Source organism: Brachyhypopomus gauderio, chromosome 1 (genome assembly GCF_052324685.1).
Source record: "Brachyhypopomus gauderio isolate BG-103 chromosome 1, BGAUD_0.2, whole genome shotgun sequence".
NCBI lineage: Eukaryota > Metazoa > Chordata > Actinopteri > Gymnotiformes > Hypopomidae > Brachyhypopomus > Brachyhypopomus gauderio.
This window is the reverse complement of record NC_135211.1, coordinates 50,102,969-50,215,827: the sequence shown is the minus strand read 5'-3', so window position 1 is coordinate 50,215,827 and position 112,859 is coordinate 50,102,969. Positions and strand designations below refer to the sequence as shown.

The following is a 112,859-nucleotide window of genomic DNA, read 5'->3' as shown; positions in this document are numbered from 1 at the left end:
CATGTTTATGAACTTGTACCGGAAGCCTATCGCCAGAAATTTAGGGGTTTTAAGAAAGGAATGACCCAGTCCTATGTTGAATTCGCTAGGGAGAAGTCGGTTCTGTTTGATAAATGGCTTGTTGCTAATAAGGTAATGGACAAGGATGCTTTTAGGGAGTTGATATTGCTGGAGGATTTTAAAAATTGTTTACCCGATCGCCTCGCAGTGTATTTAAATGAAAGTAAGGTAACGACGTTGTCACAAGCTGCGGTGTTAGCTGATGAATTCATTTTGACTCACAAGACTAATTTCGTTCCTTATAACAAGCCGGAAAAAGTGTCAGACTCCGGTAATATGTCCCCCAAACCCATAAGGGTTGCTTGAGAAACCCCGAAGGAATGTTTTTATTGTCACAGAGTAGGTCATATAGCGTCAGAGTGCTTCGCTTTGAGACGTAAACAGGACCGACGAGAGAAATCTAAGGGGGTTGGTTTTGTGAAGAATGTTGCGTCTGATCATGTAAGTCCTTTAGACTCTTACCATCCGTATTTGTTTCAGGGCTCGATTACCAGTTCTGGTACTACGGAATTAGAAACACCTGTGGTCATATTGAGGGACACTGGAGCTGCCCAGTCTTTTATCCGTGCAGGCGTTTTACCTGCTGTGGATGGTGATTTTACTGGTTTATACGCTCTTTGTCAAGGATTCGAGATGAATTACATGCAAGTGCCTCTCTTTGATGTATATCTGCGTTCTGCATTAGTGAACGGTAAAGTAAAGGTTGGGGTTAGACCAGAATTACCTATTGAGGGAGTTGATTTTATCCTTGGAAACACCTTCGCCCGGCGCAGCGAGATCCTGAAGGAGCACTACCGATCGCTTCTGGACACCGCGCGGAAGAAGACGTCGGCCAGGCTTGTTGTCTCCGGTCCGCTTCCAACGTTCCGGCGAGGGTGCGAGTTATTTAGCCGTCTTTTCTGTCTCCACAGCTGGCTCCGGGACACCTGTAGCAGCGCCGGCGTGGACTACATCGACAACTGGGAGAGTTTCCGAGAGCGTCCATCACTCTACCGCCGAGATGGACTTCACCCCAGTCGCCTAGGCTCGGCAGTCCTCTCCAGGAACATCGAGGACGTGCTACGCCAGGCCTGACCAGCCACAACAAACCACGCAAATCAGCTAAGTAGAACTTACTTCCCTGACTACCAAACCATTGAGACTGTGTCTGTTAGCCGTGGCAGGTATAAGAATAACAGGGTGATATGTTTTAAAAATCTAATTAAAATTAAATTAAATAATCAACATGAAGTGAGCAGCAATATTAAACTAAGGCTAGGACTTTTAAACATTAGATCGCTTGCATCAAAAGCTGTGATAGTAAACGAAATAATCTCAGATAACAGACTAAATGCACTCTGTTTAACAGAAACATGGGCTAGAGTAGACGAATATGTAAGTTTTAATGAAGCAGCTCCTCCTGGATACATTATGTTCATCAGCCCCGTATCACAGGGCGTGGAGGTGGAGTAGCCACAATATATGACACAGATATAGGTTTTACTGTAAAACCAACCACCTCTATTAACTCATTCGAAGCTTTGATAGGTGATATAGGCAATAATCTTATAGGCAATAAAACAAAGCTTAAATTAGTGACCATCTATCGACCGCCGGGTCCCTACTCAGAATTTCTTCAGGAATTTGCTGAGTTTCTTTCGGAACTAGTCTTAACCATCGAGAGATTTGTAATTGTGGGTGATTTCAACATTCATTATGAAAATGAATCAGACCCACTGAAAATTGCGTTCGACTCCATACTAGATTCAGTAGGTATAGCCCAAAATGTGACAGGGCCTACCCACCGCTGTAAACACACCTTAGACTTAATACTTACTTACGGATTAAACATAGAACATTTGGCAGTCATCCCCCAAAATGACGCCATTTCAGATCATTCCTTACTAATATATGAAATGACTTTATACAATGTACATCAGATGCGCCATACAAAAACCATGCGCACTATCACATCCGACACTGCAGCAACATTTATAAACTTACTGCCGGAGCTACCGAACACTATGCCACTGCAGCCCAATGAATTGGAACAGGCAACACAACAGTTTTATTCCACACTCAGCAATACCTTAGACAGTGTAGCTCCAATTAAAACAAAATTAATTAGGGAGAAAAAGCTTGCACCATGGTATGACGAACACACTCGTCTTCTAAAACAGGCAGCTCGAGCAGCGGAGCGAAAATGGAAATCCACCTCACTAGAAGTGTTTAGAATCACATGGAAAGACGCCATAGTCAAATATAAACATGCCCTAATAAAAGCTAGAGCCGCATACTACTCGACACTAATAGAAAACAACAAGAATAACCCTAGATTTCTCTTCGCGACGGTATCTAAACTAACAAGAAATATCGACAACACTAGTTCTAACACAGCACTTACACACACTAGCGATGAATTTTTAAACTTTTTCAATAATAAAATAGATAATATCCGACTACAGAGTCATAATACATCGCAGCCTAACCTCCAATCCAACCCCAGTAGTTTAGTTATTAGTAACTATGCATCCAAAAATATTACTGAGCTAAATATCTTCGATCCTATATCGCAAAAAGAGCTCACAACACTGATTAATTCGTCTAAGCCTACATCATGTATATTTGACCCAGTTCCAACCTGTCTATTTAAAGACGTACTCCCAGCCATTGCAGGGCCCTTACTTAATATGATTAACTCCTCCCTTAACCTAGGTTACATGCCCAAACAATTAAAATGCTCCGTAATTAGACCCTTGATTAAAAAACAGAATCTCGATCCGCAGATTCTAGCTAACTATAGACCCATTTCTAATCTCCCATTTATCTCTAAAATTTTAGAAAAAGCAGTTTCCAATCAGTTAAACCACTATCTCCAATCAAATAGTATCCATGAAAAGTTCCACTCAGGATTTAGACCAAACCACAGCACTGAAACAGCTTTACTCAGGGTAGTGAATGATCTACTAATATCAGCCGATAATGGGCTTGTCTCGTTCCTTATACTGTTAGATCTTAGTGCAGCTTTTGATACTGTAGACCACAACATTTTGCTGGATAGACTAGAAAACACGGTAGGTATTAAAGGAGTCGCACTCTCCTGGTTTAGATCATATTTAACTGACCGCTTCCAATGTGTAAGTGTTAATAATAAAACCTCTAAATCTGTGCAGGTTAAATATGGTGTCCCACAAGGGACAGTCCTAGGACCACTTCTATTCACACTATACATGTTACCCTTAGGCGAGATTATGCATAAGCATGACATCAGTTTCCATTCCTACGCAGACGACACTCAGCTATATTTATCGGCAAAACCCGATGATTTAGGCGCAAACAGTAAGATTGAGAAATGTGTAGAAGAGATAAAACATTGGATGGCGTGTAACTTTCTAGCACTAAATCCCGATAAAACAGAATTAATAATAGTTGGGTCTAGGGCTGCGAGAGACAAGATACATAATGTAGCATTGAATCTACATTCTTTTACTATAACCCCCAGCGCAGAGGTAAAGAACTTGGGCGTCACAATAGACCCAGATCTCTCGTTCGATACACATATTAATAATATAACTAGGGTAGCGTTCTTTCACTTGCGCAACATTGCCAAAATTAGAAACATATTAAATATTAGTGATGCAGAAAAATTAATCCATGCATTCATATCCTCTCGTTTAGATTATTGCAACAGTCTCCTAGCTGGATGCTCTGGTAAATCGATAAACAAACTCCAGCTGGTTCAGAACGCAGCAGCACGAGTTTTAACAAAAACTAAAAAGTTTGATCACATTAGTCCCGTACTATCGTCATTACACTGGCTGCCAATTAGATTCCGTATTGACTATAAAATACTTTTATTAACATATAAAACGCTGCATGGCTTAGCTCCAGACTATCTTAGTGAATTTATTGAACAATATAACCCAGCGCGTTCACTTCGCTCGCAGGACGCAGGGTTATTAACTGTTCCTAGGATCAAAAAGATCACAGCAGGTGGAAGAGCCTTTTCTTTTAAAGCTCCACAATTGTGGAATAATCTTCCTGCCTCTATTCGGGACTCAGACACAGTCTCAATGTTTAAAACTCGATTAAAGACTCATCTGTTTAGTTTGGCCTTTGATTAATCTGTTACATAGTTACTACATCTCGTATCTTTTCTCCGAGGTTCACCTGGAGAGTAACATTGCAGTCGGAGCCTACAATACCAGCATCGCTGCTCCGACATGGAATGAAAGCCTGGCGTTCATCAACAGACATTTACAGTGACAATATCAAAACCCAGAACTTTCATTTTTACTCTACTTAGTCTGATTGTGTGATTTGTGTGTGACTTGTGTATTTGTCTGTATTTTGTGTAATTTGTGTGTTAACGGGCCGCTCAATGGAGGATGGGTTCCCTTTTGAGTCTTGGTTCTCCCGAGGTTTCTTCCTAATCCCCACCATCATAGGGAGTTTTTCCTCGCCACTGTCGCCTTTGGCTTGCTCATTAGGGTTCTGGACCCATAGTATTGTTAACCTTTTAAATCCTGTAAAGCGCTTTGTGACAACATGTGTTGTGAAAAGCGCTATACAAATAAACTTTGATTTGATTTGATTTGATCTTGCCGGTGGTACGTTTGTACCTGTTGCTGTGGTATCTGATGCACCAAGTAGTGTGGATGAAAGCGACGTGAATGACTGTGGAAATGTATTTCCATCATGTGCCGTTACACGGGCTCAGGCTAAACGTATGGCCGATGTAGTGGACATATCTAAGTCATTTCTCGTTAAAGACGAAGCGGCTGCTGAAATATCGAGCATTCCCGATCGTGTTGTTGATTTGGCTGTTTATCCGAAACTCATGTTACACGACAGGATTTGGTAGCAGCTCAGCAATCTGACAGAACGTTGGATGCTTGTTTTAAGTCTGTATGTGACACTACTGCACTTGAACACAAACAGGTCACGTATTTTATGGAAAAGGACGTGTTGATGCGTAAATGGAGATCTCAGACCGACGTGCAGGAGGTGGTACACCAAATCGTTGTTCCAGTTGTATTCCGGGATATGGTGTTGAAGATCGCACATGATCATCCTTGGTCTGGTCATTCGGGCGTCAGGAAAACGCATGCGCGAATTTTAAGACACTTCTTTTGGCCTGCATTGCAAAAGGACGTTGTTGCGTATTGTCGATCCTGTGAGATCTGTCAAAAGTGTGGTAAGCCAAATCAGGTCATCCCTCCTGCGCCATTGCATCCTATTCCCGTGATTGGGGAGCCCTTTGAGCGCGTAATAGTTGATTGTGTGGGTCCCCTGCCAAGAACAAAGAGTGGAAATCAATATTTATTAACAATAATGTGTGCGGCTACCCGTTTCCCAGAAGCGATTCCGTTACGCCGTATCACGGCTCGAGTGGTTATAAAGGCGTTGACAAAATTCTTCACAACGTTTGGATTGCCCAAAGTGATACAAACGGATCAAGGGTCTAACTTTACATCTAATCTGTTCAACCAGGTAATGCAGACATTACGGGTAAAATATGAACAATCTAGCCCTTATCATCCCGAGTCGCAGGGCGCCTTAGAACGATCAGTCGCTGAAGGCGATGCTGCGGAAATATTGTTTCGAGAACGAACAAGAGTGGGACGAAGGCGTAGCAGTCGCGTTGTTTGCGGCTAGGGAAGCAACCCAAGAGTCGTTGCAGTTTAGTCCTGCGGAGTTAGTCTTTGGTCATTCAGTACGAGGGCCGTTGAAACTCTTGAAATAATCTTTTCAGGGGAGACCAGGTTCTGAGGGTAAGAATGTATTGGACTATGTTAGTGCGTTTCGAGAGAAGTGGTTTCATGCATGCTGTTTAGTGAAGCAGATGCTTTGTAAGTCACAAGAGAAGATGAAACGTTTGTTTGATCGTAAGGCTGTGTCTCGAAAATTTGCACCTGGTGACAAGGTATGTCATAAATACTCCGGATCGCCGTAAGAAAACGTGGGTATGCCATATAAACGGGTTGAAGCCCTTTGTGGAGCGAAGAGTGGAAAAAGGTGTCAGTCCAACAGGTGTATTTAATGTGGCTATAGCATCTGTAGTCGATTCGAAGGGTTCTGAAGCGGATGAAATGACTGAGGAAGTACCCCTGCGGTCTAGAGCACTTTTGGAGGCTAGACTGTCAAATTCGGAGGTGATGTCGACGTTGGATTTAGATGCCACGAATTCTGAATTGGTGAAACACTTGGAGCTGTCTCAACGTGACGACTTGATAAAGTTACTGAGAAGCTTTCCGTCTCTTTTTGGTGACGTACCAAAACAAACCCACGTGTTATGTCATGATATTAAGGTGACTTCAGAAAACCCTCTAAAACAACATGCGTACAGGTTAAATGCCGCAAAACGAGAGGTGATGCGGCATGAAGTGGAATATTTATTGAAACATGGTTTGGCAGTTCCAAGCTCCAGTCCATGGAGTTCTCCATGCCTACTTGTGCCAAAACCCGATGGTACATATCGGCTCTGTACGGATTATCGGAAGTTGAATGCAATCACCATTTCTGACTCTTTCCCTTTGCCTCGTATCGACGATTGTGTTGATAATGTTGGCGCGGCAAAGTTTGTGACTAAATTAGACCTGCTTAAGGGTTACTGGCAAGTTCCCTTGACTAAGAGAGCCTCCGAGATGTCAGCGTTCGTTACTCCCGATGCGTTTGTGCAGTATACGGTCATGCCGTTTGGCTTGAAGAACGCGCCGGCTACTTTTCAGAGGTTGGTAAACGTAAACGTTGGTAAACGTATTTGGATGACGTTGTTGTGTGGTCGGATGACTGGAAAACCCATTTGGAAAACCCATTTGAAATCATTGGACTTGGTGTTTGACCGATTAGCAAATGCGAATTTAACCTTGAACTTGGCGAAATGTGAGTTTGCTCAAGCTACCATCACTTATTTGGGAAAGAGCGTTGGACAAGGACAGGTTCGGCCGTTAGCAGAAAAGGTCCAGGCCATCGTTGAGTTCCCTGTTCCCTTAACGAGACGTGAATTACGACGATTTTTGGGAATGATCGGCTACTATAGAGGATTTTGTAAAAACTTTTCGACGGTAGCAGAACCCCTCACAGTGTTGTTAAGTTCATTGGTCCATTACGTTTGGTCCGATGCATGCCAGAGAGCGTTTGATAACCTCAAAGCATTGTTATGCTCTACGCCAGTACTCGCTGCTTCTGATTTTTGTAAGCCTTTTAAAATGGAAGTAGATGCCAGTGGAGTGGGTGCTGGAGCGGTGTTGATCCAAGAAGGGGAGACTGGGATAGATCATCCTGTTTGTTATTTTTCTAAGAAGTTTAATAAACACCAACTGAACTACTCCACTATTGAAAAAGAGGCTTTGGCTTTACTTTTGGCTTTACAATTTTTTAAAGTTTACGTAGGATCCAGTTCTTTTCCTGTGGTTGTGTTTACGGACCATAATCTGTTGATATTCCTGTCCCGCATGTTTAATCAGAACCGTAAGTTAATGAGATGGTTTCTTATTATACAGGAGTTCAATTTGGATGTGCAATATAAGAAGGGTATTGACAACGTTATCGCAGATGCGCTATCTCGAGTGTGATTTGTTTAGTGTAGTGGTGCCTCGGCACCACTACGGGTGCTGCAGCCATGCCGCGTCATGGGTTGCGTCATCACGCTGCTCGGGCATCCTACGTAGGGCTGGGCTTTAAATTCAGGGCGCCGACACTGCCAGATGCACGTTCTGGCTGCCCTACGCCGTTCTGTCCGGTCATCGGCATTAGTTTGCTGTTTGTTATCTGTGGGCAACTTCCGCTGAGGCTGTGTTGGGCTCGTTTAAATTACACTTTTCTAGAGGTAAGTAAATTGTTTTCTCTGGCATCGGAGTGTAAGTTAGTCATCGATGGCTAATGTTAGCGGTGATATTGTGTCCAGGTGGATTCACTTGGCGGCTAGCTTTCTACAGTGGCTTCTCAACGTTACTGCGTTTGGCGCTTACGCGCTTGTAATCCACTACAGTGGGTTATCTAGCTGCGGTCTCCCTGTGGTTTGGCAGGTGATTACTCAGTCACGCACTCGCTAACGTTACATTCTTAGTGTCGTGGCTAACGGTTCCTCCTTCCATGTAGGCTCTATCTCGTGACTGTTTCTTCCGAGATTAGTACTCGGGCCTGGCGTCTAGTACTACTAGACTGTGGGTAAGTAGTGTTTTAATATCGTCGCTACTGTGAGCAGTAACCATTGAAGGGATGGCTAATCTGATTATATCTATTTGTTTATAGGTTACCGGGTGTTTCCATCTTCCCTCTCTCTCTCTACCGGACCTACAGCAAGCTTCGCCGTGCTGGGCTTCGCTCCGGCTGCTGTTCTGCTAGTTTTATGCTGTTCTGTTATTGTGTTTTGCTACTTCGTTATTGGGTTTTAGGTTTTATAATAGCACACGCGCACGTGGTGCTGGCCCTGTTAATAAGCGGTATTGCCGCGAGCAGGGGCCGAGTGTCGTCCTTACGGATGATAGAGCGGGGGCATTAATTAGGACTTGCGTGTGCGTGCGTGCGTGTGTGTGTGCGTGTGTGTGTGTGTGTGTGTGTGCGTGCGTGGGTGTGTAAGCGGGTATAAATTTTTTTTGTTGATTTCTATTAGTTCGGTTTTTGGGTTTGTTTATTTCCTGGTTGTGTGCAGTGGTTAATTACTTTGTTTTTGTTTGCTTTATGTTCTTTGGGGCCTTGGGTTCCCCCCTGGGGGGGTGGTTGGGGCGTTGTGGTGCCTTTGTGGGGGGTGTGATGTGTGCAGTGCCCTCTGGGATGTAGGAGTGAGTCAAGTGTGCAACTTATTGGGTGTGTGATCACTGTGCTTTGGGGATTGTCGTGCTACTGGCCTGGGGCGCCCGGACCATTCCTTGGAGAGGATTGATTATTTCTTTTGTTCTTTTGGCAGGAGCAGGGACAAACCGTAGGGAAGCCAGTGGTGGTGGGTGTTGTGCTCGCGAGTTCACCCTTTGGGTAGGGTAGGGTCACTGGGGTGCGAAGCCAGCGTATTCTTCCTGCGGTTTGGCTGATCCACTTTAGTGGCCAGGTGGATTCACGACGGTTATCCTTTCGGTAAGCCCTCCCTGCCTGGTTGAGTTAGTTTTAGTCTATAGTCTTTGTGGTTATGTTCTGTTGGTCTACTATGACCATACCCGATGTGTGAGTGAGGATGTGTGTGGTTGTGAATTGTGATTTTTAAATAGTTCATAAAATTGATTATTGAAAATAAACATTTCTGTCAGGGCTGGCTCGGATGCCGTGCCATCTACGTCCGCTAGGGGCACCCGAGCCAGTCCTAGACTCCAGCAGCGCAATCAGCAATGATCTGTCTCACCTGTTGCCATGGCTTCATAAGGAAGCGTTTGGAGACAGATCATTGCTGATTCGTTTTGGTTATGCCGTTACGCTCTCAGCCTCTCTCTTTCTCTGTTACAGCGTGTGCCTCTTTAGGTATCTCGTCATCTCTCTCTCGTATCTATACTCTCTGTCTTTTTCGAGTTCTCTCCTGCGTCGCTACTGACCTCCCTCAAGTTTTCCTCAACCTGTTACATTCCTATCCCATTGCCGTTTGTCTAGGAAGGGTTTTTTGTTTATATAGCCTTTTGCTATTAGTCAGCTACTTCCCCTGACGTCCTTGTTTTCGCTTTGTTTCTTTTACGCGTTGAGTAGTCCGCGGTTATTCAGGCACTCCGTTTAGTTCTGTTTTGTTTTTGTGGCACTTGGTTCCACCTCTCCCTCGCTCTCTCTAACGCGGTGTGTGTGCGTCCCTACCACCGTCGTTACAGAACGAATCAGCCTTTAACATGGAACCAGCCGCTCCTAACGAAGCAGCAGAACTAAGGGCAGCCCTCTCCCAGCAGGGTCAGTTGTTAGGCAGCCATGACCAGGTCCTCCGCCAGATCATGGATCAGCTCAACAACGTGACCACTGCCCTACAGGCTTTAAGTAACCCGTCTCCCGCTCATCGGGATCCGCCTCCCGCAAGCCCAGCCGAACCCGCAGCAGCTCCACGACACCTCGAGCCTGCTCTCCCCGCCCCGGCTCGCTATTCAGGAGATCCCGAAGGGTGTAGGGGTTTTTTACTACAGTGTTCGCTTGTGTTCGAACAATAACCACTACGCTTCCCTACCGAGCGCGCGAAGATAGCATACGTAATAGCCCTACTCACTGATAAAGCCCTGGCTTGGGCAACCCCCGTATGGGAAAAACAGAGCGAAGTATGTGCTACTTACGTTAGCTTCTCCCGTGCCATGAAAGGAGCCTTCTACCATCCCTCGTCGGGCGGGGTTGTCGGTCAGCGGCTTCTGCGTCTCAAGCAGGGAAAGCGGTCCGTAGCAGAGTACTCCATAGAGTTTCGCACGTTGGCGGCTGAAAGCGGTTGGGGTTCGGGCTCCCTCATGTCCGTGTTTCAGGAAGGGCTAACGGAGGAGTTGAAGGACGAACTAGCTCTCCGTGACCCTCCGTCTGATCTAGAAACACTGATCAGCCTGACGGTACGGCTCGATAACCGCCAACGCGAACGCAAAAACACCAAGAAGCATTACCATCGCGAAACACCCCGTATGCCTGACGTCGTGCAGCCCGATAAAACCTTTAATCCCAGTAGTGAGCCGCAACCCATGCAGCTCGGTCATACACGCCTGTCACGGCAGGAAAGACAGGCGCGTTTACAGGAGGGGCGGTGTCTGTACTGCGGGGGCGGGGGACACCAACGTACCAAATGCCCCGAGCTGCAGGGAAAAAGACACGACCCACCAGTAGACGGGAAGGCTCTGGCGGGTCGTAATACAAGTCCTCCCACTACCGGTCTGTCCATCCACGTTTCGTTATCGTGGCATAAATCACAGGAAAAGCGCCTTATGGCTTTTGTTGATTCTGGTGCCGCGGCTAGTTTTATCGACAGCTCTTTAGCTCAGGAACTACAAATCCCTCTGGTTCGCCTTGACAAACCCCTCGCTGTCGCCGCGGTGGACGGCCGCGCCCTCGCCTCCGGCGGTATCGACCACCAAACTATACCGCTGGAGATGCACGTCGGGGAGCACTTTGAGTTAGTCACCCTATACGTCATCAGCGCCCCACACATGCCGCTCATACTAGGGTTTCCATGGCTCCAACGACACAACCCTGACATAGACTGGCTCTCGCGCAGTATCGGGTCTTGGGGTGCTATGTGCAAACACACATGTCGTAAGAGCCTCCGTGCCTCGTCTGCTGAAAAGTCGGCCGAGACCGTTGACCTGTCCTCCGTACCTGCTGATTACCACGACCTCCAGGCGGTGTTCAGCAAAAAGAAGGCCAGTTTTCTTCCGCCTCACAGGTCTTACGACATCGCCATTGACCTACTTCCCGGGTCTAGTCCTCCTAGGGGTCGTCTCTTCTCTTTGGCCGCCCCCGAGCGAAGAGCCATGGAGGCGTACATCCAGGAGGCGTTGGCCGCTGGGTTCATACGGCCCTCCACGTCTCCAGCCGGTGCTGGTTTTTTCTTTGTCGGCAAGAAAGATGGTGGGTTGAGGCCGTGCATTGATTACAGGGGTCTCAATAAGATCACAGTCAAAGACCGTCACCCCCTGCCGCTTATGTCAACGGCCTTTGAGGCACTCCAACAAGCCACCATCTTCTCTAAACTAGACCTTCGGAGTGCCTACAATCTAGTGAGGGTCAGAGAGGGGGATGAGTGGAAGACGGCCTTCATCACACCATCGGGTCACTACGAGTACCTTGTGATGCCGTTTGGTCTGATGAACGCTCCGGCTGTCTTCCAGAGACTTATCAATGAGGTTTTGCGTGAGGCTCTCGATCGGTACGCCTTCGTGTACCTTGACGACATCCTCATTTATAGCCGTTCGCGGTCGGAGCATGTCAAACACGTCAGGAGGGTTCTCCAACTTCTGTTGGAGAACCACCTGTTCGTTAAATTGGAAAAATCCCTTTTCCACGTCCAGGAAGTAGCCTTTCTGGGTTACAGAATAGCCCAAAACGCTCTTGCCATGGACCCTGCTAAAGTCCGAGCGGTCGCTGAATGGCCCACTCCCACATCACTTCGTTTGGTCCAACGGTTCTTGGGGTTCGCTAATTTCTACCGTCGCTTTATAAAGAACTACAGCACTCTGGCTGGTCCCCTCATTGCGCTTACTAAGAAAACCCCAGGTCCCTTTCTCTGGTCTCCTGCGGCCCAGGAGGCTTTTGATAAACTCAAGGAGCGGTTTACCTCGGCACCTGTGCTGTGCATGCCTAACCCCGACCTACCGTTTGTGGTGGAAGTCGATGCGTCGGACTACGGGGTTGGGGCCGTCCTGTCCCAGAGAACAGGTACGCCGCTTAAGCTCCACCCTTGTGCTTATTACTCACATCGTATGTCTCCTGCCGAGCGTAACTACGATGTGGGTGATAAGGAACTCTTGGCCGTTAAGCTAGCCCTGGAAGAATGGCGGCATTGGCTGGAGGGGGCCAAACACCCGTTTCTTGTATGGACCGACCACAAGAACTTGGCCTACCTCCAGCAAGCCAAAAGGCTCAATCCCCGTCAGGCCAGGTGGTCACTTTTCTTTGGGCGCTTCGAGTTCACCCTCTCCTATCGCCCAGGGACTAAAAACGTTAAGCCCGATGCTCTCTCTCGTCAATGGGAGACACCCCCCGACTCCACCGAGCCCGGTACGGTCATTCCCGTCTCCAAAATTGTTGCGCCCATTCAATGGGAGGTCGAGACCGCCGTTAAACGGGCGTTAGCGGCCGACCCTGGCCCAGGTGGTGAGCCATCGGGTCGTCTCTTTGTCCACCCTAACCTGCGAAAGAAGGTCATGGACTGGGGTCACAACTCGCCCTTTGCTGCACACCCTGGGTCTCGTCGTACGGCGGAACTTATCCGTAGACGGTTTTGGTGGCCGGGGATTGATAAGGACGTTAGCGATTTCGTGTCGACCTGTGTCACGTGCGTTCAGAATAAAACGACCCACTCCAAGCCCTCGGGTCTTCTTCGCCCCCTGCCTATTCCATCCAGGCCCTGGACTCACGCCTCTTTGGACTTCGTTACGGGGTTGCCACCCTCACGTGGCAATACTACCATATTAGTCATCGTGGACAGGTTCTCCAAGGTGGCTAGGTTCGTAGCCCTCCCCAAGCTCCCGTCTGCCAAAGAGACCGCATCGCTCTTCCTGCATCACATTGTCAGGCATTTTGGGTTCCCCGTCGACGTGGTTTCCGATCGTGGGCCGCAGTTCACCAGCCGGTTTTGGGGGGCTTTTCTGGGTCTGCTTAACGCCAAGGCCAGTCTGTCCTCGGGTTTCCATCCTCAGACCAACGGTCAGACCGAGAGGACCAATCAGGACCTGGAGCAGACTCTCAGGTGCCTGGCGTCCTCCAACCCCTCCTCCTGGTCTGACCAGCTCCTCTGGGCCGAATACGCCCACAACACCCTTTGGCACTCCGCCCTCGGGATGTCACCTTTTGAGTGTCTTTATGGCTACGCCCCTCCTATGTTTGCTGACCAGGAGGACGAGGTGGCGGTTCCGGGTGCTCGTGCCTTGGTGCGGCGGTGCCGGTTGGCGTGGAGTAAGGCCCGTAGGGCCCTTCTGTCGGCCTCGGCCGGTTACCGTCGCAATGCTGACAAGCACCGTCTTCCGGCTTTGTCTTTCCGCCCCGGGCAGCGGGTCTGGCTTTCCGCCAAGGACCTGCCGGTCCGTGGCGGAACCAAGAAGCTGGCCCCTCGGTTCTTGGGTCCGTTCAAGGTGGACAGGCGGATCAATCCCGTCTCTTACCGGCTGCTGCTCCCTCCCTCCATGAGAGTTCATCCGGTGTTCCACGTCTCGCGTCTCCGCCCAGTTTTGTGTCATATGCCCCGTGCTCCGGCCCCGCCGCCTCCCCGCATGGTTGACGGCGGTCCGGTGTACACCGTTTCTCGGTTGTTGGATCACCGTCGTGTCCGTGGTCGGGACCAGTACCTAGTTGACTGGGCGGGTTACGGGCCCGAGGAACGGTCCTGGGTCCCCGCCTCTCGGGTTGTCGACCGCTCTCTCATTCGTGACTTCCGTCGTGACAGGGCTGTCGCTCTGGGCCCGCGGGGTCTCGGGCCTAGAGGGGGGGGCTCTGTCAGGGCTGGCTCGGATGCCGTGCCATCTACGTCCGCTAGGGGCACCCGAGCCAGTCCCAGACTCCAGCAGCGCAATCAGCAATGATCTGTCTCACCTGTTGCCATGGCTTCATAAGGAAGCGTTTGGAGACAGATCATTGCTGATTCGTTTTGGTTATGCCGTTACGCTCTCAGCCTCTCTCTTTCTCTGTTACAGCGTGTGCCTCTTTAGGTATCTCGTCATCTCTCTCTCGTATCTATACTCTCTGTCTTTTTCGAGTTCTCTCCTGCGTCGCTACTGACCTCCCTCAAGTTTTCCTCAACCTGTTACATTCCTATCCCATTGCCGTTTGTCTAGGAAGGGTTTTTTGTTTATATAGCCTTTTGCTATTAGTCAGCTACTTCCCCTGACGTCCTTGTTTTCGCTTTGTTTCTTTTACGCGTTGAGTAGTCCGCGGTTATTCAGGCACTCCGTTTAGTTCTGTTTTGTTTTTGTGGCACTTGGTTCCACCTCTCCCTCGCTCTCTCTAACGCGGTGTGTGTGCGTCCCTACCACCGTCGTTACAATTTCTATTCTGACCCTGTCTCTGTCTAATTGCAACAACCTGAATGATGTGGAAACCCTGGTAATTGGGATCAATTTAAGGAAATTGGTGTTAACAAATTCACTTTCCCTAGGGGGCTTATACCTCCGGGGGTGGCGTAGTCAGAGTTACTTCTTGGTCCTGGCCATACCACTACATTAGCAAAACAGGTTTGCTCTTTTGGGTGGGCGTGTTACGGCTCCTTGAGAAGCCTTCAGGTTTCTCATTATTAACCTGGATTTCTAACACCTGGAGACGGACCAACTGCCCAATGGGAGTGCTGGTGGAGGAATACCGGAGGCGGAGCGTCGGCCTTAAGAGACTCCTGCCGGCCTGCGAGAGAGAGAGCTGCTCTTGGACCTTAACCCTGTAACATCTGTTTGGGTTATAGTGTATATCATTGAACAATGTAGGTAAACTGGGCAGGTAAGATGGGGCGCCCTGTACATTGTAGAACACTGTCAGAATGACGTTGTTAGGTTTCACTAGGTAAGTGGGCGGGCACTACTTTTGTATGTTTGTTTTCCTTATTTTGTAGGTAAGTTTAGGTGGGAGATTTTTGGTTTGTTCTGTTAGGGGTTTAGAGGTATGTCAGGGAAGTTTTCTTACTGGTTTTGTTTAATTCTTTTCTTGAGTGCCGCTCTTGCCCAGTTATGTTACTGAACATGCGTGTTGGTCCTTGAATAAAAGTATTTATTGGCATTGGATCAGTGGTGTCCGAAGATTGGCCTTTATTTTATACATTCACCACGTTTCAATTAAAGGCCAAGCATGTTCCAGTACCCATACGTGTTGTGGTGGTAAATAATACTTCCAGTGATCTCTAACCATTGTGGCATATAGACTCTATCAAACCCTCCTTTGTGGATTTATTACTTGGTGTGGTGCATTACTTGTGTGGTTTTTGTGTTCTATTGTAGTTTTATTACTTTATTTCAGTTTATTTATTTATTTTTAATAATTTCTTCATCTATATTTATTTGGGCGTGACCTGCATTCGATTGTGGTGTACATGTCTAGCTGCATTGTGTATACAGGGATGACTGCTTATATATTTTGAAAGCAAGAAGATTATATAATTAGATCTTAACTATTTTTATAATAGTGTTTTTTAATCTAGAATTTGTTCCTTAAAACTAGAATTAATAAGTTTTATTATTCTCGCTAAATGTTGGGTGTTCAGCCTGTATTTTATTGAATTGTCTTCAAATAAATACAAAAAAATACTTCAGTCTCCATCGAATTGTGTTTGGCCCTTTTAAAGTGATTGAGGTTGTGAATTGGTAGAGTGTGACATTGGATGACGTCTGGACAGAAGCAGCAGGAGGCATGGGCTGAGAAGGGCCGGTTTTATTATCCATGATAAGGAATAAACAGAAAAACTCAGGCCACAAGGCAGAACCGATGCAATACACAAAAAAAAGAGAAAAGATGCAACTGAGAAGCCAACGGGCACTGATGAGCACGAAGACATGGCAAGATGTCCCACGACGAGAGGCGAGGGTGCAGGCTGAATGCGCAGCACTGGACAGCGCCACCTGTGGGAATAAATACAGCCCTGAATTGATTAGGTGCAGGTGTCAGAACTCAGGTGACTGAGACGGGAGGAGTGTCCGGGAATGAGAGGGTGTGCTCTGTGTGGTTGTGGGTGTGCGTGTGAGAGAAGAGGTTTGTGTGCGCGCCCTCTGGTGGCGGCCAGGCCGACCCACCGTGACATAGAGTTTATTATTGAGGGCCACATATAGTTCAGTTTTAGATGTATTTGTAGGCCACGAAAGATTTGAAGTGGTTCAAACAACATATATTGCAGCTGTTTCTGTACATGTAAAGTATACATTTGATTTATAATTACTTTACAATAACGTCAAAACCCAGGTTACGTCCGAAATGACATACTTAAGCACATTAGATTTGATTCAATATGCACGGCTCCACTCGTTAAGCTGTAACATTGAGCTTTACTATAAATAAAGTGTAATTGTGAATTTATATCTAGCTAGCTTATTAAAAACTCACAAGGAATGCCAAAACATACTTCTGGTGCAGTCTGCGTAGTGTAAGCCTATATGGTATAGTAAAAAAATGTAGATGTATTGAAGATGCACTGTGTACTGCTCTCCACTATCTTTACCCCCAAATGAGTGCTGATGCAGAATTTGTAGTTGTCTCTTTGGAAATCTATGAATCTGTAATAATAAAAAGGTATTTTCCAGTGGAATCCACTACCAGTATGAAACTCGTTAGGTTTGAAATTATAAAGGTCTCAGTAGAGTTAGCGATATACACTTCTGTATAGAATTGAGATAAATGTATGGTTGGTCCAATGGGGGACGGCACTACGTACCCATGAGCCCCCCGTGGCTCCGGTATTGCTCTATGTGATATTGTGATTGTTGTTGTGATTATTTAGTAGACGCTCTTATCCAGAGCGACTTACAAAGTGCTTTGCATCTGATCACAGAATTCATCCTAGGTAGCACGGATAGGCCAGAATTCAAGATACTGTTGAGTCAGACTATTACTAAACTACATGAGTCAATGTCATTACCTAGTGTTTTGCAAGTTAGACGTTTGCCAAGAAGCAAAAATAACCATAGACAGACATACAATTTAAGATCAACGGCAAGTGGTATCAGCTGAGTTAGTGCTCTGGTAAGAACTCAACAAACAGATGGGTCTTCAGTCTACGCTTGAAGATAGCAATAGACTCTGCAGTCCTAGCAGCTAATGGAAGATCATTCCACCATCTTGGAGCCAGGACGGAGAATAGTCTGGAGCTTTGTATTCCATGAGACTTTAAGCATGGAGTTTCGAGTCGAGCCAAGCTTCAGGTTCTGAATCCTCACTATACGGATCGGCTTTTTACCATGGACATCATGTAGGGAGGGGCCAGTCCATTTTTGGCTTTGTAAGCAAGCATCAAGGTTTTATATTTGATGCGTGCCACAACTGGAAGCCAGTAAAAAGAGCATAGTAGAGGAATCATATGTGAGAACTTGGGGAGATTGAAGACCAGTCATGCTGCAGCATTCCGAATTAGTTGTAGAGGTCTGATGACCCATAGAGGAAGACCTGCAAGTAGGGAACTGCAGTAGTCTGGCTTAGATATTATTAGAGACTGCACAAGCACTTGAGTAGCTTCCTGTGAAAGGAAGGGTCGTATTCAATGTATGTTGCAAAAGAGAAATCTGCAGGATCTGGTCAGTTTTGAAACGTGTTGAGAAGGACAACTCGTTGTCCAACGTTACACCCAGGCTTCAAGCAGTTTCTGATGGTGTTCAAAGGAAACTGTGAGGTCGTTGTGTGGGTTTGGGGTTCCTGGAATGTACAGAAGCTCAGTTTTGCTACCATTGAGCTTCAAGTGGTGAGCAGTCATCCATGAAGCAATATCTGCTAAGCATGCCGAGATACGCCTAGAAACCTGGGTGTCAGACTGAGGGAAGGTGTGCTATGCAGGGTGTCATCAGCATAGCATTGATAAGAGAAACCATGAGACAAAATAATGTCACCAAGGGAATGAGTATTTAAAGAGAAGAGAAGAGGGCCTAGGACTGAGCCTTGGGGGACCCCAGTGGAAAGTTTACATGGATTGGATGTAGATCCTCTCCATGTTACTGTAACGTTCTGCGCGGGGCAGAACAGGGAGGCGGACACAAGCGCTGAGGAGAGCGAGATTTATTACAGGAAATTCCATAGGCAGAGTCGATGTAACGGGCATGGGTCATAACGGGTTGGCAATCCTGACATGAAATGTACAAAGGCATGAACACGGACAAAGAAAACAACAAGGAAGACTCACGAAACAGCAGCACTAGGGCGAACAGGCAAAACACAGCGAAGAAACAAAAAGACCGACAACTAGACCTGGGAGACACAGGGATTAATATACACAGGACTAAACTAGGGACAGGTGATGACAATGACACAGGGGCGTGGTAACAAACAAGGAATCCATCAACACCAACGAGCAGGGCGGGACAAACAGGCAGGGAACACGGACATGAGGGAACCCAGAGTGACAGCTACGAGAGGGGGCGTTGCCCGACGTGACAGTTACCTGATAGGAACGGTCTTCAAGATATGACTGGAACCATTTCCAAGCAGAGCCAGTCACACCGAGGCTAGACAGAACAGAGACGAGGATGTTGTTGTTGACCGTGTCAAAGGCTGCAGAAAGATCTAGAAGAATTAAAACTGATGATAGCTTGTTAGCCTTGACAGCATGGAGCTTCTCGGTCACTGCTTTGAGGGCAGGTTCTGTTGAGTGTGCCCATTTGGAGCCAGACTGATTAGGATGATGGAGTTGGTTCTGGGTGAGGAAGAGAGATAGTTGGTCATAGACTGCTCACTCCAGAGTTTTTGATAGAAAAGAAAGAAGTGATACTGGTCTGTAGTTGTTCATGTCAGAGGTGTCAAGTGTTGCTTTTTTCAAGATTGGTACCACCCTTGCCATCTTGAACACGGTAGGTACATGACCCAAAACTATGAAGTTGTTCATGATTGCTGAGATGAACGGAATTATTGATTGTGTGTGTAATTATGTGTCCTGGTTATTTAAGTTGCCCTGTGTCTGTTTATGTAGTTGTACAGTTGTAAATCATGCCTGCCATGTGTGTGTTATGCAGGGCGGACTGGGGAGAAAAAGTGGCCCGGGAGTTCCTGACAGACTGGCCCACTATATATATATATATATATATATATATATATATATATATAATGTGTGTGTGTGTGTGTGTATATATATACTGTATATGAATCTATGCATGGCACGTAGTGTATATGATGGCGTTTATTGTCATATGGACAATATTAATTCCAGCAATAATATGATTACAAAGCCACATAGTGGTAGTTCCAATCTGGCTTTAGGCCCCATCACAGTACTGAAACAGCATTAGTTAAAGTAACACATGACCTCCTCCTTGCTTCAGATCAAGGCTATGTATCACTGTTAGTGCTTCTCGATCTTAGTGCAGCTTTTGACACAGTTGATCATAGGATCTTGCTAAAGCGGTTAGAACGCTGGGTTGGAGTATCAGGCACAGTCCTTTCATGGTTTAACTCTTACTTGACAAATCGCCATCAGTTTGTAGAGCTCAATAATATTCCATCCAAACGTACAATAGTTAAATATGGGGTCCCGCAAGGCTACATCTTACACTGTAAAAAGTGAATTGTTGGAACAACTTAAAAAAATTACTTCAATTGGTAACACGCAAATGAATTAAGTTTCTTCAAATCAAGATGGCAACGTTACACATACATGGAGGGTGAAGTAAGATAATGCATATGTACATAAAAAGATGGAACAGGGTGACTTAACTAATAACACACAATTATTAATCATTAATAACACTATACAGACATAAACACCACATAATACGCACAACAGGGCCGGAGCCGCAAGGGCTCATGGGTAATGACGTCACCCTCTGGCACCCCCCCCCCCCCCCCCCCATTGGCCCGACGCTACACAGCCAACCCCCCCAAGAGGTCAGCCATCCCGGCGACCACACACAGGACAGTCCAGTAGCGTAGTAAAAGGGAAGAAACATGGTATCAAACACATCATAGGGGCAACCAAACTGCACAAGGTTAACATCGTTACAGGCACAGTCAAAACAGAATTACAGACGGATGAGGCAGATCCTACTCAATGCGATATAATACTTAATTTGTGTCCATTTTACACCGCCCCGGTAACAATTTACATTCGCCACCCCGTCAACAACTCGCCACCCCCTCCAGGTTCAAATCTCATCTGGTTTGGTTTAGCAAGTTTTCACGCAAACGCAAACAATACAATGTAAACAAAAATCGGTGTGCATCATTTTACATCTAATTTTACATATTAATACAAAAATATTGTTTTTGTCTTGTATTAGACGTACCTTCTTTTCGAGTCACGGTACGAAAAATTGCGGGGGTAAAATCAAGAAATTACATGGACGTCATGGCGTTAACGTTATGATGTTAGACGCACAAAAGAAACTTAATTGACATGCTTTTACTGAACTGAGAATCGCAGGTTGTGGTAACATGGTGTCATTTTTAAGTTGATACAATTCACAAAATTAGATTAGCATCACTAAAGCAGGAAACTGAATAAAACTGACTCAAAAAATTACATTACTTGAACTCCTGCTCAAATACACTTTTTACAGTGTAGGACCACTATTATTTACAGTATATATACTGTACCATTGGGCACAGTTATAAACAAACATGGCTATGCAGATGACACTCAACTTTACATATCAGCCAAACCTAATGACAAACTCAGTTTAAGAAAAATTGAGGCCTGTGTAAGAGATAATAAATGCTGGATGTCTCTAAACTTCCTCCAACTAAATGAGGACAAAACAGAAGTTCTCCTTGTGGGCCCTAAGGCCGCAAAACAAAAAATCCCAGATCTAATGCTTAATCTTGCAGACTATCCCATTACACCTGGCACAGTAGCCAAAAACCTAGCCGTCATACTTGCCATTGACCTATCATTTGATAAATACATAGATAATACTACTAGGATAGCTTTTCTACATCTCCGCAACATTGCCAAATTAAGAAATGCATTATCACAGGATGATGCAGAAAAATTGGTGCACGCCTTTGTTAGCTCTAGATTAGTCTAGAGTGGTTCTGTCGTGTTGTGGTTCTGTTTTGCCGTCTTGTTGTTTGACGTTCTGTTACGCTGGTTTTCGTGTACCTGTTAGTCTTTTCTGTCTAGTCTGTTTCTTGTTTATTTTATTAAACTATCTATCTTGCACTTGCGTCACTCCTGCTATCTCCCCGCCCCGTGAATCGTTACAGTTTCTTCCTCATGCAAAAAAACTAGGGAGTTTTTCCTTGCCACTGTCGCCCTTGGCTTGCTCACTGGGGGCTAGGACTCGGCACTTGTAAAGCTGCTTTGTGACAACAACTGTTGTAAAAAGCGCTATATAAATAAAATTTGATTGATTGATTGATTGATAGTGGCTTTTAAATAGTCCACCATAGGACCACCAAACAAGTTGTTTTACGCAAAGTGCATCCTAAAGAACAACCTACAACTCTAACGTGGGTATTTCTTCCACTTACCTATTTGTGGTGGTTAGTTTTAATCTAAGAATATCAATAGCTTTAAAAAAAACAGTGCGGAGTGCTCTGGAACCTTTAAGACCGCCACTTGCGTCCGTGTTAATCATGTTAAGGTAATTTGTACATGGTGCCTTAGATGTTGCAGAGGCGACAGCAGTACATTTAAAATAACATGTTATCTACAATTTAAACTGCTGTATGTTTTCATAGTCCGGCCCGGATTTTCTGGGACAAGTTGTTTTTTTTCTGATCTCCGCTGCATACCATCAGCCCGCATCAGCTGGCCCAGTCTGCGGCCCGGTCCAACTCGTTCATGTGTTTACAGGTTCAATCCGCGGCCGCGCTGAGCAGGTTAGTCTGACTGGAGCGGGGGAGGTAATAACACCGTTAAACAGCAGCATGACTACGGGCCGGGGCCGCAGTGCGCGGCAGTGGCTCCTCTACGGGCTGAGTTAAACCACTGGCGGCCAGCGGCCCACCGGCCCACCGGCCCACTAACCCATTGGCCCACCGGGAAAATCCCCGGTAGCAATGTATGCCAGTCCGCCCCTGGTATTATGTTGTCTCATTTATGGAATTCCCTCATGTTTCGTGTGTATTTGAGTCTGTTCTATGTGATCATGACTCCATACGTTGCTGAGGCAATTCATTAAAAGAGCCTTGTTACATTGACAATGGTCTGCCTGTTGCTTCTCCTTTCTACACCACGCCACAATTGGTGTCAGAAGTGGTCCTGCATGATGAGATGGGTCGCATCTCCGAGGAACTCGAATGTCAGCACGCCGGCTTAGCCTGCCACGCTGCAATGGCAACGCCGACTGGGTGGCCTTCGAGGCCCAACTGGAAGTTGTGGCGAGCTGCTAAGGGTGGTCTGACGCAGAGACTGCGGTGCAGCTCTGCCTTTCACTACAGGGACCAGCACTCAGGGTTTTGGTTGAGTTACCTGCGGAGTGTCGGCGCAAGCTTGCGCCATTGAGGGGGGCACTGAAGACGTGTTTCGGGAGGCAGCCTGATGAGTCAGCGGGGCCAAGGTGAGTGGATAAGTGTCCTGGCTTCTGAGGTGACCCTGTTGGTACAGCAATCGTACCCATCATGCCCAACGACAGCTCTCCCTTGACCACTTTGTGCACGCGGAAACAGAGTTACCAACTGGTGCAGGCTGCCTCACGGAGAAGAACCCAGAATAGGAAGAAGGACCAAAGTGGAAGAAGAGCCAGAGGAGCAAGAGACCCCTGCACCCACAACCTTCTCCTTTTATACCCCCCCCCCCCACCCCCCCAGCATCTCAAAGGGACAGCAGTCACAAAAACCAGGTTAACAAATGGGAATCAGGTTGCTGGTAAAGACAACAGAGTACATTTGCATACAGAGTGCATTCCATACAGGACTGCCACCTTTGGGATGAAGTCTACAAACCTTCTCAGGGAGTGATGGAACTCTTACCCTGTTAGCATAACCTTTCCCAGCACACAACAAGCTGCAAAATGAGACTAAACATGCCACACAGACACACTAATATAACTAAAATACAAATGGTCAGTTTTATCCCATTGCTATGGGAACCACCATTTGTTGCCCCCCAATGTTTTATGGAGGAGCACCAGATCCTGTATCCCCCACAGGAACACATCTGAGCACTCCTACACATCACTCCACATTGGTCCTGTGGTTGAAATTCTGAAACCCTTAAATGGTGAGCACAATAAAAGTCAGAAGCAGTTGGATAAGATAATAAAGTACAATGTTTATTTAACAAAGTATGGATTAATCCAGAGATTTCAGTTACATACACACTAGGCGTCTGTCGCAGAGAGCCCAGAGACCCCTCTCCGAGAGACCCCTGTTGCAAAAGAGAGCCCATTCCCCCCTGGGAACTCTCATCTTTTATACTTTAATCATAAGCACACACGGTGTCCACGAGGTGAACATGAGGTGATCAACAGAATCTGATTGGGTAAACATGACATAATTAACACATGATTGGACAGGTGTATATTGGCCTCTCCCCTCGCATGCCCCATCCACGCTCAGCATCCTCGTCATGGCATGATGGACGGAGTGTCGCCGTGGCCCCTTCCAAGTTGAGACTGGGGGTGACCGGCTGGCGCCTCCAGCGAGGTCAGTTTAGGAACATCAGAGGAACATCAGATTAGGAGTGAGCCAAGGCCATCCAGAGAGAAGGCAAACATGAGGATGGCTTCAGTGCCATGATTAACACACATATGTGCAAAAGAGCCCTAATATATACATCTAATGTGTTTAATATATATACTTAGAAAGCCTGGCATAAAAGGGAAATCATAAATTTCCATCACAGTCCCCTCACAGCACTGTACATTGGTTCATATAGCTGACTGGAGTGTCGATAAAGAGCAAAGCATACAAAACGCAATACAGCTCTAAACAAAACTCAGATGTGGCTAGATAAATGTGACGATGCCTGTTAGAAGAATAAAAAAATCTAATAGGGAAGATCAAGTGCAATTCAAATACGCCAAATACATTTTCTCAGATACAAGCCTACTAGTTTTAGGATGTACTCATTAACAAAAATTTTTTTCACAGATCCACTTTTCTTTCACTGAACACGGACCATCATTCCAGCTCTTTGGTGTCCCCAAAATCTCGACACAGTCCTCATTTCCATGATCATCATTGGGTTCTCCCATATTCCAGAAACTGAAACCCAGACAATTTTGTTCCTTTCATCAGTACAGTGAGATTTACACTATGATTATATTTACCTCTGAAAATGATCTCTTTACAATATGCATGTCACCTTGTGATTCTGATCTCATTCTCTTTCCCAGTGGTCAGTGCTGTGATTCTGCTCTCATTCTCTTACCCAGTGGTCAGTGCTGTGATTCTGCTCTCATTCTCTTACCCAGTGGTCAGTGCTGTGATTCTGATCTCATTCTCTTACCCAGTGGTCAGTGCTGTGATTCTGATCTCATTCTCTTACCCAGTGGTCAGTGCTGTGATTCTGCTCTCATTCTCTTACCCAGTGGTCAGTGCTGTGATTCTGCTCTCATTCTCTTACCCAGTGGTCAGTGCTGTGATTCTGCTCTCATTCTCTTACCCAGTGGTCAGTGCAGTGATTCAGCTCTCATTCTCTTACCCAGTGGTCAGTGCTGTGCCATCCACCCATTTCCAGACTCCTTCTGTCTCTACATCAGTCAGACCAATCCAAGCTCGACTGTTCCCCAGTTTCTGAATGATGAACTCCTGTCATTGTGATCACATGATACCAAAAGATACAGCTGATCAGGGCAATGCTCTCTCACTCACACACACTCTTTCTTTCTCTCTCTCGCTCTCTCTCTCTCTCTCTTTCTCTCTCTCTCTCTCTCTCTCTCTCTCTCTCTCTCTCACCTGTTCCTCTCTATTGTTTATGATCACCAGGTCTGCTCCTCTCTCTCTGCAGTCCTGTCTGCTCTCATTCCAGTTCTTCTCTTCAGTAGAGATGTAGTACATACAACCCTGACCTATGGCACATAGAAGACATTTATTCTCATCATATTATACTCACTCTCACATTATAATAATCACTATTGTCCATGGTAAATATTGCTGACATTAAGACTGTTAACTACTGTAATGGAAAAACTTACTGGTTTTAAATTACTCATAAATGCATGCACATGATAAAATAATATAAGGTCCACTCATGAAACCTTCTGTGTTAGGACTACACCATTTTGGGGTGCTTAAAACATTTGAACAGTACAGTCCACTTACTCAGTTGGAGTTCTTTCTTCAGCTGATCTCTTTCCACAGTCAGGTTATTGTACATTATCTGTAGCTGGTCTCTTTCCACAGTCAGGTTGCGGTACATTGTCAGTATCTGGGTTCTTTCCTCATTGCGGCTGTAGTACATGCTCTGTAGCTTCAATAGTTGCACAATCAGCATGTTGTGAGTGATCTGTAGAAGGTCTCTTTCCACAGTCAGGTTGTTGTACATGATCTTTAGCTCGTCTCTTTCTAGTGTCAAGTTGTTGTATCTCGTGGGTAATTGGTCTCTCTCTGCAGTGAACTTGAACCACATCACTGTGATGGCAGTGAGCAGGAGAACACACAGCAGCCCCAGACACACTGCAGTCAGTCTGGAACATCTGCTCCCTGCATAAATCTCATTTATGAGGTTTATTTCACAGTACTCACATGTAAAACAGACATACTATGTTCCCATCAGCAATTACATAAAGTTGTTCATAGGTCAGTGGACAGGGCCGGCGCCATGGGGGGGCGAATGGGGGCGTCGCCCCCTCAGGCGAGGTGTCCCGTCCCCTCAATGTAAAAAATAAGACCCATTTATTTTACAACAATCGCTACATGGTGCCCCCTCGGCCGCTCGACAATCGTTACATGCACCCCCTCACTGTATATGTTTTCTGACGCCCCCTCACTGTATATGTTCTGGCGCCGGCCCTGTCAGTGGATAAATACGCTCTTACCTCTACAACAATGATCTGCTGTGTGGCTATGAGAGGCCAAGTCCACTTTCTCAGTATTAGGTGTGTGCTCTTCCGCTGCTCTGGAATTCTCTTTGGTTTCTGTTATGTCCTCATTTATATAAATGCCTTCATATAAATCCTCATTGTCACTTGAATCAGATCCATTGTACACAGTAATTCCTGCATTTGCATATTTATCTGTCCTATCCATACTGCTTTTGTAGATGAAATAGTCTTAGTTCCAGATGAACCAGTTAAAATGTTTACACACCTCTCTAAAAGTGACTCTGTATAGGAGGTTATGGTGACTTTAAGGTACTGATAGAGAGAAACCACATGTTTACTTCCTTCTGTAGTATTTATGTTCACATTCATGTCATTATCTCCTAAACATGCTTACTTTACATGTTTCAGTTTAAAAGGACATTAGGCACCATTCCAGTTAATAGTGTAAAACAACAATTTGCAGTATTTGACAGATTGTTAAGATAGACACTGCCACAGCTGAAAACCTTCATCTGTATTGATTCTACCGGACATTTCGGGTTTGACACCGTAAACCTTAACAGGAACATGTTGCCCCCATCCTTTGTGTGACTGGCTCTGCATGGAAATGTTTCCCATTCTATCTAGAGGTCCAGGCCTGTCAGGTAAATTGGAAAGTATCTAATAATACTTTGTGTCATAAAAAATACATTTAATTCATGGATTCACTCTCAATTAGCCACAAGAAATTCTGGGTACCAAATGAGAATAGAGTTTGCCAACCATGCAAAGAAAACTACTTCAATGCTGCTAGAAGCTTTGTAGCAGAATGCTCAAAATTCATGGATAGCAGTTGACAAAATTTGGCACATTTACATTTTACATTTAATACATTCATGGTACCCTCCCACCACCCACAGCTGTAAGATTTTCATTTTCTTTTGTACAAACTATATCATTTTTAAATTTCTTATATAATTCTTTATTGACCTAAAGCTGCAGTGACATATTTAGAAGAGGAGAAGAACAGCAGAACTGCTGCGTTTGTGATGCATTGTTGCAAACGTATGTGAAGAAGGGCTGTGAAGATGCCAAATAGAAGGAAACAAGTGTGAACTTCAGATCTGTGAGGTAGATGATGGGCACCAGCACCTACAGAAGTAACAGCATAGAAAGGGGAAGTGCACTAGAAAAGAAGCATTGGCCAGCATCCCAAAGTGTCTATGGGTGAGAGACAAAAGTGATTTTGGGGAAGTAAAAGGAGCTTAGGCTCTTAACCATAACACCACATCTACAGGCCAAAAGCCCATGATAGCCCCTATCTACAGAAGCAGCTGGTGGTGGTGCTTCTGCTGTTGAGAGACAACTGCACCTCAGAGGCCGACAGTCTCAGGCAGGGACGCCTCACCTGCAGCACATGTTTCTTCACGCCCAGCGTTCTGTGCAGTTCTAAACACAGGAGTGAGTTGCAAGTAGTGGATTACAATAAATTAGACCCGTCTGTTCTCACTCCAGTTCTTCTCTTCAGTAGAGATGTAGTAAAGACTGGAGTTGAAGTACCTCCATCCCAGGTTCTCATACATATCTGAGCATATAGTAAGACACAGAATGTCCTGCACACATCAGACTCTCATGGTCAGGTCTGTCATGTTATTATGTTGGGAGTTTTTTTTAGCTTGTTGGGTTGCTGTGATTTTCCTGATTTGGCCCATGATTCATCAGCTTTTATTTATTTTTATTACAAAATCAACATGTTCTCCCCCTTTCCCTTGAACCAAACATAAGACAGTGAAGAAGAAATAATGAGAGCTAATAAAAAGAGGTACCTGTAAGCAGCACAGTCTAATGAAACCACCGACTTCAAGATGGCACCGCTGAGCTCGGCAGCCGTCGCGACAGCTCCACACACTGGCAACACTTTTTAAGTTTTAATTTATTTTTTAGTATTTTTTTTACTTTTTATTTTCATCATGGCACGTATCACTTATGATAGAGACACTCTTGTTTCTATTAATTTACAATCGACTCACCAGATGTCGTTTTTTAACCGATTCAAGCTGGCCGAGAGAGATTCTGAGGGAGAACAATGGAGCCGGCAAGAAACACCGTCGTCGTCAACCCCAGGGGAAAAGGGCAGGCGTCAGGAACAGGCTAAGGGCTAGAGCACATCGAGCCCCCCTACCCAGTGTCCTGTTAGCCAACGTCCAGTCCCTAGAAAACAAACTGGACGACCTCCGGGCGAGAGTAAAGTTCCAGAGAGACATCCGTGACTCCGACCTCCTCTGCTTCTCTGAAACATGGCTAAACCCAGCGGTACCAGACCACGCCATCCTGCCGGCCGAGTTCTTTACAGCCTACCGCATGGACAGAACAGAGGAGTCGGGGAAATCAAGAGGAGGTGGGGTGGGTGTGCGTGTTTGTAAACAACCGCTGGTGCGGCAATGCCAGCGTTGTTACCCTCGCTCGCTCCTGCACTCCCAGTCTGGAATTACTTGCTCTCAAGCTTCGTCCATTTTATCTCCCTCAAGAATTCACCTCGGTCATCATATCCACTGTCTACATTCCACCCCAGGCCAACAAGGACACCGCACTGTGTGAGCTTCATGATGTTCTCACACAGTTTCATACAAGACACCGAGACGCTGTTATCATTGTTGTAGTGACTTTAACAACGCCAACCTCCGGAAAGCAGCGCCGGAGTTTTATCAACATATAAAGTGCCCTACCAGGGGCGACAGGACACTGGACCACTGCTACACTACAATAAAGGACAGCTACAAGGCGATATCGCTCCCTACATTTGGAAAGTCCGACCACGACGCCATTCTCCTCATGCCGGAATATAAACACAAACTAAAACAGCAGCTTCCGGCCAAGAAGGATGTGCGGCGCTGGACCGACCAATCAGAGGGAGCCCTGCAGGACGCCCTGGAAGATGTGGACTGGAACATGTTCCGTGTCAGCGCTGCTGACGACGTCAGTGTATTTGCGGACACTGTTGTGAGCTTTGTGGGGAAACTTGTTAGTGACACAATTCCAACAGTCACTGTGAGGACTTTCCCCAATCAGAAGCCGTGGATAGATAAATCTGTCCGCGATGCTCTGTCAGCTCACACAGTAGCGTACAATGCAGGACTGATCAGCAAGAATATGGACGAGTTTAAAGCCGCATCATACGAAGCGCGCAGGGCGGTAAGGCAGGCAAAACAACGCTACGGGAAGAAACTAGTTTCAGCAGAGTGACTCTGGATCTCTGTGGCAAGGGCTTCGGTCAATCACGGACTATAAAGCCCCGATCTCCGGACTGATAAGTGCGGACGGGATGCTGGCAAACGAGCTGAACAACTTTTATGCTCGCTTCGGAGCTGCAGCCTGCAGTGCTAACAGCGGCGCTGACGGCGCATGCGCAGTACACCCCGGAGAACATCAGCCACTTGTCATCACGGAGAGAGATGTGAGGAAGGTGTTTAGAGGAGTAAACACCAGGAAAGCTGCAGGACCAGATGGGATTTGTGGACGTGTCCTAAAATCCTGTGCATCCCTGCTCGCTCCAGTATTCACTCTGATCTTCAATCTCTCTCTCTCGCAGGGGATCGTACCATCCTGCTTTAAACAATCCATCATTGTGCCAGTCCCAAAGAAAACCCAGCCAACCTGCCTAAATGATTATCGCCCGGTAGCTTTGACATCATTGGTGATGAAATGTTTCGAAAAACTCATAAGAAACTTCATCACCTCCTCACTACCGGACCATCTGGACACACTACAATTCGCCTACCGTATTAACCGGTCCACAGACGATGCCATCTCGCACCTGGTCCACTCTGCTCTGTCTCACCTGGACACTGGGAGGAATAGTTATGTTAGAATGCTGTTCATCGACTACAGCTCAGCGTTCAACACGATTATTCCCTCCACCCTTAACACCAAGCTGGAAGATCTAGGACTTAATTCATCCTTGTGTCTCTGGATCTCCAACTTCCTGACAGACAGACCACAAAGGGTGCGGGTCGGCAATCATCTCTCCCCCTCACTCAACCTCAGCATTGGGGCTCCTCAAGGGTGTGTTTTGAGTCCTCTACTGTACTCACTATATACATACGACTGCGTGGCCACTTCCAGCTCCACATCCATCATAAAGTTTGCTGACAACACTGTGGTAGTTGGCCTCATCTCCAACAACGTTGAGAGAGCCTACCTGGAGGAGATTTCACGCCTGGAAAACTGGTGCCAGGATAATAATCTCCTACTGAACGTCAGCAAAACCAAGGAGCTGATAGTGGACTACAGCAGGAGACAGACGAGGAGCTACCAGCCCGTGAGGATCAACAACGTCACTGTGGACAGAGTAGACAGCTTCAAATACCTTGGAGTTAATATCACGCAGGACCTGTCCTGGTCCTGTCACATTAACATCCAGGCAAAGAAGGCCCGGAAGCGTCTTTTCCACCTTCGTCGACTTCGGGACTTCAGACTGCCCTCCAAGGTACTGCGAAACTTCTACTCGTGCACCATCGAGAGCATCCTCACGGGGAACATCACTACCTGGTTCGGTAACAGCACCAAGCAGGACCGGAAGACTCTACACAGGGTAGTGCGCTCCGCTGAGCGCATCATGCGGGTCACGCTTCCTGACTTGGAGTCCATCTTTCACAAAAGGTGCTTGTCCAAAGCCAAAAAGATTGTGAAGGACCTCAGTCATCCGAGCAACAAACTTTTCTCCCTGCTGCCCTCAGGTAAGCGTTTTCGCTCCCTAAAGGCAAGCTCAGAGAGGATGAGACTGAGCTTCTTTCCTACGGCTATTCGGACTCTGAACCATGGCTAACCTTGACCATTCATATCCTGACCTGTCCTTGAACTTTACAGTGTTGCGTGTTGCACATTAAACGCACATTGCACTTTATCCTTTTCAACTCGGTCACTTTACAATTTTTCATATTTATATATTTTAAATCTTATATTTACTTATATTTTATATTTACTTATAATTTATATCTTTTGCTTACCAACTGTCAGGTGTGGGGGTATGTTGCTCAAAGCATTTCACTACTTGTTGTACTGTGTATATGTGACGGGCAGGGTGAGCAACTTAAAAAGGAAGCGATCACGCCAAGTCTCAGGGAAAGAGGATGGTTTAATAGAAAGTGTGCAAACCAAAAACCCGTGCATTGTTCCAAATGAAGGAAATAATAACCAGCAGTCAACTGGTACAAAGACAAGACGTATATAGACGAACAAACGACCCTCAGGTGAGACGGATCACGGGTCCCGCCCACCTGAGGGACGAACATCACGTGACCAAAAACAGGACCGCTGCCGCTGTAACCGGGGGCGACCGGTAGGGGGGCCCCCCCACAACGTGACAGTATAACTGTGTATGTGACTAATAAACTTTGATTTGATTTGATTGATTTGACTTGTTAATTAAACCACTAGAGGTAATGGTAGAAGGACTGTAGATAAGCATAGGATGAGAAAACCAGCAAGGAAACAAAACACAACCTTCACATCACCCTGCTGTGATATAATGCCCTATAATATTACATTAGCATTCCATTTAGCAACTGCCAATATTAAAAGTAATAAAATAATTTTAATAACTGAAATTGATTCTGGTTCAGTTACTGACTAAGCATTTAAAAGTTTTGCTTTCCTGTCAACCTGTTCTGAATCACATCTTTCTCTTTCTGTAACTGCTCTCTCTGTATAGTCAGGTTGTAGTTACTGGTGTGTAACTGGTCTCTCTCTGTAGTGAACTTGACCCACATCACTATAATTACAGCCAGCAGGAGAACACACAGCAGCACCAGACACACTGCAGTCAGTCTGGAACATCTTTTTTTTCCCTATGTAGGAAGTTTTTCCTGTATTAAACTCACCACAGCTGGTGTGTTGTATAATTGTTATGCCCAGATCTGCCCCCTCCTGTCAATCATGTATGCTAGTGTTTTCCTTGTCAGTTTGGTCCCTCCACCCAGCTTGATACTCCACCCACCCACTCCCATTCCTGTGACCCGGAAGGGGTCAGCTCCCCTTCCTGTGACCCAAGAGAGATCAGCCCTTGTTCATGTGAACAACAAATGAATTAATTTCTGTTGAAAATGTGGTTCATTGGTGAATTAAATTTTGCTGAAAATGTGGTTTCTCCCGCTTGCCCGATTGCTCTCAGTTCCTGTTTCAACTGCATGTGAAACCATCAGCGTCTCTGAGCACTGGCAGGACAGCTGTTATACATGACCTCATTCAGTCAGCAGACCTTAACAACAGGTCTTTAATGTCCCTGTTCATTACCTGAATATAAACACAAAGTGCACAAACCCCCCCCCCTCTTATAAAAGATGGCCAATGAGGTAAACACAGAAAAAATGCACTTCATTGATGAGAACAGATCAACAACAGATTTCCTCCAATTTCTACATTAAAATCTCTCTCATGATTTTAAGTGTCCCTGTGGTTTGTCATATAAGCATGTTAAATGTATCCACTATGGATTTTAGAAAAAAACAGGAAGCAAAATTAATAAACGAGGATGTAGGTATTCAGAACAAAAGTCCCACAATCCGTTTAGAAGCTTTTGTTCACTTTATTTTAGCCAGTCACTTTCTAGGAGTGCTGTGTAGAGTCTGACCATTTATCGGTTTGAACCAAGTGACATTTATTATCAGGGAGAAAAAGCAGAATGGAGATGACGGACAAAATCTATAAAAATTCTGAATCATATTCAGAAGGCAGTGAAGACATTTACATGAATGGGGACAACTGGGAGACATACGAGACCAGAAGCACCAAGGAACCTGAAAAAACAGGTGCGAGATATCCATGTGTCTCTGTCTCTCTCTCTGTATTTTGAATATATTTTTCCACTAAAATATGGTGGACATATGTGTTTTCTTAAGTACTGTAATATTCAAGGTGAAATTGTTTTGTGCATTATAATGCATTTTTAAGGTAATGCAAAAAAAAAAAAAAAAACACTGACCAGAAAATATGCCCCTACATCATTAGGATGTTCATGCTTCTCTACTGTGGGACATACAGATAGTTTCTAAAATATTAATGTATTCATATTAATGTAGTGACTCCCAGAGCACATTTACATGAATATTCTTTACATGAATTATTCCAACATGTAATACTCCATAACAAGTAAGACAATACGTTATTTTATCAATGAATTCTTGCCACGACCAGACAGAATAGCAGACACTCGCAGATGTAGAACAGGATTTATGAAGCCAGGTCAATGTAACACACAAGACTTCAAATACGAAAAGGGGTTCTTTATTCTCATCAAACACTTAAGTTCTCCGAGCTCGTAAAATAAAGAGTTAGCAAAAACAGGCAACTTGTGCTCTATCTATCTTATTGTTTCGAAATGGCGCGCTAGCGTGCAACGGCACGTTTGCATAAAAAAAATGAAATGAAACGAAATGAACAACAGAGAAAAAACGGCAGTGGCCTCTCTACAAGAGGACAAAAGAACAAAAAAAAACATTGTTAACAGCTTTATACCGCTCATGTAACAGGGTAAATCATTGATTTCACAGACATTTCTTACAGAGTTTCTTGAACATTTGTTCAGGTAGCCTAACTCGCTCACACCAACTGTCTCGGATTGAAATAACGTGCTCGTCACGTCTGTCCCAAAAGTGCGTAAAAGGATTTTGTACTTTCTGATACTCATTACCCTTGCACCTGGGGATGGCGCCACCCTCTGACCTACAAAGGTACTTCAACCAGCATGTGAATAATACAATGGATTTACAGTGAACACTGTACAGTTAACCACTTTTTTCCACCTGGTTACATTCTCCCCTGCTTAACAGTCAACGTCCTCGGTGACAAAGTAACTATTTTTAACTTCTTTTAGAGCTTCTCTGAAAAACACAGAACCTAAGCTTGCAATGATCTGGGAGACCATCGGTGGACTCAGTTCTGGCTCCAACACTGACCTAGGTTCATGGTAGGGGTTTGAGTGTTTCCCTGCAGCTACACGCTTAGTCCTGCGGAGAGCAGGTACAGGAGCTTTCCTAACACAAGGAGTAGATGCTTGCACCTCACACGGTTGGTCAGTAGTACATGTTTCAATCTCAACATGTTCAGTCTCTACCTGTTCTAATACAGGAGGTACACTGTCTGAACTCAAATCAGAGTCCTCTGGCTGCTGAACACAATCATCAACAAAGCAGTTTGCAACATCTAGACGAGGGTTTAAATGAAAAGAAACCTCTTCAATGATCACTGCATCCTCACCCTCATCACCTGAGTCAATGTCTGATTCAGTAGTCTCAGCTGATGTGGTTACAGTCTTTCTTCCAGTTGTTTCTGTGGGTCAAGTCCGGAATATTAACACATGGTCTAATGTCAACCCTATTCACTCTCTTGACAGGCCCTCCTTCTGCAGGTTGTACTGTGTAAGTTGTACCTACGATGTCTACAACTTGGTAAGCGACTGGACTCCAAGCATCCTGTATTTTGTTACGACCAGCCGGTCTGTGTCTCAGGTATACATACTCTCCTACTTCAACTGAAGGACAATAAACTTTGTGACTATGATGAGCAATGCGTTCCGCTGCCTTTTGTTCACTATACTCTTTGGCTCTTGCATGGGCCTCTTTGAGTCTATGTTGGTGCACAGCAAGCCAATCAAGATTTTTGTTGTTGCCAGTTTCATTTGCAAGCAGTGCATCCACAGGAAGATGTGGATCTACCCCATAGAGCAAGAAGTAAGGGGAATACCCTGTAGTTGCGTGTGGGGTGACATTATACGCATATACAAGCTCGGGTAAGTGCTCAGGCCAGCGTTTCTTTTTGTCAGCTGGAAGTGTACGCAGTAGTTCATGGAGCGTGTGGTTAAAACGTTCACACTGTGCATTCCCTGTGGGATGATGTGGTGTAGTGCGTGTCTTTTTCACACCGTACATTTTACAAAGCTCTGCCATGACCTCTGATTCAAAGGTATGGCCCTGGTCTGAATGCAAACGTTCAGGTACACCGTACTTCATAAACCACTCCTTTAAGAGGATTTTGGCTGTGGTTTCTGCTTTTTGGTCACGTGTCGGAAACGCTTGAGTAAATTTTGTGAACACATCAGTAATGACTAAAACATTCTCTCGGCCATCTGAGGCTGGTTCGAGAAGCGTGAAGTCCACTGCCACCACTTCTAAAGGCCGTGTTGCCAAAAAGGATTTCATTGGAGGGTGAATTTTTGGATTGGGCATTTTAGTGAGAACACAGCGCTGACAACTTTTGACCCAGTGCTCGATGTCCTTGTGCATCCCTACCCAAAATGCTCTTTGCCTCAACAATTTCAACGTCCTCTCTATTCCGTGATGGCCCATAGAGTCATGTACACTCTGCATTACAGACTGTTGTAAATAACTGGGAACAAGAAACTGAAAACACTCTCCCAAATGGTGATCATTCACTACTCTGTACAACAACCCATCACGCATCTGAATGTATTTCCATTGTTTCAACAATGATTTGACATTAACAGGAAGATTCTTTCTTTCCTGTGAACTTGGCTGACTGTCTCGATCCCAAAACTGTTTAAAAATGCTGATCACAGGATCTTGACACTGAAAGGTCTGTAGTTGTTCCTTGGAATAGCCTGGAAGGGTTGGTGTTGCTTTTTTAGAATGGGACCCACACTGATCAGCTTCTGTAGCCCTAATCTGGTTTAGCTGACAACATTTGACTCCTGCTGTGACCAACTCAGGGTCAAGAGTGGTACCTCTACAGATCAGGTTGCAAATTGCGATGCAATCATCAAACTCCTCATCATCATGTGGCTCTGGCTCCCCGGCTAACGGGTGCCGTGACAGTGCATCAGCTGCAGGGTTGCACCGACCTGGGCGGTACTGCACATCAAAGTCAAAAGCAGCTAACTGTGCTACCCATCTTTGTTCAATAGCTCCAAGTTTTGCATTTTTTAGATGACACAAGCAGTTATTATCTGTGATAACCATGAACTTTGAGCCTAGCAAATAACCTCAAAACTTTTCCACTATTGCCCACTTGAGGGCAAGCAGCTCCAGTTTCATGCTGCTGTAGTTTTTGTCATTTCTCTCTGCATTTCTTAGTCGTCTACTTGCATATGCTATGACACGTTTCTTGTCACCTTGCTGCTGACATAGGATAGCTCCTAAGCCCTGACCACTCGCATCAGTCTCCAAGATGAATGGGCAAGTGAAATCTGCATATCCCAGAACAGGTGCAGTAACAAGCTTTTCTTTCAGTGTGTCAAATGCATCCTGGTTGTTAGCTTCCCACAGTGCACTCAGTCTTTGACTAGACTTGGCTGTACTAACAGCACCATGACATTGATTTACAAGGTCATGCAGTGGGGCTGCTATCTTAGAAAACCCTTCAACATACCTTCTGTAGTAGCTGCATAAGCCTAGAAATGACTGAAGCTCTTTAACAGTGGTGGGCTTAGACCACTCCTTGACTGCAGCTATCTTAGAGGGATCAGTTGCAATGCACTCTGCAGAAATCTGGTGCCCAAGGAATTTAACTTCCTTCTGCAAAAAGTGACATTTTTCCCACTTCACTTTTAGTCCTGTGTATCTCAAACGTTTAAAGACAATGTCTAGCCTTTCCAGGTGAGACTCGAATGATGGTGAGTACACCAGTATATCGTCAAGATAGACCAACATGATGTCAAATATCAAATCGCTCATGGTTGCCTGCATCAATCTTTGAAACGTCGCAGGGCCATTACACACTCCCATGGGCATACGAACATACTCAAACAGCCCAAAAGGCGTGGTGAAGGCAGTCTTATGCCTATCTCTCTCATCCATAGCCACTTGATGATACCCACTTGCTAAATCAACTGTGGAGAAGTATTTTGCGCCTTTTAAAGCATCAAAACTCTCATCGATGCGAGGCAACGGAAATGCATCTTTCCTAGTCTTAAGATTTAGTTTACGGTAGTCTACGCATAAACGTATGCTACCATCACTCTTGCGTACTACCACAACGGGTGAGGCGTAAGCACTTTCACTTTCCTGTATGATCCCTTTCCTCAAAAGTTTTGAGATGTGTTCTTGTACTTCTTGGTACTGATTAGGAGGTATACGACGATATGGTTGTGTGACGGGGACGTCATCAACCAACTTAATCTCATGCTTCACCTTTTCTGTGTGGCCAAGATTTTCCTCATCATCTGTAAACACATCTCTGTAACAAGAAACTAATGCACCGAGAGCGACTCGCTCTTCCTCAGTACCTCCTATGTCAAGTTTGTCCAACATGGTTTGAACCTTACTGCTAGTTGGATCGGTGTTGGAATCCACTAAAACCTGTTCAACATCTGCAGAGATGCGCTTAAACTTTACTTGGCATGTCTGCTCCCTTTCAACACAATCAACGTTGGAGATAATGCCTAGCCTTGTTCTAGGGCACAACCACACATCCTCTGAGGAAAAGTTAACAACCTGGAGGGGATGAAAATGGCTGGCATTTGTAACAAGTGTTGGGATAACTACCAGACCAGGAGGTTGAGGTGTGGTCACCGGTTCAATGATAATCTGAGAGGATGCACCTGAGGTTTTGGTGTGGCCTCTCACAAGTACCGTGGACACTGAGGCCGCCGGGATACGCACTTTCTCTCTGCCTGCAACCCTGGCTGTCACCTTCCTCTCAATGCAACAGACTTGTATCTGTTGGAAAGCTGTCCTCCACCCAGAGTCTAAGGATCCTCCCAAAGCACTGTCAAACTCTGCTGCTACAAGCTGTCTGCATCTGCAAATGACATTCATACCAATTATGCACTCTTCAGAAACAACAGGATTAGCTGAGGGCTTCAAAACCAAAAAACCACAGTTTGGAATTTTCAAACCCATAGTCTCAACCTCCAGTTCCACATAACCCTGATAAGGGATGCCAAGTCCATTAGCAGCAGCTATCTTGAGCCAGCCAGTTGTAGCAAGCATGTTCTCATGGTCACCAATGTGGTCTTTGAAAAACTTGTCTGTTATAGTACTGACTTGACTGCCAGTGTCAAGTAAACAATGGGCTGGTACGCCACTAAGTTTTAGGTCAACTATTGGGCATTGGCCTATAGCACGCTCGATGATTTGCTCCCGTGTTATCTCAGGTTGAGGTGAGTCTACGACGTTACCCTGCCTTGCCCGACTCACTGCAACCAGGGTCTCGCGTTTTCCGACTGACTGCAAACCAAGGGCTGCTCAGAGTTTTGGTGTTTTCTCTGTGGACATTGTTTAGCAACATGACCAGCGACTTGACATTTGAAGCATATAGGCTTGCCATCTGGGGTAAATCTGGGAACCATTTTGGTCTTACTTTGTGTAGGACTACTGGGGTTCTTGCTCTGGGTAGTCAGCTCTTTCACCGCTTTAGTGAGTTCAGTTATCGCCTTCCCTTGCTCAGCCAGTACTTATAGAACATCATTAACTGAGACTGACTTCTCACTAGGCTTAACCGCATTTGTGATTTTGCCTTGCTCTTTAAGAGTTTTCATTACATCCTCAAGACACACTGGGTTTTCAATAGCTGTAGCTGCACAGCACTGTGCTTCTGCTGTAACATGACTGCAGGCGTTAACTTTACTCCTAACTACCTTTGTGCTGGGGACTTCTGAGGACCCCAGGTAAGCTTCCTCCCTCACCTCAATCAAAGTGGATGTAGGTTTTCCTCGTACATATTTTTTGAATTCTCGTCTTAGGGAGGGATCACTGACACCCTGAACAAACTGATCTCTTAACACAACTTTCTCATTAGCTACAGAGCTGGGATATTGTTTTACCACACAACTAAAGGCTTGTGCCAGAGCATGTGAAAAGTCACGAATGTCCTCCCCTTCTTTCTGTTTATAGTTATAAAAGTTTTGCAATAGCTGGGAAGCACTACGTTTATCTCCAAAAGCATCTCTTAGGTAGACAAACAGATCTTTTACAACGTCACCATCAGCTTTGCGTAAATGTACCTCATCTAGGGCTGAGCCCCTCAAGAGTGACATTACAAAATCAAATTGCTCAGGTGCAGATTGGATTCTAGCAGAAATAACTCTTTCTACTTCCTCAATAAACTCATCTACACTCCTCCCATCTTTGTCAATGTCTCCACTAAAAGGTGAGATGTGTCTTTCTCTGGGAACATACACATAAGACCTGGTAGGCTCAGTATTTAGTGATGATATGACTGTCATGACTTCTTGTTTTCTAGCTAACTCACTTATTTGTTGTAACACATCAGCTTGTTCGTTTCCATTGTCATGTTCATGGCGATCCTCATCCACTAGTAAATGTCCATCAAACATCTCAACATTTCCTGATTCAGACATTTTTTTTTCTCAGTTTACTTAAAAGTCAATACAAAATCAAATAAAGGATAAACTCGTCGAAGATCCAGAGATCCCGCGAGGCTCCTGGACGATGCTCTCTCAACCTGGAATCCTTCCCAGTCTGATGGTCGCCTCGCTGGAATCCCTCACAGCCACGTCAGTACAGCCACTTGAGCCCCGGTCGCCCCTCGTCTAGTCTCCGGCCAGCGATGCCACAAAAAAACCCGCCTCTGTCCGCACTGGTTAGGCCACTTCTTCACCACTGCCGTTATCATACAAAGCTAGCACTACGCCGTGATGTACGCACTTTACACGGAGAAGAAAAAATGAGAAACCCCACTCCTGGTACCAAGATTTGAAGCCAGGTCAATGTAACACACAAGACTTCAAATACGAAAAGGGGTTCTTTATTCTCATCAAACACTTAAGTTCTCCGAGCTCGTAAAATAAAGAGTTAGCAAAAACAGGCAACTTGTGCTCTATCTATCTTATTGTTTCGAAATGGCGCGCTAGCATGCAGCAGCACGTTTGCATTAAAAAAAATGAAATGAAACGAGAAACAGAGAAAAAACGGCAGTGGCCTCTCTACAAGAGGACAAAAGAACAAAAAAAAACATTGTTAACAGCTTTATACCGCTCATGTAACAGGGTAAATCATTGATTTCACAAACATTTCTTACCGAGTTTCTCGAACATTTGTTCAGGTAGCCTAACTCGCTCACACCAACTGTCTCGGATTGAAATAACGTGCTCGTCATGTCTGTCCCAAAAGTGCGTAAAAGGATTTTGTACTTTCTGATACTCATTACCCTTGCACCTGGGGATGGCGCCACCCTCTGACCTACAAAGGTACTTCAACCAGCATGTGAATAATACAATGGATTTACAGTGAACACTGTACAGTTAACCACTTTTTTCCACCTGGTTACATTTATTTCAAAGGGGCTTACCAAAAACTGTGACGGGCAGTGTGAGCAACTTAAAAAGGAAGCGATCACGCCAAGTCTCAGGGAAATAGGATGGTTTAATAGAAAGTGTGCAAACCAAAAACCCGTGCATTGTTCCAAATGTAGGTGTCACGTCCAGCCCCTCCCTCCTCCCTGGTCCCGCCTAGCTCCCCGCTCCCATTCGTTCCTCCCTCTGTCTGTCACGCCCCCATCGTCAGTCTCGTACACCTGAGTCTTGTTCCACCGTCGTGTTTCTGTGTATAAAAACCCCCTCGTGTTTTACCCCGGTGTCGGTCATTCCCTGTACGTGAGTCCTCGCTGTTCCCCTGTCTTGCCTTCCTTCTTCTCTTCTTTAGTCTCGCCCTGTTTCGCTCCTTCTCCTCGTCCGTTGGTGGTTGTTCCCTGTGTTTTATGCTTGTTTATCGCTGCTTTTGTTTCCCGTCATTAGTAATGTTATGTTTCACTCTCTCATGGTCTATGTAGTTATTCGTTATGCTGTAGTGTTGCTAGTATTCCGTTGGTCCCCTGTATTGATTGCATCTCGTGTGTTTTGGTTTGTTAGTTATCATGTTCTCATGTGTTCTCTTCTCCCTGTTGCTTACTTAACCGTTATAGTAGTGTCCTTTCCGTAGCATTTACTTTAGCTTCCTTGTTTCGTGTATGCGCTGTGTCTATTGTGTTTGGGTTTGTATCGTGTTTCCCTTTGTGTATTGTCTGGTAGGGTTTATCTGTCTCCTTCTAGTTGATGTCTCTTAGTTTTGTTCTCTCCCTGGATTCTGTTTATATTACGTGGTGTTTGTATTTAATAAAGTAGTTCTCTTGCACTTGCGTCACACCCTCCCCTGAAACGTTACAGTAGGAAATAATAACCAGCAGTCAACTGGTACAAAGACAAGACATATATAGACGAACAAACGACCCTCAGGTGAGACGGATCACGAGTCCCGCCCACCTGAGGGACGAACATCACGTGACCAAAAACAGGACCGCTGCCGCTGTAACCGGGGGCGACCGGCAGGGGGCCCCCCCACAACATGACAGACCCCCCCCCACCAAAGCCGCACTCCCCTCCGGATGTGCGGCTTATAGCAGCAGCACACAAAACACAACAAAGGGGCGGGAGGGCGGGGACAAGACAGGGACCCGTTCCCTGCCGTCCTGAGCTGAAACACAACACACATAAGCTCCTCGTCACAGGACGCAGACAAGGCAGGGACCCGTTCCCTGCAGTCCTGGAGCTGAAAACATAAAACACATAGGTTAGCTCGCCTCCTGGGCGGGACCCTGGACCGACCGGGCCGTCAACAAGACGATAACCACGCCCGGCCTTAGGCCGCTTAAGCCCCACCGCTGTGTGCGGACCGGGAGCACATAGCCCAACACACGTCACAGGTGTGGATGTGTGCAGGCCGCCACACTGGAGTGTGGCCACGGCTTCCACCGACACCTCCCGAACCTACCTCTTCGCTCGGAGCTGACCCCTGCCCTTTTCGCTAGGGGTCACCCCAGACTCCTGGGGAGTGAACCCCTCCCAGGGCCCCTCATCTCAAGGTGGACTCCTCCACCCAACCCAGGAGCGCCAGAGACCAGGGCCCTGGCAATCCGCATCAGGGACACGCTGGTCACCCCGAGCTTGAAGGGGAGGGTCTCCGCCTGGAGACCCCACTAGGTCCGGGAGTGCCGCAGTCCACCACCAGGAGCGACCTGCAACACATCACACACACACGCACACAGACGACACACAACATATAACATGCACTGCCCTGACCTTTGCACCCCCTTAAACCCAGGGGGGAGGGGACCCCTTCTTGGCATGAGGAGACACCCTGTTCATAACCCCAGGCATCCTCAGCCTACAAAGGGGTACAGGGGCTCCTCCCTGCTCAAGAGTCCCTCCCAAAGGTCAGTTCTCCCTAAGGAGCAGCGCCTTCTGAGCCACATGCCATGGCTCAGGAACCCCATAGCTCCCCCCCAAAAACATATTTAGGGGGGGGCCCTCCGGGGAACAACAAAACAAAAACCACATACACAACATACAACATACACGCACCTGAGATGCCCTCCGTGCCACTGGACCTCTAATGGGCTCCTCCCCACACACAGTGAAGAGGGGTGCAAGAGAGGAATTACATAAAACAAAGCACGCTACACTCTAGGACAAAACGAACATGCAAAGACAGAACACAAACAAACGGACAGGACCCACCGACGCGCGCGCTCTGTGGAGCACGACGCGCCCACTCCAGCTCTCTTTCTCACCGTTTTCACCACGGGATCCGTAGATCTTTGGCGGCTTGCACGCCACGCCCACAGCGACGCGTCTCTCGGGCTCGGAGTCGCTCACCCACATCACCGCGGGATATCGGGTGAGCGAGGCGAAAGGAGCCGAGAGATTCGCGTCTCACGCGTTGCAGCACGCATCGGTGGACCCGTCTACATACACACACACAAACACCACCAGCAAAACACACACACCACGGCACACACACACTCGCTCACGTCCGCGTCGTTATTAAAACACAACGTACATACACACACACATACATACAGTCGATAACGAACAACTGACGCGCGTAATGTGAGGCACCGGTAGATTCGCTGGGCGAGAGCGGAGTCTACTGGTCCCCAGCTTTAGTCACCGCCGTGTGACTTACGGGTTTTAACACAAACAACATTTAAACACGGCGGGACGACTGGGGACAGACTCAACACTCTCTCAGACAAAACACGACAAACACACAACACGTAGACAAACACCACGAGACATGACCACGAACGAAGGAGAAAGCAAAGGAGACTGGCGGCTTCCGAAAGGTGGCTGGTTATTCTGTGACGGGCAGTGTGAGCAACTTAAAAAGGAAGCGATCACGCCAAGTCTCAGGGAAATAGGATGGTTTAATAGAAAGTGTGCAAACCAAAAACCCGTGCATTGTTCCAAATGTAGGAAATAATAACCAGCAGTCAACTGGTACAAAGACAAGACATATATAGACGAACAAACGACCCTCAGGTGAGACGGATCACGGGTCCCGCCCACCTGAGGGACGAACATCATGTGACCAAAAACAGGACCGCTGCCGCTGTAACCGGGGGCGACCGGCAGGGGCCCCCCCCACAACATGACAAAAACAGGGCTGAGAAACAGTCCAGATTGGTAACGACAAGTAGAGTAGGGTGACCAAACGTCAGTATTTCCCGGGACATGTCCGTATTTCACGTCCTGTCCCGAGCTTCCCGGGTTTTTTTTTAAGTGAGGAAATGTCCTGGTTTTTATATTACTTTCATTGAACTATCATTTGTTATTGGAGTTTTTTGTTGTTGACAATGGTGTTTGATTCCTTGTGCCTCTGTACTTAATTATCCCTTATGTAGTTTACCCTTGTTCCATATGTTAATCCCATTCACTTGTTCCTGTTGACGTTATGCTCTTTTTTTACTGATATTTGTAGTAATATTTGTAGTCTGTAGTAAGTTAGTTGTCCCCTGTCGTGTCTGGCCTATTTCCCATGTCTACGTGCGTGAGCCCAATAGTCGCGTGTGTTTCCTGTTGCCTGGTTTTCCTCCCCTGTCTACTTATTTGTCTTGTTTCTTTATAATAATAATAATAATAATAATAATATGTTTATTTTATATAATAATAATAATAAAAAATAATCCATTTTATTTATAGTGCACTTTACATTTCAATGAAACCTCAAAGTGCTAATATAATATAGCGCCTTTCACAAACCCAAGGTCGCTGTACACACATGAAAGGGGAAAAATACAGGGCTTAGAAAGAGCGGAAATATTGAGAAAAGAGGAAAGTCTTGAGTTGAGTTTTGAAAGTAGAGAGAGAGTCAGAGGAGCGAATAGAGGGAGGTAACGGATTCCAGAGGGTGGAGGCAGCTACACTGAATGATCTGCCACCCATAGTAGAGAGTCTGTGTCGTGGGACGGAGAGCAAACCTAGGTTAGAGGACCTGAGCTGACGTGATGAGATATGAAGGTGGAGAAGGTTGGAGAGATAGGAGGGTGCAAGACCATGCAGAGATTTGAATGTTAGGAGTAGGATTTTATAATGGATGCGTTCAGAGATAGGAAGCCAGTGTAACTGATGGAGGATAGGAGTGATGGGATCAGATTTCTTTGTGGACATTAGAACTCTGGCAGAATTTTGTATCTGTTGTAGGGGGCAAAGTGATTTAGCAGGTAGACCATAAAGCAGGGAGTTACAGTAATCCAGTCTGGAAGTAATGAACGCATGTACCAGGGTTTCGGCATCTTTTAGTGAAAGTAAGGGGCAGAGCCTTGCAATTTTGCGGAGATGGAAAAAAGCAGATTTACGGATAGAATTTATGTGTGGGATGAAAGTGAGAGAGGAGTCAAATGAAACGCCAAGATTTCACACAACAGAAGACTGGGTAACTGGGATATTATCAACAGACTACAGTTTGAGAGGGTAGAGATGGCTGACTTGGTGCCGATGATCATGAATTCAGTTTTAGTAGGATTTAGTTTGAGGAAGTTATTGTTTAACCAGCGAGTTATCTCCTGGATGCAGGACAGCAGTGTGGTAGGAGGGAAAGAGTCAGAAGGGTGGAGATCCAGATACAGCTGTGTGTCATCCGCATAAAAGTGATAGTTGATGTCAAAGGAGTGGATAATGTTACCTAGAGGAAGTAAGTTTGTAATGAATAGTAGGGGAACAAGAACGGAACCCTGTGGCACTCCCTGGGTGACTGGGACAGAAATGGATTTGTGCTTTCCTATACTGATGAACTGAGATCTGTTAGTAAGGTAGGATGAAAACCAAGAAAGCACAGTGCCAGACAGACCAATACTGGAGAGATGTGAGAGGAGTATTTTGTGATTAACTGTATCAAAAGCAGCAGTTAAATCAAGGAGAAGAATGACAGATGCACGCCCTGAGTCAGAGGACAGGAGCAGGTTATTCAAAACACTGAAAAGAGCAGTCTCAGTGCTATGTAAAGGACGAAAGCCAGACTGGAACGTCTCAAAGAGATTATTGGTGGTGAGAAAAGCCTGTAACTGTATGGCGACAGCTCTCTCAAGAACTTTGGAAATAAAAGGTAAATTGGAAATCGGTCTGTAGGATTGTACGTCAGAACTATCAAGAGAAGGTTTTTTAATAACAGGAGTAATAGCAGCCGTTTTAAGAGAACAGGGAACATAACCAGTGGAGAGAGAGATATTAATGATATGTGTTATAGGGGTATAATTATATTATTATATAATTATTATTATTATTATATATAATTATATTATTAACTATTTGAACTGCTGCACTTGTGTCACACCTGCCCATGTTTCCTGACATCGATGCTGACTTGATAAATAGGTTACCATTTGCAACCCCCCCCCCCAACAAACTGCTAAGAATAGAATTCCTCTCCAGAGTATTTCACTTTCCATAGTCTTAAAAATATATATTTAAATGTAGAAATTAAATCAACCAACTCAGTGTGTCATGCTTTGCCTAATAACTATTAGGCATTCTATTAGGCAAAGTATGACACACTGAGTTGTTTGATTTAATTTCTACATTAAAACATACATTTTTAAGAATATGGAAAGTGAAACACTCTGGAGAGGAATTTATTACTCTGGAGAATCTATTTTCTTTACACACTCTGTTTGAACTCTGTTTGTGATTAGTTTCAAAAATCACTTCTAGGTACAAGTAGGTCAAATGGGTGCTTCTAGTAAGACATCAAAGCGGTCAAACGACCTGCGCTTGGTGCTTTTAGTTTTAACATTTTTACTTTTAATTTCTTTTCTAGCTTCAGAAACCAACACTGCAGGGAGCAGATGTTCCAGACTGACTGCAGTGTGTCTGATGCTACTGTGTGTTCTCCTGCTGACTGTCATCACAGTGATGTGGGTCAAGTTCACTGCAGAGAGAGACCAGTTACAGACCGGATACAACAACCTGACTATAGAGAGAGACCAGTTACAGACCAGTTACAACAACCTGACTATGGAGAGAGACCAGTTACAGACCAGTTACAACAGCTTGACCATAGAGAGAGACCAGTTACAGACCAGTTACAACAACCTGATTATACAGAGAGAACAGTTACAGACCACTAACTACAAACTGACTACAGAGAGAGACCAGTTACAGACCCGCTACAGTATACTGAGTGAAGAAATGGCCCGATTGCAAACCATCCGCCTTCAATTAAACCGTATGTTGAAAAATCTGCTCTGGCAGATTTTTTATAATCTACTATAATCTCATATTGTTCTCCTATTTTTTATGTTCTTAAATGTGAATTATTCTTAAATAACTGAATTCCTGTGTAGAGATTGTAGCACGTATTTACATATTTACTTTAAATATTCCATTTAAAGCTTGTTCATTGTAGTAAATGTCTAGATGCACTGTCTGTGCTCTGTACTGTCTGTGTTCGTTGTTTGCACGGCTCGCTACTGCAGTTTAATGTCAATGTAGGACCACATTTTATATGCATTTTTCTGAGAAGCTGTTCGCTTTGTGACAAACCTCTCACTTTGTGGTTTGCACTAAAGATACTTGCCTGTCATTTCAAATAATGCATAAAGGATTTATTTTTGCTTTATTTACATGTGCATTTGCATAACATTAATGTCCTTTCAGCAGATTTGTTATTAAAGAAAAAATATTAGTAATGAGAGCGGTAGTTACTATGGCAGATAGCATGTCTTTTCAATTACATAATGTCAGTCAAAACATTTGCCTGATTAAATAAAGTTTACTAATAAATACAATAAAGTATGCCCTTTGTGGGAATTCAATGAGCATTGTTGTGCTACTGTATAAACAGATATGTATGTGGGATGGAGGATATTTGACTCCAGCATGTACTACATCTCTACTGAGAAGAAGACCTGGAGTGAGAGCAGACAGTTCTGCAGAGAGAGAGGAGCAGACCTGGTGATCATAAACAGCAGAGAGGAACAGGTGAGAGAGGGAGAGTCCATGTGAGGGAGAACAGTTATACTTCTACTGCCTTTTCTTATGTAGGAACTACATTTACAGGAATTCATGTTCACAACACCGGACTACAGCAGTGCTTGGATCGGTCTGACTGATATGAATATAGAGAGCATCTGGAAATGGGTGGATGGCTCCAGTCTTCAAAACACTGGGTAAGAGAATCAGTGTAAAAAGACAATGCTTTTTATCTGAAAATCTTCTCTCAAAATCACACTTAAAGTGCAACATTATTTTCAAATATCTTTATTTAAAGTTCTAATTGTGAGCACAAGACTAAAAGTATTTGAATGCATTATGCTGTTTAGTTGGTGCATTTTGAGTTATGCCTTGTGGGTTAATCATTGCAGGAGATTGATCTTTGAATGTACCATTTGAATGGATCTGGATGATGGTAAACACTGAATCTGATTGGGGATATGAATATAGATGTTTCCTAAGTGTTTTATGATGGTTCATGTGTTCTGTCAATCATGTATTTAATGTTGGTGAATGTTTTTGTTACATCTTTATTTGAACTTGTTGAACTGGTGATTACTAAGTTGTTCAATCTATTGTGGTATGTATGCTGTTTGTGTGTTTTCCTGTTTGATGGTGTGTTCTCAGTTTTTCTAGTTATCATGTGTGATTGTTTAGCTAGTGGCTATTGTACTTGTCTTTCACATTGTATCATTATAACAGCGTTAATGTGCCTTACGTGGTCATTATGTTAGGTAAGTGTGTTTATCTAGAGTGTGAAAGCCTTGTAAATGAACTGGATCCTCTTGTGTCCACCTCCTAGTTACCCTGTGTTGACCCAATTTGAGTGAAACGTTACAAATATGTAAGGTTGTATTAAGAGTAGTGGTCAATAATTTTGGGAATCACATTCATATATTTTATTCTAATGTTTGGAGATCTGTTGACATTTCTCACTTTAATTAATTGGTAGACATTTTGGAGAAATCCAGCTGGTTTTTAGAGCTAACAATCTGCCTGGACACAGGCTACAAAGTCTGAGATGAACACTGATCAGACCTTGAATATGATTCTCTGAATTTCAGGTTCTGGGCTCGAGGTGAGCCAAACAATGCAGGTGATGAGGACTGTGGTGAGATTAACAAAGCAACGAAGGGCTGGAATGATGTGAAATGTGATGCCAAAAACAAGTGGATCTGCGAGAAACATAATTTTTAGAACTTCCTGATAAAACGATTCATCTTCTAAATCACTTAATGCTTTGAGTTTGGCTGCCCCCTGGTTTCAGGGTTATTACTGCACTTTATACTCACTTTTTTAAAGAATAATTTCACTTACTTCTTGCAAATTGTTATTGATGCTACTAATGTGTTTATAATGGTTTTGTTCAGTTATTTTTTTTTGTTGTTGTGGTTTTGCACAGCTCTAATTAGAGAATGATTTTAATATAACTTTAATAAAATCTAATTTTAATATAACCTTGATAAAGCCTAATTTTAATATAACTTTAATATAGCATATTTATCAAATAGCCTTGGAGTGATTTATTCATATTTAGTGTCACGGTGACAGCTCCGGACCCCTCCTTGTGGGCGTGTTATTACGTTGTCTGCGTCTAGTTATGTCCAGAGGTGGAAAGTAACTAATTACATTTACTCACATTATTGTAATTGAATACTTTTTATGAGTAATTTGTAATTTGTGAGTAGTTTTTGAAATATGTAATTTTTACTTTTACTTGAGTACATTTTGACCCAAGTAGTTTTGCTTCACTACATTTGAACACCCTCACATTACTGAGTAAAAAAATATTGATGGTGAAAAACTAAATGCGGGCAGAAATTTAAACTTCTGAGTCCCAGAACTGAAGGCCAATTGCATGGCCTTGCCTTGCGCGCGCCCTTTTCATTGTCTCATAATCAGGTCGTAATCTGGTGAACTTTTTTTTCCAAAAGGATGAGATTGTTCTATCTTTAAATCTTCTATCTATCAGGTTCTGTGGGATCCTCTGGACATTTTATTGTGAAAAGTGGAATCCTGTGGGCACTGTATTTTGAATAGTTGGATCCTGTGAGCGTTTTAAATAGTGGAATCCTGTGCGGATTTTGTTTTATTTTGAGATGTGGGATCCTGTGGGCATTTTATTGTGAATAGTGGGATCCGGTGGGCACTGTATTTTGAATAGTTGGATCCTGTGAGCACTTACTTTTAAATTGTGGGATCCTATGAGCATTTTTTTATTTTTGATGTGGGATCCTGTGGGCATTTTATTGTGAGTAGTGGAATCCTGTTGCATTTTAGTTTGATTTGTGGCATCTTGTGGGCATTTTAAAATTGTTTGCACTTTATGGTACAGGTTGTGACTGTCCTTGTGCTGTGAGGAAGTATGTTCCTGAGCCCAGCTGATCTTTTTGCAAGTGTGGATGTGCACTTAAATACACTTTGAAATCGATTAAACTTGTGCTGAATTTGGTTCATGATTCATCCATGCATTAAATAACTGAAAGTAACTAAGTAACTTTTACTCAAATTACATTTTAAATTAAGTAATTTTACTTTTACTCTGAGTAGATTTTAGGCAAAGTAATGATATTTTTACTCAATTACAATTTTTCAGTACTCTTTCCACCTCTGGTTATGTCCATGGGTGTAGTTCCGTGGGTGTGGGTCATTTGTGAGCGTGTTTATTAGTCTCACCTGTGCCTTGTCTCGTGATCACGGGGGAATGTGTTATTCACCTATTTAATGTGCGTTCATGCAATGTCTCGTGCTCCTCATTGTCTAAGGTTCATGCCTGAGTGAGTGTATGTTTGTAACGAACTGCGCGAGGCAGAACGTGGAGGCGGACACAAACGCTGAGGAGAGCGAGATTTATTAAGGGAAATTCCAAATTCAGGGTCGAAAAGGATGGCGCGGGTCAGATCATTAAGGGAGTCCGAACATTTAACAAGCAGTGACATATTAGCACAAGGAGTACTCACAAAGACCAGGCAAGGAAAACGGAACAGGCTGGAACAAACGGGGAAACACGAATACAAACACTAGAGCCAGAGAACTTTGCACAGATATACGAGAACCAAACAGAGATACATAATTTTCACAAAACAACCGATCACCAGACTGGGGAAATACAGGGACTATATGAACACGGAACAAACAAGACACAGGTGAGGACGATGATAACAAGGTGTGGCAGACAAGGGAAACTGGGGCAACAGACGAGCTGGGCAACCGGGGCAACAGGATTGAGGAGCAGGGAACAACACAGACACGAGGGAACAAGCGAAACCGGAGCGACAGCTAGGAGAGGGGGCGTAGCCCTACGTGACAATGTTACATGTTAAGGAGTGCTGCACACTACTTGCGCTGGACTCCATCACTTTCAGCATTAAAGTCGTTTTTGTTTCACTGCACCGTGCACCGTCGTGTCTGCCTCCTCCACACGTAACATTCAGGACTTTTTATATGAATTTTCTAATGAATTTTTCATTTTATATTAATTTGTTTGTTTCCTGGCTTTGGATTATCACTTTGCTATATGAACTCTACACTTACATCATCAGAATTTGTTCCCTGGAAGTGACATTGTTAAGAGAGAATTTACATGGCCTTTATGGCCCTTCATGGCCATTTTATAAACCTTCCCTAGCTGTAATGACCTGTCATTATTTATTATGTCTTGCCTCAAGCAATGGCATGGCAAGAATATTCCAAGTGTTTACAATACTTTAAGTATGACTGTATTCAGGGTTTAGGGTAAGCTTCCTATAGTAATATAGGAAGCTATATATATAAGGAATAGAGTATAGCTTGCTATAAGAATACTACTTGTCTCCTGGGGACTCTGGGTTTCAAACTACATTTGAGCAAATGTATGATATTGCAAGAGTCATTGGGCAGGACACTGATGCTACAATCAACAACCCCTGTGGAGTGTCTGCCAAATGCATAAAAAGTAAATGACCACTCATTACCAGCTAACTGTGTTGGTGTCAGAGAGGAGAGGCTTTATCACTGAGATTTGCTGGGTGTTATACATTTATTAAGGGGAAGGGGGTTGAATCTTGAAACTTGTGTGTTGGACCCATGGCCTGACAGGAAGCTAAATATCTGGGTAATTTCTGAGATATGACTAACATTTAGAGATTTAGCTGTAAATGTGAATGCAGTATTATGCTCTGCTGTGTGTGCTTTCTGTTGGTGCATGTTTCTCTGTTCTATTTACCTTATCAGGTAAACAGCCTTTGAAGATGCGGATGAGTTCAGAACTCTTATATTATTGCTTCACTTGTATTTTTCCTGATATGTGTTGATAATTGTGTGTTAATTTTTGCTGGTTTTATGACTGAATTTTGTTTGTATTCGTGTACCTCCTGCATGGGACTTTGTGTATATCACTTCTAAATATTTTTATAATGTCATCTTTGTGTGTGTTTATTGCAAATATAGGGTTGGTCGATGTTCTTGTTGTAGCTTTGTTTGTGTAGTTTGTGTTTTGTGGTTAGTTAGAGAGTTTTGTATCTTGTTTCCCACCATTTTATTTTTGTCACTGTGAGCCAGTCCCAGCCCTCATGGGAGATGTCCACTCACACTCTGCCACGCCCTCTGCCACGCCCACTACCCAAACCACACTCACGCTTTCAGTTTCCCTCCTATTGACACTTCTTTTCATCTACACCTTGTTTTCCTTCTTCCAAAACTAGAGAGACTGTGCTGAAGTCTGATGTCTTGATAACTGAACTAAGCGCCTGGCGCTATTCTTTGTTTAAACGCCAAGGGACTGTTTTATTTCAGTGTGTGAGTCTGTTGCTGTATTATTTTGAAGAAGTAAAGACAGTAAAGATATACTGTATGAGGAATTCTTTAAAACATAAAACCCTCTCAAATAAGAATTCTAATAAAAGGTTCATTTACAAAAAAATAAAATAAAATGCTGTTATGTCAATCTACAGAAACATTTTTCATTTAGAAAAGTATTTTCTGTATCGCTACAGACATTGACATATGTTGACATACATGGGTAGTAAACCTCAATTAAAAAGTATCAGCTCACAAATCCCAGTAAAAGGCTTATCACAGTTAACATCATTCCATGTATTTACTCCAATAATTATTGGCCTTTTCTTATAGCCAGTCATGGCACAGTCCTCGTTGCCTCCATATTGATTGGGTTCCCCTTCCCACCAGAACCTGAAAGCACACAGAAGATTACATTATAGTCACTCTCTCAGTCTCTCTCTCTTCCAGAGCTGCAGACTGGGACAGTGACTAACTGGATTAAAACCAGAATCTAATCTCTTACCCAGTTGTCATTCATCTTAGATACATTTAGGTAGAATTAAATCTTTCACCCTTTCCTTTCAGATAGTAGCCACAGGGCTAATCCTTCACCATTAGGATTTGCTTGGGTAGGATTCTCGCCTTTTAAGGCATTTCCCTCAGTTTTGCCTTGCTTAGACACAATAACCTCTTGGTTAACACTGGTTTAATGATGCTTGGGATTTTTGGTAAAGGTTAATCAATGAGGAAATAAATGTATTTATTTCTCAGCACAATGAACTATAAAACAAGCCTTGTGAAACACCAACATTATTGTTTGTTTATTCTTCATGACCTGGTGGGCATCTCATGGTGTTTACTGGTATTCACAAACCATATGGTGCACTTACAAACTCTCTTATCTGGTAAGACCACATCAGTAGTTATTAAATTTGGCACCATTAAACCTTTGGACTCATTAGGGATATATGTACATGTAACCTGGATTTTCTGAGCCCCAGGTTATTTCTGCTTTATTTTTTTTATTGCTTTACGTAGTTTAAAAGACCATGGCCCTTTAAATATAAATTCATTATTTTTAGAAAAAAAAGGGAATCATTTGAGTAGAGATGCCAGCAGTACATATTAATGTCTACTTTAATTTAGATTTGTAGGTTGTCACGTGGGCATTCAGCGCGCGAATTGATAGGGATGATAGACGTCTGTGAGTTTTTTTCTTTCTTTTCCTTCTGTCAGCGCATTGTGGATGCAGTTGCTGAACGCAAGAAAAGTTCAATATAATTTTATAATAGTTCTGAGAATTCGTCACACCTAGGAATTTGGCGATTTATCAGACGCTGACCCAAGAGAAGGTGATCGATCTGTGACCAAATAGGACAGCGTAGGATTTTGGGTATTTTTTTTTTTTTGAGCTACAGATTTCTCGGTGAGTAATGATAGGCTATATTAGCAAGTTAACTCGCTAGCAAGGTGCTACACACTAAAGAGAGAATTAGAATTGGTTTCATTACTCTCGTTATGAGCATTCTCATTAAAACCAGTCGAGAAAAAAATCTAGGAATGATGGAGTGTGACTGAAGCCTGTGCTTTGTTAATTCTTCAGTGTGGGTTATCAATTTATTTATGTTTAAATTTCATGTGGCTAAGTTCTAAGTGTATAGAGACCTTGAAATAGCGCTTTGCACTGTCACGGTCCGAGAAGTTAATGTAAGAGCCATGTGCGAAGGGAGAGATTTTATTTTTGAAATGTTAAATGAATCCATGTTCAATGTATAGTTATAGCGGACATTAAGAGTTATACGTTAAGTAAAGTGGATGTTGTGAAGCAGCGACTCGTCTGCTTGTGCATATGTAAATGGTATTGTTTGTACGGCTTTAGGCTGGTTTTTTTTTAGAGTCCTTTGATTGGGTTCCCGGTTCTTCCGCCATTTTCTGCTTCCTTCAATCTGCATCTTCGCCGTTGCCACTCGCCGTTGGGAGTGAAGAGTCAACCCACATCTTCATATTCTTCTCCATTGCAATACCCATCTCGGACATTCACAGTGGAAAAGGGCGGTAGGGATTTGGGGTACCCCAGGTGATTTTTTTGAACTAAAGGGACTATTTTATTTCATTTTTTATATACCTGAGATCTCAGACATTTTTTTTGTTTCAAGAAAAAATACATTTAATTGGCCAAATAGGATCCAAACATTGTCATTATACAAATATCTGTGTATTGCAAATTTAACATTGGGTAGATAATACAAGTGATGTGGAAATTCTGTTTTGTTTATTTATTTACTTTTTTGTCCAGTACTCATTCTTAATTTGATTTTTTTAATTTAATTTTCATTGTGTTGCGAATGCCTTTATTAAGTCAATACATTTCTCTCAGGTTATCAGTCTATTGCGTATGTATGGTATTTGTGGTGGACCTTACAGGCCTAATTCAGTAATTAGGCAGGTAACTCACAGCAGTCTCCTCATTGAACCTACATGTGAAGCCAACCCTTGGTTCTTAGGTGATACTCAACACTGTCTTATAGTGACAGACGCAAGGGTGGGGTTACATACAGTACATATACAGTTGACAAAATAATTGTCATGTTACGGTCCCCGACCCCTCCCTTTGGGCATGTGTTTACGTTGTCTACATTTGGTTGTCTGCGTTTGGTTGTCTACGTCTGTGGATTTCCGTGGTTATGGTTATGTCTTGTGTTAATCCGTCTCACCTGTGGCTCGTCTCGACATCACGTGGGGTTTATGTGGTTTGTCTATTTAATGTGCGTTCACGCAGTGTCCTGTGCTCGTCATTGTCTGAGTCTTCATGTTTGAGTCAAGTTCACGTTGGATGTTTGAGTGTTGTCGTGCGCTGTCTGCGCTACTTTATGTAAAAATAAAAGTTACGTGTGAGTCAAGAAACGCCGGATTTTGTCTCGTCCGTCGCCTTGTGCCCAACGGGACAATAATATTACAAATATCTATATTTTTGTCTTATTGTGGTTAGTTAGGGAGTTTTGTATCTTGTTTCCCACCATTTTATTTTTGTCACTGTGAGCCAGTCCCAGCCCTCATGGGAGATGTCCACTCACACTCTGCCACGCCCTCTGCCACGCCCACTACCCAAACCACACTCACGCTTTCAGTTTCCCTCCTATTGACACTCCTTTTCATCTACACCTTGTTTTCCTTCTTCCAAAACTAGAGAGACTGTGCTGAAGTCTGATGTCTTGATAACTGAACTAAGCGCCTGGCGCTATTCTTTGTTTAAACGCCAAGGGACTGTTTTATTTCAGTGTGTGAGTCTGTTGCTGTATTATTTTGAAGACGTAAAGACAGTAAAGATATACTGTATGAGAAATTCTTTAAAACATAAAACCCTCTCAAATAAGAATTCTAATAAAAGGTTCATTTACAAAAAAATAAAATAAAATGCTGTTATGTCAATCTACAGAAACATTTTTCATTTAGAAAAGTATTTTCTGTATCGCTACAGACATTAACATATGTTGACATACATGGGTAGTAAACCTCAATTAAAAAGTATCAGCTCACAAATCCCAGTAAAAGGCTTATCACAGTTAACATCATTCCATGTATTTACTCCAATAATTATTGGCCTTTTCTTATAGCCAGTCATGGCACAGTCCTCGTTGCCTCCATATTGATTGGGTTCCCCTTCCCACCAGAACCTGAAAGCACACAGAAGATTACATTATAGTCACTCTCTCAGTCTCTCTCTCTTCCAGAGCTGCAGACTGGGACAGTGACTAACTGGATTAAAACCAGAATCTAATCTCTTACCCAGTTGTCATTCATCTTAGATACATTTAGGTAGAATTAAATCTTTCACCCTTTCCTTTCAGATAGTAGCCACAGGGCTAATCCTTCACCATTAGGATTTGCTTGGGTAGGATTCTCGCCTTTTAAGGCATTTCCCTCAGTTTTGCCTTGCTTAGACACAATAACCTCTTGGTTAACACTGGTTTAATGATGCTTGGGATTTTTGGTAAAGGTTAATCAATGAGGAAATAAATGTATTTATTTCTCAGCACAATGAACTATAAAACAAGCCTTGTGAAACACCAACATTATTGTTTGTTTATTCTTCATGACCTGGTGGGCATCTCATGGTGTTTACTGGTATTCACAAACCATATGGTGCACTTACAAACTCTCTTATCTGGTAAGACCACATCAGTAGTTATTAAATTTGGCACCATTAAACCTTTGGACTCATTAGGGATTTATGTACAGTACATATACAGTTGACAAAATAATTGTCATGTTACGGTCCCCGACCCCTCCCTTTGGGCATGTGTTTACGTTGTCTACATTTGGTTGTCTGCGTTTGGTTGTCTACGTCTGTGGATTTCTGTGGTTATGGTTATGTCTTGTGTTAATCCGTCTCACCTGTGGCTCATCTCGACATCACGTGGGGTTTATGTGGTTTGTCTATTTAATGTGCGTTCACACAGTGTCCTGTGCTCGTCGTTGTCTGAGTCTTCATGTTTGAGTCAAGTTCACGTTGGATGTTTGAGTGTTGTCGTGCGCTGTCTGCGCTACTACTTTATGTAAAAATAAAAGTTACGTGTGAGTCAAGAAACGCCGGATTTTGTCTCGTCCGTCGCCTTGCGCCCAACGGGACAATAATATTACAAATATCTATATTTTTGTCTTGATTTGAATAAAACATCAGTTACAAGTGTTACCAGTGATTTTGTACATGCATGTAAAATGCTATTTTGGTCATATCTTTCAGATTTATGTATTATTTTCCATTCAAGCATATTGGAGCCCAGTCTGCTGAGATGGCTGTCTAAGGACGTGAGTTGTCTCTAAAGACTTGGTTCAGGTCAGTGGTCTCTTACCCAGTGGACAGTGGTGTTCCATCCAACCATTTCCAGGTTCCCTCTATGTCTACATCAGTCAACCCAATCCAAGCCTCAGAATCAGGGAAAGTTTTACTGATGAACTCCTGAGATTGAGGACATAAAACATGAATTTACAATGTTAAAGGGGCTGTGTGTTCATACACACAAAGTGCACTTTTCTCTGAAAACCTTGTGTACTGCAATTCTGACTATCTATCTAGCCAACTGTCTGTATATGCATATATAGATTCTGAGGAAGGATTTTCATACAAATTCAATCTCTGCTTACTTTTCTGATAGTGTTTTTTTTTCTTTATTATTCTGTCTGTTACTATTCTGTAACATTCAGAAACATGTATCTGTTAAACAACCCTCTAGTTTTCTCTCTCTCACCTGTTCCTCTCTGCTGTTTATGATCACCAGGTCTGCTCCTCTCTCTCTGCAGTCCTGTCTGCTCTCACTCCAGTTCTTCTTGTCTGTAGTGGTGCTATAAATGCTGAAGTTGAAATATCTCCATCCTTGTGCAGAGCATTTAATCAAAACACACAGTGGCATACATTTATGTTACACATACATTAATGTTACACATACATTTGGGCAACATATTGCTAAAAAAAGCACAAGGGGACTGCAGACTGCAGAAATCGAATATGATGAATTGCTATGAAGTGTCTGGTGGGAAAAGAGGTCACCCTACATAAATGCAAATCAGTGTTGTGAGGACTTCTAAATGACTGACATTGTTGTGGAGGCCCAATGAAGTGACAGGAGGTTTCACTGACAGATTGTAGTTGCCAAAGGACAAGGTAAGATGACAGTGAACAGTGCAATGACGAGTCATCAGCAGAAAACAGAGCAGCAGGTCAAGGAACACCTAACAGGGCAATAGGGTTGAAGTCAGGAAACAGTACAAGGGTTAATGAGCAATACAAGACATCACCACAGGTGAAAACCATAGAGAATCAACACTGATGTCCTGTACCAAACTGAGCTGCAGGTGAGGTAGTAGAACACTGGGTAGTCGGACGCCGGACGCAGGTGCGATAATTAAAGGGATTTATTAACACTACTGACAGAATAACACTAAGCACAGAAACGGGGAACAGAGACAGACCACACACTAACCCCAAAAAAAAACAAATAACACAGACAGAACACGCCAATACATAAAACCTGGGGAACATGGACAAGCTAAATACACAATATACACATCAGACATAGGAGATACAAATACACTAACACATTGAACCAGGGAGAAATAAAGCTAAAGATAGACAAAGTAAACCAACTAGAGACCTGAATTACAACAAAGACTTACCAACACACACACACGTCAAACAATTTCAAAATAAAAGCACCCAAACACCTTTTTTCAAAACATCTTAATAGCTTAGGCTAAACAAGTAGGCTATAGTTAAGTATGGACTTATTCTGTCTGTTGTAGATATGAGATTATGACATGGATATAGTCATTGTGCAGGACCTTAAAGTTCATATTTATTCACTTACCCAGTACATTATCTTTCACTAGAGTCACATTGTTGAAACTGAGTAACTGGTTTATTTCTTTAGTGAAGTTGTTGCATTTGGTCTGTAACTGGTCTCTCTCCATATTCAGTTTGTAGTTATCGGTCTGTAACTGGTCTCTCTCCATAGTCAGGTTGTAGTTATCAGTCTGTAACTGGTCTCTCTCCATAGTCAGGTTATAGTTACTAGTCTGTAACTGGTCTCTCTCTATAGCCAGGTTATAGTTACTGGTCTGTAACTGGTCTCTCTCTGCAGTGAACGTGAACCACAGCACTATGATGACAGTCAGCAGGAGAACACACAGCAGCCCCAGACACATTGCAGTCAGTCTGGAACATCTGCTCCCTGCAGTACTGGTTCCTGAAGCAAGAAAATAGGTATTAAGAAATATATATATATATATGTAACGGGGTGTCAAGCCCCGTTTTGTGGGGGTAGTAGCAGCAACCTCACCTTGGACGACGGGAGAGCGGAAGGATCTGGGTCCCCACCCTCCAGTACAATTAGCCTCAGTGCTTATTTGTTTAAGTATGGATAGCCTGCCCTGTTCTACACTATGGCTTCTAACTTCCCCAATAAATAGATGTAAGGTGAGCCACTGCCTGAAATGGTGAGGTGGGCTTCGGTAGACCCTGACACGGTGGCGGCCCGAAGGATTGGTGTTAACCACACTGTGAATGGCTACAGGTTTGTTAACCCCCCCTTTCCCCCTCCCTAGATCAGGACAGGACAGGTGAGACGCCCCCACTCCAAGGTAGGTATATCAGTAACACAGTAAATACCCTGTTGGGCACCCAACACATACACACAATATAACTCAAACAGTGACTATACTTAAACAACTATAATTTGAACAATTATTAACATAGTTTATTCATTTAAAACATATATAAATCTGGGTGTTCCTCTGGAATGAAATGAAACAAATGACAACGACAGCAGTAAATAATCCACAATATTATTTCTGCACTCCCACTCTGGGTGTATTTGGCAGTCCACGGTTTGAGAGAAAGAGTCTACGAACGGTCACGTGGATCTCAGTCTCTGATCACAGTCTCTGATCACGAGGCAAAATACTCTTTCTTAACGTAGCCTCATAAATAAGATACCCAGGAAAGACAAACAAATACAAAATAAATCACTTCCCTTCAACTGAGGAGGCGAACTGCTGAGAGGATGTCGTCTGGATGGCAGGGTACACGGCAACAGTCGGACACGGAGAAACAGTCTCTGAAGACCAGGAACACGCTGAGTCTCTATGTGGCGCTTCCCCACTGCCACCGGACGGTAGACGCGGTCGCAATCCCTCGCGTTGTGCGTGAACACGGCTCCCGCTCAACCTGCAGCTAACGCCAGCCCAAACGCGCGCACACGGACACGCAGGAAAGTGCACAAAAACAAACCAGCAGCCTTCCCCCGCGGCAACGCCGTATCCTCCGCCACATGCACGTTGCAGAAAGGGCCTCACGCGCTCTTTTTGCTACACGAAGGTGGGCACGTCCGCCATTTCGTGCGCTACGCAACAGCTGAATTTTCCCCGAGACCAGTCCTGACTCAATACGCACCGGAGTCTAGTTTAAAGAGCCCTCAGACCTGCTCGTCTCGCTCTGAACGCTGGTGCTCACAAAGACAGACTTTCTCTCGTTTGAAAACACATAAATACTCGTTTGTTCTCTCTATATGGCTGGAGAGCAAGCATACACGTTTACTGCTCTTAACCCACCGTTCGCTTTCGATTTCCTTGACCCGCCCCCAAGCGATACTGGGACCTCACATTCATCTTCGGACAATACTTTTAACCCTTGCATGCCCCGGTACACACAGTACATTGTTGGAGATTGCAGAAAAGTAACTAAAGCATCATAAATATTTGTGTACTCCACATTCCCCCCTGCTAAACCCTGCCATACCAGCGACCATCCTCCAGCAGGCCTCATCTCTGAAATACAAACAAAACAGATAGATGTGAACAATAGTTACACTTCTGGTGTGGAAGCCATAACTTCAAACATTTATTTTTTTTTTTTTTACATTCAAACAACAAACTCGTTTTCTTCAACCAAGAATATCGTACATTTAACATCATTTATTTCAAAACATAATCGTTCCTGTACCTCCAAGGAAGCGTGCCCCTGCCCTGCCTGTCTGAGCGCCTCAACGTGCCAACATGGTCACTCCCTGTATCTGACTCATCAGCATCTTCAGATCCCCCTTCTGTCCCTGTATCTGCATCTACATCCCCAGCTGAATGGTGTCCCTCTAGTGCTACTCCCTGATCCCTTTCTGCGTAAGTGTCAGGTGTCTGCCTAGTTCCTGGTATGTAAATAACATCTGCGTGATCTGAATCGGAATGTTCAGAATCCCTATGCTTATGGTCAGGTAGGGTTCTTTTAGTGGGAGACTGGAATGTGCAGTGCCTGAGTTGATCCCTATGAACGACTTTAGTGGGCCCTCCCTTTTCAGGCTGTATGGTAAACACTGGTGTATCTGTGTGATTTTGCTTCAAGACAATGTATGGCTGTGCTTCCCATTTATCCTGTATCTTATTTCTGCCCCTAGGTTTGTGATTCCTCAGGAGCACCCGGTCACCGGGTCTAACAAGGGCACCATAAGACCTACGATCGTAGGCTCTCTTTCGCCTTTTAGAGGCTCCCTGTGTGGCCGCTCTTGCAACCTCTACAGCAGTCCTCATCCGCTCATGGTGATCCTTTACCCAGTCATCCAGATTGTCAATGTCACTATTTTCTAAATCCTTTCCTCCAAGCACATCCAAGGGCAACCTTGCATCTCTCCCAAACATGAGGTAGAAAGGCGAATAACCCGTGGAGGAATGGACATGACTGTTATATGCCATTACTAATTCGGGAAGATGTTCTTTCCAATCCCTCTTCTTTTCCGGAGGCAAGGTCCGCAACATGTCGTGCATCGTCCGGTTGAATCTCTCGCACTGAGAGTTCCCTTGTGGATGATACGGGCTTGTACGGCTCTTCGCTATACCATAAACGCCACAAATTTCCTTGATTACGCTGGACTCAAAATTCCGTCCCTGGTCTGAGTGTAATCGAGCAGGGCAGCCATAATGAACAAACCAGTGCTTCAGGAGGGCTTTAGCTGTTGTGTGGGCTGTTTGGTTCTTGGTTGGTACTGCAATGGTAAATCTGGTGAACATATCTGTGAGCACCAACACATTCTCATAACCACCTTTGGATCTCTCCAGCAGGGTGTAATCCATTGCAAGCACTTCCAGTGGAACACTGACTTTACTACACGTCATGGGTGCACGAATCCTTGGAAATACATCCTTTGCCAGTGCACATCTCCTGCACTGTGTGATCCAGCTCTGGACGTCCGAAGTCATGGTTGGCCAGTAGTAACTCTGTCTCATCATTTGCAGGGTACTCCTCTCACCGAAGTGCCCGCCATGTTCGTGATGACTTTCGTAAACCCTTCTTTGCAATGACTCTGGTACAATCAATTGCCATACATCCTCTCCATCTCTTGGGTGGCATATACAACGAAACAACACCCCTTGGCGCAGTCTCAACCTGTCAAACTGTCTACACAGTTTCTTCTGTTTCAAGCTCATAGCGCGTTGTTCAGTAGGGCTAGGCTTCTTCTCACTCAGCACAGCACCATAGATTAGTTGGATGACAGGGTCCTCTCTTTGCAGTTCTTCGATCTCACTCCAGCTATATCCACAGGCCCCCCTCTTAACTGAAGCTTTAACGGCAGCCTGTACAGCGGACTCATTCCTCATCCCCTCTGTGGCAGGCCATAAACATGCACGCACTTCCTCTGTCTTAATCTGTATGAAGTCTTTGTCCACATCAGTCACTTCAGGCTCTTCTTGGGAAGGAATCCTTGACAGGGCATCGGCGTTGGTGTTTTGTCTCCCTGGTTTATAGTGAACATCAAAATCATACTCTGCCAACTGAGCTACCCATCTCTGCTCGACAGCCCCCAAATTGGCCGTCCCCAAATATCGTAGTGGATTGTGATCTGTGACGACAGTGAACTTTGTGAACATCAGGTAGTCCCTGAACTTCTCCGTTATGGCCCACTTAAGTGCTAGCAACTCTAATTTGAATGCACTATAGTTTTTGTCATTCTTTTCTGACCCCCGTAGGCCCCGGCTTGCGTAGGCTATTACCCGCTCTGTCCCCCCCTGCTTTTGGCTAAGCACAGCCCCTATGCCCTGTAGACTCCCATCAGTGGTAAGTGTGAAAGGTAGTGTTAAGTTTGGGTAGGCAAGCACTGGTGGAGACATTAGGCACTGCTTGAGACTCTCAAATGCTCTCTGGCATTCCCCACTCCAGGTGATTGGTCCAGGAGCTCTCTCCCTGGCCTTCACTCCTCCCAACAAGTCATACAATGGCCTGGCTAAATGTGAAAAATTGGGTACGAAGCGTCTATAATAGCCCATGAACCCTAGCACCTGTCTCACTTCCTTCACTGTCCTTGGAGTAGGCCATGTGTGCAGGGCCCTGACCTTTTCATCATCTACTTGGACTCCTTCGGCAGAAATCACATGCCCCAGGAACTTCACTTCTGAGCGGAAGAGGAAGCACTTGCTAGGTTTCAGCTTCAACCCATGGTGCCTTAGACGAGTGAGTACAAGTTCTAGTCGCTCACAGTGACTTTCAAAGTCCTTTGAAAAAATGATGATGTCATCAAGGTACACCAGCAATGTGTCAAAAGCAAGGTCACCCAGCACCACCCCCATAAGTCGTTGGAAAGTGGCTGGGGCATTGCAGAGGCCAAACGGCATACGACACCACTCAAAGAGCCCAAATGGTGTTGTAACAGCAGTCTTCTCTCTGTCTTCCTCACAAACTGCCACCTGGAAATATCCTGCTGTCAGATCCAGTGTCGAGAACAGCTGAGCATTTCCTAGGGCGTCGAGTGACTCCTCCACTCGTGGAAGGGGGTATGCGTCTTTACATGTGACCAAATTCAGCTTTCTATAGTCACAACAGAATCGTACTGTCCCGTCCTTTTTGACAACTATAACTGCGGGGGATGCCCATGGACTGGAACTCTCTCTCAGGACCCCCTGGTCAACAAGGCTTTGCACATGTTTCTTAAATTCCTGGAACACGTGAGGTGGGACCCGCCGGTGCCTCTGTTTAACGGGTGGGGCGTCACCTGTGGGAATACTATGCGTCACAGCCGTAGTATAACCGTAGTCGTGGTCACCTTTCGAGAACACATCCTTGTACTTCTCAAGCAAGTTTAAAAGTTCCTTATACTGCAATGGAGTAAGGGCATCGGAGTTCACCTGGACTGGAATAGGCATGTGATTTGCATCACACTCCTGGGGGTGACTGTCACCCTGTTCAACCACCTTTACATGTACAGCCCCGTTGCTCTCCTCAAGCTCCACCATTCGTCTTGGTAGCACCTCCTGTGGTTTATGTACTGATGCCACCATGGCCCTGGGTTTTAATCTTATGGGCCTCTCACTCGAGTTCAACACTCTCACAGGCACTCTGCCCCCTTCTGTCTTGGCTAACACGTTTGCGACCATAAGCCCCTTCGGAATACCTGCTCTAGGTGTAGGCTCCACCAATACTTGGCACTTTACCTTGGGTGGCACTCTGCAGCGGCCTTCTAGTACCTTCTCACTAAAGGGTGGAATAGTAACTGCACCTCTTCCAGCCACTCTAACAAAGCCAATCTTGCCACCAGGGCCAATAATCTGCGATTCTTTCTCAACTCTGGCGAGCACATGTCGTACACTCGCCTCCCCCGTGTGTCGGCTGTGCTTATCCATCGGCTTTAATCCATCTCCTGTAATGAAAAGGTCTCGAAGTCCACTTATCACATTCATTCCAATGATGCCAGAGAGCCCCTTCATGTCTGCTACATCTGGACTGGTGTCTGTTAGCACAAACACACACTTCCCATAAAGCGTCCTCCCCATGCACTCAATGTCTGCCTCCAGGCATCCAAGAACAGGTATGTCTAACCCATTTGCGGCGGTAAGCTTTACCCAGCTAGCTGATGACAGCATCAGTTCCTCTCCTTCAAAATGTCGTTTGAAGTGAGACTCTGTTATTGTAGTAACCTCTGATCCAGTGTCTAAGAGGCAGTTTGTCTTCACACCAGCTATCTTAACTTCAATGGTTAAGCAGTCCCCAAATGCATTTTCTCTAAGCGTGCTAGGCACTTCCTGTGAGACTGTCTTACCTGTCCTACTCCAGACTACTGAAGAGTCTTGACTGTTCTGTCTAACTTGCGGGCTCCTGACTGCAGCTTCACCTGTTGCTTCCCCCTGTTTAGGTTGGGCAGCATGATTTTTTACTTCTTTGCTACGGGGGCAGTAACGACTGGTATGGCCTGGCTCTCTGCATGTATAGCAAACATACCTTCCTTCGCTATCTTTCAGAGGCAGCTTCCTTGGCCTCTTTTGCTGAAGCTTTGCTTTCTCTTGGCTGTGAACAACTTCGTACAACTCTTCCTGACGTGCAGCTATCTTTTCTATAGCCTCATGTAGCATCTCAAGAGTTAGTGTTGGGGAAGCACCTGCAGTTGCAGCAGCAGCGTTCACAACGCCTCTAGAACGGGAGCTACTCCTTGTGCCACTTGATGCTGGCACCTCCTCCTCCTCAGACCAGGTAATAGCGGCTTGCATCAGTTGGGCAAAAGTTAAATCTTCCTCGTCCTTTACCCTCCTTTTCATCTCACGCCTCAAGAAGTCATCCCTTAAGCCCAGTACCAGTTGTTCTTTGAGCACAGCATCAGCATCAGGTACACGCTTGGAATCCCTACTGAGGACTCGACTAAGCTTCTCTTGCAGATCGTATGCGTAAGAGCGGATAGTCTCACCAGGCATCTGTATCCGATCATAGAACTCCTTCAGTCTTGTGCCTATAGGCACCTTGTCCCCATAAGCTTTCAAAAGGGTGGAGAATATTTCATCAACACTCTCCTCCTCTCCTTTCAGCATAAACTTCACTGTCATTTTGGCTTCATCCTTTAATTGCTGCCTGACTAGTTCAATACAATCCTCATCTGTAACCTTCATGACTTTAAATGCAGACTTCATCGCTGCCACCCATTCCTCAATGCTCATGTCACCTGGCTTTGTCAAGCTCCCACTAAACTCTGGCAGCTTGCGATCCCGAGGGATATACACAGCAGTTGGACTCCTCTGGGCAGCAGCTTGCTGATCTATAACAGCCTTGGCCAGGGAGAGTGCCTCTCTCTGCTCCTCTCTAGCTTGCTGCAAAGCTCCAGACTGCTCAGCCAGCCTTCGCTGCATCTCCTCAAACTCTCTCTTTAACTGTTCCAGCTCAGCCATCTTAAGATTGACAGATCTGTAACCAACAGCTGCAGCCTACTTGAAATGCACCTACTGACTATCCTGTTCGTGACGCCAATTGTAACGGGGTGTCAAGCCCCGTTTTGTGGGGGTAGTAGCAGCAACCTCACCTTGGACGACGGGAGAGCGGAAGGATCTGGGTCCCCACCCTCCAGTACAATTAGCCTCAGTGCTTATTTGTTTAAGTATGGATAGCCTGCCCTGTTCTACACTATGGCTTCTAACTTCCCCAATAAATAGATGTAAGGTGAGCCACTGCCTGAAATGGTGAGGTGGGCTTCGGTAGACCCTGACACGGTGGCGGCCCGAAGGATTGGTGTTAACCACACTGTGAATGGCTACAGGTTTGTTAACCCCCCCTTTCCCCCTCCCTAGATCAGGACAGGACAGGTGAGACGCCCCCACTCCAAGGTAGGTATATCAGTAACACAGTAAATACCCTGTTGGGCACCCAACACATACACACAATATAACTCAAACAGTGACTATACTTAAACAACTATAATTTGAACAATTATTAACATAGTTTATTCATTTAAAACATATATAAATCTGGGTGTTCCTCTGGAATGAAATGAAACAAATGACAACGACAGCAGTAAATAATCCACAATATTATTTCTGCACTCCCACTCTGGGTGTATTTGGCAGTCCACGGTTTGAGAGAAAGAGTCTACGAACGGTCACGTGGATCTCAGTCTCTGATCACAGTCTCTGATCACGAGGCAAAATACTCTTTCTTAACGTAGCCTCATAAATAAGATACCCAGGAAAGACAAACAAATACAAAATAAATCACTTCCCTTCAACTGAGGAGGCGAACTGCTGAGAGGATGTCGTCTGGATGGCAGGGTACACGGCAACAGTCGGACACGGAGAAACAGTCTCTGAAGACCAGGAACACGCTGAGTCTCTATGTGGCGCTTCCCCACTGCCACCGGACGGTAGACGCGGTCGCAATCCCTCGCGTTGTGCGTGAACACGGCTCCCGCTCAACCTGCAGCTAACGCCAGCCCAAACGCGCGCACACGGACACGCAGGAAAGTGCACAAAAACAAACCAGCAGCCTTCCCCCGCGGCAACGCCGTATCCTCCGCCACATGCACGTTGCAGAAAGGGCCTCACGCGCTCTTTTTGCTACACGAAGGTGGGCACGTCCGCCATTTCGTGCGCTACGCAACAGCTGAATTTTCCCCGAGACCAGTCCTGACTCAATACGCACCGGAGTCTAGTTTAAAGAGCCCTCAGACCTGCTCGTCTCGCTCTGAACGCTGGTGCTCACAAAGACAGACTTTCTCTCGTTTGAAAACACATAAATACTCGTTTGTTCTCTCTATATGGCTGGAGAGCAAGCATACACGTTTACTGCTCTTAACCCACCGTTCGCTTTCGATTTCCTTGACCCGCCCCCAAGCGATACTGGGACCTCACATTCATCTTCGGACAATACTTTTAACCCTTGCATGCCCCGGTACACACAGTACATTGTTGGAGATTGCAGAAAAGTAACTAAAGCATCATAAATATTTGTGTACTCCACATATATATATATATATATATATATATATATATATATATATATATATATTAGGGATGTATATCGTCACCACTAAGCTAGATTCGATACACATCTCGATACCCCAGTCAACATGTCCATGCGGGCCCCACATGGGTTTGAAATGGGCTGGCACATGGGCCCTTTTTGGGCAACCCAGCTGGGGCCCACAAAGATTTGTCCATCGGCTCCACATGGGCCCCATGTGTGTTAGCCCATGTGGGCCAATATTGGGGTCAATGTGGGCCTCAGGTGGGCCCCGTATGAGCATTGATTCACTGGCCCTACATGGGCCCCATGTGTGTTAGCCCATGTGGGCCAATATTGGGGTCAATGTGGGCCTCAGGTGGACCCCGTATGAGCAATGATTCGCTGGCCCTACATGGGCCCCTTGTTTGTGTGGGATAATGATGGGGCCAGTGTGGGCAACAAGTAGGGCCCTTATGGTTAACTGCAGACACCCGCTTCAGCCCCATTAGGGGCCCATGGGCAAATCTTTATAGGCCCCATATGGGTTATGCAAAGGGGGCCCAAATATCAGCCCATCACTCACTAGAATGTCAGCTTGCATCACACATTTGGAGCACAATTACTATAATGCTAACTTGTGTCATCCAATGTGGGTCCCTATGGAGTCATGGAGGGCTTCCGGTGAGGTCTCTGCTGTACATACCTAATGCAATATTCAGTTGCTTTTCTTACTTTGCAAAACTGTTGTATAAGAGCACAGCACTAAAGACTGTATTATCATAAGTAATTTCAATCAGAGATGAGCTGTTTATAATACTTACATTTAAATGACGACAAATGCTTGATCAATCCTAATAAAAATGTTTTATTGAAAACGACAACTCATTAACAATTTTAACCATAAATGTCCATAAAACATATGTTAAGAGTCTTTAGAATCCTTTACTGTGTGTTGCTGAGTTGTGTAGTTTCACATCTTGTAGAGAGAGAGAGAGAGAGGAGGGGAGGGAGAGACAGACAACAGTATTAATTAAAGCACACAACAGTAACACTGCAGATTATCTAAACCACTTTTAGCAATGATAAACATCCTTCTCTGTGAATCTAAAACATGGTAAAGCATAAAAATCCTGTTTGTACTATTGAATTAGCACACTAGGCCTGTTTAATGGGCATGCATTTTCTGCACCACCTGGGTCCTGACCATAATACACTGTACAGAACTCTATGAAGGCTCTTGCCAGCTTCTAGTTTGCACAGTATAATAAAATCCTGACCAGTACTCCTTCAAATATACTATACAATTCACTAATTTGAGCTGCTGCAGTTACTCAAAATTTCCAAAGACACTGATGTCTAACACTTTAATCACCTCTTGGGGGAGATTTTACAAAGGCCAAGTGATGTGTTTACAAGTTAGGTGTACATAAAACATTTAAAAACTCCAATATAGGAGCTGTCAGGGTTTTGGAAAGTAAAAATGACTGATTTTCACATGCCTTCATAGTCACATTATCACAAACGTGTAACTCACTATTGATTACTTACATCTGTTCTGCGTTCCTTTTTTGAAAGTCTCTCTGCGCTCTCAGTGGACGGTTTCCATCATGGTCACGAGCATTGGTAAACCACTTTGAGACAGCTCTCTCAACATCTTCTTTAGTTAATTCTGAAGATAAGCATTTTGTTTTAGGGCACCTACAAAACAAAATTTAAAATTCAGATAGAATAAACTGAGGCAAAAACAGCCACCACATGTTACTTTACAGAGCACCAAAACGAGAAAACCGCTATCTAACTTGGACCCATTACAAGAATGATTAGTAGCTGTTTATCCATAAGACAATACTCTTTTCTGCTATACACAAGATTTTCTATGGTAGGTTAGGACTACGATCATTTGTTTTTCCCCTCATACTGGGATTAATACTACACAGCTCTACCTTAGAAATGCAGTCATTTGTACAGTGGTACCTCGAGATACGAGTTTAATCCGTTCCAGACCCGTGCTCGTATCTCGAACTGCTCGGTTCTGGAAGCAATTTAACAATGTAAAATATTGTAATTGGTTCCGGTCCTTAAAAAAGTCACAAAACTAGCGTAAATGTGGAAAAAAAGACATGTACTCCGGCCGAACAGACGAGCGAGTTCGGCTACACGAGTGCCTTTCTCATGCAGGTGAATAATCTCCTGTTTCTATAGTTAGTTTCTATAGTTATCATTCTCTTCTCATTGGACTTTCCACTACTAGAGCCTTTTTTGGAGCCATAATGCAAAACAAACGTTTGTAGTATTGAAATACTGTACTGTATACACCGTACGTAGTGTTACTCGTTGCAAAGCACACATGCGAATGGCTGTGATGACCGGTTCATGCTCGTATCTCGAACGTGCACTCGGGTGTCGAACAGAAATTTTGCTCGTCTCGGTGCTCGTATCTTGGATCGCTCGTATATAGAGCAGCTCGTATCTCGAGGTACCACTGTATTTGGTATATTTAATGCCAGGACACGACTTACTATTAACTGTAAAGGTTTATCACTTAATTAATAACTAACAGGACAATTATCTTTTCTACCAAAACGTTAAGCAAACATTCTCTAAACATAACTAGCTAGCTAGTTAACCAAGGTGACCACTTAGTTCTAGTGTTTGCTAAGATAGGTTAACTCACTATCTTAGGTTAGCTAGCCTAGCACCATCGAAATTTGCACTTATGTCTTAGCTGATCTAGGAAAATTAATTAACTAAATCTAGGTGGGTTACGTCGAAAATGTGTAAACATAGACATTTAAACACTATATTTCCCCCCACAGATTATTCCTCTTAGCCATAACAAATGAACGCTTGCGTTCTACCTTTCAACGCTAACGGTTGTTTTAGCTATCAAGCTAGCAAATTAACATAGCTAGGTTTGAATTAAATATAACGTCAGGCATTATATCCTCAGATATTTTTCTTTCTTCCATTGTATATTTGTTCTTTTACACATTGATAACCAAATTAGAGAAACCGGATAAAAAGTTAATTTCTTACCTCAGTGAACGATATCTCCAACGGATATAAAAATTCACTTTCAGTCAGGCCAGGCGGGAGACCGTTTAGTCTTTCGTTGGGGGCGGGCGCGCACGAGAGGAGGCGAGGCAATGGCTTATTCCATACATCTGAAGCAGGTTCATTAACTTTCTTAATATTCTGAATGAATTTAGTTATTATAACTGCTTCACAAATTAAACTATATCAACATGCAATTTATTTGTTTGTGTGCCAGAGAAATATCCAGTTCTACCATCATTTGCTTGAGCTGAGGTATAAAATCGTGTACTATGTAAAAATGTCTGTTTTGTAAATGGTATTTAAAAGTCCGTTTTTAAAATATTAGGCTGTTTTAAAAATCAGGCCCACGTGGGTCCCAACTATAACCCAACTGGGGCCGGGATTTATAACCCCAATGGGGCCCACAAATGTAACTCAACTGGGGCCCGAATAGAACCCTTAAAAAAGCCCACTCTAAGCCCATGCCCAGATAAAACCCATACTGCCCAGTTAAATCCCATGTGGGGCCCATGTGGACATGTTGGCTGGGACACTGCCAACGATGCGATATAACTGCAATACTCTGAAACCCCTTGTCGATGCGATGCGATGCGATACAAATGCGATGCGATGCGACACACTCACGAACGTAAGTTTTTGAGCGGGGGGGTTACGAGGGGGTAGCGGCCGCAGAGATGTCCACACCGTGCCGTCTTTTCATGCGTGTCGCCAGGTTCGTTGTGCTACTAACGTATATTTAGCCCCACGGCATTGTTTTCAGATTGCGTGACCGCCTCACTGAAGGCGATGCATCGTGAATTCGCCCGCAAATTAAACTCGATGCACGTTGAATCTACCGATGCAGTCGCATCGCAGACATGTGTACCGTTTCACCGATGTGAATCGATGAATCTCCACATCCCTATATATATATATATGTGTGTGTGTGTGTGTGTGTGTGTGTGTGTGTGTGTGTGTGTGTGTTGAGACAGATACAGACAGTTTACGATTATACTGACCTGAGTTCTCCTTTTCTGTTTTTCTGGTCCTGTGAGTCTCTGAATTATTCTGATTCTTTTCTTCTGAATCAGATTTTTTATCTTCAGTAGATTCTGTATTTGCATATGTATTCTTGCTGTTTTCCATTTTTCTCTCTGAATCAGTCTGAATCAGTTCACACAAATGAAGCAGTTCAGACAGATAAACGAAGCCTGCTGAAATAAATCCCACTATACGTGTATGTCACTGTTAATCTGAACTCTCACTTCCTCCTTTTCTAATGTTGCTTCAGGAGCTTCTGCATGATGCAAAATGTGACATGAGGCTGACCTGTTAAAGTCATATGAAACAGTGAGAATTAATGTCTTCTGTGAACTCTCCAGAAAACAAAAACAAACAAATGAGGTTGGACTGGAGATTTATGTCAGGTTGTGTATCTTGACGATGTAGGAACATTGGCCATTATTGGTCACCTCACAGTGACACACAGTTCTGTGACCTGCCCCAACCCCCCCACTGTATCCAGACTTGGGTCTAAATGCAGTACATCATCCTGCAGATCTCTGTCCACCTTTATTTTCTCCAAATCAGACAGTGAATCACTGAGTTAGGCATCAGGTGTCACAGGAGGCAGTAAGTAGACAAGGCCAGGAGTGTCAATCAGCTGTTGCTACAACAATGTACCTTTACTCACTACACAATCGGGTTGTTGTGTAAAGTGTGATTTTTGTTTCTGTTCATGTAACTTATAGACCTGCTGATAGTGGTACATTCATCTGCAGCATTTTGTGATTTCATGTCAAAATGAAACTCTCTGCTTGAACTTTCAGCATTTTGAACACTTTGTATGCATCTAGATGCAAAGAGTTGTAGTGAGTGTTTTAGATGTTAGAAATGTCTTGGCATTTTTATGATGAGCTGAGCAGTACTGAGGAAATGAAGAGAGGAAAGTGAATTGAGATGACCGGTGAAATGTGTGAGAAATTGGGTAAGAGGATATTACATCAAACGATATTAAATAACAGGAAGACACAAACGTGCAGTGTCATTACCGTTGCAAACTCCCTTTTTTACACATTGTGAAAACAGTGAATTTAATAGTGTGTATTAAATCGCTAACTCATCATACTGATAAGTTATTTCAAGACACAACCTAGTTTTGTTCTTATACAACTCAAATTTTATTGCATAAAAATATAGGAATGTAAAATGAGGAATAAAGTTTAATAATCATGATTTCTCTTTAACTTATACATGCAGCTTCATAAAGCACAGTCTTTCTAGAGTCTTTAGGGGTACTGTAAGAGCCAAGGTTCTTGGGCACTGTGCATTTCTGGTGGCATGATGAAATTAGTATGATGGTGATTTGAGCTGTGCAACTCTTCTTACATGAGATTCCTTTGGTAGAATATATCCTAGTGCAGCACTTGAACAGCACACCAGAGAACCAAAATAGGCTAAATGTGTATTTACACAATGTACCCACTACAACAACCTGATTGTACTTGTAAAAGGGTAAAGTGTGATTATTTGTTTCTGTTCATGTAACTTATAGACCTGCATATAGATAGATAGATAGATAGATAGATAGATAGATAGATAGATAGATAGATAGATAGATACTTTAGTCAGACTTTTAGTCAGACTTTTGATCCCATTAAACTTAAAAAATCTGCCGCATTTTGTGATATCAGGTCAAAATGAAACTCTCTGCATGGACTTTCAGCATTTTGAACACTTTGAATGCATCTAGATGCAAAGGTTATATATATTTATAGGTTAGAAATGTCCCAGCATGTTTATGATGAACTGAGCAGTACTGTGGAACTAAAGAGAGGAAAGTGAATTGAGATGACCGGTGAAATTTGGGAGAAATTGGGTAAGAGGATATTATACCAACACAGAAGCAGAGGACAGTATTAAATAACAGGAAGACAACAACTTGTAGTGTCACTACCATTGCTAACCCCCTTTTTTATACATTGTGAAAACAGTGAATTTAATAGTGGGTATTAAAGGGGGTTAAATTAATAGTGGGTCTTATGAAGGACCGTTTAAAAGGTATTGAAATTATTGCAAAAAACAGTGTGCAGTGCTCTGGGGCCTTGCATCCATGTTAAGGTAATTTGTAGACGGTGCCTTAGATGTTGCAGTGGTAGTACATTTAAAATGTCTGCTATTTAAAATACGTTTATTCCTGACATAAACAAAGTTGTAGATATTTTGGCACTTAAAGTTATTGAAGAAAGAATTCCGAATATGCGAACGTGAAACCAACTTGCCTGAAGTTTCCTAGTATGCATATGAGTGACTTTTGATCCCATTAAACTTAACTTAAAACTATGTAGTTATAAAGAAGTGTGTCCTCTTTGGGTTTGACATACATTTGAGATGTAGACTGTGTGAAAAAATGCAATATTTTTCGCTTGGTCATTTTCAAGTGCTAAAGTTTCAGCTCCGCTGTTTCGCAAGTCACGTGATCGGATTCCCGCATTTGTTGATAGGCAGAGACGAACATGTGAGTGGGAGCTACAGCATATCGATTAACTTTTAACATACAAACTCAAAAGAAAATGGTGGATATTTTTTCCAATTTCAAAAAATCCTCACCCATAAAATATAATGTTGTATCGCCTGTCGCCACTGGTGAGTGAAATAATTATATTATTCGCAAGTTAATATTTGTGTAGTCACAGTCTGGAGCCCTGGCATGTCTGACGCACGCCTCTGTCTTTTTTCAAGATAAAAGGTGAATACAAAATTAGAAAAGTAGCATATTAATTTTTTTACAAGCTGTCCCACCCAGAACGTGTCCGCGACCCACTTTTGGGTTGCGACCCACCAATTGAGAATCACTGATTTAGATGATTGAACAGATACAGCTAGTGGTGTACTTGCTCATCCATAATAACAATACATCAAGACTTTTATTTGCGATCCATTCAGAACATATGGGTGTCTGCCCTTTTTAGGGGCACTCAAGCACAGCTAAATTGAGTCCCTTTACCTCACCCTTTACCTTTACCCTTTACCTTTACCCAGCAGAGGGTGCTTCTGTTGAATAGGGTTAAATCCCGTAAATAGTAATAGGGTTAAATAACACAACTGTTGTTTATGTCTAAAACCCTATAGCGTTTCTGAATTTGCAGCGCGTTTCCAAAATGTAGTGCACGCGTTGTCATTTTGATGCATTTGCTTTGCGTATTTGCAGCGTGTATTTCGCTTGCATCGCAATGGGCTTTAAGGGCTACTGTACGCCAGGCTATACGCGCCTCTCTAATATGGTCTGTCCCTACCAATAAGCAGTTGTCAGTTTACTGTATTAATACCATATAAATACGTTTGCAATGAAATAAGCTATTGATAATTAATACTAATAATAATCATCCTGACAATAGCCTCTGGTAGGAAATTTATTTACCAGGCTTTAAAGCTATGGTTAAGAGTCTGTTAAGAAAACACTATTTAACTACCCAAATAATGGTTCACAGATTATTAACTAGCTATGTTTAGTGGTGTGATGATGGGTGCGGCGTCAAGGACGAGACACAATCCGAGAAGCAATCCTTGCTTCAGCAGACGTCACTTTAATGTGAATACGAATGTTGCGCAATAGCGCACGAGGAACAGATACACTTGACACAAAACGTGTAGACTTAGACAACGACGAGCACAGGACACTGCGCGAGCGCACATTAAATAGACAAACCACATTAGCCCCACGTGATTACGAGACAAGTCACAGGTGAGACTTATTAATCACACGACATAACCACGAATATACACTGACACAGACAAAGCACGTGGACTACGTATACGATTACAGGAACACACACACACGACATAGGCGCCAGGCTGCGCGCCAAGAGAGGGGTGAGTAGGGGAGAGAGACCGGGAGCTACTGGTGCTGCAGGCGCTGCAGTGGGCGGTGCTCCTCCTGCCCCTGCTGCATACCCTCCTCCGGGCGCAGCGCGGCTGGCAGAGGCGCCCGGTGCAGCGCGGCTGGCGGACGCGCCCGGTGCAGCGCGGCTGACGTACTCTCCCCCCAGCTGGCTGTATGGAACGTCCACCTCGCTCCACGACTGTTCTCTGGAGTTGACAGTGGGCGCTTCCACTTCCATGTCCGTCGTCTCACTGTCCTGGCTCCAGCTCATGGGCTGCCACCCCGGGAGCAGTCCATGCTCTCTGCACTAGAGCGAGTAGAGGACGGGGTCCACCTCCCTTTAACCTTCTCGGCCGACGGTTCCGAGGGGGGAGGGCTCTGTTCTTCCTCCTCGGTGTATGAGCCCTCGGACGGAGGGTAATCTCTGTACTCCTCCTCCCTATCGTCGTCATCGGGGTGATCCTCCCTGCCTTTCCCTACGGTGGTAGCGGGACCTACGGGCGGAGGGAGGTAATCTTCCTCCGACTCCTCCTCCTCCTCCTCCCCGTAGTCGACGGTGGAGGCGTCGCCTATTGATGGAGGGTAGTTCTCCACCCCCTCTCCACCGTAATCTATGGTGGAGGCATCACCTATAGACGGGGAGTAGTCCTCGATCTCGTCCTCCTGCTCCTCCTCCTCAGAGTCCTCCTCTCCGAACCCCTCCTCCGGAGTTGACGCGGTAGCGCCGATCGTGCAGGCGCCCACCCTCGGAGGCGAGAGGGCGCGGGAAGGAGACGAATGGAGATGTCTCCAAATCCTCACCGCGCCCTCGCGGAACATCTCCGCCTTCTCCGGGTCCTTGCACTCACGCGCCGCAGACAGCTGGGAAGCGCACACAGGGTCCCTCTCCAGCTGTTCCTGCGTGGGCGTCGCCTCCTGAAGCGGGGAGGAGCCCTCCTCTCGACCGGGGGGGTCCTCCTCCAGCTCGAGGACGCCCACCCGCAGGGGCGATAGCTCCCGAGAAGGAGAGGGGTGTCGCTCCTCCCATACCCGAGCAGCTGTCCTGCGGTATTCCTCTGCCAGCTCGGGTATGGAGGTCTCCCGAGCCGCGCACAGCAGGTAGGCACACTCGGGGTCCTGCATCAGCTGTGCCAGAGTCGGCGGGGCTTTGTGGCGTGGAGGAGAGGAAGAAGAGCGGTGATGCCGCTTGCAGGGTTTCTTCCCCTTCTTCAGCTTCGGCTTGTAGCCTGGCATTCCTTTTGTGTCTCGGAAGGCTCGTCGTTCTGTGACGATGGGTGCGGCGTCAAGGACGAGACACAAATCCTTGCTTCAGCAGACGCCACTTTAATGTGAATACGAATGTTGCGCAATAGCGCACGAGGAACAGATACACTTGACACAAAACGTGTAGACTTAGACAACGACGAGCACAGGACACTGCGCGAGCGTACATTAAATAGACAAACCACATTAGCCCCACGTGATTACGAGACAAGTCACAGGTGAGACTTATAAATCACACGACATAACCCCAACCACGAATATACACTGACGCAGACAAAGCACGTGGACTACGTATACACACGCCCAAAAGGGAGGGGCCGGGGTCCTCAACGTGACAAGTGGATTTTCTAATTTTAAATCATTTTCATATTTATATGAAAGTATACATGTATCTCTCTGCATTAGGGTTCACCGTTTTTTGCTTTTTTTTTACAGATTGGATGTTGTGACGGAACTGCACAACGCGATGCTGTACACCATGAAGATAGCTCTGTTTGTGTACTAGAACATTTTGCTGATGTAGTACATCATCCAGGGATCTTTTGTATACTGGAAAATGTACTGTATACTGGATACTGATTTGGGGCCCAATCAGTACAAGAGTAGTATGCAGTAGGCTGTTTCAAACACAGCCTCTTTCTTGTTTCACTGTGGGACATGGGACAGTAAGAGAAATGGGGTCTGGAGAAAAAAGATGAACTCAACTTTAAAAACAAGAGCTGAAACAAACTGCGGTAAATAATCAACATTAACAATGAACTAAAATAATTAAAAGACAGTAGAAATTAATTAAACAAATAAATTAACCAATGAAACAGTAAAAACTAAAACAAGATCAAAGTCTCGTGCTGGGTTGGAGGCCAATAAATAAAAATAAGTTTTAAGATTGGTTATAAAAACAGTGTCTAATATGTCACTGTAGATCATTTGACAGTTTAGGAACAGCAATCAAAAAGGCTCTGTGCCCTCTGAGCTTACACTTTAACCGTGGAACCTCATGGAGCAGCTGATAAGCTGACCCGAGGCACGGGGCATGATCATGGGGGTGGAGCAGTTCAGAGAGGGAGGAGCTCAAAGAGGGAGAGGGAGGACATGTTTACGTGTTTTTAAAGCCATGTAAAGGCTTTAAAAACAAACCAAAGACTCTTCAAATGAACTCTACAATACACAGCCAGCCAGTGGATGGAGGCTAGAATAGGAGATATGTGCTTTCTCTTGTGTTAACCAGTTAAAAGTCGGGCAGCAGCATTCTGCACTAACTGGAGCCGTTTGAGTGTGGACTGGCTAACTCCAAAATTAAGTGCATTACAGTAATCCACCCTAGACGTGATGAAGGCATGGATTGCTGTTTGAAATTGCTCGTGTAGAAGAATCTTCATCTTCACCAGCTACCTCAGCTACTCCACCCACCTGCCAATCGTATCCACATATCCTGTGTAACCCATCTTCAGTAAGTCACCTTGTCATTGTGTTGCTTTCTACATCCTCTTTCGATCTATCACTCCTCCATGTCCCTTATGAATCTTTACAGTGATCCAATTTAAAATTACTGTCCATCTTAAAACCCAGGTTAGAAACTGTTAGCTTCCCATACAGTGTCAAAAGGCCCAAGTCAACAGGGGGCTGCATCACAAGAATCACTGGGAACAGACACTATCACTTCATAACCATTACACCACACAAGAGCTATGCGTGATTAAAGGAAAAGTGAGTCATTTCTCTCCAGAGGCAAAAGAAAAACAGGAAGACCACACTTCCTGCAAGGAGGAGATTTCAACTATTGAAGAACAATACACCAAGTGAAACCTTAACCCCAGAACTCTTAACCCAAGTCCCAAGAGAAGACTATTCCTCACAGCAAAGGTAGGAAAGAGAAAAAGGAAAGTTTCCACTCAGGATTACCATTTACTTACAAGTCGAGGGCACAAATGTTGGTGTAGCTGGCAGTATGACAACTATTGTGTGTCTGTCATTTTCCAGTCCAAAAGGTTTTCTATTGTTTGGCCTATAGAGACAGTATCCAGGTTTATAGGGGATTGTATCTGTATATGTAGTAAGAGATTGGGGGAATGTGTATGGTTTTTTTTTTTAATTATGCTTAAGACATTATTCTGTGCCACATAAAGCAGTGGGATATTTGCTTGTGTGGAGAAGTAAAGAGGAAGCACTAATTGAGACTGTAAAATGAAGTTTTGATTTGTAATGTACATTATGAAATTTTCATTGACTTCTGTGTTTGTGAGTGAAATAACAGTAATTACCACAGAGTGACCACAGAGACAGTGGAGCAGATGACAGTAAATCGGTCTCAAAATTAAAATTAAAATACAATACTCAAAATGGAAATGTAATCCTAAATTTGCATGTACATGTTCTGCTCATGCAAGCATCTTTGAGCTCAAAATTCAAATTCAAATGCAGTAATTCCATTTGCAATTTGGTAGACATCTATTCATATTTCATTTACACATACATTTAGATGCTTTATTTATTTAAATCAAAATATATTTTCCCGATTTGTATGCTCATATTTTATGTGATCATGCAAAGGTTGTATCAAAATTATAATTAAAACATTGTCACCTAATATGCATTTCCATTCCATGATAATGGATGGAGAGCAGCAGTCCTCAGTACGTTCTCCCTCTGACAACAAATTAAAGGCGTCTCGTCAAATGTATCATAGCGAAACTGAAAGTGAATCTAAAAACGATCATGCATATTCATGTATATATAATTGGTCATTAAATATGCACAAAGTAGTTTAACATTTCTGATATTTCCACAGATTAGCTGGTCAGTTTTCCTGGCTGTGCTGCATTTATAATACTGATAATAATAATAATGCATCAAGACATACACAACAATAAACAGGATGGCGTGCTGTTCTAATTATGGGATTGACAGATATTTTACTTCCTATGTGCATCACAAGATGTGGTAAACAGCTTTGCACCTACACCTGACCACATTATGGCACCAGTTTTTGTTCTGGAAACTGGAACTTTGCTCTGGAAACTTTGCCTGACCCACACAGCTTTTGTGAATCATATTCATCATCATTTGTCTTAATAATAAAGCCTCTCTCAGGTGGATTTTGTGATCATTACAGTGAATTTGACCATCAAAAATTGTTTGAGTAAAACTGATTAATCTGTCTGAACTTACTCACTCTTCACTGAGACAGATTGAAGGAGATGAGTGGGAAAATCTCTGCAAATACAGATCCTACTGGATACAACATGTCTGATCCAAAAGACAAGAACAATGAGCTGGAGATTCTCAGAACCAGAAACAAGGAAGGTGACAATTCAGGTCAGTACACTCATATACACACACTCTCTCTCTCTCTCTCTCTCTCCCTCTCTCTCTCTCTATCACTACATACATATATATGTCTCAATACCCTAATGTGGCCTTAATTAATTCTTGAAGTTTAGCATGTGAACAGTGTGATATATTGATATATTTTTAAAATTCTTAAAAATACAACTTGTGTTCTAGGCTCAGGATCGAAACGTGCAGTGAGCAGATGTTCCAGACTGACTGCAGTGTGTCTGGGGCTGCTGTGTGTTCTCCTGCTGACTGTCATCATGGTGATGTGGGTCAAGTTCACTTCAGAGAGAGACCAGTTACAGACCAGAAACTATAACCTGACTATAGAGAGAGACCAGTTACAGACCAGTAACTATAACCTGACAAAAGAGAGAGACCAGTTACAGACCAGTTACATTAACCTGATTACAGAGAGAGACTATTTACAGACCAGATACAATATCCTGTCTTCAGAGAGATACGAGTTAGAGATCACTTACTTAGAACTAACCAAAGAGACAAACCAGTTGAAGAAGGAGAATGAACACCTGCAGAAATCTCAGTATACTAATTGTGAGTGATCCTAAACTTTGTCAATAAGCAAATCAGTAAATCAAAGTATATTGACTGTACTGTGCATAATAAATCTAATGCACACTGTGCCAAATAGTCACGTCCTCATATCACAGAGTGAGATGTGGTCCCGACTCATCAGGGGAAGTACTTACTTACATAAACATTTCTTAAACCAATCACAAATGTAGATTGTCAATGAACAGGCTTAAGCTCACATGAGCAAAACACACAGAGTTTAGAGATAGTGTCTTGTGGCCAGTTGATTACAGTTGGTAACCTTATTTGTTCATTTGGAGTCTGTAACCCTAGAAGTCAAATGAAATGGGAAAAAAGATCTAGTCAAATGACGTGATGTCTTAGCATGGTATTAATGAACAGGTGAGCACCCTCCTCAATTTATTTAGGGCCTCGTCTCACGCTGCAGTATCAGGATGTGCTTAAAAATTGGCATGTTTTTATTATGCAAGGTAAATAAGCATATTTAATATTGGTATCAGTTCTACACATTTATATAGTACTTATACAGTTCTCTTTGTTGTAAAGATGCTGATTGAAAATGTCATTAAACTAAGTGGTGTGATGAGCCAGATAATTAAAGAAGTGGTTTGGTTAAGTTTACTAATGTAGCCACATCGGTGTAACCCCAATTCTAATCATGAAATTAAGTAACATAAATAAACTGTGACGTCTGGGACGTTGGGACAGAAGCAGCCGGAGGGACGGGCTGAGAATGACCGGTTTTATTATCCATGATAACAAACCAAAAGAAATACTCAGGCCACAAGGCAGATAATGACTCAATATATAAAACGAAATAAGTTAAAGGCAAAGAGAAGCCAACGGGTAATAGACAGCAGGCAGTAGTAGGTGTCCCACGACGAGAGGCGAGGGTGCAGGCTGAATGCGCAGCACTGGACAACGCCACCTGTGGGAATAAATACACCCCAGAACTGATTAGGTGCAGGTGTCAGTATTCAGGTGACTGAGACGGGAGGAGTGACCGGGTATGAGAGGATATGCTCTGTGTGGTTGTGGGCGTGTGTGTGAGAGAAGAGGTGCGTGTGTGTGAGAGAAGAGGTGCGTGTGTGTGAGAGAAGAGGTGCGTGTGCGCGCCCTCTGGTGGCGTCCAGGCCGACCCACCGTGACATAAACAAAATTAACATTATTATGTGTCATATCTTTGCATTTGGAAGCTTTCTCTAAACAGAAACAACAAAAATGCCTTTAATTGAGATTAATTAATTGATGCTCTATTCTATTATCTGAGATGTTCTGTGAAAGACTGATCATACATAAAATGATTACATTATGCAAAGAAATGGCACGTTTACACTTTTTTCAATTTCAAAAGTAATGAATTTATGTGCCATTTATTTCTGCATTTAACTTTATTTGAAAAAGGTTCAAGTTGGCAAACTTCTTGACTTCTGCAGACTTAACAGGTTTAAGTAAAAAAAATAAAATAAATAGGACAGTGGTGAAAGATGACAAAGAGCTGCCAGATCAGAATAATAATAATGAATATATTTTTTGATTAATAATAATAATAATAATAATAATAATAATAATAATAATAATAATTATTATTATTATTATTATTATTATTATTATTATTATTATTATTATTAATAGCATCTGACAGAACAGCCTGTGGTTTTGTTTCACTTGTCACTGGAGCAACAAGAACATGAAGGGAACCTTCTGGACTGAGCATTCTTCACAGAGAAGCCTGGACATACCACCATGGTCCAACATGAACCATCTCAATTCACCTGCTCACCAGAAGTGCTACAGAGTCCCACAGAGGATGTTACCAGTGTTATGGCCCCACAAGGGCTACAATGTAGGTGTGAGTGTGGGGACAGTAGCATATGTGGAGTGAGTGTGGGGACAGTAGCATATGTGGAGTGTGTGTGGGGACAGTAGCATATGTGGAGTGAGTGTGGGGACAGTAGCATATGTGGAGTGAGTGTGGGGACAGTAGCATATGTGGAGTGTGTGTGGGGACAGTAGCATATGTGGAGAGTGTGTGGGGACAGTAGCATATGTGGAGTGTGTGTGGGGACAGTAGCATATGTGGAGTGTGTGTGGGGACAGTAGCATATGTGGAGTGTGTGTGGGGACAGTAGCATATGTGGAGTGTGTGTGGGGACAGTAGCATATGTGGAGTGTGTGTGGGGACAGTAGCATATGTGGAGAGTGTGTGATAAAGTAGTGAGCAAATCAGCCAAATACAGTACTAAATAATAAATGTGTTTATTGTTGAACTCTAAGCTCAACAACAGCAAACACCAAGAATCAAACAAAAGTACCAAAGGAATTAAGAAGACAAACAATTCTGGGAGGGAACTAAAGAAAAGAACATAATAGCTACACTAGGCTAATATAGTTAATTCAGTAGGCTAATTCAGGCTAACCCAGTCTAAATGTGACCCAATGCCACAGATGGACATGACTGAAAGACTCTGGGTAGAGCCCAGTACATCTCTCTATACTGCTGTCCTCTGTACTCATAATATTAAAAATCACATGTTATTCAGAAACATAAACTTTAGATTTTAGATTTTTTTATTTGATTTTTTTCCACTATATTGTATTTTACAGTTATCACTAGTTTCATTAAATGACAGCATGATTTGATAAACCAAAATGGCTTGTCTCCAAACTGAGATCCACTGACAATCCTACAGTATCTCTACAGTGTCACACAACGAGACACAGAGGACTCCAACACCCAGAATTTCTTAGCCCCACACGTTGCCGTGTGTTCGCATCTCTTGTCTCATTAACGTTATGTGTTGCAGATGTGTTTTGTTTATGTTCGTGTATTTAAGTGTTTGTTAGTCTGCGTCTTTGTCAGTTGTTTCACACATAGTCCCGTGTGTGTACATTACGTGTCTATTTCAAAATGAAAGTGAAAGTGATCTACATTCGTCTCAGCATCACACTTCATCCCTCGTGTTACAATATGCATAATCACTTTGAGGCTATAAGAAAATATTTTAAGCAGACCCATATAAAAAACAGGATAAAACCACCATTGTACACTAATATATAATACATACACATCTCAAGATGTAACTTATAATTTAAACTTACTATCTTCACAGTTATTAATGACACAGAAAACTCCTAAGCAATGGACTGTAATGCGTCGGGTGTCGAGTGAGTGTTGGTAGCGAGCCTGACCACACAAAAACAATGAACTGAAACCTCCTCCAAAATGTCTGCAGTATAAGCACTGAAAGAAAATACCTCTGTACACAAAGTACGGGGAAAAAACAGGGAGAAGTAAGGACTAGCATTAAGAGCTGTAAAAAAATTGTCTCTGACAGCAGGAGTCAGTCAAATTCAACACATGATGTGATTTGCAAGATTTCTGTGTGATTTCTGTATTTATGTTTGACCATCAAGTAAGCAGCACTTTTTCTCACAGATCCACTTGTTTTGGATATAGCACAGCCAGTCATTCCAGCCCTTCGTATATGTGAACATCACAATCTCACCACAGTTCTCATCAGTTTGATTGTTTGGCTCCCCTTCAGCCCAGAACCTGAAATTCAGAGAATCACATTCAAACTCTGATGAAGGTTCCTGATACACTTCAACCCAGTAAGAGTTGATGTAAGAGTTTAATCAGTGTGTCTTATTTTACACTGATTCTCTTACCCAGTGGTTTTAATACTGGAGTCATCCACCCATTTCCAGATGCCCTCTGTATCTATATCAGTCAGACCGATCCAAGCACGACTGTTGCCCAGTGTTGTAAACAAAAAATCCTGCAAATATGTTTCCTAAGTAAGAAAAGGCAGTAGAAGTATAACTGTTCTCCCTCACATGGACTCTCCCTCTCTCACCTGTTCCTGTCTGCTGTTGATGATCACCAGGTCTGCTCCTCTCTCTCTGCAGTCCTGTCTGCTCTCACTCCAGGTCTTCTTCTCAGTAGAGATGTAATACATACTGCAGCCAAATATCTTACATTCTAGTTTAACACACACACACACACACACACACACACACACACACAGAGGATCATTATAGAAGACATTTGTGGCAGCACATCTCAGGTTTCATCACAGTGTACATTAGGAAAATTAAGGCATATAGGGTAATGGCGGGATATTTCAGACATTATGTTCTTACCCATATTAGGATAATGTTTCTGTAAACAATCCCTCTCAGCCGTTAATTGGTCCCTCTTACTGGTTAGATGTTTGATTGTGATCTGTAACTGGTCTCTCTCTTGAGTCAGATTGTAGTTACTGGTCTGTAGGTGGTCTCTCTCTGCAGTGAACCTCACCCACATCACTATGATGACAGTCAGCAGGAGAACACACAGCAGCCCCAGACACACTGCAGTCAGTCTGGAACATCTGCTCCATGCAGTGTCTCCTCCTGGTGGGTAATACACACAGAGAAACACATATGAGCTTCAGGTTCATATAGTCTATTCACAATAGGATATGTTTTTATACATGCCTAACCTTGTAATGTTACAAAAATATACATTCTTTTTCAAATAAATGTGCACAAATGTGAGGTGTGTAGGTAATTTCACTGTTGTAGCTCTCTACTGTTCTGCACTGATAAATGATGGTGCTAATATGTCAAAGTCTCTGTCACTTTGTGTTGTCAAATTTGTGCTCCATTTTATCTAATCACTTTCAAAAGTTAGTGAAATATCCATTCAATTATTTAACACGTATATGTAGCCTAGTTTGCCTTTTTCACAGAGAGACATGTTAGGAGCTAACCCTCCAGGGAGGACCCACCAACAAACCAGACTAAGACGTCCTCCCTGGGAGGACACGGGGAGACACACTCAGCACAAACACAGGCACGGTTAGAGTTAGTACTCTGTAACGGAACTTTTATCTTCATTAATTTAACTTCCTTTAAATCTACTGTTTTAATCGTGCTTCCTATTTTAGATTTAAATATTTTTATCTCTAATTTCTTTTAACATTTTCTTTTTGTCTTTTTTATAATTTGTCACTTTATTTCATTATTTTATTGTGTTTGTTTCCTTTTGATATTTAATTTTAATATTTTATTTTTATCTTCTTATATTTGCTTCCTCTTTAGATCTGCTTTTAGTTAAATTTTGTCTCTCTCCTCAGCAGAAACTTATTGCAGAGGTTGTGACTTCTCTCCTGGTACGTGTATACACAGGCGACTCTAGGGGTGCAGGAAAAAATCGATTCGAGCTTGAATCGCGTTTCTAACATTGAACGATTCAGAATCGATTCTCTTTTTTTTTCCGATTTTTTTTCCTGGTGCGTGTGTGCCTTCTCAGCCACCGTAGTGCTAGGCAAAACAAGGAAACAGCTTTGACTATGTACAGGCATGCTAGTAAAGCTACAGTGGGTTGTGTAGTAGTGTACGGTATTTGTTCTTGCGCCGTTGAAGTATGAAGTTCAAACGGCTCCGCGGTCTTTGAAAGCAACACTTTAGATTTTACCGTCAACCCGGCCCGGGTTAGAATGGGCTTGATCGTTTGCACACGCATAAATACGCTACAGATGATATTCGGGAATTACAATGATTATAACTACTGGTAAAATAAAGGTAAAATAAAAAATAAAAATAACTTAGTTCATTGAGCACTCTAGTTTTGTCCTAACTAGATATTTAGACATACTGCTATAATACTGCGAAGTCGTGGTCAGAGGTGAACTTCGTTATAGCCGGTGTGTATTTTATTTAAAATAATTAACACCCTTGAGCCACTGTGTCTTTGGACATAGATAATGCAGTTTGCTGTGATGGATAATTAAAGTCTAGCTCTTATTTATGCATAGAAACCTAAATCAACAATATAATCTGTAGCGTCTTTATGCGGATAAACGAGGGAAGTTGGAATTCGCCGCAACACACAAGCCAAAACTGTCGCACATGAAATGCTACAGGCACCGTTCTGAAACTGATCAGGGGTGAGTTTCCCGAAACGTTCTTAGCGCTAAGTACTTCTTAAGCTCGTACGTTTCATATGAGGTTACGAAGTACTTAGCGCTACGAACGTTTCGGGAAACCCACCCCAGTTCAGTTAAATGTGTTCAGTTTAGTAGATATATGCGGCTTTTAGAAAATACGGTATATACATTTTTTTTTTTTTCATCTGTGAAGTGGAAGTTCTGGCAGCTAACGTAAGCCTACCCATTTTATTAATGTAACAGCACTTTTATTTTTGGAAGCACTTTCATATATTTTTTTTTTTTGTGATTTGTTAAGGAAAAACGTGTAATTTTGTTTCTGGAAGTGGCATGTTCTCAGAAATAGGCAGCTAGCCTAATTCTTGTACGAAGCAATTTGTTGTTTTTACAGAAAGAGCAGTATTTTTGTACAATAAAATTTTTGAGTAGTGGCCAGTTCTGGCAGCTAGCCTAAGCCTACCAATTTTATTTACTTTACTACAGTTTTATTAGTTTAATGTAGTATTCTGTGTGTCAGCCTCAAACAGACATGTTGTCTTGGATTTACCTTTGTGTGTTTACATTACTGCAATATGTTGATAAAACCTTTACAATTACATCTTTATAAATGTACTCTGCTTTCATGCCTGCATACCGAAGTAGCTGGTTTTGAATTGATAATCGTTTTGAATCGGAAAATCATCGTTTTTGAATCGAATTGTTGGGATCTGAAAGAATTGGGAAAAAATCGAATCGTGACCCCAAGAATCGATTCTGAATCGAATAGTGGGATTCCCAAAGATTCGCAGCCCTACAGGCGACGCCAGGGAATAAGGAACTGTCAGGATCAAGGGATCTAACTCGACAAGAGTCGAGAGGTTTGGCGGTCGAACTCCAGGGGGGGGGGGGGGGGGGGGGTATACAGGTGGCACCATTGGTGGTTACCAGGCAGGGTAACTGAGTGATTGGGAGTTTCACCCTCGGCTGGGAGTCGAGCACCAGGTGGCCGTGCATAACTGTGGGCTGACGAGTACACAGTTCACATAAAACCAGTGAGAGTGAAGGTCGCACTCTGTGTGAGTGTTTATTGTACGAGAGAGCGTGGGTGAGTAGCTAAATCTGTTATCTTATTTACTTTACTTTTTTATTATCTTATTTACTCATTTACTTTACTTAGGTGGCACCATTGGTGGTTACCAGGCAGGGTAACTGAGTGATTGGGAGTTTCACCGTCGCCTGGGAGTCGAGCACCAGGTGGCCGCGCATAACTGTGGGCTGACGAGCACACAGTTCGCATAAAACCAGTGAGAGTGAAGGTCGCACTCTGTGTGAGTGTTTATTGTACGAGAGCGTGGGTGAGTAGCTAAATCTGTTATCTTATTTACTTTACTTTTTTATTATCTTATTTACTTATTTACTTTACTTAGGTGGCACCATTGGTGGTTACCAGGCAGGGTAACTGAGTGATTGGGAGTTTCACCCTCGGCTGGGAGTCGAGCACCAGGTGGCCGCGCATAACTGTGGGCTGACGAGCACACAGTTAACATAAAAACAGTGAGAGTGAAGGTCGCACTCTGTGTGAGTGTTTATTGTACAAGAGAGCGTGGGTGAGTAGCTAAATCTGTTATCTTATTTACTTTACTTTTTTATTATCTTATTTACTTTACTTTTTTCCATCTTTTAAATGTGATTAATTTCTTTTAAATCTATTGTTTTAATCTGTGTATTCTTTTTTTTTCGTTTGTAAAGCACTTTGAATGACCGTTGTGTATGAAAGGTGCTATATAAATAAACTTGCCTTGCCTTGCCTAGAAGGAGGGGCAAAGACACAAAAGACAACAAAAACAGACACAGAGACAGTAAATGGAAGACGGGGACAGTGACAGGCAAAAACACTTAGGGGATTCCCAGGCCTGTGCTGGAACACAGGCACCCATCAAATGGTCCTGGTCCCAGTGTTGCGAATAACGCCATTAAAAATAACGGCGTTAGGTAACGTCGTCATTTTGTCAGTAACGGGATAATATAATTAGTTACTTTTCCTGTCGTTACAACGCCGTTTACGTTACTGGTCATTAAAAGCGGTGCGTTATTATATATTGATATACTAATCCGAGCGGACCGCTGCCCAGGCTAGTGAGGAGTAACAGATCCCGATAGGTCACCGTTCTCGGTGTAACACCTGTTTAACTTAACAAGTCAGTAAGCGATTAGCTAAGGCAGCATTATGATAGCCAATCAGAGCTAGTGTTTTTACACGCGCGCCGAAGCACGCGAGTGACACGACACAAATGGAGAAGAGGCCGAAATTGCGTCAGGTGCAAGCCGAAGAAAACTAGAACTTTCAAGGCGATATAAACATTATTTAAGAAAATACTTGAAGTTCCTGAATGTCTACCAGACTGGGTATTTGATTTATTTAATTAAGAATAGAGGTTTTATTGTTAAGTTTACTTCTGTTGTAAACAAACCAGTTGTTTCAGGTTGAGAGAATTTAATTTAATTTCATAGATGTAAATGCACTTTATATAGTGTAACTGTTTACTTTTGCTTTTTTTCCCCAAAGATTTGGGATTTTAAAGGATTTTATCCTGCACTGGTCTGTGGATGTGCAATAAATATCAAAAGTTAAACAATTTTCTGATCTACTCATTTCAGTTGACTGTGAAAACTGCTTTAAAAAAAAAACTTTATTAATTGGCATATAACCTTTTTTTTAACTGTAACGCAAATAGTTACTTTCCCTGGTAACGAGTTACTTTTATTATAGAGTAATTCAGTTACTAACTTTTTTGAACAAGTAGTGAGTAACTATAACTAATTACTTTTTTTAAGTAACGTTCCCAACACTGCCTGGTCCACAGAAGCAGATGCAGGCTCCCTGATTTCCCTGGTATCTCTGGTCTCCCTGGTATCTCTGGTCCCTGATGTAGCTGCTGGGCTGCATCATCTCTGTCTCTAACTCAGAGTAGCTAGAGGGCTCCCCAGTGTCGTAACCAAACTCCTCATAGCTCTCCCACTACTTAGTGTAGGAAGGAGGTCCCCTAGCAGAGGTGTCATGTCCAGGTTCAGAAAATAAAAGTCCTCACCAGGATTTTACTCAAGCTTGCTAGATTTTCTAATTAGTGCAATCCAGGTAAATTAGTGGAATCAACACAATCCAGGAAGCCTGAGCTAAATCCTGGTGAGGACTTTTACTTTCTGAACCTGGAATTGACACCTCTGCCCTCTAGGCAGGAGTCCCAGGACTCTTCATCCCACGACCTACAGACACACTCACATCTCACTCCTGCTTATGACCACGAATGTCTCCGTTGATGAGACAGGAGACATGTGGGATAGATGACACTAACATATACACACACATATGCACAAAGAGATACATGAGCGCAGACGCAGATGAGACCAAGGGAGGAGTCAGGGGCATGAATCATGACACAGAAGTATTGAGTCTGTAGCTTTTTATGTAGTTGGACAGTAACATTGCACACCCTGCCTCTGGCTGTTTACATACTGTAGTCAAAAAACAATCCCTCTAAATACAGCACTGTATACAAACAGTCTACAAATTCTATCTTGGTTACACTGTTTTTTGTTAAACTGTGTAATATTTTAGACATTTAAAAGTGAAAATACATTGTAACAATAAAATGTAGTTGTAAAATCTAGATTTATTTTACAATAGCAACAAAAAACATTTTGTACTCAATGTAACGGATCTGGCTGAGCAGGTAGGACGCAATTGCAGATTTTAAGGAGTTTTAATATAAATGACTAACACAAAAGATAAGAACTCATACAAAGACCAAAGGTGACATGAAAGCTAACACAACAAGACACAGAAGGAGCAAGAACCACAGAAGTCAACAAAAACCAGTACTCACAACTTACAAGTCACAACTCACAATTCACAACATACAACTCACAATTCACAACATACAATAACCCACAACACTAAAGCCCAAACACAGGACTTAAATACACCTACTAAACAAGGAACCCAACAAGACACACCTGAAAGCAATAACGAGGGGCAGAGAAGAAGGCAGGGGTGTGAAAACAGAGACAACTAGGAATTTCCAAATAAAAGACACTCAAACACACAGAGAACATAACAAAAGACATGGGGGGTCCGTGACTCGTGTGTTCCCTGTCTGAAAAGTGCTATACAGATAAACTTGTCTTACCTTGAGAGAGCTCCAAAATAATGTCAGTACTTCCTCAGTTATTAAGATACTTATTAAGATACTTCCTAGTTCTGAATTAGCAAACATGTATCAGATAGAAAAAGAACCCATAGTACCATTCAGCCCTGTTAAAATAAAAAAAAACTTGTGCACCTGTATGTTGAGTTGATATAATCCTGTTTGTGAAGTCCTCCGTCTCTGTGTTGATATCATGACCTCTAACAGCATCTGCACTCTCATAGATAGCCACCGTCATCTCCACCCTCTCTCCTCTCTCCAACTCCAGAATACCATTAACATCATGAGACACACTCCAAGACATGTCTAATCTATTACAGACTCAATCAAACACTAAACTCTAGTGTCTCTGTGTGAAGACACTACAGTACAGCTGCTCCTCTTTACTCATGTGATGTTTCTTGACTGAGTTTAATTAATGTACTGCTGCCAGTTAAGGAAGTGACCAAGCGGCAGTGGAGTCTTATATAAGTACGATTATTGTGGTCAAAGTGTGAAAACAACAGAACTCCGATCTGCTTTCTGTATGTGTCTAAGTAGCAATGAATCTACAGTATATTGTACCAGATACGTGTACACTGCAAGTGCTTGACCTGATAATGTAAATGTATAAACAAACCAATAATGTGTCAATACCCAAATACTGTTTAATGTTGATGTACACACATTAGGCATGTGTAGGAAGGATAATTTCATTTGATTGTTTTATCCTCTTAGATGTAATGGTTACCTGTATAAAGGCACCCAGCTGAGTACAGCAGAGGAAAAAAAAAAACCACAAAGAACAGGTAAAGGTCAATACACTAAATAAGAGAGCAAAATAAATTACAGCCAATACATCACAATGTCTGGGAGGTTTCAGAAAACTCATGTAGTGTATGTACTGATAAGATGCAGGTGAAAGTGTAGAATTCTGGGGAGGGTGACCTCTGGCAGCCTGGTGTGTGTATAGCAGTAACTGACAGTAATAGTACGGCACACTCCCTCCCTGTGTGCAGATCGAACTTCAGATAATCAACCAATCCCATTAACCGATCCCCAGCTGATGATTGACTCTGATGATTAGGTGAAGGCCTATCACCGATTAACTAGTAATGCAGTATTTGGATAATCCCCAGTGGATAATCCCCAGAAAATCTTACTTGTTTGGGCCTTCTAAGTATTCTGGCAAGATTTGGCAAGAGGAACATATTGGTTTTGAATGTTTGCATTTCTCTGAGTCTAATTCTGTGATTTGTATATGAGATAATGTTGCTCTTAGGTGCTTCGGTTTCTCAGTTTGTAGTATGAATACGTCACATTTAAAATCACTGAGTTTTTCACTACAACCCATTCTACTGTCAGTACGTGAGTATACAACACTCTCCAGCTCTAAAAATAATTATGTGGGTGTGATTTCAACTTTATGGGTGTGATTCCTACCACTAAACAGCAGGAAGTCACACTGGAACTTTTTTCCTGTGTCAACAGCTGTTGCTTAAACTCTTTACAGTACTCAGTGTATTTGGTTAAGCAAAAATATGGCCAGCTCCTCCTTTCAGTGAAGATCCAGAAAATACTTGAGCTGAAATTTCTCTGCTGTGTGATTTTGTTTGAGGATGAATAAAGCCTGAGTCAGCAGATGTACAGCTAATAACTACCACCCTGCTGAGGCCACCTGGTGGCCCTTAATGTGCAGTGCAATCAAGTGTCTAGTGTACAGTTCTAGTGTACGATCACTGTTAATGCATTAACATCAGTGTACTAAACAAAGTGGCCGGACAGTGTAAAGCTATAATCCACAAATGTGAATCTGAGAGCATTTGGTTTCTTTTGTCAGTGTTACAATAATAGTATTATTTTATGATGAAAATAAATGGGAAGTATCATTTTGATCATAATAAACCCACCCACCACCTGTCAGTCCTGTCCTTGTTTTTGTGTTCCATGTGCTTTTGTCCCAACAGTTGTCATTTATCATTCAGTACCTCATTACATTGAGCAGGACTGAATTAGTAAAGCTCTTGTAATGTAGCTAGATAGCTGTAAACTAAAAGCTTTATTGTCCATGATGAATACAACTGAAATACTCAGGCCAAACGGCAACCGCGAAGTCAAGGGTGGCACTCAGCACAGTCCAGAGAGGCAGTCCAGTACTCAGGCGATGATGCAAGGAGCAGGCTCTTAAATGTGCAGCACTGGACTGCAAGACCAGTGGGCTTAAGTGATGGGTGAATCATTGGTGGCCAAGTGTCAGTAATTCAGTGATTGTGACCGGGGGAGTGGTTTGGTGTGAGAGGGTGTGTTGTGGACTGAGGTGGGAGTGTGTGTGGGTGTGTCAGTGCGCACATGCGCCCTCTGGTGGTGCCAGGCCTGCTCACTGTGATATCAAGTTGGCAAACTTCTTGACTCCTGCAGGTTTAAGTTTTTAAAAATTATTAAAATAATAATAATAATAATAGAGGACAGCAGTGAAAGATGACGAAGAGCTGCCGGATCAGAATAATAATAATAACAATAATAATAGTAAGTGTGGGGACAGTAGCATATGTGGAGTGAGTGAGGGGACAGTAGCATATGTGGAGTGTGTGTGGGGACAGTAGCATATGTGGAGTGTGTGTGGGGACAGTAGCATATGTGGAGTGAGTGTGGGGACAGTAGCATATGTGGAGTGTGTGTGGGGACAGTAGCATATGTGGAGAGTGTGTGGGGACAGTAGCATATGTGGAGTGAGTGAGTGTGGGGACAGTAGCATATGTGGAGAGTGTGTGATAAAGTAGTGAGGAAACCAGCCAAATATAGTACTAAATAATAAATGTGTTTATTGTTGAACTCTAAGCTCAACAACACCAAGAATCAAAATAAACAAAAGTACCAAAGGAATTAAGAAGACAAACCGTTCTGTGAGGGAACACAGGTGGCACCAAAGAACCAAATAACATAATAGCTACACTAGGCTAATATAGTTAATTCAATAGGCCAGGTATCACCAAATGGCGGTCCTCTGTTGTCCTCTGTACTCATCTACTCAAAGCATTACTCTTTAGTAATACAAACGGTTACTGGCAGCTAACGGCAGTCCTCTTAGCAGGCACAGGTGGTTTGTCATAGCGTTCACATCATGAGTGAGGAGGGATCTCCCTCCATACACCTGACTAGACTTTTATACTTATAGCTCCGCCCCTAGCTAAACCAACTTCCCCTTCAAGGGACGACGTCCTTTTAACTCAACATTTAACTCAACACATTTCACAAATACATACACATACATACATATATAGTGTCGCCAGTTATTATCCCAAAACATTGGGACCCTCGGGACCCTCATCACCCTGCAGGTGGATCCATCCCTACTGGGATAAGTAACTTCCTTTGTATAATCAGTTCAGTCTTATGTCCATGTTTCGGTGATGGGCTACCTTGCACCATCACAGTAACATAATCTCCGTCTCTGATTCAGAGCAGCCAGAGGACTCCCCAGTGTCATAACCAAACTCCTCACAGCTCTCCCACTACTCAGTGTAGGAAGGAAGTGTTGGGGAATCCCCCTAGGCAGGAGTCCCAGGACTCTTCATCCCACGACCTACAGCCACTCTCGCATCTCACTCCTGCTTATGACTACAAATGTCTGCATTGATGGGACAGGAGACATGTGGGACAGATAACACTGACATATATACACACATACGCACAAACAGACACACACGAGCGCAGACGCAGACACAGACGAGACCGAGGGAGGAGACAGGGGCAGAAATCATGACACAGAAACATTGAGGCTGTAGCTCTAATGTACACTTGGACAACAATATTGTATTCTCTGTCTCAGGCTGTATTCATACTTTAGTTAAAAAACAATCCCTCTCTCTAAATATAACACTATTGTTGTTTATTCGAACAGTCTTCAATTTCTAACTCAGTTACACCATTTTCGGGAACAGTAACACGCAAAAACACAAAGTGGATTTCCAGGCAACATGCTGGAACCACAGAACCCATCAGAGGGTCCTGGCCCACAGAAACAGCCACAGGCTCCCTGGTTGCCCTGGTCTCTCTGGTCCCTCAGTTATTAAAATACTTACAACTACTTCCTAGTTCTGAATTACCAATGCAAACTTACTTGAGATGGAAAAAGAACCCATAGCATCATCCAACCGTATTGAAAATGTAAAATAAAGTTTATGCACCTGTATGTTGAGTTGATATATTCCTGTTTGTGAAGTCCTCCATCTCTGTGTTGATATCATGACCTCTAACAGCGTCTGCACTCTCATAGATAGCCACCATCATCTCCACCCGCTCTCCTCTCTCCAACTCCAGAATACTATTAACATCATGAGACACACTCCAAGACATGTCTAATCTATTACAGACTCAAACACTAAACTCTAGTGTCTCTGTGTGTGAAGACACTACAGTACAACTGCTCCTCTTTACTCATGTGATGTTTCCTGACTGAGTTTATTTAATGTGCTGCTGCCAGTTAAGGAAGTGACCAAGCAGCAGTGGTATCTTCTATAAGTACGATTATTGTGGTCAAAGTGTGAAAACAACAGAACTCTGATCTGCTTTCTGTATGTGTCTAAGTAGCAATGAACCTGCAGTATATTGTACCAGATACGTGTACACTGCAAGTGCTTGACCTGATAATGTAAATGTATAAACAAACCAATAATGTGTCAATACCCAAATACTGTTTAATGTTGGTGTACACACATTAGGCATGTGTAGGAAGGATCATTTCATTTGATTGTCTGTTTTATGCTCTTAGATGTAATGAAGCGTTCTAGACCTAGAGGGGTGGGGTTACTTGTATAAAGGCACCCAGGTGAGTACAGCAGAGAAAAAAATCCAAAAACCACAAAGAACAGGTAAAGGTCAATACACTAAATAAGAAAGCAAAAGAAATTACAGCCAACACTTCATAATGTCTGAGAGGTTTCAGAAAGCTTATGTAGTGTATGTACTGATGAGATGCAGGTGAAAGTGTAGAATTCTTGGGAGAGTGACCTCTGGCAGCCTGGTGTGTGTATAGCAGTAACTGACAGTAACGGCACACTCCCTCCCTGTGTGGGCGCACTTGGTACGGTCCGCTGTGCATGTTTGTTGTTTGTGGTTGGTTGCTGTCACTGTGGTCACACGCCCTGTTGTTAGCCTGACTACTTGTATCGTTTTCCCCTCATTAATGTACGTGTATTTAAACCTTGACAGTTCATTGTCTGAATTTGTTATTGTCGTGATTTGCTCTTGTATGTCTGCACCTTAATAATGTGAGAAGGTTATGCAGTGCAGATCAAACCAAATCAAATTTTATTTATAGAGCACTTGAAAATCAATGTCGCTGTACACAAGTAAGAGCATAAAATACATATAAAAGAAAACCACAGTTAAAACAAAAAACCACCAACATCTCAGACTGGGTTAAAAGCCAAAGAGAAAAAATGTGTTTTAAGAGCACATTTAAAAGCAGAGAGTGAGTCAGCCTGCCTGATGTGCAAAGGGAGAGCGTTCCAAAGTTTTGGGGCAGCGACTGAAAAGGCCCGGTCACCTCTCATCTTCCTCTTAGTCTTTGGGATGACTAAAAGTGACTGATCAGCTGACCTGAGTGAGCGTGAAGGGGCGTATGAGTGGAGGAGGTCAGATAGATACGGTGGGGCAAGGCCCTTAAAAACAAATACAAGTTTTTTAAAATCAATTCTAAAACAAACTGGGAGCCAGTGAAGTGAGGCTGGGTTCATTCAGCTTCCTGCTGACGCTGCTTCCTGTTGATGCTGCTTCCTGCTGACGCTGCTGCGGAGCGAATTTTGTAATTGTTTTTCTAAAGTGTACTAATCTGTTTACGTGCCAATCTTTACTTTTTGCCTTCCTAGATATATTTTTACAGATAGTACTTCCACCGTCAAGACGGGCAATTGATTATTCTGGCCGCTGATCAACTTTCTGCTTCTAAAAATCTACTAGCGTAAGTTTGTATAAATCGGCTAGACACGGTAAGTGTTCTGATTTATTCATGACTGGTGTGGGTTTGTTTCCTTGTTCGGAGTGTGGCATGTTTAGTCTAGACCCTTTCGCCACTGATAGTAATAGTGGTAGTATTTGTGAGAGGTGCAAACTAGTTAATTCTCTCGTGGCGAAAGTGGAAAGTTTAGAGCGCCGCGTCCACTCATTATTGAGGGATAGAGAGACAGGGTCTGTAGCAGCTGTGGACGCGCCAGGGAGAACTAGCGCCTCCGCGACTCCGGCGATAGAGGCCCTCACAGCGGGGCGAATGGGTGACGTCTCGGCGGCGTAGTCGGAGAGCGAGGGCTGCAGCTACCGCTAACGCCAGCGCTAGCCCACCAGAGCACCACTCCCCGGTTCACGTGTCCAATAGATTTGCTCCGCTCAGTGCTACACCCGCTGAGGAGCCTGTCTCACGGACTCTGGTGATAGGAGACTCTATAGTCCGACACGTGAAAGTAGCTGTACCTGTAGGGGCTCCAGCGGTTACAGTCAGCTGTTTACCGGGAGCAAGAGCGCCGGACATTAGTGGCAACCTTAGACTGTTAGCCCATAGGAGATACTCTAGGATAGTCATTCATGTAGGGGCCAACGATATACGTCTGCGGCAGTCAGAGGTGACTAAGGCTAATGTTAAAGAGGTGATTAAGGGTGTACTCACACTAGGCACGGTTTGCTGGTTCCGTGCTGGGGCCCGGTTACCCCCACTCCCCACTCCACCTCTGGCCTGCACTCACAGTGCCTTTATCAACCCGGCCCGAGCAGGCTTACATCATCACAATGGGACTTTATTTGGATTAAAAGCGCGCTCGCACAACACTATGGAGTTCACGATTCTCTTTTTATTGTATTTTTGGAGTCGTTTTGGGAGTGCAGAAACACGGTGCAAGCACAGATTTATCGATAATTTAACACAATGATTGTCTGCTAATCGCTTTGCTGCTATGACTGTTTAACGTGAGCGTTGCATCACTGACGTCATGTTTGAGTTCCAGCAAAATGAACCAATCAGACGAGGCACCAAGCGGGCCCGGGCACGGATAGCGCTCACACTAGAAGCGAACCGTGCCCGAGTCCAAGTGAATCGTGCCCTGGCCCACCGCCCTGGCGTCACCAAGATCCCATAGGATTGAGACTGTGTCTGTGCCCCGGGTTAAACTAAACTAAGTTTTTGACTAATATTCAAACTTTACATCCAATTATTACCTATATGACCGATCTGAAAATTGGATTAATCAATATTCGATCACTCAACTCTAAAGCAGTTTTTATGAATGAACTTATAACTGACCAGAAAATTGATATTCTATGTCTAACTGAAACGTGGATTCAATCTGGTGACTATTTATCTCTAAACGAAGCCACTCCTGTGGGATATAGTTATATACATAGACCTAGATTGTCAGGCAGAGGAGGAGGAATATGTATAATATATCGTGATTGTTTAGAAATTCATCAGAAATACTTAGATATCTCTAATTCATTTGAGATGCTGCCTATTAATGTAATTAGTCCATCTGAAAATAAAAGTACATTTTCCCTAACAAATGTATATACACCACCAGGGCCTTACTCAGATTTCTTAAAATATTTCACCGATTTTGCAGCAAATTTAGCAGTAAGTAGTGACAAAATAATAATGGTAGGAGACTTTAACATACATTTTGATAATGCGGAGGATCCACTGACAAGGGCTTTTACTTCTATATTGAACTCTGTTGGCATTACACTGTCACGGTACGGCGGCCCCCTACTGGTCGCCCCCGTCTACAGCAGCAGCTTGTCCTGTGGGTGTGGCGTTGTGTTCGTCCCTCAGGTGGGCGGAGCCCGCGATCCGTCTCACCTGAGGGTCGTTTGTTCGTCTATATACAGGGTTCATACACTTTTTTGACAACTAATTTCCATGACTTTTCCATGACTTTTCCATGACTTTCAGACAAATTTCAATGACTGTACATTCTCTAAACATATGTGTAGACACGAAAAATAAGAAAAAATCCAGGCTAAAATTCCACAGTATATCATCAATTAATGAAAAGACACATGGTTTAATTGAAAAAATAAACATTTACCGTATTTTCACTATCAATATAAGTCGCATCTAAGTTTTTTTAATGGAAAATGTTGTAGCTATAAGCCGTATCCGGGCTAAAAGCCGGTGAGTTCCCTTTTACCGACGGGTCTGGTTAACGACGGACGGAGTTACGACCGACTTTTCTTAATTTCGCGCGGTGCGTGGAGGTGCAGTGGCAGCACTGTGGAGTGTTGTGGAGTGTAGTGGAGTGTTGTGTTGTGTAGTGTTGTGTACGATAAGCTGAAGCAGCGCAGCCTCCACCGCAGCCCATCTCGGCAACGCGGTCGCTCTTTCTCACGCTGTACGCACGAGAACATTGTTAGTTTTTTTCTATTCTGTATTTACGATCAAGGCGTGTCTAAATCTAGGTTCGCGCTTAACGACGAAAACTGCTTTGCGTCGGACTTTTCAGTCTCTAACCCCAACGTTAACCAGTTGGTTAACCACACAGTGCACATTTTGCATGCCCCGTGTCCTTGTCTTTCTCAAGCCATAGCTTGTATTTGTCCAACTGAAGCAGCCATAGTTGAATCGGCATTTACCAGCATTACGCTGATTTACACGTCATCAAAGTACAATCTACAGCTCCGCTTGGAGTCCAACGCTAACGCAGCGAACTAACCTGTGAAGTTACGTTAGTGGTCCGCACAAAGAAAAAACATGGCTATAATATATATGTTTATTTTTTCTTCCGGTTATCGGAACGACATATATTTATTGTGTCAAGCAAATTTCCATGACTTTTCCAAAACATTTGAGTATTTTTAGTTTTTCCAAAACTTATCCAGGCCTGGAAATTGCTATTTTCAAATTCCATAACTTTTCCAGGTTTTTCATGACCGTACGAACCCTGTATATATGTCTTGTCTTTGTACCAGTTGACTGCTGGTTATTATATCCTTAATTTGGATCAGTTCACGGGTTTTGGTTTGTGCACTTTACATATTAAACCATCCTATTTCCCTGAGACTTGGCGTGATCGCTTCCATTTATTTTCGCTCACCCTACCCGTCACATACACAAAACGTAGTAGGACCCACACACTATCAAAATCATACCCTAGATTTAATCTTAACGTTGGGTATCGATGTAGATAATATAAATATACTTCCGCAAACCGTAGCTATCTCTGATCACTATTTAGTCCAATTTGAGATTCATCTTAACATAAATACCCACCCGTCTCCTCAGCAGTGTATAAAGCGCTCAATAAATTCATTAACAGCAACACAGTTTATTGAAGCTCTCCCTGATTTAACTGCTCTAGCCCACTCGCCATCCGATCCAGGAGAGTTAGACAGTCTAACTCTGGTGTCCACGGCACATGGAAAGGATGGCAAACCAGACTAGGCTGGTTCGGTTTCACTGCAGCAGCAGTGACAACGGACATCGCACATGCTAAGTTTTCCTCACACCTCTCCTCCGGTGTGGGGAAGATGACAGTTGACTCTCCTGTTGAGAAAAACAACATGTACAAAAACAACAGCATAACATTCATTCTGGTGGCTGTTCTGGAGCTCTTTTGCAGTGGGTGTAATGTGTCCACGTCGCTTGGCCGCTGGTCTTCACAGCTGTATTGGTTGTTAGCAGCACTTGGAAGGGTCCCAGCCACCTGGGTTGGTTCCACCTCCGTCGGTGGAAGTCTTTGATCAGCACCCAGTCTCCCGGCTGGAACTCGTGCAGTGGGTTCTCTGACACCTCAGGCAGCACCGCCTTCACCTGCTTAGACACATCAGAAAGAGACTTGTGCAGAATCACACAGTACTGCAGCAGTGGCTCATTTATCAAGTGTGTGTCCCAGTCGGGCGGCCCAACCCCCGTGTTTGGAGGCCTTCCAAACACAATCTCAAAGGCTGATAAGCCTGTGCGAACTTGGGGCCTAGTGCGGCTCTGCCACAAAACCAGGGGCAGACACTTTACCCAGTTCAACCCTGATTCCTGAGTTAATTTAGAAAGCCCCATTTTAATTGTGCCATTAGCTCTCTCCACTGCACCTGCGCTAGATGGGTGATAACTGCAATGCTTTCTCATGTCTACACCCAAGTACTTAGTTAATTCTTTTAACCCTTCGTGTACGAAAGGAGTGCCATTGTCACTTGACACCCTCCTGGGTAAACCCCAGCGTGGAATAATTTCTCTCAGTAACAACCTTGCTACTGTTTCTGAATCCTGCTTTGAAGTGGGGAAAGCCTCCGTCCATTTGCTAAACATACACATACACACAAGCATGTATTTCTTCCCTTCAACAGGTGTTAGTTCAACAAAATCAATTTGCCAGTGTTGAAACGGTACGGTGGGAGGCGGGTGTCCGGCAGGTGCATGCTTCGTCCTGTTATCCCTCTGTGGAGTGTTCTGTGCACAAACCAGACATCGTGAACAAAAATTTTGGGTTAGTGAGGTTATTCCTGGTGCGTGCCAATGTCTTGTTATCAGTGATACAATCCCTCCCTTGCACATGTGAGCTCTCCCATGTGCAATTTCAATCAGGCCTCTCATGTAGGCTGTAGGGACACACGGCTTACCTGTTCCTGTGTGTATCCACACTCCCCCCAATATTTTGTACCCTCCCTTTGCCCACTTTTGCTTCTCTTTCACTGTAGCTTGTGTTTGAATAGCTCTAGTTGTGATAGGTGTGTCTTCAGCATCGCTGTGGTCTGCCACCATCATTTGTGTGTGTGGAGCCTGTGAGGCTGTGTGTTGAGCTGTAGCATCAGCAAGGGCATTGCCCCTTGCTACTGTGTCGCCTGTTCTGGTGTCTCAGCTCTGACTGCGTTGGACGACAAGACTGAACAAAAGCTGTTAGTTCTTCAGTGAAGCGCTTACCTCCCATCTCTGTCGTTTTACCCAGACCCTCCGCCGCCTTTATGATCTCATCTCCTGTCCAGTGACGGTGGACCATGATGACTCCTTCAGGGCCTGCGACCTCAACCATTGGGAAGGTCGCTGCGCCCCCTGGGGTGGTTATTTCAAGCATCACCTGACCTTTGCTTTCTGTGGTAGACTTCTCCCTCAGCTCACGACTTCTTGTGTATGCTGCCACGGGTGAGAAAGGTGGCGGGGGTGGTGGTGGCATTGGGAAGGTGGCGCTTTCCATCACTTGGTGGGCTTCTTCATATGGGGCTGATGGACCTGGGTACGGTGGCAGCTGTTGGACTGGTGGAAGTGCAGCAGGCAGAGGTTGTGGCTGTGGTGGCACCTGAGCGTGCAGCTGCTGTGCTGGGATGACTGGCTTCGGCGGGGCGGAATCTAGATCTTAATCGGTTACGACACACTGAGAGTCTTTGTTACTACACTTTTTAATCCCTGCCTGTCGTGCTTGCCTTTTCTCTGCTTCTTCAAGCCAACATTTTGCTTTTTCTTCCATATCTGCTTTATGTTTAACAAAATACTTGCGTGTTTTTCTATCTTCGCCTTTGGGCTCTGTTTTAACTCTCTCAACTAGTCGGCACAGATAGTCTATACTCAATGTTCCCTTTAAACCATGCTTAGTCCAAAAACCCACATGTCGAGTTATATCTTCCCCATAATCTCTTGTCATTTGATAGGTAATACTAGTAAGTAAGTAAGTAATCTTTATTTATATAGCACTTTTCTAGAGCAGCTCACAAAGTGCTTTACAGACAAGAAGATCAATAAAAAAACAAAATAAAAATGTAATAAAAGTAATCAAAACACAGGCGAATCAATGTAGCAGCTGTCAAAATAAATATTCATATTCTGCAAAAAGCAAGAGAGTAAAAGTGAGTCTTTAAACATTTCTTAAAAACATGAACTGATGTTCACAGTCTGATGTCAGTAGGGAGATCATTCCATAATCTGGGAGCATAAGCTGCAAAAGCCCGGTCACCCTTTAGCTTTAATTTGGTTTTTGGAACAGTCAGTAACCCTTGGTTTGAGGACCTTAATGACCTTACATTATTATATGGACACAAAAGCTCAGAAATATATGCTGGGGCCTCACTGTGTACCGCCTGCAGTGATGTCGGTAACGCGTTACTTAGTAACGCGTTACTCTAATCTTACCACTTTTTTCGGTAACGAGTAATATAACGCGCTACTATTTCCAGTCCAGTAATCAGATTAAAGTTACTTATCCAAATAACTGTGCGTTACTGTTTTTATTTTCCCTAGTAAAAATATATATTTTTACTTTCTTCTTGGCTCAGTTATACTTTTGCCTCTGACCGTAGCGCTCGACTCCGCACGCTGCGCGCGACCCTGTGAGAGCGCGAGCACGTTTTACAAGTCATTTTTTACAGTGTCCTCCTGTAACGATATGTGGTAGTATAAAGAAATACCCCTCAAAAACAGGGGAAGGAACATTTACCTGACCAATTTTAATGTTGCTTTGTGTTTCAGGTTTGAAAAGTGCTGGAATTTTGACTAATGTAGCCTACTTTAAAATGCTTGAAATTTTTATGGTATTTCGTTTCACAAGCTGTCTGACTGAACAATTCGCTTGTATTATGTTTACATTTACAAATAATACCGCGCAGCTACACAAACGTAATGTCAGGAGATACTGTAGCGACTACTACTCCTCACGGCGAGTCTTGCCCTTTAAGTGACGCTGAGGGGGCGGGGCCTGCGCGCGCCAGGGCTGCGTTATCAATAAAGTTTCCCTCCTCTGGATTTTTGGATTAAGCAGTTTCTGCCTTGGTTACCGAACCTGCTTCAATTGTTACTGTTAAAAATGCACTTCCAATAAAGTGAGTATTGGAAAATTTTATTTTGCTGCTGAATGTAACTACTAAAGTAACTTGTAATCTAACGTAGTTACTTTTAAAATCAAGTAATCAGTAACGTAACTAAGTTACTTTTTAAAGGAGTAATCAGTAATCAGTAATCGGATTACTTTTTCAAGGTAACTTAGCCATCACTGACCGCCTGATAGGTCAACACTAAAATTTTAAAATCAATTCTATATCTCACTGGTAACCAGTGAAGGGAGGCCAGCACTGGGGTAATATGATCTCTACGTTTTGTCCTGGTTAAAAGACGAGCAGCTGAATTTTGAACAAGCTGCAGTCGAGACATGTCTCTCTGACTCAGACAGGTAAACAGAGCATTACAATAGTCTAACCGAGAAGAGATAAAAGCATGAATGAGTTTCTCAGTGTCCAAAAGGTCAGAAAGTTTCTGGTCTTGCTGATGTTTCTAAGCTGAAGGAAGCATGATTAAAGAAGCTTTTTAGTATGACCAGCAAAATTTAAATGGGAATCAAAAATCACACCCAGATTTCTAACATATGGTCTCGCTTTCAACCCAGCTTTATCCAGGTCTAACTGAATCTTTTTGGACACATCCTCTGGGCCCACAATAAGAGCATCTGTCTTGTCCCCATTTAGCCTAAGAAAGTTCTCAGACAACCAGGCTTTAATAGCAGAGACACAATTGGTAAGATTGACTAATCTCCCAATATCATTTCGTTTTACAGCTAAATAAATCTGAGTATCGTCAGCATAAAAATGAAACGCGACATTAAAACTACGAATAAGATTACCCAGGGGAAGCATATACAAAGAAAACAGCAATGGACCCAAAATAGAACCTTGTGGAACCCCACAGGTAAGAGGTGCTAGTGCAGACATCCTGCCCCCAGCAGACACTACAAATGACCTATTTAATAAATAAGAGTGAAACCACTTTAGTGCCATCCCAGAAATTCCAGCCCACTTATGTAAACGTTCTAATAGGATATCATGATCAATGGTATCAAATGCTGCACTGATGTCTAAAAGAATTAAGACAGAAACATTGCCTGTGTCGCTATGCATTAAAAGATCATTTACAACTCTAAGCAAAGCTGTCTCAGTGCTATGCATAGGTCGAAATCCTGATTGAAATTTTTCAAAAATGCTGTGTTCTTCTAAAAACTTCACAAGCTGAGATGCAGCAGCTTCCTCTAAGATTTTTGAAATGAAAGGAAGTTTAGAAATGGGCCTATATTTGCTACACACCAATGGGTCCAAATTGGTTTTCTTCAATAAAGGCTCCACGCTTGCCAATTTAAAGGAGTCAGGAACACAACCTGAAGTAAAGGACATGTTTACCAAATGCAGCAGACAAGGGGCAATGGATGACGAGACTTGTTTTAAAAATTTTGAAGGTAATATATCAAATGGACAGGATGAAGGGCGCAAGCCCTGAACAATAGAGACCAGTTTCTCATGAGTAATAGGTTCGAATTGGGTAAAATAAGCTAAGTTACCGGGAGAGGAAAACACAGGTAAATCGGTTACAGGTACAACAATACTAGCTCTTAGGTCTCTGACTTTACCTACAAAAGAAGCTAAAAACCTCTCACAATCGATGTCTGGAACTGAAGAGGAAAGAGAATCACCATTTACAAGACGATCAATAGTGGAAAACAAAAATCGTGGGTTGTGCCTGTTTTCATCGATCAAATTTTAAAAATATGCTCCTCTTGCCTCTTTTACATGTGCATTGAATGCAACTAACAGGTCTTTTAAATAAAGATAGTGGACCTGTAATTTTGTTCCACCTTCGTTCAGCTTGTCTCCGTTTCCTTTTTAAAACCATAATTTCATCATTCATCCACGGGGACGAATTTATTTGTGGTTTAGCTCTGGTTCTCATAGGAGCAATTTCATCTAAAATAGAGGTACACACAGTATTAAAACATGTAGTCATCTCGTTTACCTGATCACCTGACCTGATCTGAGATACTAGATTATAGAGATTAGAAAAAAGACTATTAAAATTAACTACCGATTCATTATTAAGAAATCGAGAGCAAACAGTACGTTTAGGTTTAGAAACAGGGGCTTGAAGTTTCGCCTCAAAGATAATACAGCTGTGGTCCGATAATGCAAGATCTTCTACACAGACAAGACGAACAGTCAGACCCCGAGTAAAGACCAGAGAGTTAAAATACAGATAGTCCTGTGGACAGAGTTCAACAAGTTGGTTATATTCTCCAGATTTGATCCATGTCTCCGTAATAAAGAAAAAGTCCTGAGAAAAAAAAGTTCTGAGAGAATATAAAATCATTTACTACAAAAGACTTGTTGGTTAAAGAGCGTATATTAAGAAGGGCCAGCTTACAGTAATTTTCTTCCGGCTTTTGTGTGCAGGTAATAGTGCGAAGATTACTTAAATTTGTCCCCCTGCATTTAGTGAGCAGGTTTGTTGTGTTAAGTTTACCAGCAATCCCGGTTTTCCAGTTCGTGTGGCAAGTTGTTGCCCGTAAGTCCGAGCTGTAGCGCGGTGCCCCGTCTACCGAACTCATGCAGCAGCCTAGCATCCCATCAAAACAGCCGAAATAGCAGCAGCAACGCGGTGACGCTCCATTAGAACCCATGCGGCAACTCCGACCCGCGCACCAGCGAGACGAATCACCAACCAGATCCACAACCCGAAGCCACACATACTGCTTCTCCCAGGAACGCAGCACAAATTGGTACCCCTGTAGATCCAGTGCTTCAACAGAGCGGCTTAAAGTTTTAGAAAACTCGTCCAAGGCTGCCGTGTTACTCCTCAGCACTCTCTTTAAACGCACCAAAACGCCGGCTCTCCTGCCGCGTTTTCTCTTGCGTCTACGTCGGCGGTTCGCAGCTATCTCGCCGCCGAATCTCTCGCCAGTGCAAGAGTACGCCGGTAATCCTGGAGGAGGACAGCTGTTAACATGCTCACTTTCAGGATTTACATTTAATCCAGGTGCACACATAGCTAGAGATCGAATGTGCAACAAGGTCTGCCTGTCATAGACCCGGATAGCATAAATTTGAGTAAATAGTGATAAAACAAAAACAAACAATAAACACACAGGCAGGAGCAAGCTTGCGACGTCGCCACGCACCGGCGCCATCTTTGGCGGTGTGTACTACTATGGGTCTGAGCCTCCGAAGGTTTATTTTGTGTTTTACCCATAATTCTAAGTAATGGTTTACTTTGTGGTTTACTTTGTGTTTTACCCATGATTCTAAATAATCCCAGAGATGACCCTTCACACTTTTTTTTTTTCTTTGTGTGAGAGGTCCAATCAATTAAACACGTCAGGAAAAGTCCTCAAAATTTAGATCCGCTCCGCATACCAACGTAGCAAACAGTTCCCCCCGCCCCTATCGGATATCTCTGCCGCTCCGGAGCTAGCCAACACTGGACTACGTCTAATCTAGTGCGCTTCTGTCCAGCTAGATCTCTGGCCAGACTGACGGGCGCTTGGCTAAGTCCTATCTCGCGTGGGCGATATCGCAGTATCCCCACCTTATAGACTTTCTGTAGGCGATATCTCACTATATCCCTATCGTATAACAGAGATCCTCCGGCGGGTGGACACTGGCGGATATTTAACACTTAAAAAAAAAATTCCTAGAATTTTATAAACTGAAAATTCCCACTTACTTTGGTTTTTGTTAGATCGAGCGGAGAACACCACCGGAGACTGGTGGTGACATCACTCCCTGGATTGGTACTTTCCCATTGCTCACGGGGTTCCCACTATGTGTCCAGCCCAGCCAGGGATCTCATCCCTCGGGGGGGAGCGTCCTCCGAAGATCGGTCACCACTTCTGCGGGGTGTCTCTCGTCGATCCTTGTTCGTGACGCCAAATTGTCGTGGAAATTTTCTAATAAATGGATGAGGACTCAGACGTGGTTAAAATGATTGATTTAATAAGACAAAAATCACGCAGACATGAGAGTCTCATTCAAGCATGACACTCTGAAGGAAGAGGGCAGTCCTCTTCCCTTTTATACACAGTTCAACAGTTCTAACAGGCAAGTTATTATTAGCACAGCATGTACCAAAACACAGGTATCCAGCAGGCTACTTTTACCTAACGTGTGTGTATCTCCTAATATGGACTCTCCTAGAGTTAGTGGAAGAAACTGGTGTATCAATAGAATGCAAAGACAGCTGAATCCCAGAATAGTGGACTAGTGACACTCAGTTGACAAAGTGCTCTGACCTTCTGCACTTTGCCTGACCTGGGCCATAGTATGGAACACATGAGCCTGGTTACACTGAATCACACTAAGTCAGTATGTAGTCCTTCTGCTTAGCCAAAATGGACAAATACTAACTCATAAGTATTATAATAATCTCTAAACATAATCTAATCAATGATAATTAATCAATAATCAATAATTTCTGTCACACAAGTTTGTTGACAGGGCAGTGGATGGATGTCATTGTCTCAGAATGCCCCCAAGCCTATGTTACCTTCTGGTTCTGCCTTTTTAGCTAGGCTGTAATAGTTTAACTTAATGCCGGAGTTGCTGCCACACTCCAGAAATGTGTTTAATTTTATCTGTCCTGTATATGTCCTCATACAGAGCTAATTTTCCCTGTTTCATTTTCTCCACATGGCTGCCCGCGGAAAAATGAGATGAGGAGAGACAAGCGATTCATCCAGTGCCAGCCACCTACTGCCTGACCGGATGAGCCTACACCATGATGGACATTACTACATCTTTTCCTTTTCTATCTGTCTAAATTGTTGTTGTTGTCATGGTGACCGGTGTCGGCCAGAGGAGGATGGGTTCTTCCCCTGAGTCTTGGTTCCTCTCAAGGTTTCTTCCTCATGCAAAAAACTAGGGAGTTTTTCCTTGCCACTGTCGCCCTTGGCTTGCTCACTGGGGCTAGCACTCTGCACTTGTAAAGCTGCTTTGTGACAACAACTGTTGTAAAAAGCGCTATATAAATAAAATTTTATTGATTGATTGATTTATGCTCAGATCGAGGTTTGGAAGATCTAGATTTCGGTGGAGCCACAGTGTCTAAAACAGTCTGGCAGGTGGAGTTAAATTGAGAGGTGAATGCCTCGACATCTGAATTAAAGTCAAGAGACTCAGAAAGGCTGATCGTAGCATTAAAGGCTGCAGAGAACCGAGCAGCGGTAGAGGAATTAAAAACACGACAGTGCCGTGTAGCAGTGCGAGATTTCACCATATGACATAAGAAAGGCATACCAAAAACAGACATATGGTCAGAAAAAGCTGTGTCACAAATCTCCAAGTAAAACCATATGTTAAAACAAGTTCAAGAGTGGGCCCACGCTCCTGTGTTGAACCAGACACACACTGTACATTAAATTAATAATTTTTTTAATTAAAAGAATCAATAAGATGTAGGAAATCATTGGCCAATGGCTTTAAGGGTCAGCATACATGAATATTAAAATCACCAACTAATAAAATCCGATCATAGTATGGAATTAATTCTGCCAAGAAGTCTGCAAAGTCCCTGATAAAATCTTTGTTATACTTAGGTGGCCTGTATATAACAATGCACAACACTGGGGACGCAGAGCAAAGTTCAAATAAGTGAACTTCAAAGCTGGAATAAGATGTTGTCGGATTGACCCGTTTACATTTATACTGTTCTTTGTAAACAGTCGCTGTGCCTCCGCCGCGTCCTGACGTCCTTGGAGAATTAAAATAAGTGCAATCGGGTGGCAGAAGTTCACAAAAAGCACTAGACTCACCAACAGTCATTCATGTCTCGGTAACACAGAGAAAATCCAGTCTGTGGGACGTAAAGAAATCCTTCAGGATAAACGTTTTGTTGGCTAGTGATCTAGCATTTACCAGCGCCATCCTGACAGGAGCCAGAGCATTAACTGACTGCCGGGCCCGAGCAAGAGACTGCAGGTTGCGTAGGTTCGCCCCACGGCCGCAGAGGTAAGGAAAAGAGACGCCTGTCGGTTGCACCTTATCCGAGCCGATCAAAGAAACCAACGAGGAGGCGATCAGATCCAGGAAGCGCCATGAAATAAAACGAAGGGAGGCCGACTCAGTATCTCCAGAGAAGGTGACAGAAGAGCACGCCAAGCTGACTAAGTTTTATCAACCTGCTGCCGCTGCGTTTCCCAAGACGTCTGCGCCTTCTGCGTGCAGATAGAGCTGGAAAACGGCGGAGGCAAGCCGGTATACTCAAAGGAGGTGGTAGGTAGAAGGTCCTCTGTCCGTCTTGACTGAAATGTTCCCAGTAGTGATGTAACATTTGAAGCGATGCCTCAGAGCTTGTATCGAGCAAAAAGGGGCGTGCCAGATGAAGCCCCGGTTCTTTTTTTATTTTTTTATTTATTTATTTATTAAATCACACTTCACAGAGGTAAGTATACAACGAACAGTATACAAAAACATAACATATGTTATGAGCCAGACGAGGCAGGGGTTGTCTACATTAAACAAACAGGTTATAAGTGGAATATACATTCAAAGTTCTGATAGCCTTCTTGTTTGTTGAATCAGCAAGCAATTTGAAATAATATTCCATTTCCTTTCTGAATACCAAAAAACAAGGGGTCTTCCCACCAAACTTACTTTTATGAATAAAAAATTTAGCTTGAAGCAAAATCAAGTTTAGTAAAAAATTTCCCTTCTTTCTTGGCATACTTATGAAAGCCAAAGACAACATTTTCCCAGTATAAAACAAAATCTTTGAGATGATGATCAATGAAAAATCTGCTAGGGTCTCCCCAAAACTGTTTGCTCTGTGAACAATGCCAGAATAAATGAACCACTGTTTCTGGATGGGAGTTACAATGATGTTTTTCTTGAATTTTTGCATATAATGGTTGGCAGGGTAGCATTTATGTAAAATCTTATATGATACCACCTTACCTTTGTTTGTAATTAAAAATTTATGTGGGAGCATCCAAACTTTTTCCCAGTCAATGTTGTTGCTGAGGCGACTCCAATATGCAGTTATGTAAGGGATGGTAACAATATCTTTTTGGAATAAAGCACGTATTTCTTTATTCTTTTTCTTTTGGGGTTGTGATGAAAGGCAGATTTTCCCTTCTGGACAGTCAGTTATACAGAGGAGTGATCCCCGTGCAGCCAAAGGTGTCGGTCTGTCTCTAAACAGTATTAAAACGCCTGAAGGAATGGCATTGATGACAGAGGAGAATTCCTCAGGAGTCGGATGAAAGTTATATCTGGACAGAAATTCAGTGTAACAGAGAAGTGACCCCTCCTCATTAAATAACTGACTCACCAACCAAATCTCATTCTGAAACCAAGATTCAAGAAAAAGTGGTTTATTTTTAGAGATAATGTCTCTATTATTCCATATAATATAACAATGTGGTGAGAAATTATGCTTATAAACCAAATTCCAGGCCAGGAGAACCTGTTTATGGAACACTGACAGTTTGGCAGGTGTCACGGTGAGTCGGCCCGGACGCCACCAGAGGGCACCCCGAGCGACCCGTACACGCACCAACACGCCCACCGTCTCACAGCACACACCCTCACATTGCAGGACACTCCCACGCTCCCAATCACCTGTGTTCTGACACCTGTTTCGTGTTAGGCTTTCCCCTTTATATTCCCACAGGTCGCTCCTTCCAGCGCTGCTCATTCACCTGCCACAGCGCCTCGCTACGTGGGAGAGTTCTGCTAGACCTACAAAGAGCCTTACTTCAGTGTTCACCTTTCTGTTGCTATTGTTTTTGCCTTTGAGCCTGAGTCTTTTCGTTGTATTATTCTATGGAGAATAAACCTGAGCATCCTTCACCTCTGCCTCCTGCTGCCTCTGTCCCAGCGTCACAGCAGGGAGTTTATCTACATTATAGTTACACCTCAGAAGGAAGTGCAGTCCACCAAAACGGGAAAAAATGTAGTGGGGAATAAAATTCCAAATTGATGTAGGATTTTTTATGACGTTTCTAGCCCAATTAATTTTAAATGTGTTATTCATGGTAATAAAGTCCAAAAAATTAAGTCCTCCAGATTCATATCTATTCATTACAACACTTTTCCTTATATAATGTGTACGATTCCTCCAAAGGAAGTTGAAGAGCATTTGATCGATAGTTGTACTAATTTTACTATCTAGCTGTAGTGAAATGGCAGCATAAGATAGTCTGGATAGTCCCTCTGCTTTAGTTAATAATACTCTGCCCCACAAAGACAAATCCCTCTGTAACCACTGATTAAGCTTCTTTTGAGTTTTCTGAATGATTGGAGTAAAATTTAAGGAAGATCTTAATTTTTGATTCTTGGTGATCACAAGGCCCAAATATTTAACCGCCTCTCTTACCATAATATTGCAGATAGATTGAACATCACAGTTTTTGACTGGTAGCAGTTCACATTTTTTAATATTCAAACATAAACCAGAAGCCTTAGATAAATCATTGATGATATTGAGAACAATGGGTATTTGATTTACATCTTTTAGAAAGAGTGTAGTATCATCGGCCAATTGACTAATAAAAATATCCCTGCCAGCTATGGAGTTTCCTTGAATATTACTGTTAATAATATGAGTTGCGAGAATTTGTGTAGAAAGTAAAAATAGATAGGGAGAAAGTGGACATCCTTGACGGATACCTTGTTTGAGGTTGAATCTGGGGGTCATACCATGTTTTAATTTGATAGAGCTATTGCTGTTAGCATACAGGGTTTGAATGGCCTTACCAAAGTAAGTACCAAAGCCAAACTTTTCTAGAGAACGAAAGAGGAATTGATGTTCTATTGTGTCAAAGGCCTTATAGAAATCCAGGAAGAGAATGAAGTTGTTATCAGCTATCAAGTCAGAGTAATCAAGCACATCCAGTACAAGTCTGATGTTATTTGAGATGTGACGATTTCTCATAAAGCCTGACTGTATTTCGCCAATAACTGTGTCCAAGACTACTTTAAGTCTCTTAGCAAGCATATTGGCAAAGATCTTGTAATCATTATTGAGGAGAGAAATGGGTCTCCAGTTATCAATTAAAAGTACATCCTTGTCAGACTTAGGGATCAAGGTGATGATGCCCTGAGTAAGACTTGAAGGGAGTGCATTCTTTTCTATGCTTTCTATAAAAACCTGTAGCATAAATGGAGCTAACTGTTTTGAGAAGCATTTGTAAAATTCTGAAGTTAGGCCATCTGAACCCGGAGATTTATTCGTCTTAAGAGAGTCAATGGAAACAAGTACCTCCTTCAGGGTGAAAGGGGCATCACAGTAATCTTTATCACTTGAATCCACTGTTTTCAAGTTTTTTATAGATGTTAAATATATATCTGTGGCCACTTCATCATATTTAGAGCTGTAAAGACTTTCATAGAAGTTACAGCAAAAATTTGAAATTAGTTTGGTATTTTCAGAAATAACACCACCAATGTTTAGATGGTGTATGGTATTGTTTTTATGTTTTTCCAGCCTAAAAAAGTATGCAGAGTTTTGCTCCCCTTTTTCCAACCACTTCTTCCTGGATCTCACAAAGGCCCCTTCTGCTTTG

General features: G+C 43.5%; 5 protein-coding genes and 1 long non-coding RNA gene across 9 annotated transcripts; 3 read left to right on the top strand and 3 right to left on the bottom strand.

Annotated features, from left to right (window-relative positions):
- Positions 1-23,555: 23,555 nt before the first annotated feature.
- LOC143523947 (uncharacterized) lies at positions 23,556-26,502 on the bottom strand. The gene is made up of 5 exons (XM_077018246.1): positions 26,223-26,502; positions 25,507-25,887; positions 25,141-25,253; positions 24,887-24,993; positions 23,556-24,447 (listed from the first exon to the last, which is right to left on the bottom strand). The coding sequence occupies exons 1-5, from the start codon at positions 26,431-26,433 to the stop codon at positions 24,312-24,314; spliced, it is 948 nt and encodes a 315-aa protein (XP_076874361.1). The 5' UTR covers positions 26,434-26,502; the 3' UTR covers positions 23,556-24,311.
- Positions 26,503-32,800: 6,298 nt separating this feature from the next.
- On the top strand, positions 32,801-48,830 carry LOC143524055 (uncharacterized). Its single transcript, XM_077018250.1, has 5 exons — positions 32,801-33,013; positions 46,250-46,657; positions 47,276-47,412; positions 47,491-47,600; positions 48,489-48,830. The coding sequence occupies exons 1-5, from the start codon at positions 32,887-32,889 to the stop codon at positions 48,619-48,621; spliced, it is 915 nt and encodes a 304-aa protein (XP_076874365.1). The 5' UTR covers positions 32,801-32,886; the 3' UTR covers positions 48,622-48,830.
- A 3,418-nt stretch (positions 48,831-52,248) lies between these two features.
- LOC143524071 (uncharacterized) lies at positions 52,249-71,813 on the bottom strand. 3 transcript variants are annotated; one of them, XM_077018252.1, is made up of 6 exons: positions 71,470-71,809; positions 58,548-58,925; positions 57,432-57,556; positions 57,036-57,142; positions 55,769-55,856; positions 52,249-52,593 (listed from the first exon to the last, which is right to left on the bottom strand). In XM_077018252.1, the coding sequence occupies exons 1-6, from the start codon at positions 71,594-71,596 to the stop codon at positions 52,528-52,530; spliced, it is 891 nt and encodes a 296-aa protein (XP_076874367.1). In that variant the 5' UTR covers positions 71,597-71,809; the 3' UTR covers positions 52,249-52,527. The 3 variants fall into 3 exon arrangements, with proteins under 3 accessions (XP_076874367.1, XP_076874366.1, XP_076874368.1); XM_077018253.1 differs by lacking the exon at positions 52,249-52,593 and adding an exon at positions 56,578-56,732 and having other exon boundaries at positions 55,744-55,856; positions 71,470-71,813; XM_077018251.1 differs by lacking the exon at positions 52,249-52,593 and having other exon boundaries at positions 55,512-55,856; positions 71,470-71,804.
- LOC143524561 (uncharacterized) lies at positions 52,438-55,048 on the top strand. Its single transcript, XR_013133488.1, has 2 exons — positions 52,438-53,608; positions 54,062-55,048. It is a non-coding gene; the product is annotated as an uncharacterized LOC143524561 (long non-coding RNA).
- A 6,514-nt stretch (positions 71,814-78,327) lies between the features above and the next one.
- Positions 78,328-81,742, top strand: LOC143524399 (uncharacterized). The gene is made up of 3 exons (XM_077018276.1): positions 78,328-78,458; positions 79,783-79,910; positions 80,100-81,742. The coding sequence occupies exons 2-3, from the start codon at positions 79,793-79,795 to the stop codon at positions 80,489-80,491; spliced, it is 510 nt and encodes a 169-aa protein (XP_076874391.1). The 5' UTR covers positions 78,328-78,458; positions 79,783-79,792; the 3' UTR covers positions 80,492-81,742.
- A 394-nt stretch (positions 81,743-82,136) lies between these two features.
- Positions 82,137-95,182, bottom strand: LOC143524230 (uncharacterized). 2 transcript variants are annotated; one of them, XM_077018263.1, is made up of 5 exons: positions 94,770-95,182; positions 84,630-84,881; positions 84,344-84,468; positions 84,156-84,265; positions 82,137-84,039 (listed from the first exon to the last, which is right to left on the bottom strand). In XM_077018263.1, exons 1-5 carry the CDS (start codon positions 94,936-94,938, stop codon positions 83,883-83,885), a joined length of 813 nt encoding a protein of 270 aa, XP_076874378.1. In that variant the 5' UTR covers positions 94,939-95,182; the 3' UTR covers positions 82,137-83,882. The 2 variants fall into 2 exon arrangements, with proteins under 2 accessions (XP_076874378.1, XP_076874379.1); XM_077018264.1 differs by lacking the exon at positions 94,770-95,182 and adding an exon at positions 90,739-90,984.
- Between the last annotated feature and the right edge of the window lie 17,677 nt (positions 95,183-112,859).

Coding starts and splice junctions, on each gene's coding strand:
- LOC143524399 (XM_077018276.1), top strand. CDS start 79,793: ATGAGTGGGAAAATCTCTGCAAATACAGATCCTACTGGATACAACATG. Junction 79,911..80,099: donor CAAGGAAGGTGACAATTCAG/GTCAGTACACTC, acceptor CTTGTGTTCTAG/GCTCAGGATCGAAACGTGCA.
- LOC143524071 (XM_077018251.1), bottom strand. CDS start 71,596: ATGGAAAACAGCAAGAATACATATGCAAATACAGAATCTACTGAAGAT. Junction 57,557..58,547: donor AGTGAAAGATAATGTACTGG/GTAAGTGAATAA, acceptor GCTCTGCACAAG/GATGGAGATATTTCAACTTC. Junction 55,857..57,035: donor GGAACACCACTGTCCACTGG/GTAAGAGACCAC, acceptor GTGTGCTTTCAG/GTTCTGGTGGGAAGGGGAAC.
- LOC143524230 (XM_077018263.1), bottom strand. CDS start 94,938: ATGTCTTGGAGTGTGTCTCATGATGTTAATAGTATTCTGGAGTTGGAG. Junction 84,469..84,629: donor GAAACATTATCCTAATATGG/GTAAGAACATAA, acceptor GTGTTAAACTAG/AATGTAAGATATTTGGCTGC. Junction 84,266..84,343: donor TCAACAGCAGACAGGAACAG/GTGAGAGAGGGA, acceptor ACATATTTGCAG/GATTTTTTGTTTACAACACT.
- LOC143523947 (XM_077018246.1), bottom strand. CDS start 26,433: ATGGATAGGACAGATAAATATGCAAATGCAGGAATTACTGTGTACAAT. Junction 25,888..26,222: donor AGCAGATCATTGTTGTAGAG/GTAAGAGCGTAT, acceptor AGATTTATGCAG/GGAGCAGATGTTCCAGACTG. Junction 24,994..25,140: donor TAAACAATAGAGAGGAACAG/GTGAGAGAGAGA, acceptor TCACAATGACAG/GAGTTCATCATTCAGAAACT.
- LOC143524055 (XM_077018250.1), top strand. CDS start 32,887: ATGGAGATGACGGACAAAATCTATAAAAATTCTGAATCATATTCAGAA. Junction 47,413..47,490: donor TAAACAGCAGAGAGGAACAG/GTGAGAGAGGGA, acceptor CTACATTTACAG/GAATTCATGTTCACAACACC. Junction 47,601..48,488: donor TCCAGTCTTCAAAACACTGG/GTAAGAGAATCA, acceptor TCTGAATTTCAG/GTTCTGGGCTCGAGGTGAGC.